At 44.4% G+C, this 144,179-nt stretch overlaps 3 protein-coding genes across 5 annotated transcripts; all 3 read right to left on the bottom strand.

The window, feature by feature from the left end:
- Positions 1-50,291: 50,291 nt before the first annotated feature.
- LOC134019129 (MORN repeat-containing protein 1-like) lies at positions 50,292-78,226 on the bottom strand. 3 transcript variants are annotated; one of them, XM_062459684.1, is made up of 15 exons: positions 78,013-78,226; positions 77,762-77,833; positions 77,501-77,599; positions 77,179-77,289; positions 76,984-77,074; positions 76,532-76,619; positions 73,416-73,512; positions 70,521-70,631; positions 70,261-70,384; positions 69,517-69,752; positions 67,740-67,805; positions 61,585-61,730; positions 61,401-61,471; positions 54,184-54,254; positions 50,292-52,226 (listed from the first exon to the last, which is right to left on the bottom strand). In XM_062459684.1, the coding sequence occupies exons 1-15, from the start codon at positions 78,083-78,085 to the stop codon at positions 52,084-52,086; spliced, it is 1,599 nt and encodes a 532-aa protein (XP_062315668.1). In that variant the 5' UTR covers positions 78,086-78,226; the 3' UTR covers positions 50,292-52,083. The 3 variants fall into 3 exon arrangements, 2 of the variants coding, with proteins under 2 accessions (XP_062315668.1, XP_062315670.1); XM_062459686.1 differs by lacking the exon at positions 67,740-67,805; XR_009929976.1 differs by lacking the exons at positions 50,292-52,226; positions 54,184-54,254; positions 61,401-61,471 and adding exons at positions 66,807-66,901; positions 67,167-67,378 and having other exon boundaries at positions 61,651-61,730.
- A 672-nt stretch (positions 78,227-78,898) lies between these two features.
- Positions 78,899-83,665, bottom strand: si:ch211-251b21.1 (uncharacterized protein LOC571720 homolog). Its single transcript, XM_062459683.1, has 10 exons — positions 83,593-83,665; positions 83,196-83,262; positions 81,897-81,928; positions 81,543-81,722; positions 81,101-81,324; positions 80,827-80,924; positions 80,457-80,674; positions 79,904-80,123; positions 79,509-79,759; positions 78,899-79,315 (listed from the first exon to the last, which is right to left on the bottom strand). The coding sequence occupies exons 2-10, from the start codon at positions 83,251-83,253 to the stop codon at positions 79,217-79,219; spliced, it is 1,380 nt and encodes a 459-aa protein (XP_062315667.1). The 5' UTR covers positions 83,254-83,262; positions 83,593-83,665; the 3' UTR covers positions 78,899-79,216.
- Positions 83,666-85,572: 1,907 nt separating this feature from the next.
- On the bottom strand, positions 85,573-116,810 carry plch2a (phospholipase C, eta 2a). Its single transcript, XM_062459682.1, has 22 exons — positions 116,118-116,810; positions 112,115-112,261; positions 108,825-109,068; positions 107,787-107,916; positions 104,992-105,162; positions 103,193-103,286; positions 102,557-102,760; positions 102,336-102,456; positions 101,127-101,298; positions 99,511-99,618; positions 98,286-98,441; positions 97,015-97,113; positions 96,798-96,895; positions 96,596-96,684; positions 96,175-96,360; positions 95,936-96,043; positions 95,675-95,799; positions 95,478-95,562; positions 94,559-94,705; positions 94,350-94,429; positions 90,961-91,333; positions 85,573-88,515 (listed from the first exon to the last, which is right to left on the bottom strand). The coding sequence occupies exons 1-22, from the start codon at positions 116,404-116,406 to the stop codon at positions 86,891-86,893; spliced, it is 4,851 nt and encodes a 1,616-aa protein (XP_062315666.1). The 5' UTR covers positions 116,407-116,810; the 3' UTR covers positions 85,573-86,890.
- Positions 116,811-144,179: the final 27,369 nt, after the last annotated feature.

Here is a 144,179-nt window from a genome sequence, read left to right as displayed (position 1 = left end):
CTTACAGAACATATGATCTCTTCCAATTTTATAGAATCTATAATAAATATCCTCAGATGGACAAATATGTTTTGTCTTGTGTCAGACAATGTTGGTAAAACAAAATCTATGGAGCATGTGAAATGTAAATGTCTAAGATAAAATAAACTGCATTTATTTTCTATGATGAGATAATAGTTCGGTCCTACTGGGCACAAGAGAGGGCAGTTGTGAGGAATGCAAAGTGCGCTAAATAAAAGCTTTCTTTTGTCAACAGTAGTTGCTGATATGCGCAGATGCACTTTCAACACCAAAGTTTGCATCTATCGGCCAAATGTATCTACATGCCTGAAAGTTCTCAGCTTCGCAGATCAATATTCCAGCGAACTGAGGGACCACTCAGCCTCCATGCACCTGGAACCCTGCCAGCACACAGAGCAGCATTCACTACCCCGCAATACTGCATGGCCCCTGCCCCCCCCCCACACACACACCACACACACGCCAACCCCCACACACACATTATGCTTACACATGCTCATACACACAAATATGCACACATGCTCACACAAACGTATGTGCTCTCTCTGTCTCACACACACACATGCGCACACACACACACACACACACACACACACCTACACACACAGACACACCACCAGACCATACAAAAGCCCCCACACATACAAACACACTCTCAGCTGGCCATACAGCAAGCATGCGAAAGCAGATGCAGGCACCATTTTGTCTCACAAGTCCTTACACCAGGTTTATTTGACAAGAATACCTTTCCTGTAAACCATTCTTAGCACCCCACCTAATCCAAGCATATACGAGTTACTGTAAATATGTCAACAATAGGCAAGATAAGTAGTTTCAGTCTAAACTAGACAGATGTCTTGTTCTTTTATAAACAAGTACAGTGTTGACACGTTGTCAAACAAGTGCTTTTCATACTGCATTTTTTGGCCATGCCCCGCCTCCTACCATGTATAGGAAGGGCACAGTCATTCCTGTGTGTCTTAATCCTATTCAGAAGCTTGTCACACTAATCCTTCCAGTTGGGCTTTGAAGTGACATGCAGTCACTCTGTTTCTCAGTTTTTTTCATCTATTTAGGGAAAACAAATAAATAGTATTTGTGCACTTACCAATCAGCCTCTTGCCCTTCCATTTGTGATTGTGTGTGACATGGTTGCAGAGTTCAGATGTAAGCGTTTTAACAATAGATATTGAACAGTTTCATCAATTTTAATTTGTGTGATTTCTGTATTAGATGTAATTCATACTGTGTTTGACAAACATACTACCCTCCGTATGTTTCTCTGTTATAGTGCAAAATAGTAAGGTCTATATAGTTCCATTCATGCCTTCTGCTTTATATTGTAAATGTTAATGGCTGCTGCTATCAAAACCTTTAGCTGAGACAAGCTATTAACTATTCAAGATTTGGGCGTCAAATTCAACTGTCAGCAAGCTCTTTGCAAACCGGTATTTCACTGTGAACAACCGGTTGTTCAAGGCATCATTTTGCTATCAACATTTTCCAAGTCTGTGCTGCTGGCAAGTCAACTAAAGCTAGCAAGCTTCCTCTTCTCCTGACTGGAAAACCTATGTGGACTAAGAGAGAGAAAGAGTGAATGAATGACTGCATAATTAAAGCGACAGGGGTTATAGCCAGACTTCCCTTGCAGTGGTAGTGACAGCCAGCCACTGCAGGCTGCACTATGTCCCCATGCCATCATAACATTTGAAGGACAGGAAGCTCGCAACCTCCGGGGCGATGGAGGGGAAATGGATGGATTTCTGACAGGCTCGGTCATTAGCCACCATACATAGCTTCTCAATGACAGGCACAACCTCCAAGGGCAGGGGGCACCGCCAGCCACTAGCGCAGTAGCTAGCCGCCAGCTTTGCAGAAAGCCATTAGCGCTTCGGCTACAGCCCCTAGCCCCTTAGCCGTCTTTCTCCAGTCTGTCCCCTTCCCCCGTGCTCCATCTTTGCATCTCCTCTAAACAAACAGAGCCTCATTATTGCTCAAGACAAGCCTTACAGTGTTAATTATCCAGGTCAGACAGCCAGTGCGCTGTGGCCAGGGAAACCATAGAAACGGGTTAAGCTACATCTGTCTGCTGCTCGTTATGCCTAAACGAGTAAGTGATATGAATGAAGTACTGGCATCATGAGCAAATACTAGCCCTGGCTGGTATGCAATGTTTTTTCATAAAATAAAAAAAACATATTACATCCTAAAACCTGTAGGAAAGCAGTTGATAATTTTGTTATTTTACAGTGCTTGTAAAATGTATTTTATAATTTATTTTATAATTAAAAAATACATGGAGATTACAATGTATTTGACAATGGTAATTTTCCAAAAGGAAATGTGAAGATGTAAATCACAGTCCTAAAAACAGTAGGCCTTAAAGTAACAGTCAACCAGCCTACTTCTGATAATCTAATCCCAATTTAATCACGATTCACTTTCAAATAAATTCTATTTTACTCAACCCCAAAAGTTCAGCATTGTTTCCTTGTATAGCTTAGACTCAGAAAAGATTAACCTAAAGATTGGATACATTTTCCATTGTGTTTAAGAAACTCAGCCTCTCACAAATCACAAGCTAATTTGTGTACAAAACGAGGCTGTTTTGGCTTTCTAAATCTCAGTCTCTGATTCCATGTATTGACACGGCAGTCAGGAGTGCAACATTATTGATAACCTTTAACTATTGTCCTCTTTTGACATGCTGTCTTTGTAGCGGAGACATTGATTTCTGGAGCCTATTTACACATCGCATTCATACACATGGCAAATGTCAGCTGACAAAATGACCCATATGTTTATGTGTTACACAGAGTGTATTTTGTTAAGAGTGTTTCCCGTTACAAGTACCACTAAGCAAAATTAATAGTATACTGTAGTAACTACCAATCCAAGATATTGTGTTGGAATTTTATGATCCGTAAAGAGTGGCAAGGAAGAGAAACACCATGACACACTGTCCACACATTGATAATCAAATCACGTGCCTTTGCAAACAGTAGTATATGTTATTGCTAGTGTGTGTAGAGCAGGCAGGGAGGGTTAACTGGACAAACACACACTGGACTCTGACCTCAGGGCATGAGACATGAGGGGCCCTTTCTCTTTGTTGCTGTGGAGAATTATTTATGTTGTGTTGGTCTATGTGGCCCACTCACTATTCATGTGTACTGTGTTGTTTGTTGTTGTTTGTGTCCAGTCCTCCCACTTCCATGGCTTCACACACGTGAGTGTGAGAGTGTAGGTGTGTGTGTATGTATTTGTGTGTGTGTGCATTCAATGTGGAAGAATGGAGAATGAAGATTGTATTTTATGTGTATAGGACAGGTGTGCGTGTGTGTGAAGGTTTAGAGAGCAGTTTCAATAAGTTGACCAGCTGTAACAACACTGATGAAGAGACAGAAGTAGGATTGGACATGAGTCTGTTCACCCACTTATGCTGCTCTGATGCATTTCAATGGATACTTGATGGTTGAATGGGGACAGTTAAGAACACAGATAACAATGTCACATTCACACCTACATAGAAATATGGAGGTCAACTCAAGGGCACTGGAGTTGTTGTCAAGCATAACACACAGCCCATAGTCACGCTCACACCACCTCCCACAGACATGGTACATAGTCTGGCAGGTATCACGTTGCACATGATTAATGCAGCGCCGCTGTCTTGGAGGAACACGCTGAAGGAGACTCTGGGCTTCAGGGCAAACAGAGACCCGCTTCCCAAACTGGGACTTGGCCCTGTCTGCATGCTGTATCAGAGGGGAGGAATGCTGACCAACACCAGCAAACATGAACACAGGTGACCTTGAAAATCAAGTTTCCTTTTCTGTCAACTTTCTTCCCCCACCTGTCTTGTGTCCGAATGCTGGGCTCTCTGTCTCTTACTCTGTCTCACTTTCTCTCTCATGCTCTCGCTTTCTCTTCTCTCTCTTACTCTTTCGTTGTGTCTCACTGTTTGTATCTGTTCTCATTTATATCTTTTTTCTCACTCAACTTCTCTTTAACCTCTCACACTCTGTCTCCCTGCTCTCCCCTCCCCTCTCTACCCCAACCCCACACACATTAGTTCAGTTCCAGGTCAACTGCTATGGATTGCTAGTATGGGGGCAGGAATGTCAAGCTCAGTCACAAGACAGGCCCTTTCCTGCAACATATTATAAGTATGCGGGAGTTTCAGAAGGAGTCAGTGGCAAAGGAGCAGGGCTAGGGTGTCAGGCTGGACTGGTTTGGTTTACAAGACAGTGACATGAAAGACACAAAATTACTTAGTCACAGTCACATTCCTTGAGCTCTGCTTACTTTTGGGACACAATCACACACCTCACACTAGTCCAAAATACTGACATGGGAAAATACAGTGCATCGTTTGAACATCCTTCTGGAGCTCTTGGCACAATGTTTTGGCTAAAAGGGGAATGATGAATGTTGCTGTCAGTAACACCATGTCATGCCTCTCTGTTGTATCTGGGTATGATTTAATTTAACACCTAAACAATCGATCAATTCAATTTAATAAAAAAAAGAGTGACACTGACAATGCAGGTGGAGACTGCACCAGCAGACCCAGGATGTACAGGAGAGCAGTGAACAAATGCTCTGGGGTTCTTTTCTTCATGCTACTCTACCACAAACCAGATGTGCCAGCCTGGTTTGTGCTCTGAAAATTCGCCACAGTTCCATTATTATATCTATTAGGTCTTAATTTTGGATTAAATTAAAGTATGCCTCAGAAAAGTAATCTAATTAGATAGAGCACTGTGGCATATGGAATCACTGTCTGCCATTGAATATGCTCTCCAGCGAATGCCATCCACTTTAATTTCCTTCGAAAAAAGATTAACTCAAACATATGGAGTCTGCTAAAAAGAGAAATTTAATTTGATATTCACAAACATGATTATTCCGGGGGCCCTCTTTCAGTGTCCCTCACTCTCTCTCTCTCATACTCTGTTCCTCTGCTACAATGATTTACAAATACTCTCACTACCCATCCACCCCACCCTGGATGGTGGATGTGAAATAAAATACCTGGTTGAGTTAAAAATAAAGTACCTGGCTGTGTACAAAAACCAAACCCATGAATTAGGGACAAGCACAAGTAATACAATCCTTGCGTTCTGTGCTTTTATTTTCTCTGGTGTGTATGTGACAGCCTTTCTTTCCCTTTTAAACAAGTGACACACTAACATTATTATTATTATTTTAAATGTTTACACGCCATTTGAATGCTACCAAAATGAAAATGAAGATCTTAATAGACTAGCATTTATCAGCTCATTCATTAAAGAGAGTAAAACGACATGCATTTTTGTGATGGGTGATATGAATGCTGATATGTCAGATGTTAACTTTCTATTTGCCAAACCAATTCTGTATAAACAGTAAGTTAGTTCTCTCAACTAAAATGCTGTTACCAGTAGACAGTTACACATATATCAGTGAAGCATGGCATACAACATCTTGGCTAGACCACTGTATATGTACAGCTGATGCTCATGATTGCTTGGAAGCGCATCAAGTCTCTCCTCCAGCCTTACACCCCCACTCGCCACCTACGGTCTTCTTCTGACAACCGTCTGGTGGTCCCACCGCTCAAGAGCGCCCGGTCCCAACACGAGCTCTTCTCCTGTCTGGCCCTCCAATGGTGGAATCAACTCCCCACCTCCATCAGAGACACTGACTGTCTCCCCACCTTCAAGAAAAGGCTCAAGACGCACTTGTTCCGGGAGTACAACGGCACTTAGGAATGCTTGGCTGGACCTGATGTTAGTTTCCTCCAGGATCACAATGACTCGTATTGAGAGACTTGTTGCTCTTGTTGGTTAGTTGTAATGGTTTCAAATTCTTGTACTCGCTGTGAAATATTTTACTGTTGATTGTTTTCTACAGGTACACTCTTGCACTCTTGTGGGGAATTTCATGTTGTTCAATTGTAACTTGTTTAACTGCATGCTCTTATGGTTCTTCCCTTTGGCACTCATTTGGTTTTCCACCATGTATGTTTCATGTTTTGGCTGCTCGCAATGTTTGGGGCTATCTCGTTGTTATGATCAGTGACCTATGCTCTTTTGTAAAGCTCTCTCTTGGAAGTCGCTGTGGATAAAAGCGTCTTCTAAATGCATAAATGTAAATGTAATGTAAGTGGAGATTCTGTATGGTCTAGCCACAGCAGATCACATACCTGTCTCTATGACAATAAATCTTGACAGACTACCTGAGCTGAGTAGCTATGATAATTATGATAATAATGAGACAAATAGAAGAGTGGACTGGGCAAAGCTCACAGAATATGATCTATGGAAGTACAACGCACTGTAACAGCAAGATGCCTTTGCCATCCAGCATTGATGGGATCTCTGGGGATGAAAATATTGCTGAACTGTGGGGGAAACATTTTGGAGAGATTTTTAACTGTGTTGAGAGTGCTGAATATCAGGTTGGTGATGTTACTAATAATGATGGCGTGGTCATTAGACCTGATGAAGTGTGTCATGCTATTGAGTCATTGGCAGTGAACAAAGCGTGTGGTCTTGACCAAATAACAGCTGAACACCTGAAGTATGCAAGCCATAGAATCTCAGTTTTGCTTGCAATATGTTTCTCTGGATTATAAGCAGTGGTGTAGTGGTAAAAATAGAGGTGGGTAAACTATGAATTTTATTATTTATTTATTTACAGGGTCGTCAAGCCCCCCCCCCCCCCCCCCCACGCATTGACCGGTCCGTGAGACACACGCATTTCAGCCCCTTCACAGAGGCTTGACAACCCTGTTTATTTATTCATTTTTACGTTTCATTAGGCCTATTTGGATGGAACCGGTAAGGTTGGCTTGTATCTGCATCATCGTAATTAAAAGAACGTTAATAATAGTAGGCTAGCCGTTTGTCCCTGTCTTAATGCAATGTTGTGCAAACCAATACAACGTTTACAAACGTGAATTGATCACTCTGTACTTGAGGCCTTTTGCAGGCATCTGTGGGAGTGGGAGCACTCGATGGTCTCTTCAAAAATCGCCTGATATCCATGGCTAATTAATCCATTCCGAACAGGTAAACTAATCCACAATGTGTGTGTAGGCCTACATAGTCTACTTACATTCGATAAGAGCGTCTGCTAAATGCCTAAATGTAAATGATGTATGCAAATGATTTAGTTGTTATGTCTCCATATAGTGCTGGCCTACAGCAACTGCTTAAAGTCTGCTCAAACTATGGACTACAGCATGATATCAAATTCAATGTAAAAAAGAGTGTTGTAATGATTGCCAGAACTAAAGAGGACAGGAAGTTATGCCTCCCCTCCTTTTACTTGTCAGGGCAAGAGCTGAAAGTAGTTGCTAAAGCAAAATACCTGGTCCACTTCATCAGGGATGATTTAAGTGACGATGATGACATACAGCGTCAGTGCTGTAAATTATATTGACAAGCAAATATGCTGGCACGCAAATTTCATATTTGTAATGTCAAAGTTAAAACATCTCTTTTTAGAGCATACTGTAGCTACTCCACTGTATACAGCTCACCTATGGTGCAGCTACAGTAAAGCAAAGATGCATAAGATAAAAGTGGCATACAATGATGCACTTAGAATCTTGTTGAAGGGTCCAAGATGGACCAGTGCTAATAATGTTCCCACTTTCCATGCTGTGCTGAGGAATTTTATGTACAGATTTATGTGCCAATTAACAGAGTCAAGGAATACAATTTTAACTGCCTTAACCAACCCTGCACTTAGTGATACCAGATATACCTCCCAACTCTGGAAACACTGGAACACGCACATATACCTGTTTTAATTGTTGTGCATTGTATAAGCTATATGTATATTTGTATGTATGTATGTGTGTATGTTTTGTATGTTCCCCTTATGTAATATGTGGTAGCCAGTATGTCTGTATGTATTTATGTTTGTGTGTACCCCTCTTGAAAATAAAGTTAAATAAATAACATGATTCTGGCTATGTTCGGTTGTAGTACCGACAAAGAGAATAGGTTCCAAAGCATTGTTGCAATATGTAGGTCTGACATACGACACCCAGACTGCTAGAGGGTCTCTCTCATGATAAAGAATATAGTACACCTGAATGTGTGATCGTATAGACTTACACACCACTTATAATCCAGTCAGACAGGGACGTTGTCTTTGTCTGCCACGTCTGTGCCTTCCAACAACACCTGTCTGGATCTCCAGACAGGTGTTGGGGGCCTAAAACTAAAGAGGGTCCCATTCCAATGCTCTCCCTTCAGTGGACACCTGGGTCATTTATGTAATTTGTTCGTATAGCCTGAGTGATAGTGTGTCAATGATTTGGGTTTTATTATATCCATAAATGGTTTTGAGTTTTGGAGACAGGAAGCTAGCAGATTGCTTTTGAAAATAAAAAAAATTGCGGTAGTAAGTATTTTGCCCAAGCAATATTAATCAGAACTAAATTTACATACTATAGCTGTACTTATATAAGCTGTACAATGAGTATTGAAAAACCTCTGTCTGCCTGCCTGGCCCTTACTGGGTCATTCTCAGGCTACAGATATGACAGTGGTGATTAATGGGCCTCAGTAATGACCTAGCACCACCCCCTTCCCACCCTGCTCCCCCCTGCTCCCCCCTAGCTACTACTCCCAGTCCCACCACAGACGCCCTCCCTCATGCCAGACGGAACGCCCGCCACTGAGCTGCAGACAACCCCCCCCCCCCCCCCCGTATCAAGCATTCTAGGTATTTACATTCTAGCCATTTCTCCCCCTCCCTGAAAATCAATTTTAATTAAATAAAATATGACATCACGTATGCCTTTTTTTCACTCCCTGCCCTTTACCACTCCCACCATCTTCCCTCCCTTTTAACCCTCCTTCAGTCTCAGTACCCCCACACAGCTCCCAACTCCTGCAGGAGCGTGATAGACACTCTCCAATATCCCGCTGGCATAAATCTTCCCCCAAGTTGGCCACAAATATTTCAGCTATGTTGATTTATAGGGGAAGGCCGCTGTTTCCAGAGACCCAGTATGCTGCACCGCATGAAGATGGGATTGATTTCTTACCAGCAGCCATTGAAACAAGATGGCCGACTTCATGAGCATCTTGTAAAAAGAAAAAGAAAAAAAGGGGTGGGGGGGAGAGGAAGGGTGAAGGAGACACCCTTGAGTGTCTACGTGGTTGAGCACTGCTGATGGAGTGATATGGGCTCACCTGTAAAAAAGGTCAGGCAGGCAGTAAACACGCAAATGAAGGAGGGATTGAGTAGTTGAGCGGGGTACTCTAGGCCACTCTGCAGGAAATTTGCAGGTTGTTGTGTAAGTGAACCACATGCGACCACGACATTCCGGCTGCAGTGTATGCAGTGACATACTGTATGAGGTTGACACAAGGCTGTTATCGACAATAATGTATTATGGTTAACGATTATTCTTTACAGATCCATATCAATGCTTTTTATTTTAGATGAACTGATATTTAATACTATTGTCCATCTCCAACACACACACACACACCTCAGACATCTTTGTGCTCACCACACCTCTCACAACACATCTCATGGCAGCTTGGCCAAGTCCACCGTCTGTCGAGCACAGCATGCGGGCGGCAGTTGTCTTCTCCCATCAGGCATTGCACATACCAAGGTGAGAGTATCCCACTAGCTGTGGTGTCATCTGTGGTACACAGCCTGAAATAGGCACCCAGTGAGCAGTGACATCTTCTGTGACATATTCTACTTAAACCCATCAGGTGCATAGTGTCTGGGTTGTCAAGAAGCCATTTACAAAGAGTTATGGTCACCACTCCTTAAAGGTCTCAAATAGAGGCCATAAAGTATCTGCAGTATCAGTGGAGTGGGGGGGCACGGTGCTGGGAAGGTTTCGTGACTGGGACAGACAGTGAACCCAACAACCTTGATTGACAGAACATTTGAAAATGTCTACAATGACAAGTTAAAATATATGAAAATGTTACCCTATACTAAGTTTGTGCAACTGACTAGGTAAAGTCTATACATGTGTTTGTAGTATATGGAAAATATTAAATGTTAAAGGAATAAAGCACAGAACAACACAGGAAAAAGTACATTACGCTACTAATATACAGCATATAACACTACATTACATGTATAAAAAGCATATGCTTAAATAAATGAGTGCCAGTGCTCAATTGAGCTCAGAAAAAATACCAAAACAACTTGACTAATGACCTTGCTCTGGTCTTTACAGTAAAACACCAATGAAACAGCACAATAAATACTACACCCATTTACAAATGTACAAAGGTCTTTCTACTCTCTCTGGAGTTTGTTTTACTGGACTAACCTAGCGCTGTAGCATTGACCTATAGGCCCCCCAGGGAGATAAGCATCCTTTCTCCCTCCTCTGAAAGGCCTGGGTGTGGACCTGGAGCACAGATAGCCACAGGCCGCACTGATAAACAGTGAACAGACCCAGCCATTATCTGTGTCTACTCAAGGCCAGGGAGTGGCAGTGTGCAGGGCTGTTGTTGTACTGAAGACACACACAGAGAGAGAGAGAGAGAGAGAGAGAGAGAGAGAGAGAGAGAGAGAGAGAGAGAGAGAGAGAGAGAGAGAGAGAGAGAGAGAGAGAGAGAGCTGGAGAGTTGTGAGAGCTTACATATGAGCCTCATTTCTTTCTTCATTCCTTGGAATACGAATAAAGTATGTAGAGAAATGAAAAATGCATTGAACTCTTGCAAACTTTCTCGGAGTTGCATTGCCACTGTAGGTAGTAAATATTTTTAGCATGTACTCCTATTCCCCGTCTGTTAATACAGATTGACATCTACGATGATTGAGACGAGATAGAATACAGCTTTGTAAGGTGTTCGAAAGCTACTCGATTTGTATTGTGGAATATTTAAACCTTTCACCTTGTGAACTTTTTCAACCTGTCCTTAAGAGTGAAATATGGAAGCGACAGAGGTATGTAAGTAAAGATTTACACTTAGAATACATGGACCCATTCAGAGAAAAAATTCCACTTCTACATTGTGTGTGTACAGTGTGTGTCACCTCACACATTACCTGTGTTCAGTTGAGTGTAAATGAGGGGGATTGACGTGGCCTGAGAAGCTTTCAAGCACCCTTAGAAAACATTGTACATCTTGGCTGTTTGTCAACAGCTTTGCCAGGTACCACTTCAAGCGAGACACTGGTGACTACTGGGTCTGGCTGCTTCTGAACAGGTACAGGATATGCCATTAAAGGCAAAGAGGGATGCTCCCCCTCCTCATGAACTAAAATGGTGCTTCTGAAAGATTTATGAGCAAGACACAGGGTGTACAAAGTTCACCCAGCTGCTAAGCAAAAACAATGACTGAGGAGAGTGAATGACAGGGAGAATGATAGACAAAGACAGAGAGTGAAAGAGGAGGCTTTCTCAGTAAGAGAGAGGAAGAGCACAAGGGAGAGAGTGGATGAGAGAGAGAGAGAGAGAGAGGGATGGGGAACTGCAGAGAAAGAGAGAGGTTGTGAGCCAAAGTGTGTGGGATGCAGACATGGGTCAACAGTTCCTTGATGCATGCATATACAGATCAAGTGGGGGGTGATAACCCAGTTGTTGAAAAACATAGTTGAGAAGCCTGTGCTGAAATCTTGTCAATTCATTTGAGCTCTGTTTCCTTAGGTTGACACATGCTCATCAGACACTTTCCGCTTCAGTTAGCCTCCATGCCTCAGGCCCAGGAGATACACTCCTGGGCTCCGGCACACACGTGTCATGGAAAGAAAAATGATTCGAACTTTGAAGATCTTGGTTTAAGATTATAAATCAACACACACAGACACACACACCACACATACTCTCCAGGTGAAAACTGAGACCTGAGTGATAAACGTTCAATGTAGGGATGATAAAATGTCAGTTTAAGTCTACTGTCATTTTAAACAAGACAAATTTGGTATATAAAAACCTTTGAGTTGGGGAAAAGGACAATTATACAAACCACAGGGTATTCCTGGCATTTATGCGCCCACATCATGTTTACAAAAAGTGTTTACAAAGGGCTCCCATGTATCCTCTCATGATCATATCTATGCATACTAAATGCACGTGTGTGTCTTCATGTGTGTACACAGCTGTCACAGACACTGAACTGAAGGTGTACTGTTTGCGCTCCTCCTGATTAAACACACAGTGATAAAACTCTAATTTACCATAAGACACAATCAATACTTCTAAAACATTGTAATTTGACCATGGCAACCATTCTGTTTTTCAGCTTTTCATGTATCCATGAATAATCTTATGCTAACTAAATATTTACGAGTTCCTGAAATGTGGGCATTGCACCACTGCTATACAAACTACTATTGTCTGTCCTTGAGGAAAGTACTATAAAACATTAGAGGGATACCACCGAAAAGCCACAAATTTACTAATAAAGACTTAATTAATTAATAAAGACTTCATTAATCCCAGACATAGGGACTAGCATCACATTTTTGAATGAAAAAGTATTCCCTGTGATGCAAACAAAGCAGTTCAAGCAGTCCTTTAGTCTCAGGAGACAAGGAGGAAAGGGAGGACCGAGGAGACCATGTGACATCTAATAAGAAACCGCTAATTAGAAAAAGAACAGTGGTAAAGTACATAGACTCACATTAAAAACTTCACTGAAATAAACCAGACACTCTGTCAACCTCTATGCTCCTCTCTGCATGTCAGCCAGCAGTCATGCAGCTTGTAGGTGGGCACTCGAGCACAGCCAGAACACATTGAGATGAAGCGGGAGTGGAAACAGCTTGTGCAGCTAACACAAACCCCACACCCCCCCAAGTCGCATTAAGCAGCCAGCTAATGAAGTGGTGGGGGGGGGGGGGGGGGGGGGGGGGGTCTAATTGATGTGACTTTGCTCCAGTCCCCAGAGGGGACCAATCAGCCGAATGGGTGGGGCTTCAGTAGGGGAGCAAGGTCACAGTTCAGGGAGCAGCGAAAGGTGAGCTGCTTCCTGGAGCTGAAGACACTGCATGTAGGGCAGTAAACAATGAAATGAGGATAAGGTTAATGTGGATCACATTGGATTGAGGAAGGAGTGAAGAGATGAGGGCGAGATATAATGATGGTATAAAGATAGGCCCTAGCACAGAGGATGCGCTTGGAGAATAGAGGTGGACTTATGTGGAGGAAGGTTAAACCACTTTGTAGACCAGTTACTCCAAAGGTAATTTTTGTACAGTGCTTTAAATTCTGTGTATAGTACAGGCCAAAATGAAAATGGGCTGAAGTGAAAGGGATTGTAGAAACAGCAGTGAAAGAAAGACACCAGAGGCAGAAAGACCGAAATTCCATGAAGCGATAGAGAAGGTGTGTCTCAGAGAGGAGAATAAGAAAAGGCTGAAATTGCCCAAAGAGGATGACAAATGGAATTAAAGAGCAGAAACACAGTACTTTCGAGGTCAGTATAAAATTGATGCACAACCCTAACAAGCATAGATAATAGAGCGGATGGGGAAATTGCAGACACGGCTGTCTAGCATGCAAAGCCCTCTCAAGTCCTGTGAGTCACATACCCAGAAGCCCGGTCTCTATGCAGTAGCCTGCCTCTGTCCAATGAGAGGACAGCAACTCCTCAGCTACAATGAGCAAGGGGATGTATAGGAAAATGACAACAAAAACAACAAAAAGAAGCCTGATGCTTGGTGTGAATCATGTTCCTATCTGTGCTTTCTCTCATCCGCCAACTGAACCAATTATGTTTTTCCCAAACATGCAGATTCCACGCACTCAAAACTTCAAGTAGACTCACAAAAAAACAGTTAGGTGAATGAAGGAATTTCTTCATGATCACAAATTCTCATACATTATTACCCATCTGTGGTACACAGGAGATGACAAATGCAGATCTGGCAATGGTGTGTGTATGTTGTGTGTGTTTAAGCTTAGATCTGCACATTGGGATGATGTGTTCCTTTGGTGTGGTATCTGTCTCCACGCCAACACCGATGTCACACCAGGGCAACAGATGAGGTACTGTGTGGGGCTGGGCCTTCCTGTCTCTGTGGTAAACAAAGTCTATATGAAAGTCTCTCTGACCTGCAGATCTAAGCTATATCAGATTTCTTTACCACCAGTCTCATTCTGTGTCATTACTGTACATTTTCATACTGTACACATTTTATGAACATTTGATTGTGTAGCACAGAGATGTTTTCCATTGAAAGATTTTCAGTCGCGCAATTTGTCTTCCTACATGCAAGGAAAGATTCACTCTAGATTCCCAACACTATTGTACAACACTAATTTCAATATCTGTCACTCAAAACAAATAGCGTGGAAACAATCGCATTGCAACATAGTTGTCAGTGAACTCCTCCTGTATGGACAAAAGGTTGTGGAGCTCAACAGCCACCACCTACACAGAAGCCTGAACTTGCTGTCTAAACTTCTGTTAGCCAGTGACCCTGTGCTAGTGGTATATATCTGTGGCACAGGAGGGAAAATGTTCTATAGACACATACCATTGTAATATTTAGACACCAGACACTTAGCAACAAAACACATCTTTCTGAGCAGAGCAGACACCGTAACGGTGCACAGCTACATACAATATTTGATTCTGGACAGGTATGCAAAACAAGGGGTGGTGCTGTGTGCTTGTGCATTTCCCATGACCGCCACCATTCAGTCAGGGCCAGGTGCTGTCATTCCTCTGCCACATTAATCAGAGCAGAGCTCCAAGGTGCAGGCTGTGCTTGGGTAGATGTCTGGGCCTGTCACGGAGCCGCGAGCAGATCTGAATGAGAAGCACAGGATTAGGGACAGGAGTAGATTAGAGGGAGAGAGAAGAAGGGAGGGAGAGACACACACAGGTTAAGAGAGAAAAAGGAACGAGCAATGGTGGAGACAATTTACATTTAGTCATTTAGCAGACGCTCTTATCCAGAGCGACTTACAGTAAGTACAGGGACATTCTCCCCAAGGCAAGTAGGGTGAAGTGCCTTGCCCAAGGACACAACGTCATTTTGGCACGAACTGGCAACCTTCAGATTACTAGCCCGCTTCCCTAACCGCTCAGCCCCCTGACTCCACCTGAGACACTGCTTCAGAGAAATATAACAATGTTCCCTGATATACAGCATATAAAACAGCACAGGAGATCTATTTGTTTTACAATCTGCCTAGCCGGTCTCAAGCGTGTTCACAGTATTCAGACTGAAGCTCCCATTCATGAAAAAGCTTTCAGAGATATCCATCATCTGCACACCAACAGATAAAACCGTCAGTAGGACATGACCAGTCCAGCTCATCCTAGTATGCTTATGCATGTCACCTTTTATCAGACAGAATTTCTAAACAAGAAATACCATTGCGGCACGGTATGACGCATGCGCAAAAATGGTCGACAGATTCAAAGAGAAATGTCTGCACTGTACAATACAATACATTTACATAACAATATAATAATAAATTATTAACAATCCTGCCACTTAAAAAATGTTAAGCCAAGTGGATCAGTTATTTTGATCAGATTTGTATTTAAAGAACAAACCATTTAAGGGTACATAGGTATTCATTATGTTTCAGAACATAACAACGGGAGAAAGCGTGTGTCTTGTTGCAGTTGCAGATCGGCCATTGGTAGAAGTAAGGCTAGTAAAAAGACTTGGCTAACCCAAGAATTAAAAAATAAACACACAACCAAGAATTTTAGCATTAAGAATTGCATATTATTTTTGGGTGCACTTCATGATTCAAGGCTGAATGTTGCTGTGAAGAGTTTCTGACTCCTCTATCGCTCTGCTTTTTGAATTAAATTGAACTGAATGAACGTGCTATTTCCCAAGGGAGCTGGCAATGTTTTGCATCTATTAGAGATGTGTCTGGACAGGCTGTCACTAGAGCCCTTGTGTCAAGATTGTTTGTCACACTGTAAGACAGTGAGTGACAGGGAGAGACACACCTCTCATGAATGGTTTGTCTTCAACAACATTGTGGTTTCCTTAATTTCTGCGGTTTCTCCATTTCACAATGCTAGTTGTTTATGTCAAGTTGATGAAACCTCATAATTCAGAAGAATGCGTGGTAAGCATGTCTACTGGAGTTCTACAAGCTGCAGGACATCCCACTGAACTGTGGGTCAGACAGGACAGGACTAGGCCATTCTTGTGGTGCTCCACTACGGGCGAGACCGCTGTCCGCCGGGTGTATGGGCTGCCATCCTCGCTCGCTGGGCTCCTGTAGGGACAGATGGACGTGACGGGGATGGCTGCTCCGTTTCTATCTCCACCCCCCCCAGGCCATGCCAGGAGCATCCATGGAAACTCCATGGCCAGACTCCCATTGAACTGTTGCAGCATCTGCGTCTGTCTCTTGATGAACAGAGCCGTCGCAATGCCAGGACGCAGCGTATGAAGGGTCGGTATTCACTCCAACTGTGACAGTCGGGGCCCCCCAGTCCCCAGTTACCTCCCCCTCCTTCTGGACCTCTTCCATCCCCCAGGCAACCAGCCTGTGATTCTTAGGGGGAGGGGTGTGGTACGAGGAGGGGAGACTGGCACCCCTCCAGACCATAGTGCTGGAGGAGGAGTGCTAGCTCTCTGTCTTGTTGCCTCACAGTTTCTTAAGAGGAGAGGAATAGAGACAGACTGTACAGCGGACAGTGCCTTATGTCACTTATGCCACGGTAGCAGAGCCCCATAAGTTCAGATGCTTCTATGGTGAATGAATAGGAAGCTTTGTTCCTTGTTATTAGTTAGTACAATTTATGTCAATGAAGGTCAGTTAAAGGACTGATGTCGGGGTTGATATATAGTGTGGGTAGCACCATAGCACTAACCTCTTTCAAATGATCCTTTCTCTTGAGCTTGATCACCCTTAAATGAGTGACCTCTCTTGTCCACCTTCTGCCCTACAGCCTATAGTATTTTCATATCACAACACATATCAAATGTCTGCAGAGATTGATCTGAAAGCAGTAGGGTAAAGCTGTTGCATCAGTGATATATAAAAAAAAAGAAGAACAAATTTGCCAAAGCCTTTAACAGAAGTCTTGTAAATGCGCTGGCAAAATGTCCGATCCACATTTTCTTTTATATCCTCCCATCTGTGTGTGATGGGGAGCTCCACCTAGATACTGCAGAAAAGAATGAGATGACATGCAGAGAGAACTAGGGAGGAGAGAGAGGCATCTGTTAGGTCCCATTGTGTAGATGATTGTTCCCAAAGAATCTTCCCTACACACACTTAAGTCATTCCTTAAGATAACATTTTAAAAGCCGAGCAGGAAGGCATAGAGGCTATTTCTGATGGCACATGTACGGTCCACACTGAGAAAACAATCCCACATAATGACTCATGCAAGCCTTTTCACAGATAATAGTCCTGTACGGAAGATAAAAATACAAAATGATAATGACATAAATACTAAATGTCAGTATGTCTTGAGGAGGTGAACCAGTGAATGTACAGTAAGACATCCACTTTGCTTCAAAATAAAAGGTGTCCACATTCATACAGTAGAAACAATAATAAGTGAAAAAACAAATCCCCATAATGGTGAAAATGCCTCTTCTCTTAAAATACGCACACATACACAGGTCATGACATGTCCCACAGCAGTCCATCCAGTTCTAACGGATACAATATCTTTCAAATCAAAAAATGTTCCCCCAGCATGTCTATGTGCTCAGAATGGTCTGTGATATCTTATATCAAATTTATGAGGGAGTGAGGATTATGCTCTGCTAGGCTCATGGGTAATGTTGAGACTGACATTTGCAGCTCACTGTGCCATATGGTGGCATTGATCAAGGGCAGATACTGGCAGCGCTCCCTTTCCTGTGGCACTGCTTCAGCCCATATGAATGTCATTCATGCTGCTTCTCTAGACCCCCCCAACCCATCGACAGGTCTCAGTGCCGCACTATATCACACGGCCCACCAGGCCGGAGAGCAGTTTCTTATACATCTGTGTAATCTTACCTCAGTCTAATCTAAAGTGATGTGTGAGAGACAGGTCGATAAGTATCAGCAATATGAGAGCTCTGAGCAGCGTGAAAGCTTTTGAAGAAACACCATCACTGACAGGGTATGTAATATGGGTTCTCTACCACCCAAGTCATAGTGGAATATTTAGTCCTTCTTGTGAGGGCCCGATATCGTCTTGGCAGAATGGTGGGTAACCCTTCCTTTTACAGTCCCTTAAGTACTAGGTATTTACATAGAAAGTAAAGGGTATGTTATGTGTTTTATTATAACTAGTATTATAACTATTATATATAATTCGAAGTATTTACCCATTAACTAAATACTAACGTGCTGGTCATTACTGGGTAAATTTTCTGTATTATTGGGTATTACCGATTGGTACCAAGGTGGTAAATAGCTAGATAATTCGAAGTATTTACCCATTAACTAAATACTAACGTGCTGGTCATTACTGGGTAATTTTCACTGGTCCTAATTAGGTAAAGACAGAGTACAAAACTTAGTATTTACCTGGAAACTTATCAATATTACTATTTAAATACCGCTGGTAGTAAGTTGGTAACAACGGGAGATATATATGGTAAATTATAATGTGTTATTGGGTAAATACCGCTGCTACTAAGTAGGTAAAGACGGCCAAGCTCCAGCAGAATTACGAACAAAATACTCTACTATTACCCTGCAGTTACGTAAGGTTTATGTCGGTAACAGTCCACGTCTAATGAGAAGATAAGATAGTACTTTACAATAAAATACCTTTTCAGATACATTTATCGATGGCCTCATTTACTTGGCTGGTATAGCTACCTACCTCCGCGGGAAGAGTTTTCCTCTACTGTCACGGTAAATGTTCTTGGATACTGGGTATGTTCTTGCGCATGTTTGGACTATTTACTCAGTAAGTAATCTGAAACTGGACTGTAAAAGGAAGCCGTGTTTGTTTCCATAGTGTTACCAGGCTCTTACCATACCCTTTGTAAGCGAATACCACTTTGTCAACGTTACCCTTAGTAAGAACTTGTAATATACGTTCCAAGGCGATACCAGGTAAAACATGGCTATTTACTCAGTAAGTAATATGAAACTGGACTGTAAAAGGAAGCCGTGTTTGTTTCCATGGTGTTACCAGGCTCTTACCATACCCTTTGTAAGCGAATACCTACGGTGGCCGACATGTGCAAACGCGCTGCAAATTAAGAAAACACATGCAAATAGACAAAGCAAAAGCAAATTAAGAAAACTATTTCATGAATTTGACAACACATACGCAGCATTCAGCAAACGCGCTGCAAATACACACAACACAACCAAATACATAAACGCGTTGCAAAAACGAAAGCACGCAAACCAAAAACGCTGCAAATACATAAACGCGTTGCAAAAACGAAAGCACTCAAACCAAAAACGCTGCAAATACATAAACGCGTTGCAATAACGAAAGCACGCAAACCAAAAACGCTGCATCCAGTTTTCACAACGAAAGTTGTCCAGGCCTCTAGGGGGAGCGCTAAGTGGAACAGCTTGATTTTCGGCCCCACGGAGCGAGAGAGAGAGACATATGAGAAGTTTGTTTTGGAAATGGGACCAAAATCGAAGTTGCTCTTTTGAAAAACTGTCAAAGAGGAGGGCCGCATGTAAAAATTAAAATAACCTTTTTATGTCGCCTCTTTACTTCGATGTTGGTCCAAACTTCTCATATGCTCTCTCTCTTTCGCACCGTGGGGCCGAAAATCAAGATGTTCCACTTAGCGCTCCCCCTAGAGGTTTTTGGTTTGCGTGCTTTCGTTTTTGCAACGTGTTTATGTATTTGCAGCGTTTTTGGTTTGCGTGCTTTCGTTTTTGCAACGCGTTTATGTATTTGGTTGTGTTGTGTGTATTTGCAGCGCGTTTGCTGAATGCTGCGTATGTGTTGTCAAATTCATGAAATTGTTTTCTTAATTTGCTTGTGCTTTGTCTATTTGCATGTGTTTTCTTAATTTGCAGCGCGTTTGCACATGTCGGCCACCGTAGGTATTCGCTTACAAAGGGTATGGTAAGAGCCTGGTAACACCATTGAAACAAACACGGCTTCCTTTTACAGTCCAGTTTCATATTACTTACTGAGTAAATAGCCATGTTTTACCTGGTATCGCCTTGGAACGTATATTACAAGTTCTTACTAAGGGTAACGTTGACAAAGTGGTATTCGCTTACAAAGGGTATGGTAAGAGCCTGGTAACACTATGGAAACAAACACGGCTTCCTTTTACAGTCCAGTTTCATATTACTTACTGAGTAAATAGCCATGTTTACCTGGTATCGCCTTGGAACATATAGTACAAGTTCTTACTAAGGGTAACGTTGACAAAGTGGTATTCGCTTACAAAGGGTATAGTAAGAGCCTGGTAACACCATGGAAACAAACACGGCTTCCTTTTACAGTCCAGTTTCAGATTACTTACTGAGTAAATAGTCCAAACATGCGCAAGAACATACCCAGTATCCAAGAAGATTTACCATGACACTGACAGTAACGCTAGAGGAAAACTCTTCCCGCTGAGGTAGGTAGCTATACCAGCCAAGTAAATGAGGCCATCATCAATAAATGTATCTGAAAAGGTATTTTATTGTAAAGTACTATCTTATCTTCTCATTAGACGTGGACTGTTACCGACATAAACCTTACGTAACTGCAGGGTAATAGTAGAGTATTTTGTTCGTAATTCTGCTGGAGCTTGGCCGTCTTTACCTACTTAGTAGCAGCGGTATTTACTCAATAACACATTATAATTTACCATATATATCTCCCGTTGTTACCAACTTACTACCAGCGGTATTTAAATAGTAATATTTATAAGTTTCCAGGTAAATACTAAGTTTTGTCCTCTGTCTTTACCTAATTAGGACCAGTGAAAATTACCCAGTAATGACCAGCACGTTAGTATTTAGTTAATGGGTAAAAACTTCGAATTATCTAGGTATTTACCACCTTGGTACCAATCGATAATACCCAATAATACAGAAAATATACCCAGTAATGACCAGTACGTTAGTATTTAGTTAATGGGTAAATACTTTGAATTATCTAGGTATTTACCACCTTGGTACCAATCGGTAATACCCAATAAAACACATAACATACCCTTTACTTTCTATGTAAATACCTAGTACTTAAGGGACTGTAAAAGGAAGGGTTACCGAATGGTGGTGTCTACTTCTCCTCAGAGAGAACTATTTGCGGGGAGGGGTGGGGGATGGGTGGTGGGATTACACCGATGGTGAGTCAGTCTGGACTGATTCCTGAACAGGTGCTGGAGCTGTAGGTAGCCTACCAGGTTCCTGCCCCAGACAGAGAGGTAACCAGCGGACACTTCTGAAGACAACTCATCAGTAAATCTAAAGGGGTTTATTGAGGAGTTAAAAGAAATCACCATCTCACCCATCACTCCACTCGTTTCGTGAACCGAGTGGAGTTCTGCCATCGCTATCTGCCTCCCTTCCTCCCTCCCTCCTTTTGAACTCACCTTTGATCAAAGCAGATTTTTGATTGAAATGATGATGGCTAAGGCCTCCTTTAGGCCCAGTAGCACAATAGCAATGCTATTTTAATTAGACACTCTTTTACACAACAGGAGAAGGAAAAAAACGTTACCATATAATGATATTCTGTTCAATTCTACTCAGGTTTAATCTCAACACTGACCACTCTCCCACCCTAAACTATCTGGTATCCTAGCACGCTTCTTGTATGTTCCAGGAACAAAGTCACATGCCCCTCCTCTTCCATCCCCAGCTCAAGAATAAGAAACCCCAAAACAGGAACCCACGTTCGTACATCATCAGGCAACATTCAACCAGTCAAACATTGCTCAAAAGTGGTATGCAACCACCACCCTCTATATGAACTAATGCAGTTCAAAAGTTTCCCGGCCAAGAGAAGGAAGTATTTCCTGAAACGCAGCCTACATCTTACGTAAGTGGAATCAAAGAACAGAATGTACTACTGCTCTATCTCATATGAATGCAACCTAACCAGTGAAGACACAAGGAAACCACAGCCCAACTGGAAACTGAAGAGTGAGAATGAGCATGCTGGCTCTTTAGCCTGGATGACACAGAGGGGACGTGCACTCCCAAGATTCAACCGCCGCTGCCTTATCATAAAATACTTCCCCCAGAAACACCCTCTTTGATGATTCTAAGGACCTTATGTACTAGTGGACAGATCAAATGAAAGGAATCTTCAGACCAACTCCCGATGACAAACATTGCATCAAAGGAGGATTTTTTTTTAAGTCGGATTAGAATTGAGTTTTCGTTTACGCCAGTATTTCAATGTGACTCTCAGAAAGGTTAACTAGAAAAGGTGGTATATTTTATAGAATGCATTGCAGGCTGAACCAAAGGCACTTGGAGACCAGACATCCATCCCCCCAATCCTCATTCACTCACTCTCTCGCTCACACATCAAAACGCCCACGCACACACACTAAGGCTGTGGTGTGAGGAAGCAGAGCGAAGACGTGTTACCCCCCTCTGGCATGCTAAAGCCCACGCGGGGGCTGTGTGGAGGTGCCAGAGCTGCCCAGACAGGGGCCAGGGCAGCATATGGTGGGAATCTGCATCGAGCCATGCCAGACCTCTCTCCATGGAGTTCTGCCATCGCTATCTGCCTCCCTTCCTCCCTCCATCCTTCCCTCCTTTCCTCCCTCTGTCTGATGTGAACACAATCCATGTGCAACCATGTGCTGAAATACATATATAGACATGAATGGACACGTTCTGTGTGTGCCCAAGCAGACACACGGCAGGCCTGCAGACAAACACGCACACACACTTAGGCACATAAACTCAAGCACGCACGCACGCACGCGCACACACACACGCACACTCACAGACTCTTAGACATGAACCAGGGGGAGCTGGACCATTACTGCAAAGCCCTGCTGTGATGAGCCTCAGCAGGTTGCCACTCCATGAAGGATGGGCCGGGAAACAAACGACATCAGTCTGCACTGAACAAGCACTCATCAGTCTGCAGCGGGAGCAGGGAGATTAGCAGGGGGGGTCATCAAGGACTATTCAGAGAAGGGTCAATATCCCCAAACTCTCTCAATCAGAGACATACCTGCACTGTGTATGTAAACATGTACTCCTACACACAAACATGCACTTGCCGTGGAAACACATTTACACATAAGTGGGCTGTTTAGGTGTCAGAACGACATGGTAGGCTACAGTTTACCTGTGGATGGTTGGTAAGAGACTGGTTGTTTTGCTATTTTATGCTGTCAGATTTTATGTTCATGATTAAACTGTTTTTATATCATAATGAAATACCCTACTGTAAGAAATGCGTGAATTTATATGTTTGAGTCTGGATCAAATGATTTACACATGTTCAAACAGGCAAATCCAAAGCTTACTTCTTTATCAAAGCCACAAGGAAATGAATAACCCAAATCCTGCTGACATCCCTTGTTTCACACAATGATGACGTGATGACAAGGTCCCTGGGCCCACAGTATTAGAAAGCGTAAAGCTGTTTGTCATCGCATGAGCAGTGGTCCATTGAGTTTGGCCCAGACTGGCGTAGAAGAGTTAGGCTAGGTCCTTGTGCTTTTAGGAGTGGCAACTGAACAATGCAAATTAAGATGTGTTGATCTCAGCAGGTGTCTGTTTCCTCTCTAGATATCCCAGGACTGGGTTGAAAAATGCATGAATGTACAGTATTCACGTTAAATTTTTACTGTTTTTATACTGTGTTTTAGCAAGTTCATGTGTGCAAGTGTGTGCATGTGCCTGTGCCAGTGTCACACTCAAGCTGTTAGGTGCATCGCCTCACAGGGACCTGATTGGCATTTAGGCAGAATATTCCCACAAGCCAATGTGTAATTAATTAGCCTGCTGTTCACAGCCTCAGCCAGTTCTCCCCCCCCCCTCTCCCTCTTTCCTGCCCACCCCCCGTCTACCAAAGTTAAGACTGGGATAATCAGATCCACTGGGACCCCTTCTCCTTTCCCACCCCATCTCTGTCTTACTCTCCCCTCCTCTTCGTTTTGAGTTGCTAACATGTCTGTCGCGCATCCAGCCCTTCACTTCCTTATCAATGACATATTTGGCTGGCCCCGTAGAAGAGCACTCAGCTGATTTGCTATTCTCCTTCAGAAGATCAAATACAGAGCCCTAACTGTGATTAAGACAGAGGACCCGGCCCCTACTTAAGATGGTTGCCTGGATCATTACGGTTAGGAGTTAAGTGGTTAGATGAGGATGGAAAGATACTGCCTCTGGAGAAGGAGTGTGTAGTATGGAAGGGACAGAGCTCCACAGGGACTTAGCTCCCTGTCTCTCTCATTAACCTTATCATGTTACGCAGCAAAGGGAGGCCTGGGAGTCGGCTTTTTTCAAGGTGATGTCAGAGGATTGCTGACTACAAGTCCCAGGGTGCACGAGGGAGGAATTAGTCCAGTCTCACATGAAGGGTCTGACCCGGGCTTGTTCTTCAGGACAGATTAAAGCGAGTGAGCCTGAAGACTAGAGGGAGATAAAGGGCAAAGCTTCTTACACGGCTGTAATTTGAGGAGAAAAACCTACACCTGACACCTATGCTCTTGTAGTGCAGAAGAGCCATGCATTCTGAACATGGGTTGGGAGGATGGCTGTCCGACATTTAACTCCTCCTGGTCACTCCTTCTGACTGACATAGCCCTTTAATCTAAAGCCTACAGTCTGTATGACATATACTACAAGTGTGTCCTCGATCCTGAATATTTACATTAACATTGTGGTGTCACTGCTGTGAGTTGTCTGTGTGTCCATGTCCAATACTGCACATTCACCACTCTCTGCCCTAGGCCAACTCTTTGAATATCTTATCACACAGTCGAGACAGATCATGGGTGTTAAGCTTTGATAAACATGCTAAATATGCAGGCTGATAAGAATTCCTCTCCCACAGCGCAGAGACAGACTGGTCTCCAGGAAGAAGGAAGGGCCTGGATCTCATTTGGAGCCACTGTACCAGTCTCCATGACAACTAGACAAGCGAGCATGTGGGAGTGGGGATGAGCACAGTTCTCTAGGATGGTTGGCACCTGGCTTTTATTTTTCAAGATTGTTTTACTGATATGTTGCAGGCTCAACTTCACCCGGGTTGATTTTACATACCAAGAGACTAAATGTTTTCTTCGTAGCAGAACATCAATATTGTGTGATGGCACACTGGAGAACCAGCTAAACAGAGAGGGGTGGCAGATTTTGGGAAATCAACCAAAAGACGTCCATAGAGCATTTCCATGTTTATGTAACCAGCCTGTAACGTTGTGATAAGATATCTTTGTAATTAGGACCATGTAAAAAGTATATTAGTATCATGTGTCATTATCAGATAAATGAAAGGAGCCTGCACTACCGTATCCAGGGGTGTATCGAACAGTAAAAGCATGTAAATTGATGTTATCCTTTTTAGTTTGCTATGGTCAAGCGTCTGTCAGCCATGTCCGGAAAAAAAGAAATGTAAAGTACTGGGTGTATGCACATGTGAACATAGGTGCACACAGGCACTTGAGGAAGTGGTACTATAATGCAGCTCCTGCCTGGCTGGTAAATAAACCCCCCTCCACACAGCACCTGCACTGTGTTTACTAACAGCAGACCTGTGGCTCTCCATTCCGCATGAACTATTTGCCCAGACAAAACACAAGGGCACTTCCAGACATCGCAAAGCCCTTCCGTAACCTTTAACTCCATTTGCTGTTAAACTCTGAGTTACCTGCCCTGGCGGGAGACCCAGTGCTGGGCCTCATGTTGCCTGCTGTCCATCTTGGCTCAGTCCAGACGCCACAGAGAGAGTGGGCCTCTGTTCTGTGAGGAAATGGCTGCAGTTTAAGCCCCCCTCCTGCTCCCTTTTCCCTGAAATGAAGAGTGTAAAACTCCACACCTGAAGGACCTAATTGCACCCAGACCCCCCTTAAAACCAGAATCAGTCCGCCTTAATCATCCACTCTCCACAGAACATAAACAGTGTGGCTTGGGTTACACAGGCATATGATCGTAATGGAGGACAAGTAGCATCAGAGAGAGACACAAGTGGGTGAATTATTTGTATTTAAGTCTACTTATGAGGAAAAGGTATTGAGGATAATCAATATATCATCTCTGATTTTGAGGTTAGCAGTTCAGACACCAAAGGGTGTCTGCGAGGCCTGGCCAAGTACAGTCAATTGGAGAAGTCTGGCTTTGACGCCTCACTTAACATTCCCCTCTATTTGCTGACCTTGAGTTACCCAATATTATTGACGTGAAATAGTGCAGCACCCTGAGGTCGAAAACACACGAAATTGTAGTCTTTGAAGGCAGCCCCCCCATGAACCCCAGGGGGATTGGAGGGGCATGTGCACGCTTCATGTGCTCTTTTTCCTTCTTATCCGAGGCAGTTCTGATTTCCAACTCCCTCCAAAAGGCCTCTTCAGAATGCGACAGCCCCAGCAGGCGAGATGAAAGTAGTGATTTTTTCCTCCCTCCATAATTCTAGCCTTTTTTGTCCACTATATGTCATTACAGGGAGCTGCATCTAGTTATTTGTGTCCTGTGGCCGGATACATGTGCACAGAGGGAACCAATTTGTGTGGGAGGTGGATCAGGACAGAGCCGGTACTGACTTCAGATCAGTGAGTGTGCAGGGGCACCTGGGGCCTGACTGCCCTGGTGGATGTCAGTTTAGAGCTGCACAACACAACACATACTTTAACGAGCCTGAGAATGTTCTCCCGTCTGTGGAAATCTAGACAGGTAGTGAAATCTTAGCTACAAAAACAAATGACATATTTAAACTAGAGAGGGTACAATTTCTGGGGAAATTGTCGGGTGTGCTTGCTTGCGTCGGTTGCACAGGGGTCCGTTTTTGAATGACATTTTTACAACTGATATATCTGTATATTTTATATTAAAATGCATACTTATTATTTATAAAGATTACATAGATTTAACAGAATTTTTTTTGTGCTGCTCATTTACAACTGAAAATACGAGTGAAGTGTAGAATTAAATATGATGTCTTCTCATTTCCCCTGCAAGAGGCAGCCTCATAGCTGAATCAAAACGAATAAATTTGGCAGACCGGTGTAAAAATTGACCTAATCTCTATGACTTAAACGTCCTTTTAAGTTTTCCCTTCTCGTGATATTTTCAGGCATTTAGCCTACTCATATTGCATTCATTCATTTATAAAGAACCCCCTTTGAAGATTATTCAACGACTTTACCGGCAGTAGAAGATGGAATCGCGATTCAAACAGTACCATCTGCTAACTGAAAATATGCCCCCAAAAACGTAAATAAGCTTGACATTTATTTAGTGGAAAATCACTCATTCATAAAAAGCTCACTGGTAGCGATCATTGTCAGTAACAATGCAAAATGCGATATAGCCCTGTGTGGAGAAGCTGCCCCGGTAAATTCTACTTTGTGGTGTTTCACATTACAAAGTAAAATGAGTAAATAGTTATCACCCTGGCCTCTTTGCTTGTGGCGTTTCTGCAGCTGCCTTGCAGTAAAGCTATAGTTAGCCTAGCTATCCCCCAAGTTAACAGATGCGAAACGAATGTTCTGCTACAGGTAGTCACGCGTGTTTTCGTGACGTTAGTGACGTGGTGACGTTAGTAACGTCAGTGACTGTGGCTAGCAAATTAGCCACCGTTAGCTTCACTTTTCGCCACAAAAACTTAACTTGAGCCTAAACCATGCAACGGAACGTAAATCCCAATAGAAGCAACTCAATCGCTACCAAGACGAAACTTTTGACACCTAGGTTGTCTATGTAGGCCAAATATTGACTGAGTTTTAGGGGGGCAAAAAGAATAATAAAAATAAAAATAATAATAATATATATGTGAGAGAACAAAGGTTGTGCCCTTGCCGAAGGCAAAGCACACCCAATAAATAATGCTATGCAGGGCTATTAATTAGTAAGCAGCAACTATCTGAGTCTAAACTTTCAATACTGGCCTGTACGAACCCAAAACAATCTTCCAAAAGTTCTACAGACTCTTATACATCCTTGTTTGAGAAATGTTAGTTTTTGGCTATGTAGAATGCAGACCTTATGCAGAAGAGTCATTGCATGAAACTATTATAATTTCCATCCATTTTATATCTGTGACAGAGAAGCGAGAGATGCTTGAGGGCAAAAAAAGAAAGGAAAACAGAGAGACAGAAGGAAAAAGGAGAGAGGTAGCAAGGTTACGGTAGTCATCAAAGCTCTCTCTGCCCACATTCAGTGGCCTTGTTTTCATTCCTTTGTATCTGTCTCTAACAAGTCAGTGCTCCAGAGTGCTGCACGGAAAAAAAGGATAAAAACTAAGAAATTATTTGTATGATTTTTCCTTTGTCAGTATAGTGTAGTGCCAGGCTGTTGCCAGACCATAACGATATGTTGGTTTAGGAGACATTTTTATCCAAAGCACTGTACAGCAGGAATTTGAATCTGTGACCTTTTGATCTGCAATCAAGTGCTTTAAAACTGAGTTGTACCCACCTCCCTGATAATGCAAAACCTTCCTTAAGACTTGTTCTACCAGCTCTTAACTTGGACATTTCCTTTACCGTGTTCTGTATGACAGTACTATTTCTATCCCTCAGTTGAGGAGCTTCATACATGGATGAATGCCTGAAGTGGAAGATGACTTTGTCAATAGTCTCATTGAGTAGTAATTCAACAATCAATCTAGGAACACTGACCAAAGATTTACACTGTAACGCCCAGAAACAATCACCTTTTACTGGGCCAAAATGTATCTTCACATTACTTTTTAAATCTATATGAGGCCTGAAATTGACATCATAACATCCAAGATTGCTCTGGAAAAAGCTCTAGGCCATCTCGATTAAGGAAACAATGACTTGGTCACTCCAACAATGGACTTTGTTTAGAAGAAACTTCCCCCATCATACAGAATTTCATGTCTAAAATGATAAAAACAACCGAAATATCCTCCATTCTTTATTAATCAAATCCCAAAATGAGAATCCTATTGTTAGAAGCAGCTGAATAACCAAGCGGTGTGTTCTGTATTTGGCATATCCTGTCCCTGTCCCTGTTGGCTTGTCTTTCTGTCGACTCCTCTCCCTGAATAGATCAGCAGATAGGCCCCAAGACACTAGAGCATCCTGCCTGCACGGCAAGAATGTAAACAGCCCCTCATGTTATGTCTACCCGATCCGGCCTGATTTCATAACCCAATCTATGGCTGGCTATGTGTCATACTGTACACAGGCTCGATGGGAAACTGCCCTCTCCTCCAGTAAGGAGTCACATGCAGGAAGCAGAGGGCACAAATCTGGGAGGTGCTGTTCAAATGGAGGGCAGGAGATTATTTTAAAAAAACGTATTACTTTTGACATACTACCAAATGTAGGTCCACAGTGTTTCAAGGTGTTAATGGACGCCCACATGGGTAGACACACACTTTCAGCAAATCCTCAGTATGGGACTCCTCTGAGACCTAAAGTTTAGACAGCAGGAGTTTGGGGAGGGTAACTTTTCAATGAGAAAAAGCATCCCTGGGCAAATGAATGACTCATTCTGCTTTACTCAAAGCTAATTTGACCCTGAGCTTTAAGACTTGAGTTCTTGGTCCATTTCTATAGGCAAATAAAGTTCTCCTTAAGACTTTATATGGGCACTTTCCATCAGTAAAGTTCACTTTTTACAGCATCTTTCATCTCCTAGCCCGTGGAGGTAATTATCAGTGTTGTCACGGCATTGTGATTCGCTAATGAAGCTTTCATCCCTAGCTTTATGTTACTGTCGGGGCTCTCTGCTATTCACCGACTTAATTAGAGCTAGCAGCGCTCCTCACTTCAAAACCCTCAATGAGAATGTGATCTGAGGCGGAGTAGAAGAGGAGCAGACAAGGGCCAGGTCCCAAAAGTCTTTGATGGATCCCTCGTCTTGTCTCGTACCCTCCTGCATCTTTCAGAGGACATGGTGTAGAAGCAACGGTGTGGGGATGTACACCGCGGATCTTCAGTTCTACACGCGAACAGTGAAGACTGAGTGCTGGTTAGCCAAACATGTCTCAAAAAATCCACTTGTCACAGTTAAGCTCTCACCACAGTGTGTACGGTGCCAAGCAGGGACACGTTTGTGCTTCCCGTACAAAGCGAGATGGATTGTTAAACCGCTGCTGGAGACCATAAACACAGTCACTTCCTCGTCTTAATCCTTCGTATGGCATGAATGAATCAATAAAACCTTATCAAGTTTCTGTCAGATCCTGCTCATCCCTCACTAACTGACTTTGGCCTCCATCTTGATGTGAGTCACTGTGAGTTCAGTGGCAGAACATGCTCGGGTCTAGGTCCATTGTGTAATCTACGGTGGCCATTTCATCAACCACAACGTCCCAGACAATGATTCACCATGAGCTGTGTGAAATGCAACACATTGCAGTGGCAAATACCATGTGTAAGCCTTCACCTGCTGTTCTACACTTCAATAGAAATGTGTGCCTGTAAGTGTGTGAGCACGTGTGTGCATTTACTGTCGGTGTGTAAACTCGTATGTCTGTTAAATGTGTTGGTGTGATGCAGTACGGGGGTGAGTGCAACGTTTCTATTTGTATGAGTACATGTGAATGTGTGTTGTGAACACATTTACGTTAATACACTGAGACATACACATAGAGGACTTTTATGTGAAATGTTCATATTGAACATACAGTTGACTACATCTGTTGGTTTGTGCGTGTGTGTGTGTGAGAGCATGTGTTTCCACACTGCACCACAGTACCCAATGACCTCACCTATTGCAGTGTGCTGCCAGTGGTTGAAATACAACCCAGGGAATAGGGGAGAAATGAATACCATATTTTCCATCCTCCATAGAGCATTCACAGTGATCCACCCCTCCCTTATGAGCCCCATTTAGATAAATCTGATGCCCACTTGCCAAAAATGTGTTGCTGTAGAGGAGGAAATAGGGCCTGGGTGATTTAAACACTGCACCACGAGAACTCTCTGGACTGGAGAGTGGCTAGGCTCTCCTAGCTGGGAATGCTTCATGGCACACTCTGGACATAGGAGGGGTGGAAAGGACTGGACATTGTTTATGCATGAATCATATGGAGGAAATCTGCAGTTATCATTGCTCTCAGTGGAAGATGAGATGGATTCTTGGGCAGGAATAAGGGCAGGCAACATACAGTATAAGGTATACCCACTGTTAGTGTGTGTGTAAGTGTGTGTGTGTGTATGAAGGCTATAAAGAGAGTGAGTTGCAGATGTGAGATGTTATGTTGTACGCGTGTTTTCCATGTGTGCGCAGCCCCCTCTTAACCCACACACACAGGCACACACACAGGCACACACACACACACGCACACGCACACACACACACACAAACACACACGATGAGAGGAAGACAAAGGAGGAAGTCAGTTTTCCTCAGGTTGAGTCTGGCCCAAAAGTGTGTGTGTGTGTGTTCCTCATTATCTCCGTTCCAAGTATTGTCTCAGCCTCTCTGCCGAGCCAGTCTCTGGCTGTCTGCTGTTGCAAAACAAGGCCCTTTGTGTAACAAAGACCAGCTGAAACACAAACATGCCGGCAGCGTTCCCTTTCAACTCCTCCAAACTCAGCTCTATGGCAGTCCACCTCAGACTCCAGCTTGCTCCTCACTCTTCTCACTTCCCTGTCCTCGACCTCTAGCCTGGGGTCATGTGCAGGACCGGTCCCTAGCTCCTCTGCACTGGACTCCTGGAGAACTACGGAAAGACCGATTCTGATTCGGACAAGGGGGTAAGGTACTGACAAGATGGCAGGAGCTCTAAGAAGCACTGGGCTTCTACCTAGAGTATTGTATGTAATCCTATGTAAACTAGGGTCTAGGATGGAGGGGTTTCGGGACTGGACCACACACTTATTGTAAGATTTAACAACCTACATTTTGGTGTACATTATGGTGATTTTTCACTTGTTTGTTTGGGATATCTGTATTTGATGGTCTTTGGACCTTCTGGTGTTGAGCTAGCACATCTTACAGGCGTTGACCTAGCACAACATGTTCAGTACATGGAATTTTTATTTTTTGGATTGATTGTACGGTACATTAGGTATGTCTGGATTCAATCCAGCTGTGTTTTTAGAACGTCTAGCTGGCAGACAGTCAGTAATAACTGATGCTTGAGTTGTAACATTGCTAAGCAGGTTAGACGGTAGTTACTGCATTTGGGTGTTTGGAATTTTCTTGCACATTATGTGGCCTTGATGTCCCAGACAGGCAGAAATACAGACAGACAGACACGCACACACAGGACACACACACAATCTGCAGAGGCAGCCATGCGAGGCAGTGCAGGAATGTTTACTCAGCAGGTCCAGGTGTTCACCCCCTCCCCACACCACAGCCCCCGTCTCCACATCCACCAGTTTGCCCTGCTTATGCCATCATCATCATTACTGCCAGCCAGCCAGCCAGCCAGGATAACCTTGTCTGTCTCTCTGTCTCCCTGCCATGGGGAAGCCAAGTCATGTACAGAACAGATCATTCATCACACACCATAATAGAAACAGAAGGGTTCACAAACAGGGTCGGGTATGAACGTTGCCGCATTTGTCTTATCTCCCAAGGTCATCATCCGTACATCAGGTCCTATCCACTTATTAAAAGACGTATCCAGCCAACTCCTTCTTCACGCTGTACCAAAGCATCCGATGACTTTGAGATGAGAAGAGATACAGTATCCAAGTCTGGAGCTTGATTAATCTCACACTTCAAACTGCAACCGGTGGTGTGGCCGTCCACAGAGGCCCTGGTCTAGAGGCAGGGGTTGGCCCTGATGCTACAGGCTGCCTGACAGCGAGACGTCTCGGTGTGGATGGAGAAGGTGAGGGAGAGGAGCAAAGTGAACCACTAAGCATGCAGTACAGTTAAGCCCCTGAGGGGAAAAGCATATTTAACTAAGGCTGCATGAGGAGTTCTGACACGGAACTTCTTTCATATTCACTGCCGGTCCACCCCTCCCCCGCCCTCCACACCCCCCTCCCTTCCTTCTTCAAAGTGCTATTTATGCAGAAACTGGTCGAGTTTCCCTGTCCTCCTCTCCTCCCCCGAGGCAATGTTTTTTTGAAACACGCCTTTTTTTTGTTACAAAAAAAGGAACGAAAACAGAGGCCTCTCTCCTCTGTCTTTTCCTCTTTTTTTCCTCCTCTTTTCTTTCTTTTCTTCTGTCTGTCTTCTCATCTTCCCTTTCTCTGTCTATCGTCTTCCCTCCCACATTCTGTCTCTCTTATTCCCTGCTTCACTCTCTCTCAATTTCTGTCTGACTTCCTCCCACCCCCCTTCCTCTTTTTCTCCCTCTCTCCGTCTTCCTCCCACTCTCTCTGTGTCTTCCTCCCTCCCTCCCTCCCCTCCGCTCCCCCCCCCCCCCCCGCCCTCCTGGCTTCTCCTTCTCCTCTCTGTCTCTGCAGCTGCGATCCTCAGAGCTTTAAGCCCCACCCCCTCCCCTGTGTGCTGGAACGCTGTCCAACAATTTAACCGCAGCTCTGAAACAATCGAACATCTGTTTGGAGCCCGGCCCGGGTGCTGGATTCCTGCTGCCAGTGCACCAGCCGCCACCGCCACGGAGTTAACCCCTCGTGTATCGGTCAGGATGCAGCTATACGCGCTGCAGTCCGCCACGCCAGCACACACACATGTACATACATAGAGTACGTACTACTCAGGCAGAATCCAAAAGTCTTTGCAGTGATAGGAATCTACAAGGTCAGCACTGTGTATGTGTGTGTGTGTGTGTGTGTGTGTGTGTGTGTGTGTGTGTGTGTGTGTGTGTGTGTGTGTGTGTGTGTGTGTATGTATGTATAAAAAGGCTGGGGTGTGGGTGGGATATGTTTGGTGGTCCTAAACAAATGTTTATGAAGATATATAAAAAAAATGAATAGAGGGGCTAATAATATACCAAAATACAGTGTACAGTCTGAACTCCTAGAAACTTCAACATCTCATAAAAGGTAACCAAGATTAACATTTATTTACAGACATTCAGAATGAATGTGTCAAATATAACTCTGCAAAACACCTACTGGAAGGTTATAATATACAATTATAACCATTACGTACAACACAATAATTTAATTGTGAATCTGTTACAGTTCTTCCAAAGACATGAGCAGTAAGAATGTGAATGTATTTGTAAATGAGGCTAGGGGGAGTCGAAGAAGAGTCTTAGCAGTTTGTTTGTTAGACTGTGTTCCTACTGAGACTCTGCAGCCAACACCTCGGGGCTATTATACAACATCCTAGAACTATGTACACACACTTGTTCACACACACACACACACACACACACACACACACACACACACACACACACACACACACACACACACACACACACACACACACACAGGCCTTCACAGACTGGTTGTGAATGGGAGTTCAAGTTCACAGCTGCAGATGAAAGGAAAAAAGAGAGAAAGAGAGGAGGAGGGAAGAGGGTGCGGGTAGAAAGGTATGTGCCCAAAGCGATGACCCTCAGCACTGTAGCCCAAGGTCTTCTCCCAGCCCCAGCCTGCTCCTTCCCTTTCCCCCTCTCTCAGACAGGCAGACAGAGGGAGCCATGCCGGCCTGGAAGCAGCTGACCCAGTCAGGACACACTGAGGTCACAGCCTGGGGATGGCTGAACTGACCCTCTCACTCTACAGGTCTAGGGGGAGGATAGGGTCATATCCTTTACAGAGGTACGTCCTGGACTCACCCCCCCCCCCCTTCCCCCTCACCCCCACCCCCCAGGCTTTAAAGGAATTTGTCATTAAGTTCACATGTATAGTACGCAGCCTTCCCTGAACATCCCTCTGGTGTTCAGAAAAGGCATCTTCATCATTGCAGGAAAACATGTTGGTTTCAGAATACGAGCCTGTCCCAACATGAGCTTCGTTGAGACGAAACAAAATGAGTCACCGAAAAAAAAAAAAAAAAACTTCTACGGAGACCTGAATGTGGGCCACCTAGACTTGACTTTACGCAACACAACCCACATCATGCACTGCAACATTCATTGACAAGTATCTGTGAATAGCTCTTCAGTTGGATGACAAGTGTGTTTGTGTTAATGTGTGTGTGTTAATGTGTGTATGTATGTGTGTGTGTGTGGGCAGGGGAAGGGGGTGAGCAGGAGCTCCTGTTGCATTTCCATGGTAAAATCTGTCTATGACTGTGTCGGTCTCTAGGGTTACTGAGCGGAAGTGTCAATTCCCTTGACATAACGCTTTCATACCAAATGCAAATGTATATATGCAGACATACAGATTAGTTTTACTCTCAGGCTAATAGAGAGCAGATGAATGGATGTGGAAGGGGAGTGTGTATGTGTGTGAGTGTGTTTCGGTTCTTTTGGGTGTGGGGGTGCCCCATCGGCAGCAACAGGAGAGACTAAGTTGTAACATACATGAACACACACGTGCCCCCACACATTTAACTGTGTGTGTGTCTGCCTCCATTAGTGGTTTGGAATGTTAACAGGCTCCAGATGTGGGGAGGTGAGAGAGGGAAGCACGGTGCTTAATGGTGACTCAGTGGAATTCAACACAGGTCCTTTATTTTCATTCACATTTTAGTTCTTTTGTCTGACCCTCTTGTTTTTGTTCAACATTCCACCATTCGAATACGACATCCAACAATACTGTGTACTAGTATTCTGTAATAGTACTCTGTGATAGCACTCTATATTGGTGCTTTGTTATAGTACTGTGTTAGTACTCTGTCATTATAGTCTGTGATAGTACTCTGTAATAGTAGTCAGAAATGAGTGGGGATCAGTGTAACACAATACTTGACAGTCTAGTGGTTCCAGATCAAGCGGCTCCAGAACAGTGTGTTTGTGTTCTCCATTCTGGTTAGGAAAGAAGGTTATATAAAATTTATAGAGAGAAAGTCTCCTTTGGCTCCACTCAGCAGTTTCTGCAGTGGACTACTAAGCTGTTGAGCTGGTCTGTGCGGATCCGTCCTGTCCTACCCTGTTCTGTACTACCCTGCTCTGTCCTGTCCTACCCTGCTCTGTCCTACCCTGCTCTGTCCTGTCCTACCCTGTTCTGTCCTGTCCTACCCTGCTCTCTCCTGTCCTACCCTGTTCTGTCCTGTCCTACCCTGCTCTCTCCTGTCCTTTCCTGTCCTACCCTGCTCTGTCCTACCCTGTTCTGTCCTGTCCTACCCTGCTCTGTCCTGTCCTGTCCTACCCTGCTCTGTCCTACCCTGCTCTGTCCTGTCCTACCCTGCTCTGTCCTACCCTGTTCTGTCCTACCCTGCTCTGTCCTGTCCTACCCTGCTCTGTCCTACCCTACTCTGTCCTGTCCTACCCTGCTCTGTCCTGTCCTACCCTGCTCTGTCCTGTCCTACCCTGTTCTGTGCTGTTCTGTCCTGTCCTACCCTGTTCTGTTCTGTCCTGTCCTACCCTGTTCTGTGCTGTCCTACCCTGCTCTGTGCTGTTCTGTCCTGTGTTCTGTAATCCAATATAATTACCAGAAAACATTGAGTATTTTTTGGCCCTGGTTTGTCATATGAAACGCAAAATCCCACCTTGAGGTTGTTTGTATCTGGCTTTGCTTCCTACACAAATTAAAACCTAAAACATCCTAATGTACACACAGTGGGGGAATGGCCTAAAATAAACAACGACAGAACATGACACTATATGTACTGACTTATTGCATTTGTACAAGTGAGACACATTCCGTTCTGCCTTTCTATCGCTACCAATCCTCAGAAGAAAAATGTTTGCCAATCGAAGCATTTGGGATTCTTTGGACCTGGAATGCAAAATATTTGCAAAATCCTCTTTCTTTCCTCCATATTTTCATGTTAGGATTGGGATGTCACAGCAGCGTGGGCTTGCCATGGCTCGTGGTTCTCTGGGCATGGCCGCTCGCCACGCTCCCCACATGTAGCCTCACAGGGTCTGGGCAGAACATGTTCCCCCTGATTCAAATGTCCCATATGAACACAGCCCAGATTGGAAACACATTTCTGGCACCCTGGTTTGTCTCACTGAGGGAGGGGAGAGCGGGAGGGAAAGCTGGAGGAGAGGTGGGAAGACTATCAGCAGACTCAGGTCTTTCCAAACAGTGGATTCAAAAAGAACAGGCCCCTGAACTTCCACCTCAACTGGACCAAAGTCCAGGAAATCACTTTATTATCACTTCTTAAGATTAACACACTTCAATGCTGTGCGACTTAAACAGAACACAGATAGCGAGACATTGAGGCGAAAGTACACAAACCACTTCCCCTATGTTTTTACTTGAGTATAACAGAAGCCAGTAACGAAATTACTGTCGGAATAGAACTCAGTATTAAAAAACTGACTTAGCCTACTAAAGCTCTGATTTATATTCACAATAGAGCCAGTAATATTAAACAGCCTAACTTGTAAATGGTCTGTTGTAAAGTAAGATCCAATCTATGGTGTAAGGGTGGAGACGCCTCCAAGCGGGTGTTAAAGATGGGCTATTTCACATATCAAACCAGGGAGGCAGCCATTACGTCATACAGTTTCAAGAATCACAAACAGGTGAAGTCTTTATTGATAACGGTATTTCTGCAGAATGACGGCCTGCAGTGAGGGAAGCTGCAATACCAACGGGTGACAGATTGACCAATAATACTGGTGACCCGAGGGTTAAACCAGTGCCATGTAGATGGACAGAGCCTTCGTTATTATGATTCAGATTTATACATTATAGTCAGTGAACGATTTACTTGCCAGACACATCTGGAGCTGGTTTTACCTTTACTACCCCCCCCCCCCCCCCCCTCGCTGCTGCCTCTGGGGTGTTGAGGGTTAGACCCCCTGCAGTAGAACACTGGTAAACTGGATCTGGCTTCTCCCCATTCTCAGCTGGGGAGATACTGGGGATTGAGACCAATGGACAATTAGAGAAAAGGGGAGTAAAGGGAAGCGAGAGAGAGCAAGATGGAGTGAGTGAGAGAGAGAGAGAGAGAGAGAGAGAGAGAGAGAGAGAGAGAGAGAGAGAGAGAGAGAGAGAGAGAGAGAGAGAGAGAGAGAGAGAGAGAGAGAGAGAGAGAGAGAGCAAGAGGGTGACAGAAAGCCAAAGAGCCTCGGTTGTTTCCAGAAGCATCCACCTGATGGTTCACATCTCAGTTTATGTACAGAGGACATCAAGGCACCTTCAAAAACAGGTTTCCTGTACTTTTCTCTAAATGTAAAGCCTTCTGGGTTTATGCCTGTCTTTAACTCTCTGAAAGCTAACATGGAAACAATTAACAAGCCAGGACAACATTTTTGGCAACACTCAGGAACCGCACAAGTTTGTTTACAGTGTTCGGCACAAACATGGAGAGTCCAATGATACACACTTAGAACTGTCAATAGCTCACAGATGTCCAAATACGATTAAAATTGGCTTTAACATTGGTGATTCTGGATAACATAAAGGTAAAGAATATGTGTTGCTGGGTCATTGTATTTAACCAATAACTGGAGGGGGAGTTTTAGTCCTGGCAAGCTAGTGAGCCTCCAACAGAGCTCCCATTCCCCCCCACAAACCAGCTTTGGTACACCCTGTCCAACACTAATCACTGGCAGGTGGCAGCGTACTTTAATCACCATCATTGTGCTCCATGTACTTTGTATGTTTTAACTGAGAATAGGATCATGGGAAATATGCCTCATATAGTGTGCGTATCACTTTTAATTAAGGGTGGAAGTGAAACCATAGGAAGAGTCGACTCGGCTAAACATGAGCCTTCTACAGTAAGTAAGATGTGATTAGTGAGTAAAAATGTCAGGACCACCACATCACAAGCACACACAGCACCTCTTGCTGGACAGTGTCACAAGCACAGGCCTGTTCCAGAGCACACACCAGAGCACATTGGGGGAACTTGGGAAACCGAGAAGATAGATGACAGATTTATCCCAACACAAACAAGCTATTAAATCCACACAGGTAGTCTCCGAAGATGTAAAACAAGTGGAGCTGCTCCCAAACTCATCAACGCAGATCTCTTCCTTCTCTCTCCACTGTCTGTCTGTCGGCCATGCTTTAACGGCCGCATCCTCCTCTGTTCAGAGCACATCTATAAAACTGTAGATTCCCAGTCTTCTCCGGAGGGGGAAGCAAACTGCTTCCACATGTGCTTTTTCCATATCCCGCTGCTATTCTGGAATTTCGTTTATGTACATTGTCAAACTTCTCACAGTATGAGAATAAAGGAAGAAAAGCAATTAGGGGCCAGGGGAGTGGAGAGAGGAAAGTGGTGGTGGATTGGGGGGGGGGGGGGGGGGGGATTAACCTCTTTGTCAGTGTGGTACCAGCAATTGAGGGGGGGGGGGGGGGAGGAAAGTGGTATATCCCAGATACAGAGTCTTGTTCCTGGGCCCGTTCACACGGGAAGAGGCTGCTGCATCCTGCTTCTGGAGCCCCCCCCCCCTCACGGCAGCCACAGTGATAGCTCAGGGGCTCAACATCCCTCTGACGCTCGCTCGCTCCCCCCTCCATTTCCCCAGCCCACGCTCTTCCCAGTGCCCCGCACTCATACAGGGGTCCTGAGAACACACAGACACCCCTGGCATGAGGCGTCTCACGTCAACGCCTGTCCCCCCTGCAGTCTCCCACACCCCATCATCCCCACCCTCATCACATCTCAATCAATGACATGAAATGGCCAGTCGGAGTTTGTTTGTCCACGCTATAAAAACACAATCATAAAATGACCCCTGCCTACACACAGATGCACAGACATCACAACCACAGATCTGTAGAGGCTTTGTTTGCATGGCACCATCACTATTTGTATGCTGAACATACTCAGAAAGTGTACTTAGGCATGCATAAATAAACCGGGATTCTATCCGAATTTCTGGATCCTTGTTTCAACACATTAAGGCCCGTGGCTATTTGTTGGTCAAATAATTCATGGCTCAAACACACTGGGTCTTGGTGTGTGCTGTAGTTCTAGCTAACTCTTCACTTGTGTGGTCGAGGCAGCGACGGGGATGAAGTGAAGCTGCTGTATACATGAATCATTCCGAGGTGAGTTTGTTTCCTTTTGGAATGAGATCCAGTACAGGGCACTTGTGGGAACATGTCACTGGGGTGTCTCAGTGAACTGAGCTTGCGCAATTACCAACCTTGGCATAGACAGGAATACTTGCACCATCTCTCCATGTTACCTCCTGGGCTTTATTTCAGCCAGCTTACACATACGTGAAACTTATGCTCCAAACTGGACAGTAACACATCTGTCCTCACTTATACACACAGCTTGCCTCCAAGCACAGGACAATGACCTTTGGTGTCACCTTTGGGGGACCTCTCAAGGTCCTAAAGGGTCTTTAATTAAGGTGTGAGAGGGGGGAGGGGGACTTGGGCTGTGTGTGTGTGTTGAGTTTGATGAGTACAAGGCTCCTTGTCTGCGATACACACTGACTCCCTGACCCCCCCACCCTCCACCAGCACCACCCCAGGTCACACGCCGCACCAGAGAACATTCAACATATACACTTCCAAATTGTGTTCTCCTGGGGGCAGGAAGGCAGAGGAACCCCACGCCACATTGCCAATAGATTCCCTTCTGTGATTACAGACTAAACAGAAGTATGACTGATAGACAGACAGACAACACACACTCCAGTCAGGCTCGGTCCTCAGTGGGTGGAACGACGCCCTTCTGGTAGAGACAACAGCACAGTCCGGCCACAGGGTCCTCGGAGGAGAAGACCCTCCCGCACCCAAACAGTTGCCCTCCACAGACGGCGGGGCTGCAGCTGGAGGAGGGAGGGAGGGAACGGACGGAGCCGGGGAGACAGGACTGGAGGGAGTGGGAGTGGGAGAGAGGCCTCCAGATGTGAAGGCTGAGTGTGATCACGGCCCCGGATGCGTAAGCTGGAGAGGAAGAACAAAGAGAGGGTTCTGCACTCCCACCGCCCACCCAAACGGCCTTCTTTTCTCCACCTTCCTCTTTTCTTTCAAATGAAGGCTGATGATGAGCAAAAGCCCAAACTTCCCCCTAGGCTATAATTAGCAACCCTCAATTTAACTCATCATGCTCACAGTGTGTGTGTGTGTTTTATGTGTTTAACCCTGACCGAGCTGTCATGTCAGTCCTTTGAGCCTGGGGAGGAAGTGAGCTCCTTCCAAACAGATGGGACTTCCAGGTCCTTCACACTGGCTTGCATATGTTTATTGCATGAGTGTGTGTCGGATTTCTTTAAGGTGAATGCCTGTGTGTGTTAAAACACATATGAATATGAGACCGCTGCATGTGAAAAGTTACTGGATTACTGTATGTGCTCGGTGCTCACAAGTGTAACCCACCATAACACACATCATACATTAAAAATCGAAGAATTTGATTGCTCATCCGATGGCTGTTCCCCAAATGTAGAATGTAGAACTAGTGGTAAAAGTGATTCAAATATTAAAGTTAGAGTAAAAAAAACTCAAGATGCTTGACGTTAAACGCTAAAGAATGTTATAAAGAAACGACTATGGGAGGAAGGAAACATTGCTGGGAGCTATGCTTTGGCTCCTTTCAAACATGAGTACATTTGACGTAATGAAATTGACTTCTGACAAAACGAATCTCCAAATTGAACAAGACTTACAATTGCTTAAGTTAATTCTTTACTGTATAATGCCCTGAAGTAATTCTTCTTCAAATTGTACCATTATTTTTATAAAGAGCTTTCCCATGCTCCATTTGTCTGTTTAATACTGCACATCTGGTGAGTACATTCTCCTCTCTCCTTGTGAAAAACTATCTGTCATAGTGGCTTGAGGAGAGAGCGGAGAAGTGAGAGAGTGGAGGAAAGGGAGAGAACAGGGGAGCAGAGTAGAAGAGGAGAGAGCAGAGTAGGAGAGGAGAGTAGGAGAGAGCAGAGGAGAGAGCAGAGTAGGAGAGGAGAGAGCAGAGGAGAGAGCAGAGGAGAGAGCAGAGGAGAGACGAGAGTAGGAGAGAGCAGAGTAGGAGAGAGCAGAAGAGAGAGCAGAGAGCAGTTAGGAGAGAGCAGGGGAGAGAGCAGAGGAGAGAGCAGAGAGCAGTTAGGAGAGAGCAGAGGAGAGAGACCCTGCAGCCTCTCGGGTGACTGCAGATCCAGCTTTACGAGTGATGGGAGGCTTGGACAGGTCTGCCAGAACCAACCCCAAGCCAGTGGAACACATTGTCATGGCAACATCACACAGAGGGTGTTTAGGCTACACTGGCCTGCGCAGTGAGGTAATGCCTGTGACGCAACTTCAGGGGAGGAAAAAGACAGACGAAAAAAGCTAAGTAGTGAGGAGAGTTATTGGTGGCAGCAGTGGGATGGGGCGCTAATGTTCGTCAGACGGGAGACAGCTAGCGCCAGGCAGGAAACAGGAACATGGGGGGATAATGGCATACCCACCTAGTAACGGGTACTCTAAATCACAGAGGGCCAAGGTTGCTGAGTGACAATCATGAGGTCACCAATACCGGGCCCTGATGCACCTAGCAAGACTCAAAACAAGGTTGTTATGCTACTTCCATCAAAATAACTGTGCCTGCTTACAGTCACTAAGGCATTTTCTCAGCTGCAGAGCACATGTACTTTAGTTGGCCCTTCGGAGGCCTCACTCTCTGCTAATTTAGCATTCCCTCAGACAACCAGACAGCGGGAAAATTACTGCAATGCCTTCTTAGCAGAAAATAGAAATATGTTTCGTAACCCCAATCTCAAACATAGCACTACTACTTATGTTGTTTTTGACTGCTCTGTTTCAATTTGCCGTTCTTTTTTTCTTTCGGGCCGTCAAGAGTTTCTTCAATCATCTTGCCAGCAGAAGCGTGCGGCCAAGTCGAGCAGCAAAATTACCCACGAGAGCTTTTCCTATTCGTCTGTCTGGAGAACAGCCGCTTCGCTCTGGGTGTGCCCCTCTATTTTCTCCACTTGGGGACATGGCTGTAATTGCTTGTTTAAGGGTAATAACAAGGGGAGACTCTCTGTGGAGCCCCACGCCGCAAACGCCAGCCTCTAGGCAACCGCCACAACCGCAGTGCAGTGTGACGGGGATAGAGAGAGGAGGAACGAAAGAGAGGGAGAGAAAGGAAGAGGGGAGGGGGGTTTGAGAGAGGAAAAAAGGAAAGAGACAAGACTAGGTAGTAATTAAGAGCTTATTTTTCCTGCCGACTGAAGAGCATCTGTACTGTACGGCTCCCTCACCTGCTCATGGGGAATGTGTTTATCTGTGAGCGTGCGAGAGTGTGTGTGCATATGTGAACATGCATGTGTGTGTGTGTGTGCGCGTGTATGTATGTGAACGTACGTGTGTGTCTGTGTGTGCGGGTGTCTGATCATGAAAGGCTGGCCTCCACCGCCTCGTGTCTCCCAGCGGTTCCTTGACAGGGTGAGTGTGTGTTTAATGTAATTCAGGGACGGCAGCCAGAACGCAAAGCAGACCTGACAAAGGAGGGGGGGGAGAGGTAATTAAATTAGGGTGGCACACCGGCAACCTGGAGCCTAAACGAGACTCAGGGGATTTTGAGAGATACGAGGCATTCATTCTTTCCCTTCTCTCAGAAACATAGGCAAAGGCTGCTTACCCAGAAGGCTCAGCGGTTATCACCACAAAGCACAATGGGAAAAGGAATCATCATAACAACACATGATCACAATCACATTGAAATTCATACATACAGGCCTAGAAGTGCTTACAGTCAGAATAACTGACATGTGTGATTACCAGACAGCCAGGCATGGAGTAGAATATAGATGTGCTGGGTTTATGGGACTATAATGTGGTAGAAAAGCTACAGAGCTAGTATGCAGCACACTACAAGACAATCGCCTCTCAAAATGATGCCTAATCCTCTATACTGACTTTTCAGGGAGAGAAACTCAAAAGACCACTGATCCACCACTTAAAAGTAAAAGTGGTGGTCTAAAAGTAGAAAAATCACCAAACCAAAGTGCTGAAGAGTGCCGAAGAGCCTTCTACACTGATGGAAACACTGAACCAACTTCCCAGTGCAGAGCAGAAGGCATGCTGGTGTAGAACAGCCCAGATGGGGTTAAGCACGTACGGTTCTGCGGGGGTCAAGGTGCATTCTGGTGAGCCAGCTGGGCTTGGAGCAATGCCTCCACTGTAACAATGGTGGACGAAGCAACACGCAGGAATGGGAAAACTGGGAAGGAGATTTATAGGCCGCTTGTGATGGGAAGTTGGACTGATGTCAGAATTTTACCATCCATAAAGAGCAAGAATTAGAGGAGGTGGGAGTGGGGAGGAGGGGTGCCTGAACAGAGAAACTTATAAAACGAAGGGGGAGAGTAGGAAATAAAAGACAAAGCTGCATAAAAGACATATATTGCATTACAGATCATATGGGATCGTCTGCGTTTTCACGGTTATAACCCAGAGCAAGAGAAACAACTATTAAACCCACTTTAGATAGAACTCTGTAGCACTTTCAGGATCTTGGAAAGAGGTACATCAATGCAATGCATCATAATTATTATTTGTCATTGTAGTACAGTAGTATTAGTGGTAGATTGGTAGTTTAGTAGTAGTTGTATACTGCATTCAAACAGAGCGAGTCATAAAGATGTCTTCAAGTGTGTGTTACAACAGTCCATTGAAACCCTTTACATTGAGGCTACCTGAAACGACATTAACATAACCTATACAGTTTTTACCAAAGGTAATTACAAGGGGTAAGTGAAGGTTGTAAACAGGCAGTTGAAGGTTGTGTTTCAATTGACCAGTTGTACTTAAGCGTACAGGACGGCGTAGCAGCCCTGCTCAGCTCCATTCCAGAGGCCAGCACAACATCCATACTTAATAAATGAGCTGCTTAATTCCATCCAACTGTCACAGCACACTTGGGGTTTAAAGGGGAGGGAGGGTTCCTGGTCCCTGCATGCCACTAACTGTTGGGGGCCCCTTTGCCCCTGTGTCTATGTTAGGAAAACCTCTGCAGTGGGGGGGGGTTCTGGTAGGTGCATGGCCACTGGAGCAGGTGAGTGTCCTTGCTGTTTGGAGTCCTCTGGGATGCACCCCCTCATGGCCCTGCCTCACCCGCCCTACACAGCCAGGTCCTATTAATCCCATTATGCAAATCAGAGTGATAAATCACACCGGTCTTTTTCTCCTCTTCGTTCTGCTCTCTTCATTTGTCCATATTATTCACAATGTCGCCACACGTGGGTCTCCCTCGTATTCAATTAAGACAGAACAGAGAGGGGGGGGGGGGCGGGGAGGAGGAGGAAGCGGACTGTGCCAATGTTCACAGGGGATAGGACCTGCATCAGAGACCAAGGGGCTGTCGGGCGGGGGGTACTCAGCTGGCGATGCCACAGAGGCCTTGATAGATTGGTATCCAGCCTGGCTGTAACCCGGACACGGGGCTACAGGCGAGGGGGGCCTGACGGGTAGGGGGCACTGTGGCAATCGCCCCCCAGTGGGCATAGGGAGGGCGGGCTGGATGGGCTCGATTCAGACTTGGAACGTCCTCAAAGGCGTCTGTGCTGCAGACATCTGGAGATTAGTTACACCTGTGTTGTTAAAAGGGGTGGGGGGGAATTGGCAAGGGTGGCTCCAGCCATCCCTCTTCAGGAATACAATGCTCTATGGTGATGGTGGAGGTCTGCTATGGGCCTGTGGAGATTAGAAAGTGATCTTTTATTGGGCCGTGGAAAGGAGGGGGGCGGGGGAGGGGGGAGAGTGTACTGTAGGTAAATGAATGGTTACATGACTGATGTTGACTGATGGTGTGTGTTTTTGTGAGAACAGCTGAAAGAGACTGAGGCACATGCAGGAGGTTTAAATCAAGGGGAAGTCATCCAGATAGGGGGAGGTTCCTGGGAAAGAAATATGCAGGCGGTCATGACCAGACATGATGTCAGTTTGCACACGTGCGTGTACAGCGCAAACAGATGCAATTGTACAAAACAAGTCTGTGTAGTCCCCCCAACCCTTCACATGGGCTTACGAGCCCAGTGTACAACATGCGCATAGCACAGGGATGAGACAATGAGCATTAGAGGCAAAAGTGCTTCAGTTCATTTTAACCAGACTTACATCACAGACTAAGGATGCATTCCACAGTCAACAACACGAGAAACCTCAGACCTAGGGTCGACAAACAATCAATAGGAGAGCTGAGGCAACTCCGTATTTCAGAGTACGTGTCAAGCATCTTTCCAGAACCATTCTGCACTCCGATCAATGAAGTCACTCAACATCAAGTCAAAAAAGAAAGGCAACACTCACAAACATACACACACAAACACACATCGAGGAGAGAAAGCTGACTTATTAATGGCGCGAGCACACAGTGGAGGGAGAAAGGAGTCGAGGGGAGTCTGCTTGTCTGGCTTCACAGACCTTCCAACCAGCGGCTGTTTACTGCCCCAGTAAGTGCAGCGGAAGTTAAAGCCAGTGGCTGGAGTGTAGGGGGGGAGAGATCAGGGAGAAGCATCATTGATTAGCAATCAGCAACTGTTGACAAACCCATTGAAATGCCTGTGTACTGGAACCAGGTCAATAGAAGAGATTTCTCATTTGTGTCTTTAAGCCAGTGTTGTCAATAGATCAGTTTGAGGATTTGCATTTCTTGTCTGGTGGTTTTCCTGTCAAGTGTGTAGACACCAACCTGGAGTCATTATTCTGTCTCAATCTGTACGATTAATCCACTTCACATCAATATCAGTATTTATGTTACCGACTACCACCTATTCTACATTAATGGGGTTCGATGTATACAAGGGAAAAAACATTTGTGATTAGCATTATCCTGTAATAGATCTGAAATGTCCACAGAGATCTTGTGCTTCATCAGAACCTAATACTTTTCTCATCAACATTCAAACTGTCCTTCTGCAGGTTAAACGTAACAGTAGAATGTGGATTAGATTAAAATCACAATTCCGTTAAAGCATTAACAAAGTTATCCATATATGCTTTGATGATATGGCGATTACAAAACGAATCCCCCAAAACGGAGCCCTAAATCCCTTCTGCTAGACAACACCACAACCATTTCATATGAATCCAGCGCACCACACCTACACAGGATGAATGGCTGTCCTCTAGTCCGACCCCATCTGTGCACAACCCTCTGAGCCAGCGATGATGAAGCAACACAATGAACTATGTAGACAGTGAAGTGATGCTCTCCCGCTTTCCTCCTCCCCAATACATTAGTCACTGGAGGATGACACCACCCACCACCCCAGGCAAGCTGGTCAGGGGAAGACGGTCTGGCCGTGAGTCATGTCATTCTGGGATGGGAGTCCATCAAGCTGCAGGAGAACCAGGTTTGATCCAGACTGCAGGATGATAACATATACTGTCACGCAGCGAGGGGTGGGTCTGGTATGTGAAGCACGTCGGCTGGATCTAATCACACACATACGCGCAGGCATAACCATTTGTATGATTGAACCCATAATACCGCGCACACACACATGTCCACATACACTGAACACACACACACACAGACGCACACGTGATAGGAGCACGGCAGACTTCCCAGTGGACAGAGACATAAAATATAAAAAGGGCAAAAAGAGCTGCAGACTTGCACATTTGTTCATTTTCAGTAAGCTAGACTGCTTGGCTGACAGACAGACATGCACACAGGCAGCAAGGCAGTTCTCTGTTTTGAGTAAGCTAGCTAGAGACAGACAGACATAAACAGTTGAGAGAGAAGGAAGGAAGAGGGAGTGGTCCATCACTTGAGAGATAATGTGCAGCACCTTGGAAAGGCTGGAATTACTTTCTCTCTCTCTCTCTCTCTCTCTCTCTCTCTCTCTCTCTCTCTCTCTCTCTCTCTCTCTCTCTCTCTCTCTCTCTCCGCCTAGTCCTGCTCAAAGGGCAGCATGATGATGAGTTATTTTTCCGCAGCTTGGCCCAGCATGGTGCATTCAGCTCCCCAGATGGTCTTCTTGGTGATTCACTTAGCCGCCTTGTCTGTTGCTGGGCAGTGTGTGGGCCTACTGAAACATCACACTCTTCTCAGTCCAGCCTCATGTTGAAGACTAATGAGACGTCTGAACACATTTTATCAAGTCAATTCTCAGAAAAAGGTTTCCATCATCCAGTAGCCTGGTGATTCACCCATCGGAAGGTTTCGAAGATTCTCAGAACTTCTAGACCATGAATTAGGGGCTCTTCACAGTCAAATAATTCCTAAGCTAACAAAGCCAGGAAAATACAGGGTTTTGCCACATCTGGGCATGGCTGGACACTGTTGCACTGTTATCCCGAGTAACACTAAACTGTTGGGTTCACTTTTTACACCACTTTCTAGTTGCCATCCGAGCTAACATGTTGTCCAGCTAGCCACTGTTAAAAACACTGCGCTATGCTAGCACAGGGCTTGACAGGATCTCTCTACTAGCCAGGCTAACATGCTGTTTCCTGAGTCAGTGTGAGTTTGGCAGGCAGTGGCAGGCGCCTCCTGCCCTTTGGATGGAGGGCCAGTGGGGGGTGAGAGCACAGGCCTTGGCCCCGTGTCAACGCTGTACGATCCGGTGATAGGGGCGGCGGCGAGCCAGGAGATGACAGCATCTCATTGCTGCCGTCTCTGGGAGCCATAAATCTTCCCGGGCTCTGGATTTGTGCAGGCATGTTTCAGAGTACACCATTGTCTACAGAGCACCCCTCGGCCCCAGCTGTTCACCTCCTAAGAGGCCTCCCCGGTTTAACTCATTCGGTGGAAAAGGGAGTCTAGGACAAGGTTAATACATGTGACAAGCTGCTTACATTACTGAAGTTTTATTCATGTTTGATGTGTTTGAACAGATAACAGGTTAAACCTATACGTCTTAAACTGTTTTAGTCTTTACTACTGGAGAACCTGTTTAAAAGGTAAAACATCCATGATTTCTTTGTCATCATCCCTGTTTTGCATTTAGAGGGATTTTGGGTCCTTTGCATCACCGTACATACTTGACTGATTAGCGCATGCTGTTTCCATGGTGAAGCAGTAAACTGTCTGGTCAGGGTATTCCACCTGGTGGTGTTAACCTGCCTCCATACACCTCACATCCTCCCCTGAGAGCAGTTTCAATTAAACTTCTACACTTTGTCTTCTCTCACTGCAGCTGAAAGGTTTATGAGTCATAGCTGAGGATATGGAACCAGAGCTGCGAGGAACAGAGAAGGCAGTGCTTTGTTGTCAGGCAGAGGGGACCCACGGTGATGTGTTTCCAGGTAAAAGCGAGGACCTCAGCTCTATGACTAATGAATCCATTAGGGAATTTCGTGGTGGATTGCCTATGACTTTATTGCCTTGTTGTAATCAATACAAAACGCACACCAAATGTTTTTTTAATTGATCATGCCAGCCAGACTGGTTTTATTATTCATACCAAGAACATTTCCTCCTCTTTCAAGCAAATAAGGACACAGTGTAAGTAGGTTGGCATGTGAGTGTCTGGGGATTAGGACTGCCATGTTGGGAAGTACAGCCTGTCATAGTACTCACATAGTGAAGCCTTCACAAAGCATACAGCATCAATTGCATAAATTGGCTCCTACGTCTAGTAAATTGGTTTTCCATGTATTTCTAGCCTATGGTTTTTAGTGTTTTCGAAAGGCAAAATAAGGCCACAGAGTGACTGCATTGGCCTTGGTTGCCATGTTTGGGGAGGTATGGGGCTTCATCATATACTGTAGTAGCCAGGCGCTGGGCTCTCCAAGAATGTACAGCATCCATTGTGAGAGTGGCTGTTAGGAGCTAGACTGGCCAGGCTGGCTGGGGGGTACAGCCCCCTACCACAGATGCCAGCCGCTGCCCACCCCATGCCCCCCCCCCCCCCCCCCCTGGTGCTCAGGGCGGCTGTCTAGGACAGATTACGCTGGCAGTCTGCCATGGCTGTGCCAGACCCTCTCCCAGTGTTCCTGATCAACAGAGCACTCTTTGTGCTGAAATGACAAACCACAAAGTCAAGCCAACATCTGCAGGGTGAAAAGAGGTAGAAAGGGAAAACGACTTGGAGGGGGGCTGGGAGGCTGCGAGGGGTCCGGGAGGGAGGGGAGACGAGTGAAAAATGATTTTACACTCAGCGGGTTGTAGTCAGTGGATCTCCTCAGAATGTGTGGATTATGTAGTACTGTGTAGTCCAACACGGTTTATAAGGGTGAGTGAATGTGCTACTAAGAGACCACTTCAAATAGATTCTGCAGGAACTGACGCAGACGTCTTTAGATTGGTAGTGTAACATATTAGACACTCCTGAGAGGATCAAGTGGAGATGTAGCAGAAGCTTATTACTACCAAGGAAGCCAGAGCAGCCAATGACATACAGTCATAGGATTTTAAAGCATCATCAAACCATGCAGGAGCCTGTAGGGCTAATCCAAAATGTAATTATTTTACATGACAGCAAAACATAGCAAATTCAACACTGCCTCAAAAAGGCCAATAGTTCAACATTCAGCAGATCTTCAAAGTTCCAATTTTGTCAGCAAATTTGAATACTGTATACTCTAAATACAGTCTGTACACACTCCACAGTATCCTTTATCATATCCCAATTATACACACTTATCCTAAACTCTGGCCAAGGACATAGCCAAGTATTGTAAAGCTTCATCCTTCAACCCTTCCTTGGGGTAATCACTTATGTGCAAAGAATTGGATAAGTGGAAGCAAAGTTTCCGGCCCATTACTTTTAACCATTCCTGAGATTTTATTATAACTTTAAAATAAACACAAATAGAGCTACCTGAAGCGTGATCACCTGTGTAGGTTGTATTTGAGAAAAACGAAAAACAAAAATAAATGGATGACTCAAAGGATGAAGCAGTTGAAACACCAAAATGTTGTGCTTCATCCCAGGCTAACACTCATATAGTAGAGCTCCAGCACAATTACTAAACATTCTTTGTTTTATAAGAAGTGAGGTGCACACATGTTAGTTATTCATGTGTTTCACTGCACTAGGTTATTAAACCTCTAAATCTAATTGAGTCCAATTTGGTTTCATTAGAGCATCTTTGCGTTAGTGAACCCCTGAAACGAAGCAGGCGTTAAAATGGAGGCTGTTGTTAACTTGCAGCCCGCTGCTGCCCTTGGAGAGGGACACGGGGGGGAATTCCAGCTAAAAGCTCATTTACAGATGTGATTTAAGAGTCTCAACTAGAACCTACTTTCACGTTAACGAGCTGCACATGGCAACATCCAGGACTGAAATCAAAATATAGAAACATACCTGCAGAACCGGGCTGTAAAAACTCTTCATTCTGAATCCACTGCACCAACAGTGCATAATGCTGTACAGAACCTGCCCCGGGCTTGCTATCTTCCTGTCAACAGGTAAACACAAGTCATGACTCAGGAAGATAGTACTTTAAAAAGCAGTAGCGGTCTATTTAATGAAGTTGAACATTTAAATTGGCACAAGCAGGCATTAAGATTACAGATAGATGATGGATTTTGAGATTTTAGGTGACGCATGATAATACCATTTCTGTTCCATAGAAACATTTCCCTGTTCTATCAAAACAACTGAAACATCGCAATTGCCCTGACGTAAATGTCTTTGACGCAAAACACTACTTGGGCCAAATCACTGGTCTCTCCACAGCAGGGTGGGGGCTAGAATAGTATGACTTCATGAGTGAGGGGTGGGGTGTCGGTTGTCGGTTGTCTTAAAGAGCGTGCACCCTGATTTATCACATATTCAATATCAAACCTCTAGACGAGGGGAGCCTTGTTGGTGTAACATTCAGTCATGTCTTGGGAAAGGTCTCAACATTTCTTGAGGATAATAAAGCTTCAGGTCCAACACATGTGGAATGAATGAAAATAAACATGCTTAGACAGCCCTTAAATGACCTGCTTCCCTTGCAGCAGCAATGGTAACTTTCCAACAGCATACACGTTGCCCTACTGTCGGAAAGGAAAACAGTATACTCTCTCTGCACCATTTCATATTGAGTCCATAATACTGACCTCAATCAAACAACAGTAAAAACCAAAAGCAAAAACCAAAAACGAACGAGAATGCCAATGTTTCATAACTTCATAGCTAAGAGAAAGAATACTCACTCCAAACTGTATTTTATAGTAAAATAAGGCTTCTCGGTGTTCAGACATTCTAAACAAGTCTTGAAAGCATGGTTCACATGTACTCCTCATACGGTGTTCATCACACATCTTCACTTGCTCCTGCTCTTGTCCGTTAGGCCCATCTTATTCTTGGACTTGGCCGGACACACTCGAAGCAGGGTGAAAGCTGGAGGCAACGTCTGGTCTAGGAATGGTGGGCTGGTGACTTCTTTCACCATTATTACATATTCACCTGGAAAAGGACAATGGATGATGAGTTACTAATGTATCACATTTCATTCTGTCTGGAAGTCCATAGAGATAGGAACCATGCCATTACTGTTCCATGTTGACAGTCGTTTCAGTGAAGCTGATCTGTCTTCTGGCCCTCTTATTGCTCCGTATTCAGTAGTACTGTTTGGGTTTGTCAACTCACAAATCACATAGTCAGTTCTGAGTGATTCTTAGAGGAGGCTCTAAACAGCAGATATTGACTGAGTCCACTGATCTGAGTGTAATTAGTGTGGTTGGATGGATAGATCTCTTATCTAATCAGTGAGATCCAACAGGATATATACTGCCTACATGCCTAAGAACTTTACATCAACAAGGATTTCCTTGTCAGATCTCTCATTTGTGCTATTTTGTTCACGTAATTTTGTAACACACTAACTCAAAGATCTGATGGTTCGTGTGGGGTTAAGCAGGGTTAGCACATTCAGACCCCAGAACTAGAGTTAGGGCTTGGGTTTTAACATGGGTCATTTACTCATTTAACTGGTCAATTTCAAGTGGATAATCTCAACAGAAAGTAAGAGAGGAATAGAGAGAGAGAGAGGAATATATGGAGAGAGAGAGAGGAAGAGAGAGAGAGAGAGGAATATATGGAGAGAGAGCGCGAGAGAGAGGAATAGAGAGAAAGAGAGAGAGGAATATATGGAGAGAGAGAGAGAGAGAGAGAGAGAGAAAGAGAGAGAGAAAAAGAGAGAGAGAGAAAATGCCCCAGCTGACAGTTCCATCTCTCATGACATCACTGCCTCCAGTATAGTGCCCGTCCAGCGAGGCCTGACGGGGCTGCGAGACATCAGAGATTGACCCTGTATAGACGGCCGTCCTCAGCTGCCGGGGCCTGGCCACTGGTGTCTGCTCCCAGCTCAGGCAGCAGCAGGAGATCCTGTTACTGCGGAGCAGGCGCTCTCCCTCTGGTTGGCTGACGGGGGATATCGCTTCATACTTCCATAGTATTATGGGATGGAGGAATTAGCCCAGTAAGCTTAAGGGGTACGGTATCTATACAGAGCGGCTTCCCCGAACCTAAGCCCCTCTTCCTGGGTGTACGGCTGCCACACCTGTCCCAGTTCTGACGCAAGAAATATCACTTTCACTGGCTGAATGACACGCCGAAGGAGAGAGTGTGATATGCGATAGGGTTGGTCGTTTTGTAGAACCCTATAAACATGAATATAGTATGACAGCTTTTGTATGCATGTACTCTATGCATGCACATGTGCATGTAAATGCATCATTCTTTATATGCATGCCATACTACTGAAACTTAATCGAGCACTGAGCTTTGAGTTCCACCCTGTGCTTGATCTCTCCGTCTAAAATTATGTGTCATTAGGCAAGGGCCGGAAATATCACTTCAACAACAAACAAAACAAACAAAAACGAAAACAACACAAGTGGTATTCAGCAGAGCTGAATATAACCGGTTCCAAAAGAAGGAAGGTTAAATGACAGAGCAGCTGTCTGCCTTGCAGCTCCTTGTCATCCACAGCGTTCCCTGTCCCAGACCTAACCTCGGGGGAGGCCTCCTGCTGCTGCCACTGTTCCGCCAGGCAGCCTAACTCAGAAGACGCGGGGATAGGCTGACACATGCTGCCCAGTTGTCAGACCCAAAGTAATTCCATCTCTTTTCTCTATAGATTCACATGTATATACATGGCAATCTTAATGTAAACTGGATGGAGGGGAAGTAGAGAGGGTAATGGAATTGTTGCTGGAAGCTCTTCCTTGTTATTCTAGGGTTTCTTCCTCTACTAAACCTTCCCAGTTTATGTTGTAGAGAGCTATATATCTCTGCAGCACGCAATTACTCGCTTTGTTATGCTTTCTAATTGTTTTTACATGTTAGTTGGACTGCTTGCTTTGGTCGAAGGATTTTTTCCACAAGCGGTTAACTGCCAGAAAGAGAGACGTGTGTTCACCTGGTCTCACAGTCCTGCTGTCTAGAGGGTTCACCTTGGTGTTGTTGGCCAAACGGGGCGCAGTGCCAGCCCTGCAGAGGGAAGTGGAAAGAGAGATTAAGGAAGAGAGCGGGAGATAGAGAGACCAACATGGAGACAAACAGAGATCAATCAATTGATTTGAAGAGTATTGCAAAAACAGACCATATAAAATAGTGCTTTCAAAAAGCAGCTTTTGTATGATCTATTGTCACAAGTTCTAGACTTGGTCAAATCTTTGCACTTAGGTAAAGTGGATATCCTCTGTTATGTTTTGGCGGGGACCAATCAATGCTGGGGTGATTGAAGCTGAGTGCTTTGGAAATTATGCTTTCGGGGGTATTAAGGTCTCGCTATCTCAACTCTTTCCATACATTCATGCATATGAATGTAGCCAAGGATCAAAGATCTCGAGACGGCCATAATACAGGATTACTATGCGATGAGTTCAGTAATCTTATCAGTAAACTGCTTCTAATCCTTTTGAAAATGAAAGAAGATACCCTTCTGCCTTCTCCCCAGCAATGCACCCGCTATCAGGTGCTCAATCCTTGTTATGCTAAAATGGGAGATTGAAACGTTTCAACGCTGATGAGACATAAAATAAATCATAACAGATCAAAACAGTTCCTAAAAGCTCAGAATTAGCTTTGAAAAGCAAACTATATTTGAATTCTTGAAGAGTAAAAGTGGGAGGTTTTGTGTTCAAGCTGGTTGAGGTTCGAGTCCAAAAAGAGACCTTTACAACAGTTCCAATAATGCATTTAACACACGTTTTCATCTCCAACGATAAGGGAAAGGGTCATTTGCTTCATTTATTTATTTGCCAAACAGTTTTTGAAAACCCAGAACCTGAAATAATGACATCATTACTTTGGAGAAATGCACCGAGACTAAACTGTCACTCCTGTGCACCCGTATGGATGATGACTGGAGCTGGTCCACTGATGGATCTGTCATCTCTTTTGCGTTTCAGAAAAACAAACTAAGACTGAAGCGCTTGCCTGCTGTGAGGGATGCAGTGAAATCTCAGGACAGGGCCCCAAGCCAGAATCCAACACAGAGTTAGGCTCTGCAGGCCTGATTTTCTGGACGGCTCAGTACAGGCGTGGACCTTGGGATTGGCCAGCAGTGATATCACTTGATTTTCTGATTGGTTCTCATTAGGAGTGCGGTTTAACTTTAAGGGCCGTTTGTTGTTTTTGGTTATTTTTATTTTTTTATGTGACTTGAGGGGTGTTTTTTTGTGGAACTTGACAATATAATACATAACCCAATTATTCAAAAGAACAACTGCCTTTAACAATCAGTCTAGATAATTCTTTGAATTCAAAAGAAAGACAAAAATGCCAAATGTTATTAAATTTTTACAGGGTCTGGCCAGTATCACAATTCAATTGTTCTCAGACATCGCAAATACAGCCTGGAAATGTATGTCAAAAAACTTACAGCCCAGCAGTAGTTAACTGTGTGCATGGTTTAACAACAGTGCCAAGAAGAAAACATGTCTCTTTTGACTAAAGCTAGTCTCCAAAAACTAGGATCCAGGCACGTTATATAACATGCACACGTTAAAAGGGAACAGATTTAACATGGTTCAGATGCTAGGGTCAGCCAAGGTCCGTCATCTCCACACACAGTAAAGACTTCCCTTCTCTCTCCGCTTCAATATTTTATTTTTGTGTTTGTAACCTGAACTTGACAGCAATGCTGTGAAAGACTAAACCTTGGAGAGGAAGGAGTGAGAGAGGAGGAAGGCAGCGGGAGCATCTCTGAAGGTTGAAGGAAGAACCACAGAAGACAGAACTTTCCAAAGGCGAGCCATTTTCTACAAAAAGTTATTTTGTAGCGAGCAGTGCATAAAAACAAAACACTCTAAACTATAATTTGGTAAACATTGTCAAACTGATGGTAATACTTTGTTGAATAGGGACATAATCTCCATACATTTCAGTTCTACATAAATGCCAGACAACTGATTTGAAGGTTTTGGGTTTATAATAGATTACGTGGGTTAGTCAGAGTGCTTGCAAGGGGTCTTTTTAGAAGGGGTCCTAGAATAACGATTGGTGAGCGGGGGTGTTTTGCTTTACAATCCCAGTCTGCACCACATTGTGAAGCCTTCACATAATAGGGGATTTCCTGTCACAAGGCTGTCTGATGCCATTAATTTGCTTTTCCTGCGACATTCTCTGCGGCTACCGTCTGTGGCATCATTGTGCCGGTGCAGCCTAGCAAAGACAGTCGTTCTCTATTCCGCCATGTCTCCCCTGAAGGACGGTCTTTTCATAAAACACTGGCACTGTAGGAGAGGCTTTTAAGAGACGAGAATGCTGAAGGGAAACTAAGGGTTTGAACCTGAGCTTTCAGACGCAGGAGGTCTTAAGAAAAATGTTCCCTGGTTGATTTCTGAAGAAACTACCCACAGATCTAGTACTGTGAGAAGAGAATGGAAATGGGGGGAATAAGTAAAGGGAGGGGGGGTGAAGGGAGAGAGAGGGGTAGCGCCCCCCGTCAGCCACCTAACGTTCCTGCAGCTGGAGAGCACATTCCAAGGATCCTGGAGGGGGGAGAGGGAGGGGTACAAAGGAGGCCCAGGAGATACAGTGGGCCCCCCACCGCTGGCTCCTTTCAGTGAATACACTAGATGATGGGGATTTCTATGAGAGTGTGGCCTCCTCTGTCTGAGATAGGCAATGAAGGGAGAGGGTGATGAGAGACAGAGAGGGGGAGGGAGGAGGGTGAGAGAGAGATCCCTTTCTCTCTTCTTCTCCATACGTCTTATGGTGGTAGACGCCGAAGACAAGATTGAATGGAGAGTGAGAAAGGACAGTTCTAAAGTGAGAGAGGGGGGGGGGGGGGAGAAATAGAGGGAAGGAAAGAGGTAAAGAGAAACAGAAAGAAGGAGAGATGGAATAGAGAGAGGCCATGGCTGGGACAGCCTGGTGTGCAGAAAGGCCAGTTGTAAACAGGATACGGAGCGGTCTATTCAGAGGACAGAGAGGGGGGTGTCACTCATGGGGATACCAAACAGCACGGGGTGGATGAACTTTAGATGCACCACTTCTCACAAACACAAAGTGACAGTATATACATTAGAGTGAGAGCCAAACCACACTGGCTTCTAGAGTTATATAGTCTAACTCTAAAAAAGGCATCAAATGTCAGGCCCACACATGAAATTACAACCTAAGAAGAAGAGAGGTCCGAAATGGAAAATGTCAAGTGGGCAGAGTCCATATGACCATACTGGGGCTGTTATGTAAACTCCGCCAAAGTCTGGGGTTTCCTCAGCTAGGTAGCAACGGTATTTCTTTGTCCACGCCTCCATAAAGTTCCAGGTATAACAAATTAACAATGCATCAATATGGATTCAAATGAAATCTGATTGCTCGTCAGAACTGTACTACACAGTGGCAGCAAACAACGCTGAAATCACTGGACAGCCGGTCTGCTACTTTCAGGAGAAGGAAAAAATAACTGAAAAAAGGAAAAAAAACTATATACTGTACTTCCTGAATAAACTCTAATCAATATTTCAAAACACCTGACGCAGCGTTTCAAAACTGTAGCAGACTATAGCCTAGTGCATTTCCTTTCCATGTACATGAGTCATTGAGCCATATCTTTTAACAGTTACACAAGAACCGCTTTATCCTCCCCAAGAGCCCCAGATGAATATTTATGTCTATGGGAGGGAAACTTTTCTTCAACACCTCTCTCCCCTGATTTAGCGTTCGGTACCCTGGGTGTATAGACATAAGCCACAGCTCTCATTACCCCTGAGAGAAAGAATTCCAGGGCTCACTCTCACTCTCTTATGCAGACACAAACACACACACGTACTGCATCCACCACACGTAAGACACACACGCAAGCACAAACACACACACGTACTGCATCCACCACACGTAAGACACATACGCAAGCACAAACACACACACGAGAAACGTTTCAGAGTGATTTGGAGAGGGCTAAGTCCCCTTGCAGTGCTATACAATCCCGTCCATATGTTTGGCTGTGAGGTTTTCCCCCTCCTGCATTACGTCACAGCGGAGCTATTTGAGCAGAGCTAGGGGGATTAGGGAGTGAGCAGAGTAAAAACCCCTAGTAAACCTAAAGCGCATCCCCTCTCGCATCCAGCTGGTTTCAGTTTTGCCCCCCCCTGTGCACCTGCTTTTAGTTAATATCCCCAGCGCCGATGGGAACGAGGCTCTGGCTTTTCAAACTTCCAAGACCTATTCAGGAGGCAGGGGAGAATGGGCCACGGCTCTCAGCGTTTTGTTCGTATGTTCTACCTCTCAGTCGTACGAACAACTGAGAGCCGTCCCACTCGTGCCATTGTGTGTTTTCCTATGCCTCAGTCGGAGTGTGTCAGGGGGATGCATGGCCCTGGCTTCACCCCGCAGCACTGCATGTTACGCTGGTTACAGACTGAGAACTCTTTGAACTAGGACACCTGGAGAAGTACCAGGCCACTGCTCAGCTACTGTGAAGATAACACCACAGCCGTTTTGGGGGTGAATATTGCTTCTTCACAAATAGCCAAAAAGTACTTCACAGACAACCCCAAAAGTCAGACTTCACCTATTCTGAAGAGAAATGTGTATGTCAATGTGTCAAAAGTTAATGTTTCCAGATATGAATAAATTCTACAAATCAATAGAGAGAATAATATTAACTTGCATATGCAAGTTAATTATTACATATACAGAATATGATATTTATTACTGCCATACCAACATAGTTAGCCATTTGTTTCAGCGTGCTCAAACCAGACACAACCAAACATAACAAAACAAGCGACATTTCACAAACTAAATAATTGTAAAGAAAAATAAATACGAAACATAAGAGTTAGCAAAAAATAGAGTTCGATCAAAGTAGCCTCCCGGAACAATTTACAGCAGTTGATGTGAGGTGCTGATGAATGGAAGAGGAACTGTTCAGTACCTGAATGGTCTTACAGTAGTAAATGTCTCGAAGCCTTTTCCCTGAGGAGAGAGGTGTGAGGAGGAAGCTGGCAGGATGATCAGAGTTCTGAAGTATCTTAAACCCTACAGTAAACATGATTTAATTCAGCAAGTGTTCAGATAGTGTTTCAGAGTCTGGTACAACAGCACACCTGCTATACTGTATATTTCACAGAGGGGCTGCACTGGGTCAAAAGGTTTCAGTGCTGTGTAATTTGGTGAACCGCCACTGACATGCAGCATGGTTGTTTTGACCCTTCAGACATCCCACTGTATGGTCTTGGATTCATTTCCATTCATTCTCTATTCTCATGTCCGCCAAATCCTTCAATTTCAACTCAATCCTACAATGGAACAGCTTTTGTTCAGATAGAAGACCATTGTGCTTTAAACAAGACATTTCAATAGTCGTATTTCTTGACATGAAGAGCAAAAAAACAGACAGCCATTTATCTCAATTCATTCAAGCCCTGAGCTGAAACGTACAAAAACAACAGGTGAAGAATGCATTCAGTTCACCCTACAAATCAATATCATTGGTGTGAGTCACTCAAAACCTTCTCGTCCCACAACAATGAGCGAGCAAAAGCGACGAACCTCCGTGTAGACCTCACACCGATAGGCATCTCCCCTTTGTGCTCTCTATTCTTTTTTATCTAATTCAAGTGTCAATTTTGGACCGGCCCCCCTGTCGAGTCTTTATGTGGCCATTGTTTAAGCCCAGTGAAGTGAGATCGCTCCTTCTTAATCATTGATCCAATTAATTTAGAAAACCTTTTACTTATCATCCCCAAAGAATGGAGGGCACTGAATGAAAAGTTGTTACAAAAGAAGTTACTTCATACCCACCAATGTCATTGATTGACACTGGAGCCAGACCTCATGCATGTCTCTATTGTGTGACATTATGGAATTTCACAAAAATAAAAAAACGTGGCCTCACTGGCAGGGCTAAACATGTCAGGATTGTCAAATGAAAAACGCCAAGTGAAACGTTTTCGGTAATTGACAACCAACTCTAAAACCCCAATGGCCTTTTTACTGTTCGCTTCCCAAATAGTTCTTTATGCGCAATGCCTATTCTACTGTGGGTGTCATATTAGTGTACCTTTTTCAGTGGACACCTGGCATTTCTATGCTCCATTCTTTAGCCTTTCCACCAGGGAGACATTGAGTTTCACTACAGTCGGTCTCAAACTATCACAGACAGCAGGGGTCCACAAACCAAATGGACTAATAAAGGGGCTTGCAAAGCTTTTCCAGAACATAATTTAACCACTCAAGGGGCTTGTGCACTGTCCCATAGGACACAACATATACTGTACAGTGAGCAAGGAAAAAAGAGTTCATGAACATGTGTTGGGCATTTTTCCTGGATATTCACAATTTGACTGGGCAGTGTACAGTAATTGCCTTCCTTAGGGGATAATTGCTGCAAGCACCGTAACCAAATCTATAAGGGCCATGTCTTTAAATTCTTCTAAAAGATTTACAAATTATTATCAAATTATTAATTATGTTTTAATAAATGATGTGGTATGTCTGAATATTAACATATCATAGCATTTTATATTCATTCCCTGGAGTTAAAAAAGTTTCTTAACTCCAGTTACAAACAAACTGGGATTCTGTCTGGCATAGCTTGCAATGAACGCAGATGGTAGTGATGCAGAGAAAGATGATATAACAAAGCATCGCTGGTGGGATGGAAGGCTTCAGTATATGTGTGGGTGTGTGCATCAGTCTGTCTTATTTGTGTGTATAGTGTTAATGATGAGCTCTCCTAGTCCTCTGGTCTCAGATCTCTCCCAAAGCTGGCTAATATAAATGGCTACCGGTAGCTCTCTATTTCATACCCCTTCAGTCTTTTTGGGGAGACTGAGTGGAACAACAGACTCAATTCAGTGAAACAATTTAGCAGTAAGTGTGTAACCTGTTAGACAAACAGGTGATGGTGGAAGTATAATCAAGCAGCTTTGTTAGTCTGTCGTAATTACCGCTGCATTCCTGTTTCAGTTCAAACAGGTCCACCTGTGTGCCACCAAATTTGCAACCAGCTTTGTTGCAATTTGTGGAAACAGGTTCATAAGAGGCAGATTATGATGTATGTTATGTATGTGTGACTAAACCTCATCTGACCACTTCTGATAGGAACTCATAGGTACCTAAGTATTTATCTTGAAACGGATATGTACAATGTGTGTGCATGTGTGTGTGTAGAGGTACCTGCTATCAGAGCTTTTATCCTGTGAGAGTCCCAGTTTATCTACACGGGTGGATAACTTTCTGACGTTTCTCTGTAAACCAGAACAAGGTAGAGGAGACAATCTTATCAATAGTAAAGGGACAACAAACTAGAGTATTGCAATAAAGTAAAGTATAATATAATGTATAAACATTTTACACTGACCTTGTCCATCTCATCCAGTAGCTGATAGGGTATAAAATCAGGTGGGGGAAGTGCTAACATTACATCCTGGAATTTGGCTTGACCGTCCTTTACCCTCTGATTGGCTGGAGAAGAAATAGAGTCCCCTTGCTGTTCAGGAAAAAGCCCTGTGAATGGAGACCATTTTTTTTTTAAAGAAGCAGGTACATGATAAAAACTAATTTCAACTGGCTTTCCAAGTGGCAGAAGTTGATGGTCTAAATTAAATGGTGGTTTTAGTTTACAGAGGTACATTAATCCAACATGGCAAGGTTCAGTTCAAGTCATAAACTGAACAATTCAACCCTATTGCCAGATGAAGGCCACAGAATAAAACATCACCAAGCTTTTTTCCTAAAAAGAAAAATGGAACTCCTTCACCTATCCTTGGTTTAACCTGACAGATGCATTGCATGTTTCTCACTCCCTTTCATTTTCCTGTGTGGTCTCCTTGGTAACATGGGGCATGGTGACTGTGTGTGGCACCATTTGAGGAAGCTCTAAGTGGATGAGCGCTGTTTCAGGCCTGGCTCTCACAGCACATTCTGGAGTCGAGCTCCTCATTTACTTAATGCACCCGCTGCTGAATTGCAATTACTTTACATACAGCTAGCTAGTGTGCTTACTGAGTGAAACTAGCAATAAAGCTACAGAGTGGAAGAACAGTATGTTCATTTTGAACCTGTTTAGCATGACATTGATAATCATTGGCTATATCTCAAAGAGAACAGCCAAGCTACCTCGAACAACTAGGCCCTAACCCTAACTAGGCTATCAGACAACTGAGCTGACCTTTGGTACAAACACTAACTCTGCTGTACTCTAGTCTAGGTCTACAGCTTGGTAGACAGATCATAACTGTAGACCCCTGGGTGTGAGTTTTAATTAGGAATACAAGGAGACGGAGAGACAGGGAGCGAAAAATAGAAGGAGAGAGAAAGAGAGCGGCTGGAGAAAGGTTAAGGCTCTTCCTTCTGGGACTCGGTAGCAGCGTGAGAGAGCCGCCTCTCTCTCTCCAGCAGGTTGCTTGGATCGTTTGACCTCACAGCCCTGCGCACCCAGAGGCTAATTAGCTGTCTCCCTCTCTCCTGGTCCGACAGGCTGAGTCAGAGCTTACCTGCTAATCATCACCCAGAGACACCAGATAGAGGAAGTCAACAAAGGAGACAGGGAGAAGAGGAGTGTAAAGATAGAAAGATAGGAAGATAGAAAGATAGCCAGAAGTGCTTTGGGAGAAACAATTCTAATACAGCATCTGTTATTTGAGAGATAAGTAAATAATGCTTGTGAAATAGAGAGATTAATATAGAGAAAGGGAGAGATGCTGAGCTAGGGGCAGAAAGACAAAAGAGGCTATGGGAGACAGAACATTGATGGAAAGAGAGAGGATAAGGCACCAGAGCTATGGACAAGAGAAAAGGGTGAAGGACTAAGTAAAGGAGGGACGTAATGCAATGAACAGACGGGAAGGAATGAATGAGACAGGTCCAGAGGCAGGGAACAGATATAGGGACAGGGAACAGATATAGGGAAGAACAGTGACAAGGAGCAATAAACGATTTACAGAAGCAGCAGATGAGTACATTAGCGACTTTGATAAACTTCTCTGTTCAGAGATCAAGCCGAGGCAGTAGCTTTCATTATGCACCATTTCAAAATGCTAGTCAACTCAGGAGAGGAAGGCGCTCTCCTTAGAGGGAAAATGGATTGGCTTTATCGACCAACCAAGCCAGATTAAATTATTAAAAACAAGGTTTACAGTTCAATATTACTCATGCTGTATCACAAACTCAGAATACATACAGCCAAAATCGACAGATATAGCAAAGTGAAAAAAATCAAATTTTTCACCCACCACCAATTTTCAGTTGTCACGCTCATGGCTTCTTTGATGTCTGCTATGAGACAAACGAACACCCTGGATATTATATTCTTAGAGTGAATCATGTCTGCTACCGACTAAGCCCTAAAGAGAGGATCACAGAGTGTGGGCCGGATTTCTCAACATGAAAACAAACAAGGCTCATATTCAGCTTTTTTGTAAATATTTTATTCAAAACTGTTCTGCCCTGGCACAAAGTGCTTTGCACGTTGTTTCTTTAAAATGTATTTTGAAATGTATTAATATTCTACACATTCACTAGGTCTATGCATAGAAAAGAATGACATATTATCTGTAGACTCCCATTTCCAAAAGGTATTATGCATAAAATGATTCTCTTTCATTGTTAGCATGCCCAAATCCATGACATTACACCATGTGATGTACCAGTGTTCCGACTTTAACCGCTGGATGATAATCATGACCCAAAATACAACCACACAAAAGAAAATTGTCTATGCCTTTTTTTACTTTATGCCTCAATAGAAAAACACATTATCTATTGTTGAGAGAAAAATAGTATGATTTAGACTGGGGAAAAGGGAACCGTGTTCCATATCTCTTAAAGAGCAGTTTGTGCACTGCAGGTCAAGTAAACTACGGTTCAACCACAATACAAATGTTTGGCAAATATCGAGCACATCTTTTAAGGTAATCAAGCAACATTTGTGAAGGATTGTGAGTTGTGATTTCATGCATAATGAAGTCAGAACTAAATCATTCCAATGTGATGTAAAATTTCTTTTTTTAGATAGTGTACGCAATGGGTCAGCCAGGCAAGCAGCCCTTCTACGACAGTGCAGCGCTGTCATCACCCCTGTCAGTTCAGCGCTGGTCCCTTCCCCCTCTCTGTCTGGTTTCACACTCACAGTGCAGTCGTATCAACACCAGTAAAGCTTCAATCATTCTCCTGCCTCAGCACACTGACAGGCCGCTGCCGTCTGACTCCCCTTTCACAACACACTGGTGTCGAGGTTGTGCCGTCTGGCTGCTGCTGGTATATTATTCGAGGGAAAAGCCCAGCAGGTGTTGTGACTCCTTTGTTTCCAAAGTAAGCATAAGGTCTCGACCTAAACACCTATGTGTCATGTTCAATAACACAGAAATTCAACATGGCCGTCAGGCGAAAGGCTGAGAGCACCTAACCGAGTTGCCAAAGACTAACCTCAGGTTAAAGTACTGTACATTTCAGAATTACATTTCTAATTGAAGACGAGAGATAACATAATGTATGTATTAACAACCAAGTGGATAAGGGGTTTTAATGTGCAAACCATGGGCCATAAAACCTTAAACACCTGACACAGACAGGCAGCTACTGTATGGCCCCGGGTAATATTTAAGCAGCACAGCTCAATCAGGATGTGCCTGGGAGCCTCCCCATCTCACCCAGAACAAGGACACACCAATATTTAATCAAATTAGCAACATAACTGCTGCGTCTGCAAGGTTTCATTGTCCACTGCCTATGAAAGAGATGTAAAAGAGGAGGTGGGGAGGAAAGACAAGTGACAGGGGCAGCAAAGTGTCTTAAGTGGCAGAAAAGAAAAAAAAAATCACAGCCCATTAATTTTCTAATTAAATGTTCCCTGCCCGCATGGATTTTGTCCTTAGTCATAAAGGGAGTAAGGAGGATGGTATGGATCCTGTGGTGGTGTCAGACCCTCGAGGCCTCTTCTGCACTCCCTCAGGTCGGTGTCCCTGTGTGTCTCGTGGCTGCGCTACCCACACAATTAGCCTGCTGTAAGCTGCTCCTTACAGGGCAGAATATGTTCAAACCTGTCTGTCTGATTATAGTAATTGCTGTGTTTTTTCTCATTAAAGCTTACGTGTGGAAGAGTGTAGGTGCAAAGTAGTCATCACAGTACGTGTGTAAGCACACGTCCTGCTTATGCTGTAGAATCGATTGGATTAACAATCAGAGACTTAGTGAGTGTAAACACTGGAAAGGAATATTGTGTTTGAAGCATTTTTTGGGGGTTATTTTCCCATTCATACCTTTAACATTCTATATGACTTGTTATACAGCTCTGAGGCTTCATTACAGTTAGAACCACACAACAAACATCTCTATGCACTCTTTCTGCTACTCCATAAAAGCATCTGCCAAGTGGCATCATATTACCAGTATCATCCAGAATTATACAACCAAAAGTAATCTACTCTGTTTGCTCTTGTGTAATGTATTCTATATGTATCTGGAGTGGCGTGCAAATTGTGATGATTGTCTCTGGATGGTTCATTAAGTAGCAATAACGCGGAGCGTTAGTCTTGAGCCATATGATATTCATAGCTGCTCATCTCACTTAACCCAACATCTGCTTAAGCCACTGCTGTCAGACACAATCATCTAACCAGCCAAATCATAGACTCATGGTTAACATACACAACTGTGATCTCCAGTTCACATCCAAGGTGGGGGAGCCTGCCATGCTACAGACTAAAACTCAGAGGATCCCTCCCATCTCCAAACATGCTTTCAAATGAACATCTACAGTATCAACGCTTAACAAGGCTGAGGAATTTGGAAGGACATTTAAATGCATGTCCTTCATCTGTTTCAGTCCACTTGGCCACCCATTAGATATACATCACTTTCAAGGCATGCTCCCTGAGCAAAGGCCCATTATTAAATCATCAAAAAGGATGGAAGGAGAGAGGGATGGATGGAGAGATGGAGGAGGTAGAGGTGAGATACATCCACCTATGGAGCCCTGGTAGAAATGACCTTGATTTATCCAGTCAGAATCACGTCTGCACCCCACCCTCGTAAATCCAAGGCCAAAGCCTCCAGATAGTTTTGATGATCAATAAAACATAATTGGATTTTTCTCACATATTTGACCAGAAGTATTATAAAAGCAGATGGAAAACTGTAAATTTTCTCTTTTAATACCATTCAAAGGCACTTGCTGTAAATAAATCTTTGCTGAATGGCCCAGGCACAAGCCTTTATGTGTGCTGTACCCCCCAAAAATCTTTATAATCATATTATACTGATACCTACCTTGAATCTGGTTCTCCTTTACAATAAGTGAAACGTGCCCTTAGAAGAAAAAAAGCTGAAAACACTGGGGTATTTTGTCTTCATTCAACCCTGTGCATGACACATTTAAGTGTACAGCTATTATTAAATCAATATAAATCAATACAAAAGTGGGAATCACACTATACCCTGCCTATACTTCACCAATACCTCAAACTCAAGTCTGATGTTCAACAAGAGGAAACTCAGCCATGCTAAAAAGAGAAGTGAGAGAACACACTCCATTAAATCAATTAAGTGTGCTGCTACTGGAGTGTAGGGCAGGAGGATAATTACTTAGGGAGAGCCATCAGAGACTAATCTAATGATGATGCCCTTTGCTCTTCTTCCCCAGTCTTGATGAAGCAGCGCTCCTATGAGACTGTCTCTGCCTGCGAAACCACAGAAACCACAAACACAGGTAAGAGGTGGTATGATTGGAAGAGAGAAAGTGAGTGAGAGAGAACACGGTGGAGGGAAAGGGTGGAAGGAGAGAGGGAGCTTCAAGGGATGGAAGGAGTGAGAGCGGGATGTGGCGGAGGGTGGTCAAATGAGCCTGGGGGGGTCACATGCTTTCTCACCTAGCTTAACTGCAGCTAAATGAGCCAAGGCCATCAAGAAATTAACCAGGCAGTGTTAGGAAGCTAGTGCTCTGACCTTTCTATCTTTCTGTCTCTCTCTCTTGCACATGAACTTCTACCCTCTTCTGTCCGTCTCTCTCACTCCTAGTCCACTCCTATCTCTCGTCTGGCAGCATGAAAAATGCTGGATTATCCGCTGTGCATTTCCACCCGACTGAGAGAGCTTCCTTTGAACCTGCCTGGCTAAGGCTTCCTTGCCGACCTTCACAGGGAGTGAATGGATATGCGCTTAGGGAGGACGAGAGGGAGAGCGAGAGAACGTAGAAATTGATAGATTTCTTGCAGACCAATACAGAGACAGAAAAAAGCAGGATAGAGAGGAGGTACTCAAGCAGATGGTGATGAGCTATCGTGGATTTTTACAGACAGTTGCACTTGAACGCAGAGCTCACCACATGAGCTTGAACTAAGGCTCCATCAGCCATATTGATTTTCTTCTCGACCACCTCTAATCCTCATATCCTCTCCACTCACTCTTGAGCACAAAGCTCAAACTACAGACAGCACAAATAACAGTAACCAAATAAACCAAAGGTCTCTATTGTACATTACGTGCAAAGGTACATGGAGGTTGTGATGGTTGGTTTACCTGAGGAACACTCTGTGACGGTGGAGGACTCTGCCGTTCCGGACCAATCCATGCTGACTTCCTTTCCTATGCAGACACCTAGATAGTATGGTTGTGCACAATTTCTTGGAAATGCAACAGTCTGCCTGTCCATGTCAATTATCACTATCCAGTGCATCCCCCTTTACTCCTACAGTAACCACATATATACACACACACAACACACATATGCACAAACAAATCAAATCAAATGTATTTGTATAGCCCTTTTTACACGCAAGCATGTCACAGAGGGCTTCACATACGCCCATAGAACTGCCCCTCAACCAACCTAAACCCTCAAGGAAGACAAGAAAAAACTTCCAGAAAAACTCCCAACAGGAGAAAAAATGGAAGAAACCTTAGGAGGAGCAATTCAGAGAGGGATCCCCTCCTCCAGAGACGGTTGGTGAGAGAGAGGAGCAGAACACAGGCTAAACATAGTCATACAGTGTCAATGGGTTTTGAAACACCAAAATCAACTTGTTCAACTTTATAGATGTAGGACAGGACCGGGAGACTCGCGACCAGGTCCAGCGTTGGCCAACCGACGACCAACACAATAATTAACATTCCAGACAGCGGGAAGTCTTGGTCATTCATCTACATGCAAGCCTCAACTGTCTTTAATGGACACCAATATGAAACATTTATCACCCTCACTTCCTGCAAGAGGTAATTGTCTCCAGCATGCCAGCGGTTAACAATGAGCGAGCGAGGCGTGCTAGCCCTGGCCTAGGGCATCTCTCTCTCCTTCTCTGGGTGTGCAAGGAGGAGGAGACGGCGGAGCCGCTTTAAGGTTAAAGGGGCATTAACCTGCCAGCAGGTAAGTGGCATTTAGAGGAGATTAATGACATTGATCAAATGCCCGCCCGCCTGCACGCTCTGCCCTTCTCTAGACTCCCATGTCTGCCTCCTTCAGCTCTGCTGCCGTATGGACAGATGAGATGTGATTTGTAGCACAGACACTTTGCTTATTGAAACAGGGAGTATCCAACAGACTTGGATAGTCTCTAGGCATTTAAGGATGTCTAGCGCCAGTGTCTGGCAAAGCCGTTGAGTGATGTCTTGGTTAAGAAAGTAATAATGTACTAATTTAGCTGACGCTTTCATCTCAAGCAACGTACGGGGGGGGGGGGGGGGTGAACAACTTGATCTCCTGTCAAATGTTCTTCCACTGAGCTATACCTATCTCACTTTGTCTGTGATACATAGTTTGCTTTAACAACAGCTCAACAAGCAATGGCAGCATCCTTATGCCTTGGAATCCTAAGTTAATTGAGACGTCTGCAGAGCCAGATAGTCTTGCAAGCCGCGCTACAAAACTTTGGAGCTCCCTAAGGAAAATCTCAAGTAAGCATACTGTATCACAGCAGCCAAACATGAAAGATCTCTTTACAGTCCCAGACGAGTAGAGCTGGGCTCTCCAGGCACGTTCGACTAAAGAAAACTAGGACTCTCTCTACAGTCTGACTGCCACCGGCTCTCATGGCAATGAGACTCTGGTCTCAACATTAACGCTTTAAAGAAGAGAGAGAAAGGCAGGATGGAGTAAGGAAAGAGGGGGAGCGATCATTGTGGAGGGACAGAATTTACGCAGAGTAAATAAACTGCATAGCTGTCAACAGGCATGTGTGTGCTGTGGCCTGCGCATATACTGGCATGTGTGTGTCTCTTTGCATTTGCACACCCTACAGGTGTGTGTGTGTGTGGACGTGTCTTTGTGATTAATGGTCAGGCCGCGACTATCTCTTCTCACCGTCCAGGTAGCTGTGTGGGACTGTGGCACCTCCCCCATGTGCCTGGCCGTCTGATCCACTTCCAAACTCCCACTCGCCCTCCGGGAGCGACGAGTCAGCCTGCGCCACCAATTTAGCCCCCGCCACCGCCAGCGGAGAGGGAGCTGCAGCCGTGGCGAGGGGGAATTCAGGGCCTCCAGAGTCCTGGCTTTCAAAGGCTCTCTCCATCAAAGGATAGCTGACAACCTGAAAGCCACTGAGAAAGGGGAAGAGAGAGGGAGACGCAGGCAGAGAGAGTGGGTGGGGGTGGACGGGGGAGTGGGAGTTAGGCAAAGAGAGAGAAAGGGTGGAGGAGACAGAGAAGCAAGGGAAAGGGGGGCAGGGTGAGAGTGGAGGAGAGAGGTGGAATTCAGAAGAGGATGGCGTGTGTGGGAGAGGGTATGTTAGAGAAAAGGGGGGGGGGACAAGAGGGAGAAAGAGAAAGGGCAACGCCAAAGTGAGAGAGAGAAAGAGAGAGAGTGAGTAACACTGCCACTTCAGTGTCATACTCCAAGCCCTTTCCCGACTTGCCAGAACACTTACAGACAGACAGTTCTTTCTATCCAGACTGCTTTCGTACAGTACAAAGCGAGCGCCCAACACAAGTTTCAAAGACAAGACAATAGCGTTGATGTGGGGTAACTCTGGTGAGAGGTGTGGAGGATCAGAGTGAGTTGCAACGTGTATGTACATATGTGGTGGCATTGTGGCGGGACGGGACCTACAAAGGTGTCTGGACAAGGGCTTCTCTGACGTCCTCGAACATCTTGAGCAGGCTGGCAGGAGCTGACGGAGAGACATCAGGGAGTCTGACACCGGCTGATATCTGGAGGACTCGGCCGTTTTCACCTGGGCATAGAGACAGTTAGTCAAAGGACTTCTACTACAATTACATTTTATCTTCAACAATTGAAACAGTTCAAAAGCTTTGTTCCATCACTATGCCCACGTGATCACATCCTCCGGTGTCCATTTTGTGTCTCACCTGTTGTTTTCTCCCCGTCCTTAGTCTGAAGTTGCACTTCCACTGAAAATGGAGACTCTTGGAAGACCTCCAAAACATCGCCTCCCTCTATGACAATATTGGATGCGCCACCTGTCGTATACAAACAGGTTTCAATGTCTAATCAAGGCTATTCAGTTTTCAACCACTGCTTCTTAAATAGAGCCTTTTCAGTTTCCACCCAACGGTTAATCCAAAAATACAGGCTCATTAAAACATTTGTAAGAGAGCTGCAGTAGACTGAAACAGGTGAAAACAATTATTATAGCAAAAGGAATGCCAACTCATCTTCCCCCTTCCTCTGTACTGTACGTCCTCAATGGGTTAGTTGATTAGCATACAACACCAGATACTGTGGCAGTGAGAGCCATGTTCCAGCCTTGTAAGGTATCTTCTCATGAATAGATCATTTGGTAGACATTAGCATGCATATCAGATGTCTTCTTTGACAAAACGGCTCAAGACCAGTCGTGTCATGTCATCTCATGTGAGGGTATCATGCCAGCATGTCATGTTAATTATGTAGCTGCCAATGAAAATCTCCTAGACAAGAATCTCCATCTACATTTTGCACTACAAGGCGCATAGACTATAAATAGGACAACAGTGTGACCTGAAAAATACTACTGCCTCAAATTGAACCTGACCATCTCGCTGGTCTATCCTGTTTGCAAACATATGGTGTGAGTGGTGGGTAGTTTTAAGAGGAATAGCTAGCGTTCTTCACTATGGTGGGTTCCAACACACGGTGTTGTATTAGTGGACCATGCTGTTTAACTTGTTGACAACACAGTAGATTACAGCTTAACGTTCTGTCAGTGAATACAACTGCCAAGCACCGACACAGGCCGCATGTAGTAGTTTAGTATTCACTGGAGCAGAGCACAGGTGCACACATTAGTATCATCACTGGCAATGATCACCTATGAGTTGGAGGGTGTAAAACTATTGGGCAGAGATGAGGGGTAGATCAATACTGTGGGAGTGAAGGCTCCTTGCTGACAGGGGGCATTACTGTAAAGTGCCAACAGATGCCATGGCCGTCGGAATCCTAATACGGGCAATTTACACCCGTCAAGTCTGCGTTAGTCCAAATGAATCAGGCAGGGGTTCCACATCTTCCTCATCCCTCACAAGTGTACAGCTACAGTGATAGGCTACGTGCAATGTGCAAAAACATGTGCACCCAACACCCCCACACGCACTTGACCCGCCTCTAACGGGAACAATCCACATTCCCCTTTCTTCCCACAACAAGACCCCCATAAACAACATGTCAGGGAGATGTCAAGCCCGCCTAAAACTCAGATGAGGGGTGGGATGATCTCCTGAGGCAGCAATGCCCAATAGCCCTTCCTCAACTTCCACCATCCACCCTCCCCAGCACCACACCTGTCAAGATGGCTCTTTCTATAGTATGCAACCTATATGTCAGTCCTATGGAATGTGTTAAAACAGTAGGCATACAGTATAATATCACCTTCTATCCTGCACCCCCTGCCCCTCCCCATCCAGCTGCCACTAGGCATACTTTCATCCATCCCCAAGGACCATCAATAATGCAATATGAGGCCCCTACCAGACACACACACACACACACACACTCTTCTCTCTTTCTGTCTCTCTCACTCCTCCCTGTGTGATTCATTCTTAGGCACTGTAAGGGGCCTCTCTATCTGAAGCCGTTATCATGGAGGCACTTCTATAGACATCAATAAATGACAGGCAGGGGGTCCTGGGGTCGCAGCACAGGGGCGCCCCCGGTGTCAGCGCCCCCACTGACAGAGGCTCTCACAGGAGGCCAGACAGCAAACAACCTGTCTCCAGTTAATATTTCACCGACCTCTGCCATTCAATCCGTCAGAAATGAAAGAACGGGCTACATAGACATGTTAAAGGCATAGGCTAGATTATAGATTAGATGCAGGTCTATACTTCAGAAACTGCAGTAACTAAGTACTAATTAGAATGGAGTCTAAGTATATTTTCTTTATTAACCCCTACATTCCATATATTAGGATTGCATTCCACTAAACCTGGTGTGGTTTGTTTCCCAATTCAAGAACACACAAACAGAATGGATTATTTTCTATTGCTTTGATGAGGCTGAGGGAACTTCAATGGAAGAACATTTATCAACCGATATTATCTGACTAAAGTTTTGGGTGCTTCCTAGATGGATCAGTTGCGAAACATCAAAACAGGCCAATGTTCCAATTCAGATTTATTCTCCAAACATCACTAAACAAAAGAAGACATATAAAAGCTCCCTGGATGTTCTAGTTGAAAAAAGATTGCCTCGCAGTCTGGCAGTGTCATCGCCATGACAACAGCATCACTGAATTTTGTTTTGCCAAGGCAAAGAGGGATCATAATTGCTTGCTATGCTAGCTTGCTATGCTAACTTGCTATGCTAGCTTGCTATAGCAAACTAGCTAGTTACTAGCATAGCAAACTAGCATAGCAAGCGTGCATAGCAAGCTAGCATAGCAGGCTAGCACAGCAAGCTAGGATGGCAAACTAGCATAGCAAACTAGCATAGCAAACTACAGTGTACTAACAAGGTCCTCTGAGTGCCAGTCTGCGTTTTAGCCAAATCTTTGGTCACTGTTGTCTTAGGCTATTTCTTTCTGCCTTGGGGTCTTGTTAAAAGCCAACTTGTTCAATGTTTCATGGACAAGAAATGAACGGGTCTAGGCAATACAGCTGACACAACACTTGGCCAATGACTAAGAGGCAGAGGCATGAGCTATTGGCCATTACTGCCAATAGGCTGGCTAGTCAACAGCAGTGCCAAGGCAAGACATTGGCTGAAATGCAAAGTTACAGGAGAAAAATTTGTTGTAAAATGTACACTAGTCCAGCACTCTGACTCACCCAGTGGTTTGCCATTGAGCCACACTCCCTCATAGATGACCCCAGAGCAGTGGATCAAGCTGCCCTGTCCGTTGAAGAGGTTGTTGCGCCACTGGCCCTGGTAAAACTCAGGATAAGTATCATTATGTTAAGTGAAAGAACCACACTATTCTGCCACATGAATGGTATAGCTACTTTTAACCTGTGTCAAAGGAGGAATCAGGTTCAACAACTGAGGTTTTGCCAGTCCACCATATAAAGCACAGGATTTTAAAGATGGGATTAGACATACTGTATATAATATGTATTTGTCTATAATATGCAATCTTTAAAAGCTAAGAAACTGCCTCTCTTATAGTATGAAGGAAGACTTTCATTTTATAACTGAGGGAGACCTGTCTTATTGGAGGAGTGAATGCAATACGTTCACCAACGTGTCTTAGAGAGAGAAAGAGAGAGAGTGAGGGGAAGAGAGAGGGAGGGGGCATGAGTGTCAAAGTCAAACAAATTCAGGGGGATCAATGAGTAGACTTTGCCTAGCATATCCAAGGGAGCCCCAGTCTCAAAGCTCTCAAGCACTACTTCAAAGTGGTGACACGTCCATTAGAATTTCTAATTCTGATCGCATCGACAGGCCTAAGGCTAAGGCACAGGCAAAAATGCGCCAAGGAAATCTAGGCCAATGCTCTAAAATGAGAGAGAGAGAAAGAAAGAAAGAGTAAGCGACAGAGACAGAGAATTCTGGATTTGTCTTTTATCCCTTAAAGACACTCATGAGTCATGCTGATCTTGTTTCTCCTTTTTTTGCGGTGTTCTTCATGAAGTTGTGAGGTTTCACAGCACAGTAGCTTATTTTTAAAATATTTAAAATAAAGGGTTAAGTACTAAGATACTATATCATAGAACCATGACTGTCATCAAAACACAGTACATTACAGTAGGAATATATATATATGAATGAATGGAAAGTAAAACTGAAAATTGAACTGCTGATAAGGTAATATCTGATTGTGATTAACATAAGCACATATGAAATTCAATTTCTTCCACACTAGCAATTGCTTAACAATGAAAAAACAGAACATATATTTTTACATATTCATTAGAAAGGAACAAACTGTTATGAAGACTGTATGAATTATATATTTTTTTACTTTTTCTTTGGGCAATTTGTCCAAATAAGTCCAAACAATTTTTTCAGACGGATAGACTTCCTCACAATTTTTTATTTTACATCTATAATAATCATTAAAATCTAACCTTTTAATTTTACAGGAAGGAGGGAATGTATTACTCATGGCTTAATCTGCTTAAGCAGTCCCTCTCCTCATGTGAGCAGTGGGTTTGGAAGTTTATGCTAGCTTTGTGCAGCTGTCAGGGGCTGCATGCTGGGGAATCGATACTTGTCTTTCCCTGGGCCTCAACCCCCTACCTCCCTGGCCACTCCTGTTCAAAATCAATGTGACCTGAAAGTGATTATCCAAGTTCAAGTTCAGGTCACGCTGAAGAGGAGTTTTCAGTGTCAATTTCTTGTACATTTCATAAATGGTCTGATTTCAATGACTGTAAATTGTGTGGTAGTATAAGCAGCTCACAAATGCCTACTGTATGTTTTTAATCAACTATTATACTATGATGTGGCTCTGCTGTGACAAGCTGGCCCAGTAACTGACTAACATGTAGTCACAGAGAGATACAACATTGTGTTTCCTGCAGTTATCTGCTGTTTTGATGAGTATTTGATACTTTGCTTACTTTGTAACAGTCAGTAAGTATGCTGTGCTAACAAATACCTTTCACTGGTATTTGAATGAATCACTTCAGTGCACATACGTGGCAATTTTTTTTCATGGGGAATAGCATTCATGAGACAGGTAAAGTTCTCTTCAGTTTCTTTGCAGATCAGAGCTGTCTGTGCGAGCTCTTGTGCTATGTTGCTCTGAAGGGCTCAAGTGTTCAGTGGCATGGCTGCAATGAAAATCCATGCTATATACGCTGATTTTGATATAAAGGCAGAAGTAAACACTTAAAGATGCATTCCCCACTACTCACTAAACTTAGAATACAAATAATATTAGATAACGTTAGATAATACTTATACATGTATGCGATCACAAGTATACATTCTCAAATTCTACTTGTGCCCACTGTCCTCTACATTATGTATTCAGAATCCATATTGCTCATTCTCACCAGAAGAAGACACATTATGTTATATAAGGGGAGATCACTCCTTGCTTCAAGTGATTTTGAAAAGTTTTTTAAAGTCTCAAAACAAAAAACAAAAAATTAAACACAGGCGTATAGGTCTTTGTACTATTTTTCAGTCTGATGTGGCCCTGAACAGAAATACAATGGTGACCTCATGTGGCACTACATTTGAATAACCTCATTGTCCATCAATGCAAACCTCAGATTATTTTGTGACTATTTTGAATTTACACCACTTTAAACCTACAATATAAAATGTATTATATTTTGAATAAATATTATATATAAATATACGTTGGCGGCATTGCTTCAGGGAGGGTCAAACAGTAATCGCAAGGCAGCTCCGCTTCCGTCAGTGTGTGATTGTATGTGTGAATGGGTGAATGAGAAGCAAAAAATGTAAAGTCCTTTGGGTGCCGCTAAGGTAGAAAAGCACTATATGAATGTAGTCCATTTACCCTTAAATTATTGTTTAACTAAAAATCAGAGGTCTTTAAAGACAGAAGGTAGTTTACTGTACTGTCCTCCATACACCTGTCTGTCCCCTCTGCCCGCCTCACTACTATGGGGAGTAGAGCATTCAGCCGCTCTGCTCCCCGTCTCTGGAATTCACTACCACCCCAACTCAGAAATATTGATTCATTCCCCCATTTGAAATTGGAACTCAAAACCCATCTGTTTAAAACTGCATATTCCATTTAATGTCAATTACTCTGCCTTCTCCTGTTGTTTTTAATGTTGTTGTATTCTTTATTTTGCTGTTTTTAAATGTATTTTGTACCCTGTACGGTGTCCTTGAGTGCCGAGAAAGGCACCTTTAAATAAAAGTTATTATTATTATTATTACAGTACAGTTTATTAAACATTATTCTCAATGTTCATTCATCTAAAAAATACTACAATTGAATAACTGTTGAATAACCTACCTCATACACTGAGCCTTCTCCAAACTGCATAACCCCATGGCCTTGTCTTTGGTCTTGCAGCCAACAACCTTCATATTGGTCTCCATTTCTGTATGTGTTTGAAAAGTCAATCTAACTGGATTTTAAAATAGTTGTTTTACACTTTAGCTCGAGTCCTAGAGAAGGCTTACATGTGTAATAACGTAAACTGATAAGTGGACAGCAGACCATTGGGAGTCAGGTGGCTGAGCGGTTAGGGAATAGGGCTAGTAATCTGAAGGTTGCCAGTTCGATTCCCGGCCGTGTCAAATGACGTTGTGTCCTTGGGCAAGGCACTTCACCCTACTTGCCTCGGGGGGAATGTCCCTGTACTTACTGTAAGTCGCTCTGGATAAGAGCGTCTGCTAAATTACTAAATGTAAAAATGTAAATTGCACATGAAAAATATCATTTAAAATCTGCCAGCTGTGTACCTGTACTGCATTTGTCCTTCACCATGCCTTTTGTTCTCATGAAATGATCCTTTGTACGTCTGTCTATATTGGTCTTCAAGGAACCCTTGACCTAAGAATGTAACGTGTGTCATTGAATTTCATACTGTCCTGTTGTCTGGAAGATGCTGAATGTCAAAGATGTGGCTATGCTAGCATGAGGAATTGCTTCCCTACCATCTCGTAGTCCAGAAGAGAACTCCCCCTCATATCTCTCTCCGTTGGCTCTCTCCATGGCCCCGTATCCATGGAGCTCACCTCTGCTAAACTGCCCTGAGTAGGTATCACCTAAACAGACAAGCAATGCATTACTACTCAGGAAATTCAGATTTTGGGGGGGAAAGGTCTTGACATTTGTAATAGTTTTGTGTTCTTATATTTGTGGTCTGTAGTGGGGGGGATTAAATGATCTAATTATCAATGTAATTAGGGGGGTCACAGGATGTGATGTGTTTGAGTGTAGTGTCCAGTCTGTCCATGCATACCTCTATCAGCCTACCTGTTTTTGCCCAGAATCTCTTCCCATTCCCCTCAATTTCCCCATGGGAAAAGTCGCCCTCATAGTAACTTCCATCCTTCATCAGGAGTTGTCCATGTCCTAGGTGAAATATTATGGCATTCTCTAAATGTAGCTACAGGGCACATTACTAGTAGCTATATAGCCTGTTCTATTCTACACCTAACGCTTTTCCATAAAATTGTTATGATACATAGGTATGTTTTCAACTACAGTAGCCTATCATGGAAAGGAACTACGCACCGTGCTTTTCTCCCATTTCCCATTGTCCCTCATAGCGAAAGAAGCTGTTGGGATACACATACATTCCAAAACCTGGTGGTGTGGTGGGGAAACTCAGTACTGTAACTCTCATCAACAACGTCAGACACATTGACTGGACATAGGTTGAGAATAACTAAGAACAGTTAAGTAATTAGCAAATAACTTAGCTGTATACTACTCAGTCAGTAATCCTTAGCATTCAATAAATCAATATACGATAAATAAATTACCGTTTCGTAACAGGTTTTTTGCTTCTCCCACATAGCGAGGGTTTCTTTTTTGGTTTTTGACGTTACCAGCCATCTTGCTTGGTGCGTCCTTGGTAACAAGATAGCAACAACAACAACGGTGCGCCAGTGGCAGTGCGCACCTAGTTCTTCCCCAGGAACATGTAAAGGTCCTAAACCAGCCCGGGGCCCTTTACAGTTTCACGGACCTGCATTGTTTTACTCCCCTGCTGTTCTTCGTTGGGCTATTTGGAGAACCGATTACCTAATGTACAACAACTTAAAGCATATTATCTTAACAGTTACAAGTTTTTCTCTTTCAGTCAGTTGGTCTTTCGTCAACTTGCAAAGCCTAGCTATTGACGTTTCGGTCATGATGAATTTAAGGCAAAATGTCATTTTAAAATTAGTATGAATTTAAATAATTTGTTGCTAGATTTATCAACTTTTCAGACTACCCTGGCAAACTTTTTTCAAACAACATATGGCAACAAATGTAGCTACTTTTAACAAATGTATTTTTTTTTACTTGGGACTTTTAGCAACTTTTGAAAAATGACTCAACCGATCAAATGCGCGCATTTTCCCTCTCACGCACTCAGTCAACACTTGCCTGGCTGCAAAAGTACATTGCGATTGACGTCAGCAGCTCGACTATGCTGGCAGCATTTTCAGCAAATCAATTCTGGTTTATTGCAGCAGCAGTAGTATGGTTTCGACAAGACAAACCCATAGTTGGTCACGAATGTTTGTTCTTGAACAGATCTTACAAAAGGTTAAATGCAGTCTGTAATAGTGTTGAGACGCACTTTTTGTAAACAAGATCAATTGTTGTGTCCACTGTTGGACTCTGCTGTGGGGAATACACACTCGTTTTCTACAAATAAAGAAGCAGTTGGGACATCCAGTATTTATTTGGTAGAGACACGTGGTTAAAGTAAAACAAAACACAGTTAGCTATAACGTCTTGAGTTAGTGGGAAACGATTGCAATGGCAGAATTGCAATGTTAGCCTACAAAAAGCTAAACACATGTTCAAACAGTCAGAATGTAAATATCACTGCAATAGCATTTTAAGCTTTTAAATACAATTATATCTAAAATCAGTGACTGTGGTGCTCTAACTCCGTAGCTTCTTGTGGAAGATACCTTTGACTACTTATCAAACGATCAAACTCACTATCTTATCAACTCGTAGACATTTCCTTTAAGCTTTGTTTTTGTCTGAGGCTTCTGGGCTCGTGCTCTCGCCACTGCTTCCAAAACGCCGACTCAGTTCCACGGCCAACACTGAGCAACACGATTTCTGTTTAGAGAAGAGAGGAGATAAAGAAGAAACAGAATCACCAAAAACAACCCTTTATTAAAACCTAAGAATATATGACCTTCCTCAAGTCTAATATCAGATGGTAAAATATTAAAGTTCACTGCCAGTTTTGCTGCCAGGCATCGTCCCTATAGGCTACCAGAGCAGCCAGTCATCTACCAGCCTGCCTTACCTTGTTGTCCTTGGCCTGGCTGCGAGCCTTGCTGGCAAGCTCCAACAGTGCCATCAGAAGCCCTAGCCCCAGCCCCAGCCCCAGCAGCAGGAAGAGGCCCCGAAGGCTGTGGGGCTGCAAGGGGCCCGAGTCGTGGGCCCCCTCCGCTCCAATACAGCTACTGGGCCACCACTTGTCCCGCAGGTAGGTCAGCTCACCTGACTCGCTCAGCTGTAGGATGGCTACGGTCAGATTCTTTACCAGTGGGAAACCTTGTGTGTGTGTGTTAGGGAGAGAGGGGGAGAGAGAGAGAATTCCACATTCCTTAAACAAAACATGTAAAATCCTGTCAGATATTGCATATTGTGTAGGCGTGAGTTGGTACATCTTAGAGCAGACATTAGATAATTGCTCACCAAGGGGTGCTGCGATGCTGTACCCTCGCATGGCAATGGCATCTTGGGCTCGAGTCAGTTTGCAGTAACGACCCACGGCCAGATCCAGAGACACTGCCTCACCAATAAAGGCGTAGTTTCCTTCCTGTGCACGACGGACACCCTCCTCCATGCTCGGAACGTAACTCTTCCAGCGCTCCATGTGCTGGTAGATACGCCGGTAAGTGGGATTTTTTGAATTCTAGAAAGAAGGCAAAGTAATACACAAATAGTCACAAAACTGTATTATAATGATGCTCATGAGTCCCAGGTGCAGCTCGGTCAGATATCAATCATATCTGTGGAAACATTGGTATGGGTGCCTTTTAAGACTCTCATGAATAAGAGTATGTTTGTATGTGTTTATGTATCAGTTTTTTTTTTTCTTTTTTTCTTTATGGTGTATGTCTTGCTATTGGGCCTAGAGCCTGTAATAAAGTTTAATAATAATACAACACAAAAACATGAATGACCGGGGTTAAACAGTATTAAAAAAAACATGCACACTTTTTGCATTGTTTTAGAGTATACTTGCCTTAAAGAAAGACATTGTGGAACCACCATTAACTGTTCCATACTCAATGACATCCTGGTTGGCCAGGTCCTCAAAGCTGTTTATGGTAATGTGCTTGGTGTCAGAGTTCAGCATGGAGTTGAAGTTTGCAAAGTAGCAGGCTAGGAGCAGTACTGCAAACACCCACCAGGCGGCACTAATGACACGTCCTGACAGGGATTTAGGGTGAGGGCCAGCACCTGAGAGTGAGCAGTCAGTTAAAATCCTTAAAAAAAACAGACATACAAATGAAAGTAAAAAAATTTACCTGTTTCATCTCCAAATAGCATAGATCTGTGGAAAGTGTCATAGGAAATCAGTTTGTAAGCAGTTTTCCTCACAACTCCATTACCTTGCAGGGCGAGGGCTCCAGTGATATACCAGAAGCTGTGCAGCAGGGTGAAACTATTCTCATCGGTCTCCGGCTCTGCCCACTCGCAGGGACTTATTCTGGAAGAAAAGAAACATGTCAACCCAGCCCGATCCTACGTCACTGTATTTTATGCACAAAAGTTTAACAAACCTCTAGTAAGTAGTTTGTTGTACTGTTTTCATCATAGTATAATCATCTGTGGGCAAATGTGTCACCCACATTTAGACAGAAAATAAAAAAACAGGGATCTCACCTGGCCACCAAGAAGATGCAGAGGCCAGTCAGTAGGAAGGCGATGAGCATCCCCACCCACATGTCGGACGAGAAGGGCGTCAGGAAGCTGAAGTTGCTCTCCTCGGATGCCAGGTCCTTTCTCAAGAGGAAGCTGATTCCAGTCTGCATAAAAGGGGTGGTCATCTCCACCACCTGTTCCCTCGTTGCCGTGAGGGTTAGTGGCGCCACAGCCAGGTCTGCCTCCTGACATGCGCACACATGCACGCGCACGCACACACACATACAGGTACAGCACATACAGTATATTAATATGTGATCAATTAAAATACAACTAACCATTGCATATGCACAAGGAAAGCAATAACATGGCGACTAAAAGGGCACACACACATCTATCAAACACAAAAATGACACATTGTAATTCTGTCAGCTCATCTGTAGTGTCTGTTGGGCCCACTCACCCCTCTGGCCACCTCCCCGATCATGCCAGTCCAGTTCCCGCTCTCAGTTAATGTCCCGTACCTTCCATCCTTCACCAACTGTATGTTGTACTTGAAGCCCAGTTTTTTTGCCAGCTCCGAAATCAGATCGATACAGTAACCCTCCAGTTCTGAGTCTTTAGACATGGTGTATGGGTCTTGCTGGAATTACATAAAGTGCTTTGAAATTAAAGGCATATTTGGAGAAATGTACAAAAGCAACTTTTTCTGTTTGGTAAAAACAGTACACATTTGTATTGGTATCCTATACAGTAACCAGAACCATTTGCATGATACCATTAGCTCTGACTAATGAGTATGTGTGTAGTGCAGTACCTTTATAGTGGTGACAGTTAATTCCTTGGGCTCTGGAATGGAACAAAGAACACATTCATTTAATACATTAAATTGTATCAACTGTTATCAAACGTTGTCCTCATGTAAGTTAATTGGACTGAACATAAGCCTCTCGTTGCTTTGGTTAATGTGCCATGTCTGGTTGAAAACCCCAGCAGAGGTTCTAGTGGGCTAATGAAGCATGTCCATACAACGTGTTCTTCCCAACTACAGAAACAATACCATCAGCTTGCTTAGAGAGGACAATGACCGTCTTGTGCTCCTGTCTTCAGGGATTGCTCTCTGTCTTTGATGGAGGGCTCCATCAAGGGGCCATTTCATTGTATGGGATTGCAGTGGGACACTAGAACAACCAAAAAAACTTGCCCCCCCTCCTGAATTTCTTCATAACAATCAAACCGCTTTTTCCTTTTTGTCGTCTGTGACCAATGCCATTTCAGCGTGTCCACTTGGGAACTAACATGCCCTGCCAGGGTCAGGGGATAGGGGAGGGGCAGAGCGGAGGAGCCAGGGGGGTACCACTTCTTCTTAATCGTTCCACATTTTTGGAGGGGGGTATGGAGCCATCGGGCAGCTCAGTATCATATAGAGTTGGTGACATCCTGTCAACCTCCTTCAGAGAACATGGCAAGACCTACAAGCTACGGAGATGACTGTCATTTCATGGCCCATTCCAACCCTGAGTCATTGACTACTCTGGTCAATTGATTTATCACAGTCTTTTGTGGTGTCGTGGCAGGAATCCTCTCAGACAGCCTGTGAGAAAACAGGCTGCTGCCACTTCAGATGAGGGACCCCAAGGCTTTGATAGCTCTCCAGTATTCCTGTTCAGTCCAGCTATCAGTGGGGGAGAGTCAGATGTCAGGACACTTGGACTGTTCTGGAGCTCCCTCCTGTAGACCCAGCTTGAGCATGCTGAGGGGAAGTTGGAGGACTTTCAAACAGAGAGCCTTGAGGCTGGTTTACATCAAGGCAAAGTTGGGTTGGGAGCAAGAACAGACTCTTCAAATAGCTTGAAAAGAGAGCTATTGCTGGCCCCAGTCTCCTAGTGCCAGGAATTTCTCCATGTATTCAGTCTTCGACAATTTTAACTCATTGTGATTGTTCACCAAAGCGAGATTATGAAAGACATCATAGGGTCATGAGATTTTTTTTTTGATTTTACTGCGGCAGATATCGTCACAGTACATTTTTAAGAATTGTAATTTTAAAACATATCAAATGTCAAGTATTTCCTGCTAAAACGACTACTGCTAATATGATAAATGATTAGCTTACCTGCTGTGCCTGTGAGCAATGCTGTTGCGCACAGGAGCAGTGCTGTTAATGCTCTCATACTGACAACCTGAGAATGTAACCACAGCACAACAATAGAACCACACAATAGGTGAAAAATACAAGCAATGGCTTGAAGAATAAGTGCATCTTCTGTACACTGAATTTGTCTCCATATTGGCTTGTAAAGTTGCTCTTAAAAAAAAAAACATTCTACAATACTAAATACTGTGCCTTTACTTTAAAGTAAACAAATCAGGATTACAACCAGCAAAATGACAATATGAACAAAAATGTGTTGTTTGTATGTCCTCTGTAATTTGCAGTTTACACTACTTCCAAACATATATATTTTTTTACATATATATAGTTATTTGAAGTGATGTAGTGATATCCTTACCTCAGGTTTTTGAAAGCTGATGTAGTAACTAAACAGAACGGCTAGTGTTATGGTGGAGTGTGGAACAATGTCAAAAACAAGAGTTTCCCAAAACGAATACAAGCAAAGTGGGTCAGGCTTGAGCTTAAGGGGGGCATTTATAATGGGGTGCATGTTGAGGAGGAGGTGGGAACTACAAGGAAATGTGGGTGTTGTCCAGGGGAGGAGTGTTTAGTTTTTTGGTCTGTGTCCTCACAGGGCCAGGGTTTGAGTCCAGATATCTTTGCTGTTTCTATGGCCACTTCTAAATACCTTAATACATGTAATCAATAAAATGCATAGTAATAATAATATGCGTTTATTTGAAAAGGGACAGTGTACATTAATAAACATGTAAAAATGTAAATGCAACGGAATTAGCTAGATTAGCTCGTTTTCATCCGTTGTCCCAAGGGACAACGGCTGGATAGGAGCTACCACTTCATAGTCATGAGGCCTGTAAAACTGGCCAATTAATTAAAAAAAAATTAATTGGGATTTTTAACTATGATTAGGAAACAGATGTGGCAGTAATCCACACAATACAATGTTTTTTGTTGCAGAATGTAACTCTCCCAAAATATATTGTTAAGCCAATGAAATGGTTGGACAAAGCCCCAGAGTCAGGGCATGGGAGGAGCCTCAGCAGCAGCTTTCCAACCCTGACGAATCTTTTGGGATTCCTCAGGAGATGGAAGCAGAGGGCGGAGACATGTGGTCACAGGGAAAACAAGTAAAGTATTCTTGTAGTCTTTCAAAGGGGGTTGACTCACAAAATAATAGTGGTGTAAAGAACTGACTAGAAACTTGAAACTTGTTGACGATGTTTTCATGCTCGAGCATGAAAACATAATGCAGTATGTATTACTATTAACACCTGACAATTTTTTAATTTTATGTGGTTAATCATGGGCCACACAGAACAAGACACTACTGCATAATTGAAAACACTTGTAATCTATTGTATGACATATTTTTTTATCATGTTCAAAAGCAAGGAGTTGAACTCATTCGGGTTTAAGTTATTCAAGTAAAACCAAAAAATTGCACTTCTCGAAAAGTATGTTCAATTCATTTTTGTGTCTGTTCTTGAACAGAACTCCCTAAATCTCAATTTTGTCCAAATTCAAATAAGTGGTTAGGGGGTTGTGTGTGGGGGTATGGGAGGAGGGGTTCACTTTGAAACAACAACTCTCACTTCTTTCAGAGTGCTCAACAGGCTGAAGATCGTCTGGGAAGGGGGGAGGGGGTCAACTGTGCCAAACAGCCTAGATAAATACAGTTTTAAGAGAGTTGGGAGTGCTCTGGGAATCCTAATGAAGCTGTCTTTTGTGTGTGTTTCACAGCGGGGCCCTGTCCGTGTGGCTAACAGGAGCATGTCGCGCCTCAGAAGCCTCCCAGTAATAATGGCATGGGCCCGCCAACTGACAGCAGCTCGCCAGAGGTGGTCGTCACCTTGGCAACTACAGCAGGCAAGTCAGTAAGCAGTGAAAGGGTTTAGTTAATGCTGTACACACTAATAATTTAAACAATCCTTTTCTAAGATTTGGTTTACTACAGCATGTAGACCATGGATGAGGACATCCCATACCCCTGCTGTAGGCTACTTGGAAAGCATTTTAGTTCAATATACTTTGGCTTTCTTGAAAAAACTGGGGACTGAAGATAAATATGTTTTTTTGTTTAAACAACTGTCTGGCATGAAGTATAACTGGTCTGCCCATAATCGTTCTGCAAATGTTTTGCCTCACAGGAGTCTGGCGAACAGCCATTGAGGATTAGAAAGGTTAGGTGTAAACAGCCCTATGTTGGGTTCAAGCCAGTAAAGCAGTCTGGACAAGCATAGCCTGAACTCTTTTGTTATTGGGCTCTTTTGTTAACTGACTGCCCATCTGTTCTGAACACGGTTACAAAATATTGCAAATGACATATAGTAATAACATACGAGATACAACCTCATGGTACTATACAGTAAAGAGATTTATTCAGCTCATTATTACATGGTTTTATATTTAAATATTGTTCCTAAAATGCTGCAAAGAACTGGCATGGCAGTGCAAACAGTACAGTACAAATAAACGTGCTTTGATACCACCATGTTGAAGGAATTTAGACATGATGCTGTTGTGGCCAAACATTCCATTAATCAGTCTTAAACTGTGCAGATAAACTGACATATTTCCATTTAAAAAGTCATTGTAAAATAAAATCGATCTTTAGGACAAAAACAATGCATAAAATCATGCAGTCAAAATCAAAATTGGTAAAACGGATGCAAAATAAACAACACTACTACAGTTTTTTTGTTTAGTCTAGCATAAAATATCTGTGGACATGCCATGGAGATGGACAGTTAGCAACAATGTTGGCAGCACAGTCAAATCACCATTTAGTCACTGTACGCAGAAGATAAAAAAGTAAAAAATAAAATGAAATAATAGAAGACCTTTTATTCCGTAAAATATTGATTTCCTACTATCCTTAGAGACAAACACATAGCATGGTCTTTTGCTTGCATCCATTTGTTTAAAAATCCATCTAGGTTATCTTCAGTATAATACATTGTCATTGTAAAAAAAAATATTGCTAGCACATAGCTCCGCTACTGGGTATATAATGTATCAACATATACAGTGTATTTAATCTCAGTTTAGAAGTACAGTATGCTATCACATTTAAAGATTAAAACAAGAAAACAGGGTTGGAATGGGTCATTTTAAAACCTAGTCCACTATTGGCCCTCTATTGCTGCTGCAGGATATTGTCATGTTAGAGTGAAAACTTGGACATGGAGGACATCTCTATAAACTTAGACAGGCATAAAGAAAGTCTTGCAAATTGTTTTCGAAATATATTCTGTCAATATTTAACATCTGGTGCAAGCAAAGTGGCTGCAATGTAGAGACCACTTCTCTAAGATCTCTTTGTCTCTATTAGACTATGTGTTGTTTGGTTCTAGTACCGTGACCAGTTATGAGTTAAATGCTTCGAAGAATGAATTATGAATAATGGATACAACAGTGATAAAATAATCCAGATTTATACTGTGATTCTCATAGCAATAAACACAAAACCTTATCTATATGGTGATCTCAGCTTCATTTAAATGTCTCTGGAAGATTAGAATTATTCAGTGCTTTAACAACAAATTGGTAAGACAGATCCTGTCAAGATAAACAGATTCCCAGTTCTTAACAAAAATTACAATTTCCACTTGTGGAACATTGGATGGATTTCCTCAGTTAAACTCTGAGGCCTCTCACGTTCAGTTCCAACAAGTTCAGAGCTTAAGCCTAAAAAAGACTTCGTTGTTGTTGGGGTTGGGATCGGGGTCAGTTTGGGACTGTCTGCTGGGGGGCCCTGGGGGGGTAAGCTGGCTCAGCAGGTCCAGACCAGCACAGGGGCTCCTGGCAACACAGCATGCCCCCTCAGGGTTTCCCCGTTCCTCGATGGGGCTGCCACTGACGCTGCCAGCACCAGCTGTGGCCTGGGCGAGTCTCTGGAGCCTCTGCCTCTCCTGAGCCTGCTTGGCCCTGTTGGCGATGTAGCGCACCCTGCTCTGGCTCCTGGACGACATCCTCCTCAGGGGCGCCTCCTCCGCCTCCTGGGGCAGTGGCTGGGGCCAAAAGTCGCGAGCTGTCAAGGGCTCCACATCAGTCAGCATCCGCAGCTGCTCCGTCAGGTCGCCGGGGGGCCTGGGCTTCTGCGGACTCCCTCTCCGGAGCTGCTCCCTGGAGGGCCTGACGATGAAGCTACGGCTGATGCTACGGTATTTGCTGTCAAAGTTGCAGGCGATGTCATCCGAGGTCAAGTCTCCTAGGCTCTTGGACATGGAAGCCCCGGTGTCGACGGAGCTGCTGGCAGCAGTGGGAGGCACAGAGGGCCTCCTGACTGTGGAGGCGGCGGAGGACGACTGCTTCAGCCCCTCCATGTAGAGCCTGCTCCAGGTGTGCCTCCTCTGGGTGAGTCTGCTGGGGGACTCTGTCGGCGCCTCTCTGGGTGTTCCTAGGGGTCGGGGCTGGAGCTCGTCCTCCAGTTCCCCTTGCCGGAGGTTGGGGTTGGACTTTGATTTGCTGACTCCTGGCGTGGCATAGGAGGTGATGACTGAGTGAGGGTGGTTGGCCCAGGGTGAGCTGGTCCCACTGCCTGAAGGTCCGCCCCCAGCGCTGCTCAAACAGGTGAGGCTCTTCCTGGCCAGGTTGGGGAGGGACAGGTCGATCACCGTGTCGTTGGAGGAGATGCTGGACGAGGAGGACACACTGTCTCGATGGCTGCCTGGCTCTAGCTTGCTCCAAAGTCGGTCGTTCAGGGTGGCATCAGTGCACACTTCCGGCACTGTTGACTGGCACTGCCCTGTCCCTGGCGCCACTCGCACATGTCCTTGACTTTTGGTCCTGCGGACGGGTGTATTTGAGGAAGGGGGGCCAAACAGTGCTCTCAAGGCCTGGACTTTGGGAGGGTTGGGGACTAAAGAGTGTTTAGCGGAAGGGACAGCAGAGGACGGCTCCATCTTACACTCAGTATTTTGGTCAGCATGTGGTGCGTCAACTTGAAGGCATTGTTCCTGGTGGGGCACAGTGCCGTTGCTGACCCAGGGGTCTTTATTGGAGTGGGAGGTGGGTGGTTTCGAGTCTGGTGCCTCGCATGAAGGGAGTGGAGTTACAGGGGGCGAGGAGGCCCTGTGAAGGAAAGGGGGCCTGCTGTTGTTCCCCCTCTCGTTGACAGGACTCTCTCCCTGGTTGTTGGGAACAATGGTTATTGCTGTGGATGGTGGGGAGCAACAGTGGGATGACGTGTGGTCTGCTAGAGAGGGGGCAGAGCGAGTGAAGCGTCCATCAGCAGCCTCCTCTGTGATTGGTGTGAGCAGTGGAAGGGGAGGGAGTGGTCTCTGCACGGTGGAATGGTCTGTGGAGAGGAAAAGCACAACAGAGACAAACATCAGCGTGTGTATGACTGAGAACCAATTATCGATCATGGTTAATTATGATGACCTGCATAAACTTAGTACCCTAACATTATGCATGCCTTCTGATGCTAAAACTGACCAAACCTGGAATTGAGTATACCACCCAAAAAACAGCCCTAAAGCAACCTAAAAAAATATAGATATGGTCTATGTTCATTCACACAAAACAAAACCATGTACCAAGATATTCCACCTACAAGACACACAATCCATATTCCTAGAGTCTAAATAGTCATGCTTTAAGTCACAGTGGCGTGTGTGATTCATGGCACAATTATGACAATGCCATTCTCTACCACAGATGAGGTAATGAACACATTGAGGTGCACCTGAAGATCAGCAGGGCATGAAGGCCAGAGGAGAGAGAGGGAGGTGAAACAGGCATTCAGGGAGGGGGAAAATAGTGAGGCTTCATTCAAGGGTTCTCTTTACCTGGATTTGGTCATCCCCTCAATTCTGCACTAGGAACAGAGAGAGCGTGCAAGGGGGACAGAAGGAAAAAGGACTTTAGCACAAACAGGGAGGGATTAGAGAGAGAGGAGAGAAGAGCACTAAAGCTGGAAGACATACAAAATTAGATGTCAGAGAAACTGGAAGCACACAAAGGAAAGAAAATTCAACATTCAAATTCTAAAGGAAAAACGTTATATCACACCTAGTGTTAGCAGAGAGATAGAGAGAGTAAACAATGAACTAGTCATTAGTTTGTGAAGTGACCACTGACGAGGGCCATAGTACAGCTTCAAAAGTAAAATTTCTGGGAGCAGAGAACCTATGACAGCTGCATGCAGCTGATGACAAGCATAAATATAACTATATAACTCTTCCCACATCGCCTGTACTGTAAATACATTGTTACACAACATTGTGTGGGAAAAGTTAAGGGACTATTAAACTGGTGTCCCCAAGTTGGCTTCTCCACGAATGTGTGTTCGGTTCCTCCAGGATGTGGGCTGGTAGCTGTGGTTAGTAATATATGCACAGTAATAACCCTGTGAATTCATTGTTGCATAACTTGACTAATTACACCCTATTGCTGCTTCTTTCTCTTTACTTACCAGTTTTGTCATCTGTCAGGTGGGTCAGGTATGTCAGAAGGACAAATAAGCAAACACACTTATTACATACCAGCTAATTATTAATGCTTCTGTAAGCACTGTTACTTTTTCAATGAGTAGTGACACTATCGCGTGTCTAGTTGTTAGCAACTAGGAATTGTATTCTACTAGGGTAAGATTTGATTGGTGTTTGGAGGGAACTAGGGTCTAGATTAGGTTAAAGAACTAGCAAGAAACTAAAATTGTGGAAGGGGCAAGGAGGACATCACAGGTCAACAGTCAGGAAGCTAATACCAGGGGTGTGCTCTGAGGACGTGGGGGATAAAGGTCTTCACTGCTAGGCCCTGCTACTGGCCCACTATGACACAGCAGGGAAACACAGACGGGGTGGACTTGGCTAAGGAGTCGACACCCGTTCTACCTTACCAGCAAAGAACATGGGGGATTTGCTGCGCAGTTCGTCCATTTTCAGGGCAAAGAGGGCGTTCATCTCCCGCTGCAGGGTGCCTACGGCGCGCTTGCGGCTATCGAGGACGGCGCGGGACGGCAGAGCAGGTGGCAGCTCCAGGCTGCTAAGGCTGCCCAGGCTGTCACAGCTGCTGGCGTCGCTCAGCGACAGCTCGCCCCCCGCGGTGCCCCCCGCTGTGCCCCCCGCGGTGCCCCTGGTGAAGGGGTTGGCCACCGTGCTGAGGCCACAGGCCGTGCCATAGTTTGGTGGTGGCGGGCGCTGCCAACGCAGGCTGCTCCTACACTCAGGCAAGAGGGTTGTTGCCGGGGAGACAGAGGAATTATTATGGCGGCGGGGCATACTGCAGGAGCGGGCGCTCCTCACATTAGGGTCGGGGCGGGGCCGGCTAGGCTGGGTGTCAAGAGTTTGCCTGGCTTTGGCTTTGGATCTGGGGAATGGGATAGGCCGGATCAAAGCCTGGGGCTTGATTAGGGGCTGGGCATCTGCTTGGGACTTGGTCTGAGGCAGGGATTCAAGCTCTGGCTGGGCAGCCATGGTCTGAGGCTTGGGCAGAGGCTCAGGCTGAACCTGCCTTAAAGCTGTGGGGGAGCGGGAAGTTCTCTCTTGCTTCTCCTTACCCCCCAGTCTGTCTGCTTGCCTTTCTTCCGCCCGGGACCTCCTCTCCACCTCAGGGCTCTCCTTAGACCCGATCACACACTTGATGCAGTTGGAAGAGACCCCCATCCTGCCTGTGCTATTGATGGCCACACGGGCAAACACCCCAGGCTTCTCGTCCAGGGGGTCCTGGAATCGCAGGCGGTTTGCCCGTTTTAGTGGCTCACTCATGGCGCCTCGCAGGAAGCGTGGGGGGATCTTACCTTTGCCCTCCTCAGGGTGGAAGGCCCCATTGGTGCTGTGGTCCCAGGGGCCCGGGCCTTGGTGCTGGCCGCGCGCTGTGCTGGACGCGTCGCTGTGATTGGGCGGCGGGGGCTGGGAGAAGGTGGCGTCCCGCTCCTCGGACTCCCGGTCCTCGCTGGCGCCCTCTGAACTGTAGTCTTTGGTGTCGATGGCGATCTCCGGGAAGCCCTTCTTGACCTTGGGCTGTCCCTTGGTGGGGGCGCTGGCTGTGCGGCGAAGGAGGTGGACACCAAATGGGTGCTTACGGCTGTGCTGTGCAACAGCATGGCTGTCTAGGGAAGACTGCTTTGGGTTTCTGTGAAACAGCCCTTTTATGCCGCTGACCACCTTGGCCTGCAAAGAGACAGAGAGTAAAACACGCATATTAAACTGGTACAACACACACAGATAAACCCTAACTGTTTATGCTATTGCTATTTAAATTACCCAGTAAAGAAATACTGAGATACAATACAGAGTCTTAAGCCGAGTATGACCAGGAGTGACTTGGTTGTCACTACTGCATCACTGTATTAGTAAAATGACAAATGAGGGAGGGTACTTGATTATTAATCAAAGACATGCTTCGATATTCAGGACAGATACCGGATGCAATACAAACTACATACCCCATTGAAAATATCTGTCCATGCAATATTCAGCCAGAAAGGTGGTACATTTAGTCATTTAGCAGACACTTTTATCCAAAGCGACTTACAAGAAAGAGGTATGGTATGACCAGTAATCATACTATTTTGTTTTAAATACCAAAAGGTTAGATGACATCATATTCTATCAGTGTTTCTTTGATAGAATGTCACCTGTCATAATAATTGATAGATTCCCAATGGAAACCCTTAATAAAAACAGCTGGAAAAAATTGGTTAAGTATGATTCTGTGAAATTACTCTTGCAGAGGTTAGCAATCCATGCGCTGCTGCTAGCACATGCTCCTTCACTGCATCTGCTGAGGGTTAGGTCATCGAGTCGTTCATCGTAAAATAGACAAACTCTTCAGACCATCTAAAACTATTTGTTAATTTGCTATGCAACTGTGTGACTTAGTTAAAAGTAGCAAAAATTATTATACGTCTAATTAAATTTCCATGATTGTCAAGGACAATTGTGAATTGTCAAGGACAGCTTTCAATCACTGAGATGGAATAAAACGGAAGTGTACTGTTCACAAACTATGAATAACACATGATTCCTAATTGTGAAACCACAGCACAGTGAGAGGGTGCGGCCTGTGTCCATCCAGAATATAGGACTTGGTGTGGAGGGTGAAAGGTCACAATGGACGTGAGGATGGCAAGGAACACTGACACAGAGATAAGGTGACAAAAAGAATGATGAGACTTAACTTCACAGTCACTCATACGAGTGACAGTGGGAAATCTGTTGCACTTCTCCCACCAATACACAACCTGATCACTACCAGTAAGTATTCTGTTTTGATGTCCGTAGCTTGATCTAAATAACTGTGTTTCTGGGATGGGGGATAGTACCACAGGGGGATAATACCATTTACTTAACCTTTCCCACCGGGTTATTGCAAGATCAAATCTCTCTAAGGAGAGACATCAACCTGTGCCATAGGCGAACTGTCTATGGATATTTAACACTTGCCTTGCTTCAGCACATGATGTACAGTGACCCAATATCATGTCAGAAACCATGTGGAAGGTCCATGTGGTGGAACAAACAGTACTGACTGACTGACAGATATGATACTCTACCAGGAACATAAATAGCTGTAAGCTGTACAGCTATGAGTAAAAACTCATAGGAAGAGAATCGGCCACGCCAGCTTTAGCCAAGGAGAAAACACTGCATGTCTTAACATCTAACATGAATAGTTAGAAAACAAGACAAATACTGTACATTCTGGGACAAAACGTACTGTTTGCACTTAGTGCTTCACACTAAAGAAGTTCCTGACTGTACTGTAGAAAGCCATTTAAATGATGACAATGACAGAAATCAATTATCTACAACAGTTTTGCAGACGCAAACGAAATATCATGAACAGTAACAAGAAAGGAAACAGATACGATAGTCCTCCAACACTCTGGAACTGAATACCCCTGCAGTGCACCACAATGACTGTCTCACTCCCGAGGATGGGAATAGATGAGTCTTTAGCCAGCATCACTTTCTACTCTCACTCCCGTCTTTCTCTTGTAGTTTTCTATCTCTGCCTCTTTCTCTCTCTTATTTCCCACAACTCCAGATACAGGTTAGTGACATTGGATCTACTTTCGGTCAATGACAATGCGGGCGAGTAAAGCTGTTCACAGTCATGTTTGCAACTCATGTGGGACATGAGTTGGCCTTTCTGAATGTTTGCGATTGGCTCGAGGAGGGGAGGTGGAGTCACTGGTGTGGGGGCGGGAAGAAGAGTTGGGCACATGCAAGATGCTGATTGGGTCTCACTACACCTGAGTTCTGAGTGGCACCTTCAGGGCTCCTAATAATTTCCTGCCACTAACTGCAGCGTTTGGACAAAGAGGGGTCCACTGAAATCACAAATAAACAGGGAGGGAGGGAGAGGGAGAGTAAGCAAAAGGGTGAGAGAGAGAAAGAGAGTTAGGAAGAGAGAGAAAGGGAGAGAACAGAAAATGCAGAAATAGCAAAGTCACTGACAACAAAGACACAAATATTTAGAGAAGACCAGAGATGAATAATAGTCGATATTTACAGTATGGTGGTCTGGCGTAAAATGGCTTTTATATAAAATATGCATTGAGATAAACTGAAATAATAGAGTTTGAGGTGTAAATAGTTTAATTGCCATGTGTCCAGATGGGTCCAGATGTTTATCCTGTATCACAACAATTCAGGACATGACCCTGACCTCAATGCTACGGTTTAGGTATTAATGGCTGTATAGGGACAAATAAATAACAAGGCAATGTGAAAAAGAGTTTACTGGATATTTTAAATTCCAGCAGTCCCAACACAGAGGAAACACAGATGGGACAACAGGCAGGGCTACACTTGCTGTCTACCTACTACAGATTAATGATCACAATTATGGAGTCTTCTTGTTGAATGATTCACGGATTCAAGGAAGACTAATAGACCTTATTGATTTTTCAATCATTCTGTCGAATGTGAACTGCTTCAGCTCTCACGTCTCCATTTATATGTCGACACTTAATGTGTCAGCTTCCCTCGCGGGTAGAGATTAAATCTTAATTTCTAAGAACGTGTTCAAACTGGATGAAGTCATTTGAACGTAATAGACTTTTTAATGGTATGTATCTTATCCATTGAGAATTATTGCAGATAACACATAAAAAAACAGGGGTACCCATACACCTGGCAGCCCCGGCGCTATGCGTGCTCCTCCTTTTTGAGTACCTACCTTACCCGTGATGTCATTCACAGCTACGTGAACAAAGACGGAAGCCTCCTCCATACCTTCCAGATATACATGGCGGTAACCTTTAATAATAATAAAAAACAACCACAAAAACACGGCGTCATAAATCATCACTGGAACGAGACCGCGTTTCGAGAAACCAACACTGAGACACGCGCGAAGACTAGGAAGGGTCCGGCTCATTCCACTACCTGGTAACATGCTGTTGAAGGCAAGGGTGCGCTGGCCGATGAAGTCCTGGCCAATGGGGTCGTGGTCCCACACAAGAAAGCGGACCAGGGCCAGCTCTGCCATGTGGAGGGTGAAGACCAGCGTCTCCTCCCACATAGGGTTAAACCCTGGACGGAGGAGGAGGAATAGGGGTGGTAGGGCAGGCAGGGAGGGAAAGAACCAAAAAAGGACCGGGGGGGTAAAGGGTGGAGGCAGAAAAAGGAAGGGGCAGAGGAAAGCCAGGGAGGTGAGAAGATGACTCAAATAGAGACGGGGGAGAGAAGGTTATGGGAGGGGGGGTCGGAGAGAGAAGGGGGAGAGAGGAGGAGATGGGACAGGGAAAATGGAAGTTGGAGTTGGACAGAGTAAAGCAGAGAGAAAGCGGGGAGGTAAAGAAGGAGAGTGAGAGGTGGGGAAGAGGCAGATAGGGAGAGCAGAAAGCAAGAGAGGATAAACAGAGAGGGAGGGAGAGGTGAGTGAGACAGCTGGCTCAGCAGACATGAATAATTCAGACTGTGCGTGTGTGTGTGTGTGTACGCCTGCATGGGCTTCCAGAGACAAGACTATTCCACGCACAACTGTGGTGCCATGCTCATTCATAATACATCACACACACACACACACATATACAAAGCACATGTATCCTTGCCTAGCCACATACAACTCATGGATCCTCATGTCCATATCACACAGAACAGCACACCACAAGGGCAAAATACCAAGCAGTCACCCAGTAACTAATACAAAAAATCAAGATAATGTATTCATGTAGCAGGCACTTTTATCCAAAGCGACATACAGTATAGGGCTGATTTGAACTTGTACTCTTCCCCGGATGACCAACCAGTTCATAACGTTGCAGGGCCCACATTCATATTATACTGCATCAGCTTTGCTTACCATTGTCGTCCACCACCCTCGTCTGCTCCTTGCAGCAGTCCACTGGCAGACCAATGATCTCCACCTCAACAAAGGGGTCGATGATCTGAGAGAAGAAAAGACAGCAACATCTGCATTTAACACCCCCGCAGGACTCTGGTAGAGGTCAACCCTTTAGTGTGCAGAACTTTGTGTGTGTGTGAGAGTGTTTGTGTTACCTCTCCCCTGTCTCCCATCATGGAGTCTTTGGGTTTGGGCAACTGCTGCCCACTGATGATCTTCAGCACCAGCTGTTTCTTCATCTGGCCTGGTAGTGGGTCCTCCATCATAGGGTTAAAGGCACCTATGGGGGTAAACACAGGACCAGGAAGGCTTAAAGTAGCATCGCTGTAGGAGTAGTCAGAATAACAAAGATGTCTGGCTGCCCGCACTTCCAGCTAGGCTAATGGAATCAGTAGCGCAAGTCTGAGGCGGCTCACCTTCACACATGCACGCAGGCTTGAGCATGTAGCCACAGTTCCCGTTGCTGTAGAACTTGGCTCGGTTCAGCTGGAGAACGCGCCCCTCAGACTGGTAGTTCAACGCAACTGAGAGAGAGAAAGGCTGTCAGAAGTGTACACCTCTGTTTACTTTCTCACCCACCCGAGGATCATCTCTGATGAGGACAGTCAGGTGGGTGGTCACCCTCCCTTCGTGGCTGGCCGTGTGAATCCCTTACCCAGGTGGCACCCGGCGTTCCAGAAGGGCTGGGGGTTGAAGTTGGATGAGTCCACACGGTAGGAGGAGGGGTAGATTCGGGAGAGCTGGCGCTGGTTGAAGTGGGTGAAGCCAGCCGGTTTCTGCTGCATGATCTGGTGGGCCTTGGTCTCGCTGAGGGACGACACCTGCCAACTGCAGCTGGCTGCTGTTCATGAGTACATGTTCAAGAACAAAATGTCTTCAATCCTCTAAAATAAGAGCTACAGAACTATGCACTCTGTGAGGAATGAAGAGGCCAACATCTGAACATCGTCATAAGGACTTTCTGGTGATGCTGGGAGGAAGGAAAGTCCCTATGGGCCAATAAGGAACTGTATGTGGGGGAGGGGAGCAGAAAGAGAAACTGAGACGGGGGGGGCAAGCAAGAGAGACATGCTCACCTTGTGTCTTGATGTCACAAACCCCCACTGACTTGGTGTACTTCACCAGGTCTGAGAGGGCTCTGGACAGCTTCATGGTCTTTTTCTTCCTGCAGGACCAACCAGATGAGAGGGGTGAGAACACACATTAGGCTGGGCCAGACAGGCTGGGCCAGACAGGCTGTCTGTGGGGACGGTGATGGCTCAGTAGCTGCTGGGGTACCTGCTGTGGTGGAGAGGGGCTTTGGAAGCACTGCTGGTGCTCTCCTGGTCTGTGTCGGTGTCCTCAAAGCTGGACGTCTTCTTGAGCTTGGTCTTTTTCTGCAGGGGGTCAGACAGCAGCAGTCATGCCTTGGCCAATGGCAGTGAGAAAACGAAGGGAGAGCAAGGGAGAAGGGAGGGATGGGCAGCGTGTGGGCAGAGGGGCACTAGGAGCTGACCTTGCGTTTGGAGAAGCTGCCCATGAAGGACCTGCCCAGGCGCTTGTTGGTGCTGGGGTTGGCCTCGTCTCCTGTGTCGGTGCCGTCTTCACCTTTGTCCTGCAGAGCAATCACATCACAACTCAGAACTTCCTGTCCTGGCATAGGGATACACATTTCTCTCAGAACATGTTTTACATGACAAAATGTACACACACAAGAGACAAAAAGTCAGCTGTGATGATGTTTATTTGATTTATGTTGTCATTGCTGACAGACTAATTAGCCTCGTAATAGTATTTGTAGAGAAAGTGATTAGTGGACGGTGAAAGGAAAAACGTCATTAGTATACACAATGCATTCTGGGTGACAACCAGCGCCGTTGATGGATATAGAGCAGCGGTTATTAATAACTGAGAGGTAAGACGGGTGAACTAACTAACCAGCCCTGACCTCTATATATCATGCAGGGTTTCCAGCAGCACTTTTCAGTTAAGGCGGCCGCCTAAGCAACACATGCCTGCTGCTTTATCATCGTCATCGTCAAAACACGCTTTTTATAGTGATATCCGCCCTGTTACTCTGTCCTGTTTTCTCCCTTCCATTCCAAAACGCCAGTCTCCCTTCTCTGCAGAGTCTACGCATTAGTCTATTGCACAAACTAGCCCCCCTACCCCGCATTCGTCTATCGCACAAACAAGCCTAAGACAGTATTGCTTAAGTTTCCGCTTACTGACCTAACGTCTAAGAAATGTTCCCCCCAGGGAAGTTCCTTTTTCTTGTCTTCAGCTCTGTCTCTAGTGTTGAACATCTGTATTAAGTTCTGCAGCTGTTTTCTTCTGTTTCCTTTTTGCTTCCTTGCATATTGTGGAGTTCCTCTTTTGATAGACAAACAATTGAACTGATTATGTAACTGTCTGGAACTACTGTTTAAAAGAGTGCTCAGATAAGATCAGAGAGCCCTTCTATGTTTTACAGTACCAAAAGGTACTCCTCCTCCTTGCTGCAAGAATAAACAGATAAAGACAAATTCTTCTGACCTCACTTTTAATGATAAAATTCCACCACAATACATTTGCCAATATGAAACGTCTTTCAGATAACTCTTAACTATTAAATACCGATTGGGCTAACACATGTGGCCATGGCATGAAAACCGATCAATGGCATCTAAGTAGTGGGCATTTATTGTTCTGGAGCGTGTATTGTAGTCTGATGGGCACGTATTGTAGACTTGCTGGCTATACTACTGAATGAGAGTGCAGTCTCAGTGGGTTTAGCCATGGCTTTACCTTCAGGGATCCCTTCTCAGGGGCCTTCCCTGAGGGGGGCAGGGCAGCTATGGTGAAGCTGTCAGGGTCTTCCCTGTCTCGGATCTTAGACTCCTTCATCAGGTTGTCCAGCTTCTTTTTGGCCAGGTTCTCCACCTGCTTCCTGTTGACAGATGTCTTGGAGGATTCCACAGAGGAACAACGGGTGTACAGGGAGAGAGAGAGGGGAAATAACACACATAAGTGCACAGTGTGACAGAAGCAGGTCAACTATCTATGGGAGTAAGACAACAAGCTCAAAATAACATCTCAGCAGAAAAGAAAAACAAGAACGTTGTCCAATTATGGCCTCAGTGACCAGAACAAAAAGGCCATGCAATATCCTATTATCCAGCAGGACTTACAGCACAGACAGCATGGAGAAAATCAGATGTATGTCTATGCATTACACCTCATGAATGATTCATCCATTGATTATGCATGAGCATGAGTTTGATAGAACAATGGTCTTCCATCGTTGCTCGTCTCTGACCACTAGATGGAGCCGTTCATCCATAAACAAACTCAGATGGCTGTTCGACGCTCACGCATGCAACATCATGACATAAGAGTAGGACTAATGTCAGGCTGCATTAATGTGACAGCTAAGGTTAGAAAAAACTAGAACATCTTCTGTAACACATCTTGTTAGTATACTGCTGAGTCTTAGACTTAGGCATGACCTTCCACCAAAGGTCCTGGCCGGAGTTCATGTTCAAGAGACAAGGCGTCCATTTAAAACACACAGTGCGTGACAGAATACCGTGTTGTACAGTACCTTCCACTTTGGAATGAGCAAGAAACATTGAAAGGAGGAGAAGGCAGGAGAAGGCAAGGCAAGGAGAGAGGGTGAGGGATAGAGAGACAGGGGAAAGAAGATTGATGTGAGGTAAACGGAGGAAACAGGGCTTCACAGCAGAAAGGAGAGAGAGACAGCAGGGAGGCCCCTGAAGGATGGAGATACACTCATACTTGAGACATCGTTCATCTAAGACAGTCTCTTATGCATTCACTGGCTGTCACACGCATACAGCACAAACACGGACACACACACACACACACACACACAAACACACCCATGGCATATTGTAGTGCATCTCCAATCAAACATACATCCAACAATATATCAAATGGATTACAACAGCATAGATTAGAATAGAGGTGCGTATGACGAGACAAAGGAGGGAAAGGATGAAGAAAGTCCTACATCTCCATTCATCAGTTTACAGTCGTCCTCCATCTCGTCCGCGCTGTCCTCGTCCGACACGTCGCCCTCCTCGGCGTCCTCGTCGATGTTGGAAGGGAGCTTCTTCCCCTGGGTGAGACACAGAGCTGTTAACCTCCTCCCCACCGGAGTCAACGGCAATAACGAGATGTCAGCACCGGGGCAGAACAGTGGAAGCCAGCGGACAGCCTGGTTCAGACGGAATCAAATGGAAAACGCCCCCCAATATTGCAGTTGCCGTATCAACATACTTAAATATGTATGGATACACTGTACTGCCTTTCTGTGTCGGAAAGCCAGTAGATAGGTCCCACAGTAATGTGTTTGTGGTGAATTTACTAATCCTATTTGTGGTCTCTGGTGTATGTCTGGTCTTGTAAACATCCTGCGATTCAAGGACTGTTTGGCCCCATGGTATCAGAATGCCTGATTTGCCCCTGGTTTCTCCATAAGTAAATGGAGAGGCCCTGACTGTAGAATAACCAGGCACCAGGGACTTCTGTGCGCCAAAGGCAATCTGAAGGATGACAGAGGAAGGCTACACTAGAGATACACTCATCGGCAGGTAAGTGGACGGCTTTAAAAAGGGCATGAGGGATGGTTATGGAGGCACTTTAAAAGATGTAACAATGATGAATGAAAGGGTGCAGAAATCCAGGGATCGATGCGGAGGTAAAGGATGGGGCCATGGTGCTCGCCGCCACAGCCGTAGATTTCCCCCGGATATAACAAGAGAGGAGGTGAGTTTGATTCTCCGCATTCATCGTCAATTGTAGTGACGGGGAGAGTGAAGCCCCATGCTGCTGGCGGTGATTGGCTGACGGCAACAGCCACAGAAAAGTCCCGGCATGGGACACATGGTTCTGGTGCAGGTCGATCAGGCAGCGTTCAGAGTTGTAGAAAGGTTTTGTAAGTGTTGCCGTGGGGATATGGAAGATGCTGTGTTGTGCACCACACAAGAGGCTCCAACAGATAGCATGTGAACTGTGGACACACACACACACTCATACGAGGACCAGATCCTAGCATGGCATCCTCTCTATAACTAAATCAACTGGTGTATAAACAAATAAAAACAATGATAAATCAAAACAGCCCCTGGGTTCTGGTTCATAGATGCCACTAAGTCCAGGACAAAGAGCACTTAAGTCTGAAAAATATTTGCTAACTATTAAACTACAGTATATCAGCAACTTTGGAGAGAATGAATAAAGTAGCTTGTGGGTCCCACTGTCATGCAGTGCAGTGTTCACTGACCCGTGCTGCTGTAGCTGCCTGATGTGGACCAATTAGTCCAAAACAGCCAGTGGCCCAGAGTCAAGTCATCAATAGGAGCTGCACACACTCCAGACTGGAATTAGAACCATCTCCACTTCAACAGTTCAGGAAGCCCCCCTCATCACATTCTACTCTACACCCTACCTCTGTGTGCAACTACATCAGAGGAGCATAGTGTCTGTCACCGGATGAAACACTTTGTCACAAACCATTTAGGTTCAAAACCCAATGTCTGAAAATAATGGCATCCCCAATTTCCAGAATTTTGTGTGGGCCGGTTTTCAAAATCATCCAGACAAACAGGAAGCCATGCTCATTACCTTCACCAGGATCTTGCCCCTGAGTGTGTGGGGGGAAGGCAGGTGGCCGGACTCGTCTGCCTTGATGCTGGAGAGGTCCAGCTTGTCCCCCAGAACCTCCACCAGGCACTGGGCCATCTTCTTCTGCTGTGGAACACTGCAGTGGTTCTCTATGGAGAGGATGACTGGGAACCTGTGGATACACAGCACAGACCATCCCAACCGTCAGAAACACAAGGTCTGCTTACTGGAAGGTAGCAAATAGTGAGTGGAAGGACACAGAATGAAGCAAAGTTTTAATTTCAGAATAAAAATCCTTTGGAAAAACAACAGTTCCTCTTTCTCTGCTCCAGTGTTCTATGGACTGGAGACGGTGAAGCCTCAAACAAAGGGTTGCTGATCAACAGACATTCCAATCATGTTACCTCCAACCCAATGGAAGGCCTTTTTGAAAATGTTGTGTAGGTCATGTGAAAACAGTCCAGTGAACCTTCCACCTCCCAGGTCAGAGAGAGGACGTTTCTTTACATCTACTTCCACACAAACCACATTCTGAAACAGGCTTATAAAGAATGTGTCCCCATGACGTATGTCACACTGATACACACGACTGAAAATCACACTGTATGACCCACTTGCAAAAGTATGGATGATGGTGACTCATAAGTGGCATCCAGTAGGATATCCACCACACTTAAAACAGGGAATCTAATGTCTAGTTGAATACATTGCTAAATAAATAAAGTAGAAATAGTCCCAAAAAGTCTTGAGACCGTTAAGGGGACTATGATCTATTGGGCTTTTATGGCAGAAATACAAAAAACATTTGTTGGAAAAGCACCCTCTGCAAATGTTAAACATTTTGATGATATACGGAGGCTTTCCACATCTAGGATATTGGGAGGGCTGCTATGATGCACCAGTAGCATTCACATGATTATTCCCATAAAACTCATGACCATTAAAACACCAACCAGGATGAAATAGAATCCCAAGCCTCATTCTCTCTGATCTCATGGGTTTAAAATGATTCCGTCTTCTTTTAAGAGGACCATAATACAAAATGACAGGGCACCTCAACCTAATTTGCAATATGTCATAAAAGCACCTTCTGTGATTTTTCTTTCTTTCCCTGTCCTTTTTCCGTAGACGAGTTGGAATCTATAAACCTTGAAGCTGGAGTAGAATGCGGTTTGGGGAAAATGTGATGATTCTTTTCTATCCACTTACTCGTTTTTCACGAAGGCGTATTTGTTGATGGTCTCGATGACATCCTTAAACAGAATCTTGGAAGTGAGGGTGTAGCCGTGGTGAACAATTGGCTCTCCATCCTGTCCATCCCAGCAGTCCACTGTGGAGGGGGAATGAGGCAGGCAGACAGGAGCACCATGAGATGAAGCTCTCTGTGTGTGTGTGTGTGTGTGTGTGTGTGTGCGTGCGCAGTGCCAGACCTTCCACGCAGCGGCAGCCGGCCTGCAGCACCCAGGCGTACATGTCCACCCTGGACTGGGACATGAGCTGGTCTCCCATCAGGTAGGTGTTGTGGGAGGAAGCGATGAAGTAGCTACACAGAGGCTGAGTCATGTCCTGGTTCACCTCGTAGTGATCCGGGTTGAAGATGTCCCCGGCAGGACTGCGCATGTAGTTGGTGAAACCTGAGGAAGGAGACAGACTCTAGCCTCAATCTTTCACTTTCACAAGTTAAAAGTTTAGCAGTGATATTGTGAACCATAGCATCACTGCAATTGCATGAAATAGGGGTTAACTTCATACAGAGATAAATATGGCCAACACCATGTATACTGTAGTAGCCATTTTAAAAGTAGAAAGAGATTTGATGTTGAATAGAAAAACTGTTGTAAAAGAGACACAGAATGCCTTAAGAAGTTGAATGAGTTTAGATAATATCCATGACCAGATATTGTATTCAGCAGAGTGCAATACATGGTTCAGGGCATCAGCCAAAAATCTATTATGTTATCTATAAATTACATTATACAAAGATAAACTAGGTAAGATCTTTTCCTGATCCCTGCAATAGTTGTGACCAATAAAGAACATAGTTAAGGTCCAAAAAGAGTGCTTACCATCAATACCCAGAACCCCCTGTTTCTGGTTCTCAGAGCAAGGCTCAAATTTGTTCACAATCTCAAGACAATGGTCTTTGGTCACCTTGTTCATCTAGGAATGACAGAAAACACAAGAGATCAATTACAAAAACATACAGTACATTCCCCATGAGATTAATCCCCCCCAAGAAAAAACAACTACACCGAGTTGTTTGGCGCAGTTCAAGCAGCCCTAAACCAATTAGGGAGCTTCCTCACAGGCTAGTTCTGTTCCCATCCCTGCACTGGAATCCGCTTGTCTCCTGGACAGCTGGCTTTTTAAACCGGATCATTGGTCGATCAGATTCCCATCTATGTCAATCATCGTCAGTGGATGCTGTTTTGGTGGGGAGGAGAGGGTAGGGGGGCAGGTTTCCCAGTACTGGACCCATACTGGCTCACTATGTGAAGGCTTAGCCCTGGGAGACAGCTAGGCTTTAGCTAAGTAGCTTGGTGTACTTAATGGGTGGAGACAGTGTTTTGGACACAAAAAGCTGGCAAAATACTAATTCTACTCTCTTTTATGACACTTTCCCCTGGTCACTTTCAGAAGCTGGCCGGACTTTCCACTACTTTACGACGTCCGTCTTGCCCCAATTGTGGTACCTTATCATAGGCTTAGCCTTTTAGTGGTAGGGGTTAAATATTGCTAAGAGTACATAATGTTCTGCTTGAGTTGAGACATTTTTATTATCATGGTCTGAGCAAATAAAAGTTATTTTTGGTTAAGGTTAAGTAGACCCGAACGATCCTAACTTGAAAAGGCAGTAAAGTGATGGTAAGAGACACTGAGCCTTATGATAGCAGCAGTCAACTCAGCGGCCTCTTGGCATCACCTTGCAAACACCACGATGTGGGAGTTAGTATCAATTTTGCATTGCCGATGAAACGCTTACAACAATTAGAGAAAATACACCCTCTGAAACAGGCTGACAGTAACTGTCTCCAAAACAGAGAACTTTTCGTTTCAGTTACGTATATTTCAGTGCAAAGTGCATTCCAGTATTTTTTTAAAGAAGCCGAGGCTTTCATTACTTTGGTGTTCTTACAGTAAACCATTAGACCAGCGCCCACATTTTATTCCAAAGTGGTTAGAAATTCATTTGAAGTGGTGGTGCTAATTTGACAAGCCACGTTGGGGCCCCTGTGTCTGCATTTATCCACGGCTATTAAGCTTTCCTTAAGGCACCCACGGTCAATCTATTAGAGGCCTGTCTGACACCATGTGCAATGCCTAACGAAACACTCCTTCTGGGAGATTCATTTTAATTTGGGTACTAGAGTATACTGGGTCTGGAGTCAGCAAAAAACTTCAGGAACTTGCCAAAACAGGGGTATTGATTTGCTTAGCGTTCAATATTCAGCAGTGGAGCTCAAGGGTTTGATGACTGGGGCATTATCTGTTACAACGCATTATAACAAGATTGTAGTTCAGTGAATGGAGGGTCTTACGAAAGGCGAATCAGTCCTGTGAAGGGCTGTGAATCAGTCCTGTGAAGAATGATTTTCATTCACAAGTCAAGAGGATATTGTAACAGCACTGTAAGGTGCTATAAGCTTTTTACTGCAACTCAAGAAATGCACAGTAACCTGCTAGGCTTTCTGATGGCCACAGACAGGTGGCTGGGAGAATAATTAAATGAGAAGAAAGTTGTCACTGAGAAGACATGCTGCAACAGTGCATAGGGAGGCCATGTGGTTTGTACATGTACAACGTATGCAGGTGTGTCATTGTTGTGTGTGTGTGTGTGTGTGTGTGTGACGGTGTGCATGCGTACCTTCTGCTCCAGCTCCAGGAAGCGGGCCAGGTCGGAGGTGTCCAGGTGGTCTTTGTGGTTGCTGTAGGTGAGCATGAGCAGGTACAGGTCCCTCCGTGTGGACATCATCTTGTAGAAGGAGCAGAACTCCTCAAAGTCCAGCGTGCCCTGGTTGTCATCGGTGTCTGCCTCCTGGAAGAACCAACAAGGACAGCTCACCTCATAGCACAAAAGGGACACAATATCTAAGGAGCAGCACCAGAACTATATTCATGACTCATGCACTACGCTTAAGGTGGCAGTTAGTTTAAACAGGCCAAAAAGCAAACAAAAATAGAGACTTTAATTACAAGGTAATATAGGCCAATATTGAAAGTTGTATTTAATATTATTAATTTATTTGTAAACAAGAGAGATTCGCCGAGCTGATCAGCAGGGCAGCGGTAAATACTGTAGCCCTCAGTGGGTCATAGATGGCTGTCTGCTCTACGAGCAGCTCCATATGTCAGGCCTCGCTTGCAGCGGCAGCAGACTGCAGAGGGATGACGTGGGTGAGGGTGGGAGGTCGGCCCCGGAGCGGAACACACGCATGCATGTGTGGCGCTCACAAACAATCTCTCACGCACAGACAGTTAACCTGCCAGTTCTCACGCCGTGCCAGATCCTGAACAAGGCTGACGCATGTATACTCACACCAATTCACACAGAGGCAAGACACACTCTTCATCACCCGGGACTGATCATGGCTCTGGCGCAGTGGAAATGACACTTGTTCCTCAGTATGACTATACTGTAGTGCATGAAGGACGTCGTGATACAAGTGACAAACACAGACACTTACGGCCGAACGATATGACTCACTTTTCCCAAAAGCTTTGACAGAACTTCCACTGAACAAAACTGTACCAGACGACAATGTCGAAAGATATAAAAATCGTATGTACCGCACTAGGACGTTCAAATAACCACAGTCGTCTCTTGCTTACAGTTTGTCTCGACCAAACGGGGAACAGGCCCACGTTACAGAGGATATGGATGCTAACGTGGAGCGGAAGACAGCCCAGAGAGACGCCGCTTTCGGAAACCAAACGAAAATATGAATCTATTCTAATATGAATCATTCCCTCCCTACTGTATTTATTATGTGAGGAGTCCAGGCCCTGGAGACATGTGCACACGGTGCTCTGTTTTAGCTGTGTGGTTAATATGAATGAATTCCTGACTTTGCTCCTCCGTTGCCTCTCCTTCCGGTCTCTGGCACTTTTTAGCTAGATAAATCATTGAGCAGTTCTTCTTGAGAGGCCCTTGGTAAGCTCGGGACAGACCTCTGGCTAGTACAGTCAACGGACCGGAAAAAGAGTGCAGCATCCGATGCACTGCTAACGCATACTTACCTTGCCTCTCAAGCCCCGAGCAAGCTCTCTGAAGGAAAGTCTATCTCTGAGGGACCCGAGACCACATTGCTTTGGGTTCCTGTGTTACACTTGGCTACATAGCCATTGAAAGGTTCCAGTTCAAGGGTGTTTTATAAGGAACTGGAAACCCGTTTCTTCAGCTTACTACCTTCTGAGTGAAACACCAGGATCTAATGTGGCCCAACAAATGATATTAAGTCATGAATATCAACAACACAAAACATGAATGAGAGTCCACTGCTCTGTTCTATCCACGTAGTGTACATAAGAGGCAGGTCCCCTAATGTTGACACTTGATAATGTTCTCCCACTGGGAAGCATCCCAAGTCCAACACAAGTCCAACATGAGTGTTTAAGCAGTTTACCACCAACCATGTAAACACACACATACACACAATCAAATTGGTCTCTGGTGTGTTTCCAGTGTATTGCACCAGAGGCCATCTGTGGCCCTGCAGCACCATATGGGTGACCCCCTCCACAGGATGCCAAGCTTACTGAAGGTCTGAGGAGAAGCTAGCAGAGCTAACATACTCCTGCACCAGCATTAACAGGGCCCTCTGCATGCACCAAGTCACCTGAGAACCATTCAAAACCGATGGTAGAAAACCAAAATTAACATTCTTTGTTGAACCCAATTAGTCATGACACATTCCTCTAGTACTGACTTCAAATCAGCTTTAGAAGAGGTCAAGGTCTTGTAAATATTCAGTATTTTGTTCTCAGAAGTTTTAGTGATTCAGGGAATTAAGTTATGAAAGTCATGAAAAATTTAATTAATACTTTTGGTGAGAATAGCCGAATGAGAATAGCCGAATCACAATTTGTTGTGGCTGAATTGGTTCTTACAGCAACTAACAAACATATGTAGCTAAGGTAGTCAGCAATGTTAATACTTTTTCCAGGCCTTATTTGCATACAAAAGAATTATATCCTAAATGAAACATTTCACCCCTTCATCTTACAGCCAACAGTCACAAACACATAGAGTTCCCCTACCACGCCAACTGTACTGTACATGTACAGACACACACACACACACTCACTCACTCCGTGGTAAAAGGCCACTAAGAAGCCCTGCTGTCACTGATAACACTCTCCCTTCCCTTTGCCCTTCCCCACCTCCCTCCTCCTCTCTCTCTCATCTTTCACACCCGTCTCGCCTTCCCTCACTCAACGCCACCAGCAGCCTTCATCATCACGTCATTCATTGAGAGTGTATGTAGAAGTGTGTGTGTGTGTGTGTGTGTGTGTGTGTGTAAGGGGGCACGCTGAGTGTGTACGAGCGTCCACTCCTCCTTTAAGAGAAACGACACCGCAGCAACATTCCCTGGCGTCAACATTCCCCCATGTAGGAACGTCGTCCATGTGGAGCGCCGGAGGGTGTGGGGACCTGCGTACCTTGAACATCTGCTTGACCCTCTGCCGGGGCAGGTTGACGTTGAGCTTGTGGAGGAGCTGCAGCACCTCGCTGATGCTCAGGCTGCCGTCGCCGTTCTTATCCGCCTCCGTGAACGTCTGCTTCAGCCACGTGGCGCCGCACGCACGCTAAGGACCAATAGGAGACGTGGAGGGGAGGCAGGGGAGGCAGGGGAGGCAGGGGAGGCCGCCCGTGCACCACTGACTGTCCACACCGTCGATGGTTCTTCCTGGTTCCCCCCCTCCTCTCCCCCCCCCGCATGGGAGGTTTGGCTCATGCCCTGCGCTAAGACCTGATCGTGTTCACGCCCAAATGGAGCTGTCACACTTTCTACATCAGAGCTGCTCTTTCAGCATCCCTGTATGTTGGTTGTGTGTAGGTCTATTCATACAATGGAGCTTCAATGAATAGTCATCCCACGGTCTCAGGGAATCCAGATGGATACAGATATGGGTGTCAACCATCATACAGCATAAATTGTAAATTAAGCACAATTAAACACTGCAGCCTTCTTTTAAGACAATGGGATTCCCTTGGAAACATCACAATATCCATTGATGTTTAGCACAGCCCCAGCTTCCTGGCAGAGTCTAATATTAGATGGATGCGTCTGCCTGTGTTTGTGACCATGTGACTCAAGATGTGATGGGAACTTTTGACAGCTTTGCTTGCCCTCCTTTCATCATTCCATCAGCTTTACTGGTTTGCCTGAGCAGCAGGGAGTTGTGTGTGTGTGTGCGAATGCACATTTCCTGTGTGTATATGTGTGAGAAAAGAAACAGTGAGTTCCTGTGTAGAAGTCTACAAGCACATGAGGAAAAATGGGCATGTGCGCTGTTGAACTCAGTAAAGTAGCTGGGTGTATGAGCGAACACGCATCACATTCACACATTATACACACATATGGGTGCTTCAAACGTTTACAATGTCCACCCCCAGACCGGATCTTCCCTGCCTCCCCTCGCACCCAGGCTGCACCAACCCCAGCATCCCTCCCTCCCCTCCCAGGTGAAGGATATTGGTCGCGTGTGCGCTGCCTCTTGGCCAGACTGTCCTCGTCGCTGATGCCCGCCATCAGGTACTTGAGGCCGGTGATCCAGGTGCGGGCCTCCTCCCCTGTGCTGGACACCAGGTCGAGGGACTCCATGTGCTCGCCGTAGTACAGGCTGAAGCAGCAGTTGGGGTCGAAGCTGCCCTCGGAATAGCGCTGGAAGATCTCCGACTGCTTGCCCTCGCACACCTCCCGGATGGAGTCGATGGAGACTGGAGGGAGGAAATAGAGGGTTAAAAAGTATTGAGTTAGACTTCCTCTCAGGAGTTTTGAGAGAGGGTGGGAAGGCGGTCAGAGGGTTTAATAAGGAGAGGAAGGGATGAGAAGCAGTTATTTCCTAGAAAGATTAAATGAGGTCACTGATCATTATTGTCACACTGACATTGAAACGCAAATTGGTATTTGCGTATATTGGAGAATCAGGAACTGATTCTAACTAATCAAAACTAAGATGAGAAGGAAGAAACTCACTTAAGGAAGCAAATCCCATTTATATAAGTTATCCTTGGATACATTTCACTTCATTCCACTGAATTAGAAGTTTTGCCCACTTTTGATATAACGAGTTTTACATAAACAACAGTGGTTAAATAGTCCTGGCAACATATGTTGAAGCTTAACTTGGAAGTCTTAATTATGAGTTCAGGCACTGCGATACAGCAGAAACTAAATTAACTTCCATTCGACAAACGAGTATGCCCAAAGAGCTTCGCTATTACGACGAAACACTTACAGGACGGTAATGACATTTTACAGGAAGAGATTGCCTTCGAGTCATTCATTAACATTTAGCTTGGTTTGGGATGGGAGCAGACGGAGAAAGTAATGGGATTTCCACTTATGTCTCTGTGGCCAGTTTGCGTTATAGCACTCCCCCTCAATGTGTCACATGTGCACAATCAAATACTAATGTCCTGGCTATAACAATGTACATTCATGTGACATGGCTCTCAACACAAAGAGCCTGAGAACACCATCATACTGGATCAGAACCTTTACTACCAAGGATAAAGAGCACACTCACTGATGGATTACCTGTGATCAAGGTGTGTGTGTGTGTGTGTGTGTGTGTGAGTGTGTGAGAGACTTCTTAACCTCACTAGCCTCTCAGAGGCCATATGGTCTCCCAGTTAAGGGCAGACTCAGTTCAATGCACAGAGCGTACCTAACTTAGACACACACTCAAACATGCACCTGCAGGGAAGAGCAGCTGTTCATCTTTACAGTCACACAGCGATGAAATGAGTCATGTCCATACACACACACAATAACCATTATACCTAATGCATTGTGCATACACACTGTCATTTGAATCAGCTCACATGAAACAAGTTCCACAGAAATAGAAGAATGCATGGATCTCTCTCTCTCTGTGTCACACACACACACGCACACACACACACACACACACACACACACACACACACAGTATGCATTTCATCTCATTTTACCTGGATGAATGTGAAAACGAAACCTACTTAAATGAACAATGTCAACACCCACTCGGCTGGATGTCAAAGGTTGTGCCCAGCCACTGAATAACCCATGCTGCGGTGTGCGTGGTGGTGTGGTGTGCTGCGCTCGCACCTCAGTGGGAATGTGTCCATGGACCAGGTCCAATCATAAATAATGCAGGAGGACACATTATTCACCACAGGCTCTGTAACCTCAAGCTACTTGGAGGGTTAAAGAAGCCTGATTAGAAATGCCTGGCCATTCCATGTGGTGCTTGTCATTCTTTAATGTTTTTTATATATAATACTGTATGTTGAGACTCACCAGTTCAAGATCTCCTAGTCTGGCCATTCTTGAGCTGTTTGTCCTCAAGTCAAATCATTTGACTAGCTTTGGGCTGACACAAAATGCATGATGATAAAAGTAATAGGGGAAGCTTGGATAAAAAGAGAGATTTGAATGTGTGGAATCCAGAGTCTGGGTCATCAGGTCAGCCTTGGCTCAGCTAGCCAATCACCAGTCTGCTCTTTGGCAGAACAAGTGTGGTTATGTCAGGTTTCACTCAAACCTAGGCCACTACCGCATGCTGAAGAGGGAGGGATGTGTCGGATTGTGTATGTGTCTCTGAGTGCGTAAGTGTCTCTGAGTGTGTAAGTGTCTCTGACTGTGCGGTGTCTGTGCCGAATCATGTATTACTGGTCGGCCACGTTAAAGCTGATGAATAATTGAGGCCACTTATAAAGCGTATTAAGTCTGAGTGAGGCACACAGAGCCAGAGACACAGTACTGATGGAGGCCAGAGACACAGTACTGATGGAGGCCAGAGACACAGTACTGATGGAGGCCAGAGACACAGTACTGAGGGAGGCCAGAGACACAGTACTGAGGGAGAGGCCAGAGACACAGTACTGATGGAGAGACCAGAGACACAGTACTGATGGAGGCCAGAGACACAGTACTAATGGAGAGGCCAGAGACACAGTACTGAGGGAGGCCAGAGACACAGTATTGATGGAGGCCAGAGACACAGTACTGATGGAGGCCAGAGACACAGTACTGATGGAGAGGTAAGAGACACAGTACTGATGGAGGCCAGAGACACAGTACTGATGGAGGCCAGAGACACAGTACTGATGGAGGCCAGAGACACAGTACTGAGGGAGAGGCCAGAGACACAGTACTGATGGAGGCCAGAGACACAGTACTGATGGAGAGGCCAGAGACACAGTACTAATGGAGAGGCCAGAGACACAGTACTGAGGGAGGCCAGAGACACAGTACTGATGGAGGCCAGAGACACAGTACTGATGGAGAGGCCAGAGACACAGTACTAATGGAGAGGCCAGAGACACAGTATTGATGGAGGCCAGAGACACAGTACTGAGGGAGAGGCCAGAGACACAGTACTGAGGGAGACCAGAGACACAGTACTGAGGGAGGCCAGAGACACAGTACTGATGGAGGCCAGAGACACAGTACTGAGGGAGACCAGAGACACAGTACTGAGGGAGACCAGAGACACAATACTGAGGGAGAGGCAAGAGACACAATACTGAGGGAGAGGCCAGAGACACAGTACTGAGGGAGAGGCCAGAGACACAGTACTGAGGGAGAGGCCAGAGACACAGTACTGAAGGAGAGGTCAGCTATACATGTTGAAACAAACTTTACCCTTATTCTCAACAAAATAAAAGCTTTCACTTAAAATGTATACAAGACGTTGTGCTACAATGACTGTGCATGTATTTGTGTGCGTACGAGTGTGTGTGTGTGTGTGTGTGTGTGCGAGCACAGAGGACTCACTCTTGGCCTTCTCGTTCTTGCGGGACGGCCGCCAGCGGATGCAGGACTTGTGCTCGTCCAGGTAGAAGAAGCGCACCAGCCCCTTGGAGCCGCCGCGGAGCTTCACCATCTGCGTCCCCGTCTGCATGGAGCTCATGCATTTCTCCACTGGAGACAAGGAGAGATAGGCACACACATTTACAGATGGCTGTACAATGACTTATTGATGTGTGTGTGTTTTACAGTGTGTGTGTGTGTGTGTTTTACAGCGTGTGTGTGAGAGAACGATGGTTTATTAGGGATTATCTGTCCGAGGTTGGTGTGGCGTACGCACGTGTTGCTTTGCATTTGAGCAGAAGTCAGTGTGTGTGTGTGTTTGTGTACACACATCTTGATCTGTGTTGTGCTTGTGTATGAGAGTGTTGATCCGCGGGTGTGTTCTTAACAACCATCTGGGCTCCATTCTGGAGCTTCTACAATGAACAGTTATTTTCCCGCACGCACAGTGCAGTTCACAAACGCAGAAATGCATTGGACATGGCTGTCACATCCCAGTGAGCTTCACTTGGCAGAGGACAGGCTGAGGCCAGTTCTTCACAAGAGTCTCTCTAACAAGACCACTACATCAGTCTGTTGAAGGGGAAATACATTCAAATCAATAAAACATGGACCATGAGTATTGTTAGATGCCAGAATCCATTTTGTTTGTTCAGATGTCAATGTTGAACCGCAATTGTATATAAAGGGACCAACACCCAACCCATTTGAAGATGGAAGTGGTTGGCTGTAAACAAAAAGACACTCCATTTAATGAAAAGTACTAAAATACTGTCTGGGATTCAGTCAGACACTGAGTGGGATGCTATATTTGGGTGTCTCTTCGACATCTTTGCTCAAGTAGTCCAGCAAATGGTGTCCATATTTAGCTGCTGTTGTTCTTCTACAGTATCTCACCCTGAGCTGGCTGCTACATCATCACACCACATTATCTTAGTAGCTGGGAGACATCTGTCACCAACTATAACATTTATTGAACCGCAAATACAAAAATCTGACTAACATTTAAAGTAGTTGTTATTTTTCTTATTACTTCCAATTAGAGTTGCTTACAATAAAGATGGATAACCCTTCTGACACAAACTAGTATCAACTGTAAGCAGTACAGACATTCCAATGATGGACTGGTTTAATTGGCCATTGATTGGGCTTTTCTGTGTTCCTATTGGGTGGCTGGGACAACAGGCCCCAAGGTGCTGACTAATGTAGTTCAATCCCAAACTGTTGTGGTCGATTTTATATGCAGTTCTGCCAAATAGGAAGGCTAGAACCATTTAATGCTACAAACAGTCATTTTTCTCTTACCTTCCCTGGAAAGTGAAACAGTCCTGTTCTACCCACGTGAGCTGGAAGAAGATCAAGCACGCTACAGATAATCTGTTAGCAGAATGGAGGCCCACTTTCCTGTGGTCCATCTACTTGAGGCATGTTGAATGTGAGCAGGTCTAATGTGAGTAAATTCCTGTGTTGTTTATGACTACACTCTGCTGGTTGAAATCAGATAGCCTATATTTTTACTTGACTAAACATGACTTTCTACAAAAGAACGTACACTGTAGCTGTAGTAAACATGTTTCTCCATCCTTCAGCAGCTGCTGCTGCTACTGAACCATCAAACGAGGACAACCTTTTTTATTGGCTCAACAACACTGAATAGTCTATTCTTACATCAAATAAATACAGCACTGCCATGCAGAAATAAAATACTATGATGAGTTGTGCAGTTCTCAACATTTCATAACTCAGACAGCAGACAATGTCAATTAAATCTGTGCGAGGCCGAGAGCGGATTTCTATTGACGTGCCATTTGACCTGTCTGTTACCTTGGCACTCACCCAGAGACAGCCTGGCAGAGAGACACTCACATTCCAACCTGATCAATACCACACCCTAAACCACACAGCCTGCAGGCTACCAACTCATCAACACATGCAAACACACACACATGAATGCACATTGTTAAAAGCAGACCACTGTGCAGATGCACTAGTCAGGCAAAAGGACAACCCACCCCTGGCCACACCAGGCAGTGAAACAAACACACCCACTTAGACACATGTTCCAATTCACATTAACAGTAAGGCCTCAATAATTGAGAGATGCTCTTCCCCATTCCCCAAACGGCCATCACAGTTACACTTCAATTTAATAAGGCAGGCAGGGAGGGAAGCAGACAGGGAGTGAGGCAGACAAGGAGGCAGGGAGGCAGGGAGGGAAACAGGGGTGGGCACCTTGCAGCCCTTCAGGAAGTCTCCAGCCAAGGCTAACATCTGCTACTCCACACTGGAAACCCAACCCCAGCTCCACCCTCCCCTCTGAGCCTCCCCTCATGTCAGCCCTAACCAGGAACACGAGGGAGCAGCACACAGGGGGCGTGGACTGGATGTGTGGGAGCTTTTAGCGTGTAAAGCCACGCAAGGTGGCTTTAAACCTTGTGCTGCCTTCGGGTCACATGACCCAAAGGTTCATAACGAACCATCGTTGTGTTGACCCAATTTTACCTAATACAAAAACAAATAAAAATAATTTTCTTTTAACCTTTGCAATGTGGGGGGTCTGAGACAGCCCGACGGTTAAAAGAAAATGCTTCACTTTGTTTTTGTATTCTGTAAAGTTGTCGCAATACGACGGTGGGTCACAAAGACTGATGAGTCAGAATAACCCGAAGATAACACAAGGGTTAAACTATTGTGTGTGTGTGTGCACTGTACAGTATGAGTGAATGGGTGAGTGTACAGTAAGTGGAGGACTCTGCTTCACCTCTCTCTCTTGGTATCCTTTGAGTTTGAGATGGAAAACCAAATCTATAACGTGGACATTCTCGCAGATAGCCAATGCTTTGCAAAGATGTATGAAGTCTAAAATGAGGACAAGTCCTCCAGAGGTCTGGCATGTCCACATGCAGCTGTAACTGGAGACACACAGGCCATGTACAGCACATCCCTTATACATTATTCACTGAGACACTGCATAATACAGGCACCCACTGAAGACAACATTTCAGTCTCACAGTTTGCCCCACTTTCCCACAGCACAGTGGAAACTTTTAAAGGAGGCACTGGACACTACATACAAAAGTTTAACAAGACTACCACGCACCGGGATACATTTTTAAGGGAGAGAGGGAGAAAGAGAGAAAGAGTGAAAGAGAGAGTGTGTGAAAGAGGGTGAGAGGCAGCAATTACTGATGGCATTAGTCCAGCCTAGTTCATTTCCTGACCTAGTTACACTGATGGTACGTGTAAGCGATTGCAGCATTGTGACAACCTACATTGTTAACAAGGTATTTGTAAAGTATTAAAAATGGCGCTGGTCCCCACAGCTGCCATGCTGGTTCATAAAGGGGGAGAAGACGTGAGGGTCTGGGGGTCAGCCCAAACAGCTGAGGATGACGTGAGTCAAGATAGGGGTCAGACCTAATACCCTTCACTGGGCAACCTGCACCAGTGGCAGGCAGGTGTAACCAAGGTGATGACCTCGTCATCTGTCGTCCCAGTGGGAGTGCAATCTGGGGGAAAAGTGGGCCAGGAGAGCCTTGGCTTCGGAGGGCGGAGTCAGACAGCTCCCCTCCCTCTTGCTCCGTCAGGGCACTAGGTTAAGCTCAAGGGGATTGTCTGGACTCCATATGTCTCTCTCTCTTTTTGGCGCGTGCACACACACACACACACACACAAACAGGCATCTTAGTCACAAAGGTGTATTTTAGACGTAACTGAAGAAAAAGGTGCAAAAGCAGTAAAGCCACTGAGGAGGCCACTCTGGTGCGGCTAGTGGCGCTGTGCTCCTGCGACACACACCAGACATGCCGCAATAACAATCCACAATAGTCAGCATCAATCTAGTACATGTCTGATGACATGACACAACCCACAACACCAATCTACAGCTATACTACGAATTCTACACTTGACAACATCCGGCATGGTCGCCAACCAGCCATCAACTTCCATGAAGCCCTACGCTTACCCATGAATCCCAGCCTCCATCTGGAGAAGGCAAACATGCTGCTTCCTATCCAGAAGAACTCCTCCACCAGACGAGAGAGGGAGGCCCGCGGCAGGCTCTTACACAGCAACTTCTCTTTCTCTTCCACTCTCCTCATCAATCTGGGGCTCGCACCCTTGGCTGCTGCTGCCGTCCTCCCCTTGGCCCCAGGGCGGGGTCTGTCCCGCGTGGAGCCAGCGCCGGACAGGCACGTCAGCGCTGAGGTCACAGGCCCCGTGGAGAAGTGGCCGCTCACCACTGCAGAACTCATGCTGGAGGGAGATCACAGTTGTACTCTTCTAAAACTGAGAACAAATATGGGCTTCCAACCTCAATTTTGGACTGTTCTTGACTAGATGCTAGGTTTGAGACTTTTCGGCTGGTAGAGATGTTGCCAGTGAAATGAGGTCATTTAAACGGTTCACACGAGGTCCAAAAAGAGCAAGAAAGCATTTTTCGATTGTTGTGCCTGTTTTCTGTAGTGTCTCAATATGTGGCTCTCAGTGTCTTCTTGTTTTTTTCAATTCTTAGCAATCACAATTCTTGCTGACAGTTGATTTCCTGAGCTTTCTCTCAAACAGATCAGCGACTGCAATCTTTACTTTGACCGAAATAAAAAAGGTAAAAAATGAAATCCAAATGACATCAACCGATTGTCAATAACGCTGCTTCCCTCACACAGCAGAAAATCTGTCAATGGTTGCTTTCTTCAATACGTCTCCATCTTAGACAACGGAAAGGTGCGCCAGCATTTTTGAGTGCCAGGATTCACACAATTCCATTATCTCTCCTTTCTGCAGTTCTTTGTTCAGCTGGAGTTCTCTTGTGGCAATCCAAAGGGCTGTCCTTAAGGATGGTGAGAGAGCCAGGAGACATAGTGGAGTGAACGGTAGCCAAGGGATCCTATGCACAAACTATGCAACATGTTGTGGGCGTCAATCCTAATCTCTGGGACTCAGTAATCCGGGTCTGAGGGATTTACTTAATTTGTGAAATGAGAATGAGGGACAGCAAGAGAGGGAGAAGGACAGGCAGAGATCCCCAAAAGAGCTGTAAACCAGTCTTGTTCTTTTACAAACCAGTTCATAAATCTATTTAATCTCTGCAAGAGTCACCTGAGGCCTACCTGTAAATATCAAAGTGACGACAATCACACACAACTGAGCACACTAGAATACCCCGGACTATAAGAAAATTACTTCAGACCCTGCTAAAGCAAGCAAAATAAAATTTATGGGAAAACTAACCCTCCAAAAAACTCCTTCCACCTTTCAATAAGGTGAAATAAAGGACGTGTCCTTTATGGACCCTCCTTCGTTCTCATTATATGTTGGCATATTGAAGAGAAGTTTAAAGTGGAATGCTTGATCTGAGTTTGTGTACCCTTACAAAAAAGAAATATATTAAAGTATACTATAAGTATACTAAAATATGGATAGTACACTTTTAGTTCACTTTTGATATACTTTTAAGAAGTATGCTTTGAAAATAGTTCACTTTTGTAATAAGTATACTTAGAAAATAGTTCACTTTTGATATACTTTTAAATATGCTTTGAAAATAGTTCAGTTTTGATGTACTTTTAAGTATGCTTTGAAAATAGTTCACTTTTGATATACTTTTAAGAAGTATGCTTAGAAACAGAAAATGGTATACATTTCTTCTGGAGTAGGATGTACGTTATTATACAGCAAAAACAGTCAAAATAATTTTAAAGTACATTACAGGTTACATTTTTTAGATCCATCTCATTCTAATTATTCATGTCTATGAAAATCTATTATGCATTGCACATTGAATCTTTTTTGGTACTGAAGCTGTAACCTTAATTACTGCAAAAACATTCTGAAGCCCGATAATCTTATACTAATAATTATCAATTGGAGTATTAATGGAAAAAAAGAAAAAGCTACATGAGAAAGAAGCAGACAGAAGGGTCGCATTATGAATTTGAAGGTTATACTGTCAAACTGACTGAAGAACGAAATAACGACGTGAAAAAATGAAGATAGCGTGGCTCATTGGCTGGTCAATTCCCATAATGCAAGGCGGTAAATAGTGTTAAAATTTGCTGATAAGTTTGCCGTTTGTTCGAAATACAAATGTAACTTAATGAATTTCGTTTTTTAAATGTGTCTGCTTAGAATGTAGTGTTTTGTTGCGTGGTCATTGTTGCGGTGGTTTACCGTTGTAACCATGAGTTAAATTACTGTTACGTTTCATAAGAAGAGCTGGATTCTTAAATCGTCAATTTGAGCTGAGTTAATAGCTTATTTCAGCTAAGAAACTGCAGTGTAACTTTGCAAGGGCCCCCGTTCTCGTTAAGTGATTTATAATCTGAGGCGTTTGAGGGGATCCTAAACATTATAATATATTAGTAAGCAATAGTAAATTTTAATTTAATAAATTAATTTACTTCTTGAAGTACTTACATTAATTGAAAGTGCACTTACATTAATTGAAAGTGCACTTGAAAGTATTGCAAAGTATACTCTGAGGCTCTTTAGGAAGTATACTTCATGAACTGAAAGTGCACTACACAGGTTACTTTAGAGTATTCCAAGGTATACTTTAAAGTACTTTGGGAAGTATACTTTATGAACTGAAAGTAGGTTACTTTAGAGTATTCCAAGGTATACTTTTAAGTACTTTAGGAAGTATACTTGATGAACTGAAAGTGCACTACACAGGCTACTTTACAGTATTCAAAAGTAAACCTTGAAATACACTATAAGTGTAATTTAAAGTGTACTAAGTGACCTAAAAAGTGGGCCAATTCAGTTTACTTAGTACAAAAATAGTATATAAATAAGTACACTGCTAGTATACTTTAAGTAACATGATAATAGTATACTTTTTATACTAAGTATACTTACAAAATAAACTTGAAGATCACTTCTTTTTTGTAAAGGTAGGCCAACAGTATATTCGAGTAATTTAGATGAGTTTGGCCAAAGCGATTGTATATGAATAGTTTTTCCTAGAAGTGTTGTTTGACAGTTTTTGATCGTTGGATTGTAAATTTTGGAAGAAAGCCTGTTTATTTAAATATTTCAGATTTTGTTTGGCTAATAGTTCAAGTATATGAAGAAGGAAAAGTTAACTGACGCCTAAAAACATTTTTTTTTAACTCACCTTGGCCTGCATGTTCGGAAAGCCTTCTGTTCCATGCTGACTTGCCAGGCCATTTTGAAAAGCAATGTGTGGAAAATAAGTGCACATCAAATTTATTGTAACGTCTTCTGAATTTGGATAAAGTCGCAGTAATATTAAATCTGAATGACGTGTTATTATTAAACGAAGGAAAGGATGTGTCTTGAAAAGACATAACATGGCAACTATTCCATGAACAAACTTGAAATCGACTTCTTTCCGCCATGTTTGTTATTGTGTCTAATACAACTAACACCTGACGTAGGCTACCAGTGCAATAAAGGCTACGTCATCCAACGTTGTTTCATGTGTTTTCACGGGTAGTCTACTCTACCTAGTCCAAGAGACTAATGGTCCAGCTACGTAACTCGCCTGGAGCCAAATTAGACATTAGTCTACTCCAAACATTTGTGTTCAGCAACTCTTTGAGGACAGAAAATAAACCTTCAATTGAATTCAAAATATTGATCAGTATTAGTGGTCGGTGGTCGCTTGAATTACCCAATCACCGGATCACTGCGACGAAACAAGGATATAGGCCTATTCTGAATGCGCATTACAACCACCTGCTTTGTAAGTTAAATAGTGAGACCCCAAAATACATAAACATAGCTGTGTGAGATAATAGCGTAATGCAGTCCAATTGTCGTTTCAAAATCGAAAGTTTTCTTCCTTGACCGTTGTAAGGTTTCCATGAGTGATAATCCAACTGAATTGTGGTACTACATTTTAAAATAGATATAGTAGTAGTTTTGCTTCAATCAAAGGATATTTAAGGAATAGGAAGAAAGAAACAAGAGTTGAAGTGGCGCCCTTAAAGCAGTTCAGCACCATGGCTAGCACCATGCACAGCCCGCACACACACGTGCAAACACACGCTCGCATACCCACGTATTAAAGAGAACGGTACTGTGAAAATACCTCACACACGAGTACATTTAGTCATTTAGCAGACGCTCTTATCCAGAGCGACTTACAGTAAGTACAGGAACATTCCCCCGAGGCAAGTAGGGTGAAGTGCCTTGCCCAAGGACACAACGTCATTGCACGGCTGGGATTTGAACCGGCAACCTTCTGATTAATAGCCTGATTCCCTTACCGCTCAGCCATCTGACTCCCAGTAGGGAGTAGGGACTAGAGGGAACTCTAGTTTCGCTGCTACACCATGCAATATCAGCTGGGGTTATCCCATTCCGGGAACAAACAGTGTTTCACACCCATAAAACACGGGTCAGATGGTGTACACAACCCACCCACAGCGTGGCGAGACAGGAAAATAAGTAGTTCTCACAGTGGGATCTAGACACTTCCTGGTTTTCTCATGTTAAATAATACATTATTCATCTGTTCCCTTCCAGCTAGCCAATGCTACATTTGAACGTCCTTTAGTATCTCCACTTGGATAGGAATTGAGTGAAACATATCATAGGAATATATTGTTTACTAATTACTCTGCCTTTCCACACTCAACCCTAAATGCCACAATGTAACTCTCTACTATCTCAAAAGCACTGCGGTCAGTCGTTCTGCTCAGTTTACACCCTGTGGTCAGTGTCACCCAAAACAAGCACAGACCCAACATGGACTGCAAGCAAAAATCAATTCCTAGACTATTAGTTTGAACTGTAACAATACAGTATAGTGAGGTGCTGAGTCAGTCAAGCGCAGGATGGAGTGACAAGGCAACATTGATTAGACTATGTCCTCCTCAGACATGATGAAACATGCCTATCCATCTTCAGTCTGACAGAACACTTCATTGTGTGGAAAGTTTATATTGTTATGCTGAATTGTTAAAATGTCTGGCTTTAGGCATGTAGTGATGTAGGAAGGGTTACTTTATTGAAAGTGTAAAAGTTGCTGACATTTCCAGAAGGCAGGATAAACACCCGGAGGTACATTCTGAGTAGGGTCAGCCATAGGCAGTTTCACATCTCAAGTTTAATGGGAATTCTCTGGTTTAAAAAAACTAAAGTCTAGACAGATCTCAGTGTAAGTGGCCCAGGGAGAGATGGATCTGGAGTGGTTTGGACCTCATGCTGTGAATGTCTATTATTAACTACAGGATGTTACCTCAGTTGCTCTCTGGGTAAGCATGGGCCCAGGACATGTTGAGGCCAGATAGTATGGCCCACCCATGTCTGATGCAGACAAACCTGTGTTTTCTTATACATTGTATTACTTGAATATATCTGTATCAAGTTGAAATTTAGTTAATTCAGTTTGGAAATGTGATCAAACTAAAACAAAGTGTGTGTGTGTGTTTGTGTGTGTGTGTGTGTGTGGGGGGGGGGGCTGAAAACAGCTAGTTTCCCATAAAAACAACCTCATTGTGAAGTGATCAAATATAAACTAAGACCCCCAGGGGCTTGACTGTGGTTCCCCCCACCTTCTTTTTTGTAGCAGACAGGACATCATATTTAGTTCATCAGCTGTGCTGTGGATTCATCCGACAAGTCATAATAGCATTGTAGGACTGACACAACACACACATTCCACCCACACTACCAAGCTACAGATTAGGACTTGGACCTGCCAGAGAAATCCACAAGCTAAACTATAATAGGTTAGGTTGATTCAAAACAAGAAGAGCTGTTCAGCCCACACTGTGAAAAAAAAAAAAAAATCCAGATTTCATGATCCTAATCAGACTTTATTATGATTGTGTCTTGACAGGTTCCTTGTGACACGTGTCAGAACATGCCTCCAGGATGCATGTAATGCTGTGGGAGACCATCTTATCTCCCGCTCTCCTGCCATCTTCTCTCTCTTTCTTATCCATTTCTTGCAGCATTTCTTCCTACAAGCTCACTGCCACCCAGCTAGAGAGTTAGTATGAGACTCAAGAACACTCGTCTGGTGCAATGCAGCTCTAAAAACTCTAAATGTTGTGGACAAGCCAAGGGAGTAGTGACATTCTGTTACTGCTTATCTGCTTATCTCCTGTTGTTGTATTGTACAGAAGCACTGCTAAGAAAGTAGCGTGTTGTTTAACAGGTGACAAAACTCATTGAGGAAGTAAAACTAGCTCTGAACAAATGAACAGAAACTCTCGGTTTAGAAACCGACAGGGTTTGGTTTCCTAATTAGTCATTCTGACAAGAGACAGATGTCAGTGCATGACATGACTGCCCCAGACAGAATCTTCCATTCACTCTAACGATCCCATGTGCCATCTAAATGTAGAACCGCAATGTCAAATCAGGGGATAGACAATACGGAAAGTTACATTTTAGAAATAAGGTGTATTTTTTTTTTACGGTTCAAAATAATCTCCAGTGGTCGACATTGAGCCTACAAGGGCACGGACCCTGGTGTAGAGTTACCATGCCAACTGAGGGGATTGGTGTCTAGCAGATGGCATAGTAGCACAGAGGATGTGGGTGCCTGCTGCTCCGCCTTCCAGGGGATCAGCGACGGGGTGTGCGCACGTGAGTTGGTGTGTGAGCGTGGGACTGAAGCTTATCTGGGGCTGAGACCCCACAAACCCCCTCGCTCACACACACTTCAGAGCATACGCATACTGTCACCTTCAAATCCTAACCCTAATCCCGTAGACTCCCCTGAGTGCTAAAGCACACACGTACATTAGTACACAATTTCACCTCAAAATCCCACCCCGATCCCTGTGTCCCCCGTCAATCTAGTGTAAATCACCTAACAGTCTAGCTACACTGCAGTTCTGAATACAGCGCAGAGGCAACAAACTTTCAACAGTCCACATGCGACAAATCCATGAAGTATAAATGGAAATAAAATGAAAGAGGGCCACATGTCATGTCATACCAAAACTGCATTTGACCTCACGAAGGACACACTACTCCTACACCGACACGTTCTAACGGAGCAGCTTGTACTCAGGACGAGTAAGTGGACCCCTGTTGAGAAGTCATCCAGGCTTTCTCACAGGGCGCCATCTGAGAGATGTGGGTAGTGGAGTGAGGGGAGCTGAGGAGGCCGTCTCGCCGCACCATCTTGTCTAAAGGTTAACAGGAGAGGAACGGAGCAGTCGACATGAGAGAAGGGGAGGGCACCGGGCTTGTGGCATCACCGTGGAAATACTGAAGGGCAGGATAGGGATGCGTCAAAGTAGAAGCATGGTTGAAGAATTACTGTCACTAGGAAATATAAATAATTTCTCTTCTCAATCATTTAATCAAAGTAAAGTAACTACTACAGCATTACTAATATTCATTTCTCTGTCTCTCAGGCTACCTTCATCCCTCTTTTCTCAAACCTGTGCACTTGTGTGTTCTGTAAACACAGTCATTACTCACATTATTTCCTCTTGAGGACGTGGAGCTCTCGCTTAAAAATAAACCAAACTCATCCCTATTCAATGGATGCCCATTATTCTGTTCCGTAACAATGAATAAATCATTTTCTATGATGGGGTGATTTAAAGTGGTCGCTTATATGAGCTCACAACCTGAATAAGCACGATCTACAACCAAAAATAGGATTCCCTCTCTTCCTTTCTATAACCACTGAACATTCGAACGTATATGAATAATGATAAAGCAAGCAAGAACTTTTCATCATGGTCTATGCTATAATGCGAGCCTGCTTCCTCCCTCTAGCAAGACGAGTTACAAAACACTTGACACTCGTTTTTCTATTATTTGTTATCTACCTTGACCCCTTGCGGTCTGAAAGCTGGCTTCAGCTACACTGCTAATGCTGCACTCCATGGCAGCTGCATAGTGGGATATGGTCCAGGCTTGCACCATTGCCACCCCATCAAAGACAGCTGTTGCAGTGCTGGTCTCAATGGCTATTACATTTACATTTAGTCATTTTAACAGACGCTCTTATCCAGAGCGACAAGTACAGGGACATTACCCCGAGACAAGTAGAGTGAAGCGCCTTGTCCAATGACACAACGTCATTTTGCACAACCGGGAATCGAACCAGCAACCTTCTGATTACTAACCCGATTCTCTAACCACTCAGCCACCTGACTCCACTATTACAGTTTTGCTTGTAAGAAAGGGTAATAACCGGGGCTACAAAAACATTGCCATTGGTAAGTGGTTAGCCTGTCATTGCCTGTGAATGAAGCAGAAAAGTTGTATCAAGCTTTCACTTTGATGGCCATAAGGCAATGTTTTCTGACTTATAAGGCAAGTCAAGTACTTTTCTTACGTTAGTCCTTGGTGAGTCTTGCTTGCTTGGTTGCTGATCATAATGTGGCCATGGATACAGGCATCATTAAGTATAATTTAACATCATTACCAGTATTGAAAGCCAACTGCCGTGGGCTTACTTCCAGGTTTCACACATGGACTCTCAATCTGTGGTTGGACGCTTCAGCCAGCCAGCTACTGTATTGTCTCCTCATTACACGGTCCATTTTATTCCAATCCATGGACACACATTTGGTTCTCCACAAATCTATAGCGCAAAAACAATTTCATTGAATAACTAGAGAGGGTACAATTTCTGGGGAAATTGTAGGGTGTGCTTGCTTGCGTCGGTTGCACAGGGGTCAGTTTTTTAATGACATTTTTACAACTGATATTTCTGTATATTTTATCTAAAAATGCATAGGGCCTACTTATTATTTATAAAGATTACATAGATTTAAAAGCATCTTTTTTTTGCTGCTCATTTACAACTCAAAATACGAGTTAAGTGTAGAATGAAATATGATGTCTTCTCATTTCCCCTGCAAGAGGCAGCCTCATAGCTGAATCAACGAATACATTTGGCAGACCGGTGTAAAAATGGACCTAATCTCTATGACTTAAACGTCCTTTTAAGTTTTCCCTTCTCATGATATTTTCAGGCATTTAGCCTACTCATATTGCATTCATTCATGAATAAAGAACCCCCTTTGATTATTCTACGACGTTACCGGCAGTAGAAGATGGAATCGCGATTCAAACATTACCATCTGCTAACTGAAAAAATGCTCTCAAAAACGTAAATAAGCTTGACATTTATATAGTGGAAAATCGCTCATTCATAAAAAGCTCACTGGTAGCGATCATTGTCAGTAACAACGCAAAATGCGATATAGCCCTGTGTGGAGAAGCTGCCCCGGTAAATTCTACTACGGTACAGTACTAGACTACTGTGTTCGTCTTGGTAGCGATTGCGTTGGTTGAATTCGATTTAACATTCCGTTGTAAGGTTTAGGCTGAAATTAATTATTTTCATGAACAGATTGACAAAGTTTAGGCTGTGGCAATGAAGTTCAGGTTAGTGGTCAGAGACTTTTGATTTAAGTAAGGGGAGTGCCGAACATGTTCTGTCGCCGTTTGATTTCCTAAACAGCTGTGTAGTGTAGATGTTTTTGTAGTGTGTCTCACGTAAGCTACAGCGTTGCAGTGAGCTAGCTACACTGGTTTGAAACCACAGGTAATGGTAATTTCACCAACAAATCGTTTACTAATGTCATAATAAATCCTACAACGAAAATGTATTTGTGAGGAATGTTTATTTTAACGATTGAAAACAGATACGTCATAGACCACTGTAGTATGTGTTGCCCGGGCAACACAGGCTAATGTCATGATGCTAATATTTCAGTGAAATAGTAGACTACTGTTTCCGAAAGTAGATGTACTTCCTTAATAATATCAGCTTATATTGTACATATCACAAAGTAAAATTAGTGAATAGTTATCATCCTGGCCTCTTTGCTTGTGGCGTTTCTGCAGCTGCCTTGCAGTAAAGCAGTTAGCTTAGCTATCTCCCAGAAGTTAACGAGCTGCTAAACTAATGTTCTGCTAGAGGTAGTCACGCGAGTTTTCGTGACGTTAGTGACGTAGTGACGTTAGTAACGTCAGTGACTGTGGCTAGCAAATTAGCCACCGTTAGCTTCACTTTTCGCCACAAAAACGTAACCTAAGCCTAAACCATGCAACGGAACGTAAATCCCAATAGAAGCAACTCAATGGGTACCAAGACGAAACGTTTGACACCTAGGTGTTGAGTTTTAGGGGGGCAAAAAGAATAATAAAAATAATAATATATATAGAGAGAACAAAGGTTGTGCCCTTGCCGAAGGCAAAGCACACCCAACTAACATCCCTGCTCCAGAATAAACATGAGCAATCAAGGCTCAGGTAATACTGAGTGATAGATTCAATACAGGGCGGTAGATTGTTCTACACAGGCTCAATAGGCAGTAGCTATTTGCTTGCTTGATGTTTTGACTAACATTGACAGATGACCAGCAGCTCAGTCATCCATGGAGGTGCAATCACTGAAGTACTTTTACTATAGACACAAGCATCTGTCTCATTTGGAGAAACTGCAGGGATTCAAAACACCTGACCAAGTTCAGACCTGTGATATACATGTTGGGGCTCCAATTGTGTGGACATCTGAACTAGAACAGTATATCTGAGGATCGTTATTATTCATAGTAAGATATAGTAGTAGTAGAAGAGCAAAAAGAGTAGTCCTATTGAATTGAACAGGGGAAATAAATGCCGCTTCAGATCAGTAAGATCTGAGAGAAGAGTGAAGAAAATTAAACCATCCCAACAGTGTCTCCTGACACCAGAGAAGGTTCTCTTATTGAAATCCATGGTGGGGACATCTATAGTGGTTACATGCCAACAAACAGAGCAGCCACGAGGAATGGCTGTCATCATCTCGAGTGGCACAGTACAATAACAAGGAGAAGCAATGGAAGAAAAGAGTAGGCAGCAATGACAGCTTGAGCACAAACCTCACTATCTCCATAGAATATAAACTGATCTACCGAGAAAAGTGTCAGATACAGGGCTTCTAGTTGTCCTCTAGATTTGATACTGTAGAAGACTGAGACTGAGGAGTCAGTCATCTATGAGTTTATAAAAAGCCTTATCAAGGGGCTGATACCATTCGAATCTAGTAATGTCTAAATCAATTTGCAATTTAATCTGTAACAGGAGTTGCTGCTGAAAGCAGGTTTCAAAATGGAGAAAAAACTGATAGTTAGTGTTACAAATTGATTTATTACTTTATTTAAGACTGGGATGAGCTTGCTGGGGAAATTACAAACTAACAAAACCATTTCTTTATAGGGATATTGGCAAAATAATAAAGCATCATACTGTATCATCATAATTCAATTCTGTCAGACAACAATCAGATTTTAGTAAATGAGACTAATAGTCTAATCTGATGCACAGCAGTATAGAGAATATGTCTGCCAAGGGAAAATCTGCCATACTCAGAACTCCCACGAGTGCTTATCTGCTGTAGGTGTATTGAACCAGGATCACTGCACTCGAAATCCATCAAGGAGATTTGGAAAGGACCACAGTGTGCAATGGTTAATCCTATTGTGGCCCCCTCACTGTCATACCTGCCAGAAACACTCATTTGAACACACACATACACACACACATGGATAACCAACACAGTCTCAAACGCCTATTTTTCTTTTTTCCCTACGTGAGCGAGTATTGACCACGTGGAAGCCCTTCTTCCCATCCACTAGCAGCAAGTTCCAGATTAAGTGTGTGTGGGCAGCCCTTAAGAACCTTTCTTATTAGCGAGATAAGGTGCCTGGTAACCCCTCCTACACATCATCACCACCATCATCATTACTTCGAGTAGCACAGCAGTCAATAGTGGATGGCTACACCGTAGGAAGTAGTTCTCTGATGCTGGGGTTGATAAACAACAAGGGGCTTTGGTCCAGGACTTAAAGACAGTTTTCTATAGATGAGTACTGAATGAAGGATTCTTGTTTCATCATCAATGTTCAGAGATTTCTGAAGGGTCCGTTAAAAGGCTTGATGCTTGCAGTAATGTCCCTGTGATGTCGCCAAAAGTCAGAGTCTAAGGCCAGCTCGGGAGAGAACAATGCACGTTAATGGTGATTGAATCCATGTCCTACCTGATAGAGAGCACTCCAACATGTTGAATTCATCCAGAATGAACACCGCTGTAGAAACCCCCGCATGGATCACACGACAGACAGTAAAACTCCACAACACGTCCTCCACTTATCCCACTGTTAACTCATATCTGCAGGTGACAAGCTTCACAAAGTCTTAATAATAGCCATACACTATTGGCTTTTTGTCATCCCTCACACATTCCTCCCTCTCTGCAAGACCCCAGTGTTCTTGGCATGCGCTGAAAGTGTTTTGTGAAGCTGCTAAGACGTCTCGTTCTCGGCCGAGGCATTCTTCTCACATCTCTGCTAATGAAACACTGGGGTGCAGGGCTTACAGATCTATTTCGGCCAGAATGCCAGGCTCAGTGTGACTGACACGTATCAGAAGGGCTGCATGGATGATGGCTAAGTTTCTATCTTCTTGCCACAGACATTACAGTAGACCTACAACCCGGAATGTAGTATGTGTAATACCAATTGAGTGCTTATTGGTGCATGCTATAAGCTGAGCTAGACGGGCTGGTTGTCATGATATGGTTCTCCAGTGGTGTGTGTGCGTGCCCATGCATAAGTGTGTGAAAGCGCATCTGCAGGCAGAATGATGAGCATGTGTTCAGACTCCACAGCACAAACCCTTTCACCTCATACTTGGGCAAATTATCATTGTGGAAGAAGAGAGAAGAGGAAGGTGCAAAACAAGATGAACCAAATGTCCCTAGAAACCACTCTAGCCATGGCGACCAGTGACACACACTGCCGTGGAAAGCATGTGTGTGTTTGTGTGTTTGTGTGCGCATGAGCACGTCACGTGAGGGTGCAGCTGTGTGCACATGCACACATGTATGATCAACACTGTGGTGGCATCTGTTGCTAAATGTGAGAGAAACAGTAGATAACAATGCATAGATTATTGAAAAACACAATGATAAGAAGGGCATCTCTATCATCACTATCTACAGGATAGGAGACAGAGAAAATATCAAACAAGAGAAAAACTGGAAATAACTTGACGGGGGACCTCACAATGCCTTTTGACCCAAGTTCTAATGTGACATTTTCACAATGCATTCACAGCACACTCTCACATTCACACACACAAACACATGCACACACTCATACACACACACATCCCCCCTCTGGGCTTCATACTGAATGTGTGTTACAGTAATTGTCACGCAAGAGTAGTTTCATAGAGAGGTGCCATTGGAGGAATTTGGCTTGGACCATTGTTTTGTTTTCATGTGTTCTAAATATGGACACAAACAAATATATAAGACATATTTTCCATTTTACTCAGATTGGACTTGCGTTGGTGCCACCTTTCCTCAGTGGAGGACAAACATGTCCAGTTAGACTAATTTCTCAGTAATATCTGAGTACAATTGACAATTATCCCAGCAAATGGAAAATATGGATAAATAAGTCCTATAATTTCAATAACTCATTCTACTGAGTTGAAGTTGCTGCATTGTAAGAAGCACTTGCGAACTATACAATGACAATCGTGGTGGTCCACTTATTCTCCAGGGCGTGTGTCGACCTCCCATACCTGTTGTTTTGACCTCTTTTGGGGGGTCCAAGTCTTAATTAGGGGGGTCAGACCCCTCCAAACCCGTAATTCGCACCCTGTTTAGAAGCATGTTTGATTGTAAATGAAGCTTTTATCTGTGTGCCAAACTCCCGTCTGCTCAAACACAACTCCTGTCTGCTCCATGCCAAGGCTACCTCAACATCTCTCCTCACCCTTCATATTTCAAAAAGTCACATTCAGGTCAATCCACATGTGTTCTTTTCAATAATTTGCCACTTGTGTAAGGATGGGGACTCTTTAGGAAGTCACCCAAGCTAAAAGCCCGTGTGTCTCCTCTCATTCGAACATGACCTGTCGAGGACTCAGGAGGACTGGTGGAGTGTAAGGGAAGTGGATGCTTTTAATCTGAATAAAAAAGGATGAAATAATGGTCCGGTGCTGTTGCAATAAATATGCTGTCCAGTGATGCTGGCCAACTTTCCTTTCAGATATGGAGGGAGTAAGCATTAGAGGCATCAGCAGAGAGAGGGTGTCTATATGTGTGTATGTGTGTATTTGTTTTAGTATGTGTGTGTGTGTGTGTGTGTGTGTGTGTGAGTTCATGTGTTGTGTCTTTGGGATTTGCAAAGACAACAAACAGACAATCGAATATCTACAGTAGATGAGATTTGATGACTCACAGGTACTACGAAATCATATCGCAGTCACGTCAATGTTTCTGAATGAGGTGGATTTGAAATAGCCAAGAATGGCTGTGGGTGTGGAATAAAAATATTATACGTGCCTCTGTCCCAAAAACTAATTTATCATAACTGTCAAAATATCATCCACCGACCCAGCTACATCACCCAGTTTGATGAATTACATTCCTGCCTTTGAGAATTCTCTTGATTGACAGGAATGAATAGAGGTACCTGAACCACTTGATTTTCATCAGTCTACTATACGACCATTTAAACAAACTGCAAAGAGGCTAGTTTCCTCTGCCAAATGCTTGGTTTGGGATTGTGCCAAACATAGTGAGAAGGGAAGGCGTTGGGACTGTGGTCACATCAGATGCGAACATTTCCTAAACAATCCAAAAAGCCAGTCAATATTCCTGATCAAGGCTGATCAAACCAAGAGGGAGGTCTAGATTAGACCAGAAGGTCAGCACTTTATGGGTTGACCATAAAGAGTGGCTAGCCTGAGACTAGCCCTGAGTGGCTAGTCTCTAGTGGCTACCTCTTATAGACTATGTGACACTCCTAAACAAGCCCTCAGGGTCCTTATGGTGTAAATACACTGTATTTTCATGATCTACTGGGTATTGCTCGGATAACCTACTTTTTTGATACTATATTTATTGTGAATGTTTTGAAACAATGAACAGAATTCTGCTTTTACTCAGTACTGCTACCATGATAATGCTGCTTTGAAAGATTTAAAACAGGCTACTGTCCCAATTAAAAGGTCAAACAGAGACACCCTAACATTTGCTGTCCAATGCTCTAATTGCAAGGCACAACACCATTGGCATTAGCTCCCATTGTGTAGTAGCGAGGATGGCTGATTAGGGCTCCATTGTGGGGGCATGGTGTGCCTCTGTTGGCTGGTGCCGTAGTGACTTTCCCCCTTTGTGTTAAGGTGAACAGACTCTAACAAGTAGCTCTATGGTTACCAGGGCAAGGCAGAGCGGAGGAAGCTGGGGGAGGGGGAGCTCAAATCAGAAAGGAACGATGGGGAGTTGTCCGTTTTTTTTATTTATTCCCTCCATACCCCCTTCCACTCTTCTTAATGTGTGCATCCCACTCCCTCCTCTTGTGCCTGACGCGAAGGTGACTTGTACTCTTACAGGAGCTCCGTAGAGCAGTTCTACCGTGGCGGTGGCTTTTAAAGAGCAGTAGAGTTGAGAAGAGAGCTATGACAACAAATAATCAATTGCGAGATCCACAAAAGATATTACGAAAGTCATTGATCCCCAGTATTGGGATGAACATGCTCCACTCTCGGGAACATTCAGGCTGGCCTCTGTTTACACTCTCTATTCACACACAGGGCTGTAGTGGATAGTATCAGAGAGTCTCCGAGCGGAAGCTGAAGCTCTGTTAAGGAGAGATTATATCAAATCAATATGGAATGCACCTGCTATTTTCAGCAGGAACCCTTTAAAAGATTCATCCAGCTCACCAAACAGATCGCATGCAAACAAATATTCATGAGAACATACGACTGCACGCACAAAGACAGGGAGGAGTATTTCTGTCTGCCAAAAGACAAGATCAAGTGTGCAGAAGCACGCTGCTGAACAACGGAGTCGGGAGAGAGGGAAGAAATCTGTGGATTCTGATTAAATTATGAGAGAAGAGGAAGCTAGAGAATAAGAAGAGAGAGAGAGAGAGAGATAGAGAAAGGGTTCGTTCAGAATGGCTCAAATAACCACACGCAACTTCTCATCCCATGTTGGCCTACTTCACCTGAGAATGGGAGAATTGTGGAAGGCTCTCCTTACCTTTTTCAGGGCTGAGACTTCGGATATTGGCGGAATCTTCCATACTGTATCTCCCAAAGAGAAGCCTCCATGTGCTGCTAGAATCAGGATGCAGGGGCTGGGTGTTCCCGCTCCACCATGAGGGGGGCTGCTTTTAGGCAGGAGGACGGGGGGAAGCCTCCAACCACGAGTGTCATCTCCGAGGTGTGAAGACCGAGGAACTTACCTACTCTCACTCTTTCTCTGTCTTACCGTCTGTCTACTTCTATCTATCTCTTGCTTTCTTCTCTCGACTGTGCTGGTTCCCCTCCTATCTTGTTCACACTAGCTCACACACATCGCCCTCTCTCTCTCCCTCTCTCTCTCTCTCTCTCTCTCTCTCTCTCTCTCTCTCTCTCTCTCTCTCTCTCTCTCTCGCTCTCTGAGGGGAGCTGGCAGGCAGGCAGGCTGCTGCTAAGACGGTGGTGTGGTATGGTGTGGTACAGCTCTATACCGCTCTGACCAGGGGGAGCGAGGAGCGCCTGGAGAGCCTAGGGAGCGTGCTCAGTGCATTCAGCCACTCACAGCCCTCTTGTGCCAGAGAGCACTCGCTCGGCAGAGATCACCTGGGAGAGGATGAGCTATTAGAGCAAGAGAGAGGGAGGGAGAGAGAGAGAGGCAGGGAGAAACGGAGAGGGGGAGGGGGAAGCAGAGTGAAATGGACAAAAGGGGAAGAAAGATTGGGTCTGGACACACGTGGAAAGCAAGAGAGAGAGAGAAAGACAGAGAGAAGGAGGGGATGAAGAGAGACAAGATGAAGAAAGAGCGAGATGAAGACACTGAGGGGGGAGTGGAAGAGACAAAGAAAGGGAAGCGCAAGGTGGCTGTGATTTGCCGAGCGAGTTCTGGCACACATATATTATTCAACACAGAGCTGCTGAGAGGACAAGCCCAGTGTGGATGGGTGCATCCCAGCAGCAGTGTGGAGTGGGAGTGGGAGAGAGGGAGGCTGGGAATAGATAGAGCAGAAAAGAAGGAAGGGGGCCACTCTCCTGAGCTTTGATCTGAGTGCAGTGGAAGGGCAGGGCTACACTGTACCTGCTCACCTCTGGTTGGCCGGTATAGGGAGGAGGAGAGGGGGGGGGGGGGGCGAGATGAGAAGGTCTGATCCAGATGTGACATGACAACATTTGTGACGGGAATCACTCGTATGAAAACTCAATCTGTCATGTAGAATGACATGTTAACGCTTAGTGACATACACACAGCACATTAGATGCCTAACGAGGCAGTATTCAAGTATTTAAACCTAGGATGTCGAGTGAATCCATCTATAAAATGTGTTTCCTCTTCTAAGCGGCTTACAGTCTATTAAGTCTGACCATCTGAACTGTGGTCGTTACAATGGATAGAAGATTATTCTTCCTGTCCATTGTCCAAGATAACTGTACGTGGCTGTCAGAAACAATAATGATCCAGAAAGACTTCCAGCATATTTATGGTGACCAAATGACAGAAAGCTATTTTACTTGAGCTCTGTAAAAGGCTCTGTGCCATTACAAATCTGATTGTCATCTGTCATAATTGATTTGATTTGTCTTAGACTGCTGCTACACAACCGGAACAAACCACAGATGTTTTGAGTGGAGTCACTCTGTACAGATTCTACTGTGAAATGACAACACATTCGAACATGTTTCATATTTTAGTTCAACAATAATGGATTCCAGGTAGCAGGTAGTTTGGTAAGCACTTCCTTTTAAAATCCCCCCAGACAATAAATAAATGTCCACTCACTGACAACTGATCGCAAAGCCCTTTCACAATCACTAATAATGTATTACATAATAATAATAACAATATGTTTTTTGGGGGGGCTTTTCATAAACTATAACTTTCCACATAAAATGTTTGTGGTAAGTGCAGATGCACATTTCCTCAATTCACTTGTTTCTACAAAGGCGGGTGTTTTCAGCCGGTGTTTTCACAATGTCACATTTTATCAATGGCTTTTTAACTCACCATTGTATCAAAACGTGTAATCCAGAAAAGGCCAACATACATTCTCCTCCAGCCAGAGGTCCTGTGTAGGTTGTCGTGCTACAACGCTTACTGCTCGAGTGAACAACATGGTACAGAAACTGTCCAATCAGCCGCTCAGTGTGTTTGTCTGTGGAGGTGGGCTGTGTGTGTGTATATGTGTGTGTGTGGTGGGGGTTTGGGGGGGGGGGGGGGTCTACAGGGACAGACAGCAGGCAGCCAACGGCTGAGTGAGTAGAGACTACTGGAATGGTCCATGAGGGATGGTCTAATGGCTTCTTAACATGGGGACTGAGAGACCACTAGTATGGTTCATGAGCCTGGGGTGGATGGAAAGTGGTTCCTTTCAATATAGAAACGATATACAGTAGTTCAAAATCATATAACCCTGTAAGACCCCTTGTTGGAAAATTACAACGTCACCTTTAGCTCTTTAATTGCTAATTTCCTTTTTTTGAAAGACCAAATGTATCCAATGGCTTTGCAAGGCAAGACAATAGGACCCATTGGGTATGTAAATGTGGTCGTTCAAAAGAAATCTTATTTGCAAATGTATTTTTGGAGAGCTAAAGGTGATGTTGAAATTTTTAATCGGTTCTTACAGGGATAAAGGGGTAGTAGGGAGTACTTTAATGAAGGCATGCATAAAGCTACATGTGATAAACAACCAACCCAGCATAGCTTGTGATGCAGACAGATAGGTCTCTATATACGACAAGGGACAGTTGTACAGTACCATCTGGGTTCAGAGCTGGGTCAGTGGTGCTGTGGACCACTGACCACTGTACCACTGACGGGTCAGCGACCTGTGAGGTGACTCCAGGCGCACCGATGCGCCTCGTCACCCACGACACCCCGGAGTGATTATGTGGCTGTTGGAGACCTTCACCTCGGTGTGTGCTCTGTTTCCTCTGGGAAGATCAATTTGAAATTCTGATTCGGAGGAAATAATTCATGCTCTGAAATTCTGCATGTATAAGCACTGAAAAACACCCAGGCAGGCACGGTGGTCTCATTTTGGAGTGTAATGCGGAACGATTTACGTCCGTACACAACTCCTTGAGGTGTAAATGTCAAACTCTGAAACGCTATCAGTCAAGTGAGCACATTAGCATGGGGTGCATTGCATATCTGACGAGTGACCACACAACACAGCATGCACGCAGGAACACAGCTGCCAGCTGACTAATGCTGCATCTCAGTCAAACCACAGCAGCCCACAGCACAGACTCCACTCCAGATCATGGGAGATTCATATCACATCCTTTGAACTCCTGTTTGAGATGAATCATTCAAGGGGTTTGGACTCCTGGTGACCTGTACGGTTGTGAAGAAGACGTGAAATCTTGTGTTCGAACAAGATAGCCAGGAGAATATCCCTGTGACTTCTTCATATTCAAATCCCGGGTCCCCAGGGTCTGCTCAGGAAGAGACTTGACAGGTTATCTCCAGAATCATTACACTGTCGTGCTTTCGTGTAATCTGATTGGAACAAGAATGGTCGATACCTCCCTCAGACCTAGGGATAAAAGCTGAACCCACAGAGGCTGCCCTCGACTGATAAGAAGCTGCAGCCCGGCTAACACAGCTCTGATAATACTTTAAGTTCACAATGAGTGTGTTTGAATCGATAAACACACTGTGGATGGCTCTGAAAGCTCCAGTTTTCGCTCTGTCGAAGCACCACAATGACTGAAAGGAGGAAGGGAGGTCAGGCTTTTGTGTGGGGAGAAAACACTCTCCCGAAACCAACGTCAACACATGTCCCTTAATTATTTTTATGACAAAGGACTTTAGAATTGGCTGTGGTCACGTATGTTCTGTTATTAGCTATGGTGTGGAGCAGGGCTGCTCTCTGGAAGGAGAGATAACGAGCCAGCACCGGGGAGGAGAAGGTCCAGCTGTGGCCAGTGTGTCTTCTGATCCCATCTGGGGAACTATAGGAGCTGTTTGGTCCAAGGTCAGATGGAAAAAGGAAAAGGCCATTTGCTTTGTCCTTGATCCCCATCCTCAGTCCGTCCACACCAGGGCTGGTCAGGGCTGGATTCAGGGGAGGCAGGGTCATCTGAACAGATCATGAACCTCACTTCTACAGACTGGCGAGGGAATTTGCTTGCTGACACATGTACACACAGACACACACACACCTGTACATTAATTTCTGACATCCTTCCGGGATCGATAACACTTTCATTTTAAAGCCATAAACTCTCATTGATTTGTTGAACAAAAAGCGGTATAAGCTGAAATGGCTAGAACAAGGCTGCTTTCCACAAGCTAGTTCCACAACATTCTTATCTATCTCTTCTGTATCAGGTTTTCTTACTCTTACATGTTTACTGGTTGTGCGTCAGGGATAGTTTTTCTGACAAAACAGTGAAGAACTTGCTCTTAATAGAATAGGACTCGTATCGTACGCTTCAACATGAAACTGAATGAGGATGAAGCTGTCAAAAACACGCTATGAAAGAGGTAACTACTATTTGACAGTCCCTTTTCGCAGCTAATATATTTTGATAGACAAGGAGACATTTTGCCATCTGGTCTACACATATGTGCAGTTTAACATTCTCCTCATAATATACTCTCTATCATTGTAAGAGAGCAACACAAGCACATCTGTGGACAGCTCAGTGTGGTGAAGAACTGTGTGATATACTGTACGGATATTATCACAAACATTCATCCAAGCCATTCACCAAGGCCATTATCTAAAGCGTCCTCGACAGAATGGGCGACTATAACCAAGCAAACTGACTTTGAGCCTTACAACACAGACTCAAAGAAACTCCCCAGCAGACCATGATAAAGTAATGAGCACACTATATTCCCTGTATTTATTTCACGACTTTAAACCTCTATGCAACAACAAACGCATACTCAATGCACATTTATATTCCTGCAAAAAAACTACAAAAAATACATGACGACCCATAGGGCATCCCAATCATTTCAACCTGACATGGCCTTGGAATGCAATTTATGCTCCTATCCACATATGAAGGGAATACTATCTCCAGAGAGAGATACTCTGAGCTAACTGCTCCACTGGCTCCATTAGCATAGTCTAAGATGATCTGTCGTCAGAATACCAAATATTCCCATAAAAAGCTGTCTCAATATGCAGTGCCCTCTAGTGTATGTAACACCTAACAAATCATCAGTCAAAATTGTTTGAGGTGCATTCATTGTAACATGTTCCAACGTCGTAGATAATGGGGATCCTGGGTTTGTACAATGCGCAAGATTTTGAGACTGTACTGTGGATGTCTCCAGTTGTGTGTGTGCCTGTGCCTGTGTGTGTGCTTGTGTGTGTGCCTGTGTTTGCGTGTGTGCCTGTGCTTGCGAGGGGGCATTGCACTTGATACAATAAGTCTTGGACCATGTTTATTGATGGGAAGAGGCTTATGTGATATCCCTGACACAAACACACACATAAACAGTGAGTGGGTACACATCCATAAATCTCTCCAAAAAGCCTCTGTGAGGATTGAAGTATGTGTCATGTATGGTCCACTCTGGAGAAGAGCTGCAGCAGAAGGCAGGAAGAAGGATTTTAGAGGATGATACCACACACACACACAGGCACAAATAAATGTTTTTACAGAAGTAGAGTGTCTTCTTGGTGAGGCCATTTACTTAGTCTCCACCTCTCTGTCTCGCAGTCTCTTTAGCCCTGCTGGAATCTGCTTGATCCTTTTCTGTTTCTTTCTCTGGTCTCATCTCTCTTTCTCTATCCCCTTTTTTCCCCCCTTCCCTCTTTCTCTTTCTCTACCTCTCTCTTCACCCACCGTCTCCCACTCTCTTTTTATCACTTCTCCCATGTGTGGACACAGGCGGATCTGTGGCTCAATTAGGTCTAAGCTCCAGTAACCTTGGATTGCTTAGTAGCTTGTTCCTAACTAAGCCATTCCTCCGGAGATATGATGCTGCAGCAAGCACCTATGAAGAAATCAGATCCACCGTGTGGGAGGAAACCCGTGACCAAAAATCACCACAGGGGAACCAAAACAGAGGTGTTCTCTCCCTCTGAGGCACGCACGTGTGTAACCCAGACCTTATGTAAGGGGGTTAGGGGACAGACCCCGCCAACCGACTGTCGGTGCACAACACACGACTCCATCCATCCGTGTGATTGAATCCAAACGTAATTCTTGGGGAAGTAATGAATCTATTCTCTTTAGGGAAACGTTTATGTAATCCTCCACCAATGAAAGTATTTCATGTTCCCCTCCCTCAGTCATTGGCATGGAGTAGCTCATACCGTACGCAAGTGTGTGTGAGCGAGCACGTGTATGTGCGTTTGAGTGCGTGAGCGTCCAACTAACACTAAACTGACCAAACGGGAATTGTGGACACCTCGAACTGTGCACGTTTCCACAGTCTGAAACTGTGTATATTCCACAGATTGATAAATGAGACCAGATAATATCTGGCTGTCACAACCTAGCAGCCAGGGGCTAATGTATCATCTTCCATTTGGCTTCAAACGGAAATGAAAACAGAAGACAAATCTGTAACTGTCTGTTGTGTTCATGTAGTGTCTTCATTTACCAGGTCATTCTTTCATGTCACTCTATTAAATACCTCATGTTTGTAGATTTCTGCAGATTAAAAAAGAAAACCTTGACCTTCTTTACGGATCAGAAAACCACTTCCATACTTGCAAGTTTCTTGATGACAGATTTGTGTCAGTCCCTGTAGAGGAATCCTGGTGAGTTAATTTTGTTGTGTCTTTGATTCGGGCTGGTCTTTTGAAGTGGTGCAATGAGACTGGTGGACCAAAGGCACCAGAGGGGATGCAGGGACTGCTGGGGTAGTATTCAGGTCAGATCAGGGAGGGTCACAAGACATTTAACATAATGAAGAGTTGGGGCATTGAATTGTCCTTTAGATGTTAGTTTTAGGGTCAGAGTGACCTGTGGGTTTAAAGGCATACTTTACTTCAAAGGGTTCCAACAATTATGCCAATTAAGTAAATACATTGACACAAATTGTTGTCCCCTCTCTGAATACATGTCCACTTGGTGGTCCATTTGTAAACAACACAGCAAATTTTCCGTCTTCTGGAAACATGAGAGTTTGGAAACCTTGCATGAGGGGGGCCAAACCCAGGTTTCAACCTCCTCGCTGTGCAGTGCATAATTACGACATTAGCCACAACAGTGGGTATTCCAAGTGACCCAGAAATTAGCCTGGAACGCCTGATTTTCTCTGATGGTAATAGTTATTCATTATGTGTGTGTTTGTGTTGGTGTGTGTGGATGCTGGTGTGTGTGTGGGTATGTGTTGGTGTGTATGTGAGAGAAATTCAATAAGAGAAAGATTTTGTGCGTACACGTCATACTGTGTAAAAACTGCAATCGTGTGGGATGAAGGGGACACATACTGGACTGTGTGTGTGTGTGTGTGTGTGTGAGAGTGTAAGTTCTAACAGCCCCCTCCCTCTGCTCAGTCAGTGTTGGTCCTGCTAAGGAGGTGCGGTCTAATTGGGACTCAGGGGAGGGACAGATACACATCTGCACTTGCCCATCAGTCCATTCTTCCTGCTAAACAAAAGAGGCTGTGGGAGGGGGGGGGGTTGGGGGTTCTGTTGCCTAGCACCATGGATTCCACCCCAGTTCTGTCAAGGATAGTGTGTGTACTGAAAATGGCTTTAGGAATGCATTCCACCCCACATCTGTGTGTCTTTTTGTGTGAGAGTGTGTGCGTATATGTAAGCGCATATGTCTAGATATTCATGTGTTTGTGTGTGTGCTACTGTGTTTCCGGGGGCACACACTTGCATGTGAGGTGAGACTGACAGTGGTTTTTGGTGGCTCACAAGGTTTCTCAAGTAACCAAGCGGCCCCCAGGGAAATCCATTGTTTAGAGATGGAGTTCCTGGCTGTAGCCTCCAGGTCTTCATGGAGCTCCTCCTCCCTATCAGCCCTGCATCGCTGAGGAGTCCCGGAGATGGATCCTCATCTTGTTACCCCGGACACAGAAGCAGGGACTAAAACTAGAAATCCCTCAGGTGGAAACCGTGCTATGTCCTTGGCTGCAGCAGAGCAGGGAATGTCTGGACATACTTTTGCAGACTCTGAAATTGGTTGTCACTGAGGTCTAATAATTCTCAAGGTTGGTCAAGAAACCAATCTCTGCTAATATCACACACCATTGTGTTCTAATACAGGAAGACAAGAGTGCAAGACTATAGCACTGACAGAGAAACATGTATGTGTTAAGACAGAGTTAATGAATGAGGTGCACACTGTAGCACACAGAGCTAATAATAGCCCAATGGTGTGCAGCCTCAAGCAGAATGGATACAATTCCATTTAAAAGTCACCTATGAGTGCACAAACAACCTCAAGCATGCACATACACTTCCATGGTATACACTTGAATGACCTGCGTCGTTCACTCATAAATTGTTTAATGTTGCTATCATGTCTGAGACTATTAGATCAGTCCCATATTTATTATATGCTTACCACGGAAAATGAAAATGTATGACTACCTTAAACATACTGCGTGCTGTGATGTCCATGTCACACTCCCACTCTGACCAGTGACTTAACTGTTGTTGAAATGTTGAAATAAGACCTACAGTGATACACTGAGTGAGGATAGCAGGGTTTAAATGCTCATTAAGGGTAATTAAATTGATCCCATCCTCATCCAAGTTGCCTAGTGCAGTCTAGTAGAGATTCAGATTCAGTGTAGTCATCACACTGAGATAATGGCTTGTTGGCATCCACTGGCTGGAGCTGCCTCACATACAGGGCCACTTAAAGAGAAATTGCTCAGTCGTGCTAAAGCAGGGGAATGAACAATACTGGGTGTACAGTGTGAAACCTGTTAGCATCCAGCCTGTCAGCACTCTGTCCAGCTAACGTCAATCTGAGCTTGCCTGGAATGCTAGCCAATACCCATTTAGTCCAATAAGCCTATTCTATCTAGGTTGGAAGTGTTGAGGAGTCAGGAGGAGTCAGGTGGCTAAGCGGTGAGGGAATTGGGCTAGTAATCCAAAGGTTGCCAGTTCGATTCCCGGTCATGCCAACTGACGTTGTGTCCTTGGGCAAGGCACTTCACCCTACTTGCCTCGGGAGAATGTCCCTGTACTTACTGTAAGTCGCTCTGGATAAGAGCGTCTGCTAAATGACTAAATGTAAATGTAAATGTTGAGGTCATATTGTATGCTTGATGGGTGGAGGGGTTATTAGTCTGTGTGTGCAGGTATTGCACAGTGTGTGTGCCAGCATTGGTGGAAGTGTGGGGAGGAGCTGATCGTGTCACTGATAAGATGGATCAGGGTTTGAATGATATCATGCTGCTCAATAGGTACTTCATTTGCTGTCTTTTGGCTACTGTCAGTGTGAACAGATTTCACAATAGGTTGCAAAAGGCTCTGACTAATTAATCATTAGGGTGCTTGTGCATGCAAAGCAGAGAAACCAAGAGAAACTCAGAAACAGAAAAGATGTGTCGACATCAACGTTTTAAGAGTGAGTGTGCACTCAAACTCTTTTTAAAAGGACAAAGATTGTATTTGTAATCAAAACTATTTCATACAATCATTTCCCTGATTAAACATGAATGAAGTGGACAGAATGATTCACGTTATTCACCTTCTGGTTCTCTAAAAACTGTTTAATTATCTGATTTAATTATTTAGTTTTTGAGACTCTATTACTCATCTATCCACAAACCAATTCCTTTGATACCTAAACCAACACAAATCTAAAAAATATGATATAATTACACAGCCACATCAGAATTGTGTAACAAAAAGTAATCCATAATATATGTCCATTTTGCAGAACATCTTTGAGTTACTTTGCTATGATTGCTTGAGTCAATTTCCCCTTGTAGAAGAATTTAACTGACCACATTCTTTGTTATTTGAATACAAATTCATCAGTAAGTACAAATGTACTTACTGTAAGTCGCTCTGGATAAGAGCGTCGGCTAAATGACTAAATGTAAATTCAACGTATTTGCAATAGATTTTCTTCACCAGCGATTAGTGTGTGAATTATGCCTTCCGACTGACTAGAGTAGACTGAAGAGCATCTGTCTTTTTGAGCAATATATTCACACGTGTGGTTTTAGGCAGATCAAAGAGTCGGAGTCAGGTGGCTGAGCGGTTAGGGAAGCTGGCTAGTAATCTGAAGGTTGCCAGTTCGATTCCCGGCTGTGCCACAAGTGTGACGTTGTGTCCTTGGGCAAGGCACTTCACCCTACTTGCCTCGGGGAGAATGTCCCTGTACTAACTGTAAGTCGCTCTGGATAAGAGCGTCTGCTAAATGACTTTAAAAAAAAATCCAGTGGCACTGACACACAATGCACACACAATGCACACAAACACACACATAGACATGCCCACACACACTTCCTTAAATAAAAAGAGACATCACAAGTTGGGGACTTTGAAGGCCCATCAGACACACAGAGAACACAAAGTTAATGAAGAATGTTGACCTCCCACCCTTGATAAGCCAGTATTAGACTAGAAAAGTAAAAAGAAAAATCACTGCTTCTCGGCAACTGAAATATATTCCTTTTTTCCAGGCTTCTCTAACCCAGCTGCCCCAGTTGGAGGAGAAACCATCCTCTCTGTAATGCAATGGATACAGAACAGTACACTGAACTAGAAATAAACAAAAACAGAGCTTAAAGGCAAATGTTGCAAAATTTAGCACAAGCCGAAGGGTCAATTGAAGTTCCATCATTTCGAGAGAAAACCTCTAGTCTTTGAAACTTAAGCTTAAACACACTTGTCCTTAAACACAAAAGGGCAATATAATTACAGTGTTCATTCACAGAAAATACAAGTCAATACATGGCAATTCATGTGGTGGACAATGAAACTCCCAACATTATTGTTAGAAGCATACCACTATGGCCCATGACCCCGTTAGAAAGTTTATCTAAACATGCTTGATCCCTGATGCCCGACTATGTTTGACTGGAGTAACTGGCTGGGTTAATGCATGCAATTAAAGACTATTGGAGATCTTTAAACCTCTCAATGAATCACAAGAGTTAATATTCTCCAGCTACTCCTCGAGGATATGGATTCACTGAACATGTGCAAGGATACGTTCACTGGGAAACAGCACTGGGCTGCATAGAACTGGTGAAAAATTGAGAAAATTGGTGTGTGTGTATGTATGTATGTATGTATGTATGTATGTATGTATGTATGTATGTATGTATGGTGTGTGTGTCTCTCTTTCTGTATGTGTGTGTACTGTTTGTTGTATCATTACCTCTGTACCGACACTTGGCTGTCAATGCAGAAATGGAAATTGTTGAACTTAAAACTTCCCACTATTACAGATCCAAGAGACTACAGGAGGACACAAACAAGCTGCCTTCTTCTGATGGCAACAGTTCTGAATGAATAATGGACATCCAAACCAAAAGAACGAGTGCAAGCTTCCCTGTCAGAATCACACATTAAGAAGAGAGAGTGAAAGTGAGAGGTTTTACTTGATGGATTGCTGTCTCCTGCTGTTATGTCATTTCCTGTGGCACAATGTCTGCCAGTAAACTAAATGTTCTTGTTTATCACAGGATAAGCAGATAACTGATTTGCATGTGTAGCAGCAAAGTGACCGGCAAGATGTGTGCAGTAAAAAATCTATTAGAATTTGACTCAATGGAGATTGGAGTCAATGAGATGAAAGTTATTTGTGGAACAGTTCAAAAAAGGTTAGACCCCCATAATAAGCTAGGCCCCACAATGCTGAAAACAAGACCAGCATCTGGGAAAGAAAGGTTGACATTCTATTTTATACACATCCTCGTTCTTTTTCTCCATGTCCCTCCTTCAGATAGCCCTGTCACAGAAACTACACTGGGATTTCAATTACCTCTGCACGGCCCGCTCTGTTCAATGACCTAAACAGCTGACTACGCCTGGCCAACAGGGCTGATAACGAGCTTGGGATTACTCATCAAAAAAAGGAGAAGACTGACAGGAAGGGAAGTGCAAATGAGAATCAATCACATGGAGCCATAGAGCTGGAGACGACA

Source organism: Osmerus eperlanus, chromosome 4 (genome assembly GCF_963692335.1).
Source record: "Osmerus eperlanus chromosome 4, fOsmEpe2.1, whole genome shotgun sequence".
NCBI lineage: Eukaryota > Metazoa > Chordata > Actinopteri > Osmeriformes > Osmeridae > Osmerus > Osmerus eperlanus.
Note: the sequence above shows the minus strand (reverse complement) of the source record. Positions and strands in the feature narration are given on the sequence as shown.

Coding starts and splice junctions, on each gene's coding strand:
- LOC134019129 (XM_062459684.1), bottom strand. CDS start 78,085: ATGGCTGGTAACGTCAAAAACCAAAAAAGAAACCCTCGCTATGTGGGA. Junction 77,834..78,012: donor AAAAAACCTGTTACGAAACG/GTAATTTATTTA, acceptor CCACACCACCAG/GTTTTGGAATGTATGTGTAT. Junction 52,227..54,183: donor CAGCAGGACTGTGAGACCAG/GTGAACACACGT, acceptor GTCCTTTTCCAG/GTGAATATGTAATAATGGTG.
- si:ch211-251b21.1 (XM_062459683.1), bottom strand. CDS start 83,253: ATGAGAGCATTAACAGCACTGCTCCTGTGCGCAACAGCATTGCTCACA. Junction 81,325..81,542: donor TCGGGGAGGTGGCCAGAGGG/GTGAGTGGGCCC, acceptor TGCGCATGTCAG/GAGGCAGACCTGGCTGTGGC. Junction 79,316..79,508: donor GCCAGGCCAAGGACAACAAG/GTAAGGCAGGCT, acceptor TTCTCTAAACAG/AAATCGTGTTGCTCAGTGTT.
- plch2a (XM_062459682.1), bottom strand. CDS start 116,406: ATGAGTTCTGCAGTGGTGAGCGGCCACTTCTCCACGGGGCCTGTGACC. Junction 105,163..107,786: donor GGGTCAAGCAGATGTTCAAG/GTACGCAGGTCC, acceptor TGGTTCTTCCAG/GAGGCAGACACCGATGACAA. Junction 96,896..97,014: donor GCAGCTTCTCCAAACGCAAG/GTCAGCTCCTAG, acceptor GACCCCCTGCAG/AAAAAGACCAAGCTCAAGAA.